At 35.5% G+C, this 144,179-nt stretch overlaps 12 protein-coding genes and 4 pseudogenes across 12 annotated transcripts in view; all 16 read right to left on the bottom strand.

Moving 5' to 3' along the window:
* The window catches only part of LOC132173004 (putative O-methyltransferase 3), a 2,595-nt gene extending 780 nt beyond the window's left edge, over positions 1–1,815 (bottom strand). The window contains exon 1 of the mRNA XM_059584568.2: positions 949–1,815. Coding sequence (XP_059440551.2) covers positions 949–1,731 — 783 coding nt within the window. The 5' untranslated portion in view covers positions 1,732–1,815. The remainder of the gene's footprint in view (positions 1–948) is intronic.
* Positions 1,816–20,757: 18,942 nt separating this feature from the next.
* Positions 20,758–23,063, bottom strand: LOC132172276 (trans-resveratrol di-O-methyltransferase-like). The gene is made up of 2 exons (XM_059583750.2): positions 22,233–23,063; positions 20,758–21,145 (listed from the first exon to the last, which is right to left on the bottom strand). The coding sequence occupies exons 1-2, from the start codon at positions 23,022–23,024 to the stop codon at positions 20,843–20,845; spliced, it is 1,095 nt and encodes a 364-aa protein (XP_059439733.2). The 5' UTR covers positions 23,025–23,063; the 3' UTR covers positions 20,758–20,842.
* A 7,050-nt stretch (positions 23,064–30,113) lies between these two features.
* On the bottom strand, positions 30,114–30,809 carry LOC132169800 (uncharacterized; annotated as a pseudogene).
* Positions 30,810–38,165: 7,356 nt separating this feature from the next.
* Positions 38,166–39,015, bottom strand: LOC132171978 (uncharacterized). The gene has a single exon (XM_059583399.2). It carries the CDS (start codon positions 39,013–39,015, stop codon positions 38,320–38,322), a length of 696 nt encoding a protein of 231 aa, XP_059439382.2. The 3' UTR covers positions 38,166–38,319.
* Positions 39,016–40,219: 1,204 nt separating this feature from the next.
* On the bottom strand, positions 40,220–43,661 carry LOC132169798 (trans-resveratrol di-O-methyltransferase-like; annotated as a pseudogene).
* Positions 43,662–45,224: 1,563 nt separating this feature from the next.
* Positions 45,225–45,803, bottom strand: LOC148589843 (uncharacterized). Its single transcript, XM_088515395.1, has one exon. It carries the CDS (start codon positions 45,801–45,803, stop codon positions 45,225–45,227), a length of 579 nt encoding a protein of 192 aa, XP_088371521.1.
* Positions 45,804–46,236: 433 nt separating this feature from the next.
* Positions 46,237–49,617, bottom strand: LOC148589842 (uncharacterized). Its single transcript, XM_088515392.1, has 4 exons — positions 49,356–49,617; positions 47,914–48,113; positions 47,390–47,754; positions 46,237–47,140 (listed from the first exon to the last, which is right to left on the bottom strand). Exons 1-4 carry the CDS (start codon positions 49,615–49,617, stop codon positions 46,237–46,239), a joined length of 1,731 nt encoding a protein of 576 aa, XP_088371518.1.
* A 12,286-nt stretch (positions 49,618–61,903) lies between these two features.
* Positions 61,904–62,804, bottom strand: LOC132183373 (uncharacterized). The gene is made up of 2 exons (XM_059596803.2): positions 62,637–62,804; positions 61,904–62,547 (listed from the first exon to the last, which is right to left on the bottom strand). The coding sequence occupies exons 1-2, from the start codon at positions 62,802–62,804 to the stop codon at positions 62,005–62,007; spliced, it is 711 nt and encodes a 236-aa protein (XP_059452786.2). The 3' UTR covers positions 61,904–62,004.
* A 5,776-nt stretch (positions 62,805–68,580) lies between these two features.
* LOC132172619 (uncharacterized) lies at positions 68,581–69,676 on the bottom strand. Its single transcript, XM_059584153.1, has one exon. The coding sequence runs from the start codon at positions 69,394–69,396 to the stop codon at positions 68,701–68,703; it is 696 nt and encodes a 231-aa protein (XP_059440136.1). The 5' UTR covers positions 69,397–69,676; the 3' UTR covers positions 68,581–68,700.
* Positions 69,677–70,700: 1,024 nt separating this feature from the next.
* Positions 70,701–73,822, bottom strand: LOC132172176 (trans-resveratrol di-O-methyltransferase-like). Its single transcript, XM_088518664.1, has 2 exons — positions 73,034–73,822; positions 70,701–71,071 (listed from the first exon to the last, which is right to left on the bottom strand). Exons 1-2 carry the CDS (start codon positions 73,802–73,804, stop codon positions 70,769–70,771), a joined length of 1,074 nt encoding a protein of 357 aa, XP_088374790.1. The 5' UTR covers positions 73,805–73,822; the 3' UTR covers positions 70,701–70,768.
* A 14,773-nt stretch (positions 73,823–88,595) lies between these two features.
* LOC132172204 (trans-resveratrol di-O-methyltransferase-like) lies at positions 88,596–90,829 on the bottom strand. The gene is made up of 2 exons (XM_059583663.2): positions 89,941–90,829; positions 88,596–88,931 (listed from the first exon to the last, which is right to left on the bottom strand). Exons 1-2 carry the CDS (start codon positions 90,796–90,798, stop codon positions 88,629–88,631), a joined length of 1,161 nt encoding a protein of 386 aa, XP_059439646.2. The 5' UTR covers positions 90,799–90,829; the 3' UTR covers positions 88,596–88,628.
* Positions 90,830–100,538: 9,709 nt separating this feature from the next.
* On the bottom strand, positions 100,539–102,772 carry LOC148589841 (uncharacterized; annotated as a pseudogene).
* A 7,349-nt stretch (positions 102,773–110,121) lies between these two features.
* Positions 110,122–111,098, bottom strand: LOC132172749 (uncharacterized). Its single transcript, XM_059584310.2, has one exon. It carries the CDS (start codon positions 110,921–110,923, stop codon positions 110,228–110,230), a length of 696 nt encoding a protein of 231 aa, XP_059440293.1. The 5' UTR covers positions 110,924–111,098; the 3' UTR covers positions 110,122–110,227.
* Positions 111,099–112,213: 1,115 nt separating this feature from the next.
* Positions 112,214–119,512, bottom strand: LOC132172261 (trans-resveratrol di-O-methyltransferase-like; annotated as a pseudogene).
* Positions 119,513–122,711: 3,199 nt separating this feature from the next.
* Positions 122,712–124,586, bottom strand: LOC148589840 (uncharacterized). Its single transcript, XM_088515382.1, has 4 exons — positions 124,583–124,586; positions 124,085–124,259; positions 123,779–123,966; positions 122,712–123,505 (listed from the first exon to the last, which is right to left on the bottom strand). The coding sequence occupies exons 1-4, from the start codon at positions 124,584–124,586 to the stop codon at positions 122,712–122,714; spliced, it is 1,161 nt and encodes a 386-aa protein (XP_088371508.1).
* Positions 124,587–135,192: 10,606 nt separating this feature from the next.
* Positions 135,193–137,082, bottom strand: LOC132172549 (trans-resveratrol di-O-methyltransferase-like). Its single transcript, XM_059584064.2, has 2 exons — positions 136,225–137,082; positions 135,193–135,495 (listed from the first exon to the last, which is right to left on the bottom strand). Exons 1-2 carry the CDS (start codon positions 137,080–137,082, stop codon positions 135,193–135,195), a joined length of 1,161 nt encoding a protein of 386 aa, XP_059440047.2.
* Between the last annotated feature and the right edge of the window lie 7,097 nt (positions 137,083–144,179).

Here is a 144,179-nt window from a genome sequence, read left to right as displayed (position 1 = left end):
TACACAGTTTACCGAAGTTTGAACCTGACTAGCAACTTGTGCATAATATGAGGATAAAAGCAGCGTATAGTAGTAAATTTTATGTTGCTCATGAAGGACATTTGCAGATCAAGCTATATAAGGAAATCCAAGAAACCTGCCAAATTTTATGTTATCCAAAAGTGCAATCAACCACATATTCCTATTGAGTGGGATGATATGAACAAGGGAGTGAGGGAATGGAGGGGCAAAAGTATTGGAGCTGTGATTTGAAACTAGCATGGGGTTCTGCTATTTATAATTTGTGGAGGCAAAGAAACGTTGTGAAGTTTGGTAATCAACTTATCTCGGAGGAAAGAATGCTTCTGAAAATGTGTTGGGAGGTTAGAACTAGAATTATGTGAAAGGGGAACTTCAAGGGTAACAGAAAAAATATGGCTCTGTGCTGGTTGGGAAATCCCTGTCACTATGCTGGTACAAAAATCTCTCCTGGTTCTTGCGGTGGTTTTTAGTCTTCCCTGTCTGGTTGGTTGTGTTGCTGGTGACTTGGTGGAGTTCTTGTGGCTGTATGCTGCTGGGCTTGTGCTGCGTAGAAAATGCTGCTGTTGAAAAGCTGCTGCCAGTGCAGAGAAGGAATTGTAGATATTACGGGTAAGTGATTTCTATCTAGTGTTTTGCCTATCTGACTAGTCTTGGTGTATTGTCTGAGTTTTCAGTTGCTTAGCTAGAAGTAGCAAAATTGTATAGGATGGCTGCTACTCTGTTGCTTTGCTTTTAGAGGGTTTTTTTGGGTGCTTTTGTGGTTTGTTGTTTCGCTGGTTTTGTGGCCTTTTCCTTTTCCTTCTTTTTTTTGGGTAGCCTTTTGGCATAAGGGGTTCTAGCAAGTTTTGCTGGGGTGTGAAGAATTCTATGTCAGTTGGATAATAAAATTCATTCATCCAAAAAAAATAAAATAAAATTAATGCATACCTTAAGTAGAATGCCATCTGTCGGAGGGATAGACTGAAACATATCACCTCCAACATAATTCAACTTCAAACTGTCTGTCAAATTAGCTACAACATGTGGAAGATCAAACACTGTGCATTTCAAGTGAGGGAATGCCTCAGAAATGATCCTGGAGCATGTTCCAGTACCACCCCCAACATCAATCAACGTGTCCAACCCCTCAAAAACTGCCTTGCAGTCTCTTACAACCAAGTTCATCATTCCTGAATCACTCGCCATTGCCTCATTGAAAAGATTATTGAATACAGGATTTTGGTTTCCATACTCCCACAATCCCATCCCATGTGCACTCTCGAATGCTGTGACCTTGTCTTCCCGGAACCAGTTTCCCAAGAATTGCCATGGAGTAACCAGAGCTGGCTCAAGCATAGCCAAAACAAACGGTGACAAGCTGGTGACATTTTCTTTGAGGAGGATCCTCGATGAAGGTGTGAGATCATACGCTTCTTCTTCATCTTCTTCTTCTTCTTGTTTTTTGTTGACTCTTGTGGTAGCAAAGAAGCCGCAGTGAGCAAGCAAGCGCATGAGGCGGTGCACAAAACCAGCTTTTGTAGGGTGAATCTGGAGCGCAGAGACCAAGCCATGGAGGGTAATAGGTTCCCCATGGCTGTGGATTATGTCTGGTATGCCTAACTGAACTGCACATTTCAGTGACATGGAACCTACGAAACTGAAAACATGCTTATACAAATGGGATTGTGCTTGAAACAACTCACTTGCTCCATGGCTATGAATTTGTTCCATAATTTTGCAGACGCCTTTTAGCTCCTGATTCAAAATGTTGCTTTTAACGACACTTGATCAAATAGTCAGCATAAACATGTCCCTCTTTATCCACGTGTTCTGACTTTAGATATCAAAAAATTATAGCCCAACAAAGAAAGGCAACCCCTCTTTTTTTCTTTGTCGGATTTGGATTTTGGTGTAAAAAAGAAAAAATAATATATTTGATTAATTTTTTCAACGGTTCAAATTTAATTTTAATATTTTATAAGTACAAAAATAAAATAAAATATAAATCATTGTACTGTATTTTTTTTTTACGTTACTTAAGCCATTCGATCCTAGTGTTAGTGGTGGTGACCGACAATAATGACCTTGGTGGAGCAAAGATGGATGATATTTGTGATGGTAACAACATTGATAGCGTGGACTATAATGGTTAATAGTCACAAATATCAACATCTTTATTCCACAATTGTCATTATTGTCCATCACTACCATTAGGCATTAACACGGCAACAAATACCATCTAGGGGTGGAATTAGGATTTATATTTTGGGGAGCAAAAGTAAAAAATAAAAAAAATTTGGAGGACATATTCTAATTAAAAAAGAAAAAATTTCTAAGGGTATTTTTAAAAAATTTTGGGGAAACATGGTGGCTTGGGGGGCTAAAGCCCCCAAAGCCTCCCTCTAGTTCCGCCCTACATCCACCGTCATTATTATCGGTCACCATAACCAATGCTACCACATCCGGGGGTGGCACTACTAAGAGCTTTGATTTTTCATTTTCGCACACTTCATCAAATAGTCAGCATAACATGTTCCACTTTCATTTTTTTTTTGTTTTTTTTTTTTTCTTTCAAATAGTTCAGATTTAATTTTAAATTTTTTATAACTAAAAAAAATTAAATTAAATATAAACTATTGTGCTGTAGTTTTTTTAAGCTACTCTATTAACCATTATTGTCCATGCTATCAATGTTCGTTCTGCCACAAATATCATCCATCTTTGTTCCACCATCGTCATCACTCTGGTCACCACCACTATCACTACCACAAAAACCATTCATTTTTATTCCACTTTTGTTTGTCATTATTATGGGTTACCATCACCAAAACTGTCACTACCAAGGGCGGAACGACATACTAAGAGCTTGGAAGGGCATTAGTCTCCTGAAGCTCAAAATATTCTCTATTTTTTTTTTTTTTTTTTTTTAAAAAAATCTATATTTTCATAATTCTTTTAAAATCTAATTTTAACCTTTTTTTTTTTTTTTAAAAAAAAAAAATCTAAAATCTTAGTCTTACCCCTTACCAGTTACCACCACTATTAATACCATCACCCTATTGGCCACTGTGATCAAATATATCGATCACATACTTTTTGTAGGATTCCACTTCCATGCGTTTGCGTTAGTGAAAAATGGGGCTGTTTTGGGCAATAAAAAAAATAGTTTTTTTAAATGAGTAATGTTAAGTATCATCTTTTTATCCTCTTAAAATTTTCTTAAAGTTGATGTGGCTTTTAAAATCACCATTAAATGTTAGATGAGTCATACTTGAATTTTGATCAAATGGTGATTTTGAAATCCACATCAGCTTTAGAATGATAAAAAAATGATACCTAGCATTACTCTTTTTAAACATATAATTTAAAATTCATTAAATATAAAAAATTATAAAATATTAAAAAATTAAATTATTAAAAATATTAAAAAACTTAAAAAAAGAAAAATCAAAATCGAAGGGGTAGCCCCAGCCAAAAATGGGGTGGCCAGCCACCATGGCCGGGCTGGGGTGACAAAAAGAAAAATCAAAATCAAAGCCAACCTCCTTAGTAAAATGGGAGGTGAGATTGTGCTCTCTCTCTTTGGGAATAGAAATAGATGGGTGAAGGAAAGGGGTCGACCCTGGTGCACCTTCTGGTGGAGGTTCTATGCTTGATGGCCTTTGGGTTCGCCATTGCTGCTGAGAGACGAAGAAGCACAGTAAGCAAAGATTTCAACTTTCACTTTCAATTGTTACACCTCTTATGCTGTAATTGCAGTTGGGTTTCTTTTCATTTCTACATTCATCTCTTTCCAAGAAAATTAATTGCTATTTTTTTTTTTTAATGGGTTCATGATTTGTTGGGTTTATGTGATTTGTTCAAATAATTGAGATCTGTGTGTTTGTAGAAGTATTTGCTTTGTTTTTTTTTTTTTGACAAGTCCATATAAGGGAAGGGAGAGGAGGGATTCAAACTAGTGACCTTTGCTTTATAAGTCGTAGTTCACTACTGATTGAACCACCTTTTGAGGACAGAAGTATTTGCTTTTACAAACAAAAGAAGGTTTGGTTTTTGGATCCACCTCTAAGGCCTTTTTGGGATGGCCGGACCACCCCATTTTGGCCAAGGAAGTGGCTGGTCGGGGGTGGACGAACCACCCCATGGCCCTTGGGGTGGTCCGGCCATCCAAAAAAAAAAAAAAGGTTTGGTTTTTGGGGTGGCCGGATCACCCCAAGGGCCGAACTACCCCAAGACCAGCTATGGGGTAATTTTTTCTTTTTTAGTTTTTTAATACTTTTTTTAATTATTGATTTTTTATAATTTTTTATATTTAATAAATTTTATATTATTTGTTTTAAAAAAATTATTTTTTTTATTACCCAAAATGACCCTGTTTTTCACTACCGCATAAGCCGGATCCCTTTTTGTGATTGCCATAAAACCTTAATTTCTGAATTTTTAAATACTCATTTGGATAGACAGCCCTTGCAAAATACAACCGTCATGATGATAACGTTGTGCATTTCAATGACCCAAACATTAACGAGCCGGTGCAAAATAGAAATTAAAAGAGGAATGATAGGGACCCAACTTTTTTACCCAACAAAAGTTCAACTTTTGCCTTATTTATTTTTAAAAAATAAAATAAAATAAAAAATGAAAAAAATGTTTGAAGCAACCCTATCTATTTTTTGTCTTTCTTTTATTTGGTATTTTTTAAAAAATGAAAAATGGTATTTTTTTCATAATAATGTCATTTTTTTTAAGAAAATGTCATTGATTATGAAGAAAAATACTATTTTTCATTTTTTAAAAAATACTAAATAAAAGAAAGACCAAAAATAGATAGGGTTGCTTCAGACATTTTTTCCATTTTCCATTTTGATTTTTTTAGAAAAAAAAATAAAAGGTAAAAGTTAAACTTTTGTTGGGGAAAAAAGTTGGGCCTTTAGCATTTCTCAAATTAAAATTCCGGCCCATGCTATCATCTGATGAGATATAGCCGTTGCCTCTTTAAATTCAATTTTTTGGCTTATTTGGTCCCAGCACAAAACCCCATGCACCCAGTGAGCAGCATCAGTACCCATTCCCCTTCATCATTTTCTCTGTAGTATCTCTTAATTTGGCTTGTCCGTGCGCATAGGTCACAAGCAGGGATGAAAACGTGTTGACATGACACTCTATACGAGTAATGATTCACAGCACGCTTGGCTAAATTTTTTTAATATATATATATATATATATATATATATATATATATATATATATATTTAAAAAAAAAATTTAGCCAAGTGTACATAACTGTTCATGCACGCCCGACGTGCTGTTTATCATTAGCCCACTCCATACCATGTAGAGAATCAAGTCGAATCAAACTCAACTGAGCTTTAAGATTTTAGAATTAGCTCGTTTATGAGCATTCCTATTCGAGCTAGTTATGAAATGAGTTCAGTCCAAACTCAACTTGTTGAGTTCGTTGAGATTAATGTCATACAAGCTGAGCTGAACATTTGACAAACTCAACTCAACTCAAGCTCAAGTTAGACCATTAAATTTTTGAATGTGTGATCCGAGCTAGGGGTAAAAATGCGGTTAGTAAAATTGGCTAATCGCCTCCGCTTGCAGCCTAACCGACAATTAATGGTTATTAACCACTAACTGCTTTTTAAAAGAAAAAATAAATAAATAAAAAAACCAAAACAATATATTTGTTAAACCCAGAAAACACTGTTGTAAAACAAGTATATTTTCAGGTGTTATTTTTAGCAATCTTTAAGTTCTATGGGATGTACGATATTGTGCTGTCAATGTGCCGTCAGAGCAATTAGGCTGAGTACGCTTGTAAGTCGAGTGGGCACACAGTAGGACACACAATATACCTATTCCAAAGCCCTTAAAGACTCGTTAGGGAGAAGCATTTGGAAGTAGAAAGTTTTCAATCTTGTTGTCATGTTCTTAACAAATATTTTGAATTATGTCTAAGTTGTTTAGATCCATTTCTTCTATGAGCTCTAGATCTAGTTTACTTTCTTTACCTGATATAGTTAATGAAGAAGAATACAACATTCCTGAAGCAAATATAGAATCACATGATTGGAACATACCCAAGGTCCCAACCAGAGAAATCTATAAATCAAGTTTTTCACCCTTGTCATTTACTAATGATTACAGCGTAAAAATTGTTGAACAAGTCTATGCTTTAAATAAACATAATGATACATGTCAAGTACTTTCTAAATGTTAAAATAATGATGATGCAGAAATATAAATGGAAGCAAGAGAGAGAAAGAACACAAAGAACTTTACGGGTGGTTTGGTGTTAGACACCTACGTCCACCACTCGGAATACCCCTAAGGGCTGCATTGTGCTCATTAACTTGATTTGTCTACAATACAAAGGTTCCTATTTATAGGGTAATGTTTAAATACAAGTTTGGTAATCAAATCCCCTTGATTTGATTACAATCTCAATATATGATTACAATTAACCCATAAATAAAGAATATTTCAATATCAGCATAATTGTGGAATATATGGAAAATATAATATATTTTCCATATATTCTAACATCCCCCCTCAAACTCAAGGTGGAATATTCTGGAACCTTGAGTTTGAAATTCGAAACAATGATGACGGCAGTGGCAGAGGCCGAGAACGAGCCGTAGATGGTGGCGACTGCCGGAGGAGATAGAGGCTGGCGGGCGGCTAGCGAGCGACAGCAGCAAGTGGTTGGTGTATGCAGATTCTAAAGCCCTGAAAACGGGCCAAACTCCAAAATGGGCCGACAATGGGCCAGGGCTGACAAGGAGTCAAACATCAAAATGGGATGACAATGAGCCAAAAATAAAAAGGGCTGACATGGGCCAAAAATAAAAAGAAAAATCACCCCTCTTAGGCGGTTATTAGATATGTGCACCGAACCTGACCGAAGCGTGACGCGCGTGATGTGGTCCACTTGAACCGCTTCTTCTTCTTCTTCCCTTTTTTTTTTTTTTTTTGGGCTATCCTAATCCAAACGGCCAAATAGCTAGCATTCCTACACCAAAACTGGAATAGGAGAATACCTATAACGGAATAGACTTATCTGTGAACTAGAATAGGCACTGTCATTAATAGTGCTACCAAACAGAGCCCTTCTTCCACAATTAAGCCTAAGGCACACTCACCGATTCACAACCTAGTTGCAGCACCACAAAAGTTCTTCACAGTTGCACACTGCAGAGCTCCTCACTTCAACGCCGTCAACGGAGAAATAACACCCACGACTCTAGCAGGCAGAGATTGCGAGGAGATAGGCTGGAGCCGTGGCAACCGACGGGGACATGGATCTGGCCGGAACAACACGATTGAAGTGGCAATGGCTGCTTCCAGATTGGCTGGTTGGCCGGCAGTGGCGGGAATGATGGCTGGCTGAAGGTGGTGGACGCACCGGCAAGGTGGCGGTTCGGTGCGGCAAGGTGAGTTCCGTAGAGGCGATGGCCAACCGGCGTCTCAGGGTTGAGGTCTTGTGGCGGTAGCGATCGACGTTGATGGAGATGTGGCGGGGATGGCTTGGCAAGCTGTTGGAGGAAGACGATCTGGTCCCCTCTGGCGATGACTTATTGTGCCACTGTTTGCCCTTCTCAATTTGCATGAGAGTTTTTTTTTTTTTTTTTTTTGCAAGAAACAAAACAATAGATTGAAGAAAAAGAAATACACGGACCATTGGATCATACAATGGTGTTGATACCATGTTAAAATAATGATGATGCGAAAATATAAACGGAAGCAAGAGAGAGAAAGAACACAAAGAACTTTAGGGGTGGTTTGGTGTTAGACACTTACGTCCACCACTCGGAATACCCCTAAGGGCTAAATTGTGCTCATTAAGTTGATTTGTCTACAATATAAAGGTTTCTATTTATAGGGTAATGTCTAAATACAAGTTTGGTAATTAAATTCTCTTCATTTGATTACAATCTCAATATATAATTACAATCATCTCACAAATAAAGAATATTTCAATATCAGCATAATTATGGAATATATGGAAAATATAATATATTTTCCATATATTCTAACACTAAAAAAGTAATTAAAAAACTTAGAGAAAAGCAAATGAATTTCCTTCACATAGGACTAATTCAAGTTACAGTTAAACCCCTAGTTCGTCTAGGAATCAATGCTTCTGTACTTTTGTGTCTAAGAGATGTAAGACATAAAGATTACAGCACTAGCATGCTAGGAGTCGTTGAATCTAGTCTTCATAAATGGCTAATTCATTTTGACTGTTTCCCTGACTTCAATTTAAGTTTAAGCGATCCACAGATCATAAAAGCTTTAATTTTGAACATTAAAACAGCATGTTATGATATGTTATAAGGAAGCCAACCTTTAGCATTAATTTACAGACTTTAATACAAGTCGATGAAAACAAATCTTAATGTTTATGTTCTTGTTAAAAATCCCAAAGATAGAACTTTACTAATACAAATACATTCTTGTGAAGCAAACGTTAGAGTACCTAAATCAATAGTTTGGTCTGAAATATAACTCATGAATGGTTATTAGAAAATAAAAACATTCCAACAAAAATGGAAAATACAGCATTTCATTTAAATTGTTTATAAAAATACTTAGATGGCAGTGTTAGGTTAAGCTTTGACAGACCAAAACTCAACAAACCACCCTTTATGATAAAAGAAACGGCTTTCCAAGATGCTTGCCTTCATAATGCTTTCAACCCAAGCTTTCTTGTCATTGTTCTCGTAGCCGATGAAGGTGGTGTCAGGGGCCTCAGGGCAACGAAGGTATCTGTGAAGAAGATGGAGGTGGTATGCAAACATGATGATCAACCCACAAGGGACCAACACCAAATCAAGCTCCTCCTTTCCGAAACCCATGATTTTTTTTTTTCCCCTTAATTTCTGTGAGTTGGTGTGTTTTTATTGTTGGGTGTGTTCATAAATTCGCACCAGAAGAGCATCAATCCATGGTGTTTGGATTTGTTTAAACGCAACCCTTGACTTCTCAAGCTTGGACAGCAAGAACTAGTTGGAATTTTTGTTTCCACTTGATAGATATTAGTTTTACATCACCACCCTAATCAATATTTTTACACCCATCTTCACGACTTCACTTGTGATCATCGTCGATTTCAAAAGTTTAAGCTAATAAAAATAGAAAATCACTATTGTAATATTAACTGCAGAACCATGGTTAATGTAATGAAGCTGAAGAAGTTTTAGAATTTTAAACAGTAATTATGAGAATACACTTTGTATTTATAAGATTGATCAAATAAATCCAGAGGAACAACATTAACTGAGACAGCCTAAAGAAGTATTGCTTCTGCAGCTAATCTTCCCTCAGAACCCTCCCCCCAAAAAAAGTTGACTTCCATGGATTGGTTGGAAATATAGTACCATGCAACTTAAATACTGTGGCGTGCAAGGCCCACAATTGAGGCTTCACAAGACTAGGCGTACGCCTATGACCATGAATATATAAATTAATGGGGACCTCACCCACCCTTGATGAGTTTTTTATTTTGTGGGTCAACATCATTTTTTCCCCAAAAGCAAGGTTTTACACACTTAAGAAATGGGTCCTAGTAAAGGATTTCAGAGTGTTCATTTTGGGTTAGGAAATATATGATAAGGATGATAACAATGATCTTCATCTTAAAGATTTCATTACTTCTGGGCCAATTTTGCATTGCATATTTGTATTGTATTGTATTGTATTTTTTATTTTTTATTTTTCTCTAGTTTTTCTCTTCCTTTTTTTGGCTTGAGCTGAAAAAAGAAAAGAAAGTTTTAGCTAGTGGTAAGAAAATTCCTATAAGGTTGGGAATATATTAGGGTATGAGTTTGACTCTCTGTAATGGAGAATTACTCACACAAGCCTGATAGGAGTGTCAAAAATTACCGGAAAACCGGAACCGAAACCGGGAAACAGGAGACCCGGTTCCGGTTCCAATTTGAAAAATAAAAAAACCGGGTACCTTGGTTCCGGTACCCGTTTTTTACCGGGAAACCTGGAACCGGGTTTCCATTTTATTTAATAATATATATATATATATATATGCTAAGTTGAAATTTTTAGACAGTCAGTATGGAGAGTAGGAAAAATGGAAAACAAAGAAATATATTGTTTGAATATTTATATACATATATATTTATTATTGGTAGTTTATATTTATTGTTGTAATATTTATATATATTGTTACTTTAGTGTATAATATTAACATCTAAACAAGATTTGATGGAATTCTGATGTTGGGTTTATTGGTTTGATTGTAGTAGTTGTTCATTTTCTGATGTTGGGGTCTTAAGCATCTGGAAATTTGGTCAATTGGGTCACTTATTTGATGCCTGTCTTTGCATAAAGTTTGGTTCTTACAATTTCTTAGGCTCACAATGAAATATACTGTTTGAATATATATAAAGTATTTATTGTTGGTAGTTTATATTTATTGTTGTAATAATTATTTGGAATAATTACAACAAAGCTCATTTAATTTAGACAAAAAGACTAATAGATTTTTTTTTTTTTTTTTTTTTTAAAAAATGAGCCAACTTATGAAAAAAAAAAAAGGGGCTTATTTTAAGCCCAATACCTAAAATAAGCCCAAAAATCAATTTTCTTAAAAAACCGGTTACCGGATCGGGTAAAACCGGAACCGGCCGGTAATAGGGACCTCGGCAGTTTCGGTTTCGGTTTTTCAAAACTGAGAAGTGGGGTACCCCGGTTCCGGTTCTTAGTTTTGGCCAAAAATCGGGAAACTGGACCGGGTTGACACCCCTAAAGCTTGATTAGTATTAGCTGACTTTGGAACTATTAATGTCCTAGTGGAGCTGTGTCAAGCTATGGCTCAATTGGTCTTGAGGGAGCGCATGCGATTCTTGCCGTTTAAGCCTTTCTTGAGCAGTTTCCAGTAGAACGTGTACTACCATGGTCACACCCGTGTAGAATTGCTATATCATTTATTTCTCTAAATGTAAGAAAAACTCTTAAAAAAATCACTTGAAACAAACTTCCTTGTTGTTTCCCAAACCAAAGGAATACCACACGAAGCAAAAGTGCTACCCTTGATTAAGGTAACTTTAGGGTAGCACTTTTGATTCCTTAACATTATTTTAATATTAAAAAAATATAAAAAATATAAAAAAAGTTATTGTGTTGTTTATTTGAATTTGAAAGCAAAAACTAGTTTCATTCCTTATATATATTTTTTTAAAAATAAAAAAATAAAAAAAAGCTACTACTAGTACTCTCATCCATGTAGACCTTCAATTGCAATTGGCCTCTTGCTTAAGGATAAGGCCCAACTTGAATTGAACTCTATATATGCATGATTGACACATAAAAATTCAAGCTGGTCCCTTTTTTTCCCCACTTTTCTGAGCAAAATTGAAGCTGGAGCTGTACTTGCATGGAGCATCATCTTTCACAAGTGGTGGAGCTGTTGTCAAATTTAATATGCAGTTGAAAATTGAAATTATGGGTGTGGGTGAGCTCATGGGTGGAATACAAAATTAGGCTTCTTTTTGTATAACATTGTGATAAATACAATATGGTATACATTTTTGTTGAAATGCTGGCTTGGTAGGATAACTTAACGTACGTACCATTTGGCATTTATTAGTAGGGCATGTGGTTGGGGGACCAATCCTTACAATTGGGTGGTCACTGGTCATTGGCAACTCTAAAGATTCTTAAATTCTTTATAAAAGTTTCATTTTTTTTTTTTTTGTTTGGCTAAGTTGATATGTTTGATTTGGTTCCATCCCTGCATGTGATAGCCTGTCACTGCTTAGTGTGGATGTTTTAGTTCATTGGCAAACACTGAGGCCCCGTTTGCTAAACAATTTTGGTTCAATACTATTTATCTCACCTTTTCGTTTGTTCAACATTTTCTTACTTTTTATATCACATCAATCAGTTTTTATTACTATTCAAATAAAAAAAATCACTACAAAACAAAATATTTTCATTTTTCCATATCAAACATTCTTACTTTTTTAATTTTTTTTTTTTAAAAAATTATATCCTAATTTTTTTTTACATCAATTAATTTTTGCTATAATAATATACCAAAACCCTTTAACAAACACACCCTGATGGCTGGGCTTAGGACTTAGGGTTTAGGGCCATAAATAAATCAGTTAGTTTGACAACCCGTTCGTTAAACTTGATTCATGACTGTAGAAACCCGCTTAATTATTAAGTGACACATACTTGACTTACTTCAATTACAGCCCCAATATTTTGTTTTTGGAACTGAAAATTTATATCAGGCTGATCAGGACATAAATCAATCGCATTATTAGGATTAGATTGACTTATCGACCTCCTTAGTCGTTTAATATCTCATTTAATATCAAGTGCAGGATGAAACACAAAATTGGGAAGAAAGATTGTAGGTAATATGATTCACAATGGGGGCATTGGGCCAATCAGCACAATGGTTGGCATTGTTGATAGCCGTGATAACTTGAGAAGCATCACCTTCCACAAAATACTGGGAGAAGAAAAGGAATATTTAAGAAGCAACATCAACACAGGGGGGCAATGGGCCAAAATGGGGCCTTTAATTATGAGTTACATGTTTCCAAATATTAGCTGTGTTGCGTGGACATATTAATAAAAAGCAGCCGATGGCTTCAAAATTCTTCCCCACGAACCCAATTTCCTTGGCAACTCAAATGCTTGTGGGGTAAATTGATATTGATCCATAAACATGACTTATCCACGTCTTTGGTGCCTCATAGTCATAAGGTGTGGTTTGAAAGTTCATGTCATTTTCCAATGTCACCTTCATCTCATTTTATACAAAAGTTTCATTTTCCAAGTCTTCCCTTAGGCAAACTACGTGGATTAGATATTCATCAGTCCTGAATTATTGGTTGTCAGACAACATATATATATATAGACGATGATTTCTTCAGAAAACGATTGGCGGCGGGCGGCTATCCTTAGAAGCAAATATCTATAAAGATTGATTTTTGGTTGGTTGTGGGTGGACTCCTTGCAAAGACTGCGAACTGGATCATCAACCTCCCAATTAAATACGATTAGTCGGATTTGCCGTAGGCAATGCGTCTGCATGGTTCAGTCTTTGATAAGTTCCTCCTCTACCATTTTCTTCCATCTTCAACGTAGATGTTATTATCCATGTCAGCATGAAGGTCCTTTTTCCACAAGAATGCCCATAAGCATGTTTGAATCTTCTACTTGCCAATTACAACTATCCATCATTTGGATACCTATTATTGACCAAATATCATCCACGAAAGAAATGGGATACCCAATTTATGAAGAAAAGAAAATAAATCAATGAATGGAACAATTCCCTTCTCTCCTTGCCACTACTACACAAACTACAAGTGAAGGTCTTCTATAGCCTTGTATAGGGCTGGCAATTTTGACACGACCCGGGAACCCGACACGAACATGACACGAAGTTAACAGGTATTGAGTTTGGGCTTATCGGGTTCAGGTCTTAATCGGGTCTACCCGATTAAGACAAGATTAAATTCGTGTCTGGCGGGTCGACCCGCCAAACACGTTTAATAAATGGGTCTGGCGGGTCAATCGGGTTTGGCGGGTCTGGTGGGTCAATCGGGTCTAGCGGGTCAACCGGGTCTGGCGGGTCTCGGGTGACCCGCCAAACCCATTTAATTTTTTATTATTATTTATTATTATTATTATATTTTTTTTTTTATAAAAAAACCTATGTCTAAGTTCTAACTAAGTTAACCCTAACACTTACTGACTCACTCATAGCTTCATTTCACTCATCACTTCACAACTTCACAGTTTTCACTTCACTGGTCTATTCCTTGTTTTTCCGTTACTTTTTCTATGTGGGTCTATATATTAAAACATTATCTTTTAAATCATTATTTATATATTAAAACATTCTCTTTTAAAATTTTTTATTCTTCTTGGATGGTTAGGATAAATTTGACTAGTTCTTTGGCCTAAGAGATCCCTTTATTAAATTATTTTTTCCAATTTTGATTAAGGTTTTTTTTTTTTAACGGGTCGGGTTGGGTCATGTCGGGTCGTGTCGTGTCTACCCGATATGACCCGGTTATGCTAAACGGGTTAAGCGGGTCGTGTCGGGTTACCCGGATATTTTTTGTGTTATAATCGTGTCAGACCCGCTAACCCGTTTAGCTAAACGGGTCGTGTTCGTGTTTCGGGTAATCGGGTCGCGGGTCTTAACAGGTCCTAATCGGGTCTATCCGATTACCCGTTTTGCCAGCCCTAGCCTTGTAAGGCATGTTAAAGCATGTAATGCTCTCAGGGGATTGAGCGCAGGTCGAGTGCGATCGATTGCAGGATCGGTTGCAGTACCAAAAGCTCGAGGTGAGAATCAGAGTAATCTGCGATCGATCGCAGGATAGGTCGCAGTACCAAAAGCTCTAGTTGAGAATCAAGGTAATCTGCGATCGATCGCCGGCCTGATGCGATCGAGCGCAGATAGGCATTCAAAGCAATCTCACAGCTGTAGGAAAGCTGAAACTCAATATGGAAAGATTCTTTATATTCCTCAACCTCCTATGACAGCATGTAAATTAGGTTTGAGAATATCAACTAGCTGTAATCAAATCGTTTGTAAAAGGAAAGAAGCTCAAGAATTGAAAGACTTGGAGAACAAGCTAGCCAATGAGAAGATCTCCTTTTCCTTGTAGTAAATTGATTTATTGCAGATTCTGATTTTAGGGTTAGCTGTGTCTTATGTCAAGTTGTATATATATTACACCAATGTAATTGTAAAATCTATCAACTTTGAATATACCTTTTACAAAGTTTTTCATGGTATCAAAGCCACGCTAGGCTAACGCCAATTCCAAAAGCTTTCTTTTCTGTTTCCAATGGCCTCAAACACTGAATCCTCATTCACACCACCAAATACCACACTAAAGTCCCTTATCAAGCTTGAAGTTGGGAATTATACCAGCTGGGTGACGCAGATACACCCTATTCTGCGCACCTATGATCTTATGGGCATAATCGATGGCTCAGAAAAATGTCCTCCAAAGATGACTACAGATGATCAAGGAAATGAGATACTCAATCCAGAATACCTTACCTGGAACAAGAAGGATCAATACCTGCTTTGTGTCATAACAGCCTCTCTTTCAGAAAAGGTACTAGCCACGGTCTATGGTCTCAACACATCAAACCAGGCGTGGACAGCCCTTGCCACTAAGTTTGCCTCAAAATCCAAATCCAGAATTTCAAATCTCAAAAAGCAACTCCAAAGTCTATCACAAGGACCCAAGTCATGTTTAGATTATATGCAATCTACAAAACTCATTGCAGATCAACTTGGAGCTGCAGGTAACCCTATCTCTGATGAAGAGTTAATCTCTTCTATCCTTAATGGATTGAATTCCAACTTTACTCACTTTATCACAACCTACACGTTCCACACTAGAGCTAATGAGTTTAGCTATGAAGATTTTCAAGATGAACTAATTAGTCATGAGATGTTGCTGAACCAACACCAAAACCACACTCCAGATCAGTCCACCTTTGCACTCACAGCAAACAAACCCTTCCAACAGTTCAGAGGAAGGCCTCCTATGCATTCCAGATTTCCACAGAAAAGTTTTTCTCCAAGGAATACTCATGGGTTCTCCACACCAAGATCATCTTTTCAACAATGCAACCGTGGGCCTTCACAGTATAATAGAGGACCTCCTCAAGGTCATTCCCCTTTCACCAACCGTGGCTCCATTACACACAATCAAGGGAACTCCTTCAACAGACAACAACCCCAACCCCAAAATCCTCTGCAGCAAGGTAGCAACTTTTCTCATGGCTCAAGAGGCCTATGCCAGATTTGTGGTAGGTTAAACCATCTAGCCATTGATTGTTACCATAGGATGGACTATTCCTTTCAAGGTAGAAATCCACCAACCCAACTGGCAACAATGTTTGCCCACACCAATTCGGCCTATGAAGAGCAACAATGGCTGGTGGATAGTGGAGCCAATACCCACATTATTAATCAGCTAGAGAACCTACAGATTCAGCAGCCCTTCCAACAAACAGAGGAGGTGGCAGTAGGCAATAGGACTGGTCTACAAATAGAGAACACTGGTTTAACTCTCTTACACTCTCCTACTTCTTTATTTCAACTCAAAAATATACTGCATTGTCCCCAAACTTCTACTAATTTGATTTCTATACAAAAGTTTTGCCATGACAATTCTTGCTATTTTATCCTAACCTCTTCTCATTATTATATCAAGGACCTGCTGACCCATGCAACACTCTTGGAGGGGAGGAGTGAAAATGGCCTATATCCACTTTGGCTAGGAAGGAATCTTCTCAAAGGCACCAAGACTTTTACAGCTTTGATAGGAATAAGAACCACCACTCTAGTGTGGCATTTTAGGTTTGGTCATCCATCACTTGATGTAGTGAACCGTGTTGTTAAGGGTAAATCCCTTCCTGTTTCCAAGTTTGATTTCAATAAAACTTCTGCTTGTGCTTCTTGTCATTTAGGCAAAAGCAAAAAGCAGCCCTTTTCTACTTCTACTAATGTATCTATTCAACCTCTAGAGCTCATTCATGCTGACATTTGGACCTCTCCAGTGCAGTCCATTAGTGGCTATAAATATCATGTTATCTTTGTTGATGATTACTCACGTTTCACCTGGATTTACCCCTTACATAACAAATCTGAAGTGTTTGAGAATTTTGTTAAGTTTAAGCTTCTCGCAAAAAATCAATTCTCCTCTAAAATTAAACAAATTCAATCTGATGGAGGAGGAGAATACACCTCAACTTAGTTTCAAACCTTTCTCACCCATCATGGCATAGTTCATAGAAAATTTTGCCCGTATACATCTCAACAAAATGGACTTGCAGAACGCAAACTGAGACACATACTTGAAACCGGACTCACACTTCTAGTTCACTCTCACCTGTCTAATAAATACTGGGTTGATGCTTTTCTCACTACTGTCTATATCATTAATAGGTTACCCATTCCTACTTTAGATCACAAGTCACCCTATTCCAAGCTTTATCATAGAGACCCTGATTATGAAAGACTTAGGGTTTTTGGTTGTCTCTGCTATCCACTTCTTCGACCCTATGGTTTGCACAAGTTAGAGTATAGGTCCAAACCGTGCATTTTCCGAGGATATAACTATGCTGGCAATAAGTGTTTGGATCCTGTTACTAACAAAGCTTATTTGTCTAGACATGCCATATTTGATGAAGATTCTTTCCCTGCCAAGGATCAAGCTACTACACACCTTCCATCCAAGATAAATGCTCAAGGTGAAGCTCCTTTCTCTCTTTTTATTCCTTTTTCATTACCAAGTGCATTACCTGTTTGTACTAATCCTAATGCAGCTACCTTCCTTTCTGAGCCTGTTTCACCCCCAAGTTCATCACCTAGTTCAGCCCCCACTTCTAGTTCCACACCCCATTCAGCTAACAATCCCATTGCCCCACCTATAGGATCACCACATGTCCTCCCTACAGCATCACCTCCTTTACTACCCACCCACTCCATGATAACTAGGTCTAGAACAGGCTCACTACAACCCAAAGCTTTCCCAGACTTTCAGCTCTACCATACTAGTGTCTCTGAATGTGAGCCAGGCACCTATAAGCAAGCTGCCACTGATTCTAGATGGATGGAAGCAATGCAGCAAGAGTATGATGCCTTGATCAAGAATGAAACATGGACCCTCTGTCCAAGACCTCTCCACCACAATGTAATTCGAAACAAATGGGTGTTCAAGATTAAGAGAAAGACTTAAGGCACAGTGGAAAGGTTCAAAGCTAGGCTAGTAGCTAAGGGCTTTGATAAGCAAAGTGGCATAGACTATACAGAGACTTTTAGTCCAGTGATCAAACCTTCAACCATTCGAGTTGTCCTTACCCTTGCTGTACATTTTGACTGGGTCATTCGGCAACTGGATGTCTCAAATGCCTTCTTCCAGGGTCATCTAAGTGAAGATGTTTTTATGGAACAACCCCTAGGGTTTATAGACAAGTCACATCCTGATCAGGTATGCAAACTACACAAGGTTATCTATGGCCTCAAGCAAGCACCCAGAGCTTGGTATACTCGGCTCTCTACCTTTTTGCTTGAGCTAGGCTTTCACGGCTCTTTGGTTGATACATCTTTATTTCTCTATCTTTATGGTCATATTCAGATTTACATGTTGGTTTATGTGGATGATATTATCATCACATGCACTCATCCTCATATGATCACTGATATTATTGTTAAACTACAATCTGAATTTCCACTAAAAGACCTTGGTCCTTTGAGCTACTTCCTTGGTATACAGGTTACCAGAGATGCATCTGGTCTACACATCTGTCAAACCAAGTACATCACAGAGTTACTGCACAAGACACACATGAGTGGAGCCAAACCCTCAAAATCTCCCTGCACCTCTGGATCCAAACTCTCCAGATTAGATGGTGAAACATTGTTTGATCCTACACCTTATAGAAAAGTCGTTGGGGGCACTACAGTACTGCACACTTACCAGACCAGAAATAGCCTATTCAGTCAACCAATTGTGTCAACATATGCATGCACCATCATCCACTCACTGAACTGCTGCCAAACGAGTACTGCGATATCTCCAAGGCACACCTGATCATGGACTTTACTACACCAAGGGCAATCTCCAACTCAATGCTTTTTGTGACTCTGATTGGGCAGGATGTTCGGATGATCGCCGATCTACCACAGGGTTTGCTGTATTCATGGGAGAATGTCTAATAGCCTGGAGGGCCAAGAAGCAAGCAGTAGTCTCAAGGTCAAACATTGAAGCTGAATACCGCTCACTTTCCATCACCGCTGCAGAATTGTTTTGGATACGCATGTTGTTCAAAGAACTCAGAATTTGTCTTACAGTACCTCCAGTCTTGTGGTGTGATAATATTGGAGCATTAGCCTTGGCATCCAATCATGTGTTCTATGCTCGAACTAAACACATTGAGGTAGATTATCACTTTGTTAGAGAGAAGGTCCTCAATGGTGATATCTTGATTAAGTTCATCTCCACACATGATCAAATTGCTGATATTTTTACTAAAGGTTTGCCCTCAGCGCGTTTCCTCATTCTTAAGAACAAGTTGTTGGTGGTTTCTTCCCCCATCAACTTGCGGGGGGGTGTTAAGGCATGTAATGCTCTCAGGGGATCGAGCGCAGGTTGAGTGCGATCGATCGCAGGATCGGTCGCAGTACCAGAAGCTCGAGGTGAGAATCAGAGTAATCTGCGATCGATCGCAGGATCGGTCGCAGTACCAGAAGCTCCAGTTGAGAAATAGGGTAATATGCGATCGATCGTAGGCCTGATGCGATCGAGCGCAGATAAGCGTTCAAAGCAATCTCACAGCTGTAGGAAAACTGAAACTCAATATAGAAAGATTCTCTATATTCCTCAACCTCCTATGACAGCATGTAAAGTAGGTTTAAGAATATCAACTAGCTGTAATCAAATCGTTTGTAAAAGGAAAGAAGCTCAAGAATTGAAAGACTTGGAGACCAAGCTAGCCAATGAGAAGATCTCCTTTTCCTTGTAGTAAATTGATTTATTGCAGATTCTGATTTTACGGTTAGCTGTGTCTTATGTCAAGTTGTATATATATTACACCAATGTAATTGTAAAATCTATCAACTTTGAATATACCTTTTACAAAGTTTTTCAAGGGATATAAGCATTGCAGCAGTTTGCAGACCCAAGAATTCTACTCGCTCAGCCTTATAGGCTTATAGCCTTATAGCCTTGAGGCTCTCATTTTTTGCCTTTGCGTAAAGTCTTAGACGTGTAATTATTAACAAAGTTGAATTATTAATGTGAACTAAAGAAAATTTATGTGTTCAGTCTCTAGCGCCGCCCTCTAGAATGTAGATACCTAATGTGTATGAACATAAGCTGTGAGCATGACCAACTGTGATCGAACGACTTTTCAATTACTGATTATAAATGTTATCATCTGGCAGCAATTTGAAATTAAAAATAACTCCACCTACATGGATTTTTTGTCTATTCTGTTTTGTTATCTAATTGATGAGAATGTTGTGATGGGTTTCCATTAGATCTACTTCATTTCCCTGGCTGACCCATCATTATGTTAGTGCATAAATCTCAAACAAAAAAAATAAATGCTCCTAAGATGCATTACATAATCGTTTTCTTTAAGAAGTTATTTGTTCCTACCAATTTTGATCAATTGGTGTGTACTAGGTTACAACGTACAAATACTCCTCTTAGATATAATGGTATGTGTTTTGTGCAAAACGAAACTAAACCAGAACACGCTTGGAATTTCTATTCTAGCAAGGAGAGAGAGACACGAATTTTAAAAATGCACAACGATGATTTAATTATAGAGTAATGCTAGATATCACATTTTTATCCCACAATGCTAATATGGCAATCCTAACTAACTTTTGGATTTTTTTTTTTAACAATGACTGATTCAAGGGTTGTGGGACTGACGCATCAACATTGTGAGATAATTATGTGATAAAAATGTAGTTTCTAGCATTACTCTTAATTATAAAAGTTAGATCATAATTGTTAGTTTCAACGTGTGTGTGTCCCGTGCGAAAGAGCATACAATCAAGTTTTGCTTGCTTTAAGCAATAGCTCGGTATGAGTTGGGCATTGGGCATTATAAATGCCTACTTTAATTTCTCTTTCTTCCAAGTCTCTTTAAAATATTCCCAAACCATGAACATAGATATATTCATAATTATACTAAATTTGAAAACTCTTTTAACCCATTAGTTATCATACAGCATTCAAGCTTTCAGTACATGATTATTCTACTGCCATACAAATCTTAGGAATATATAGTTGTTGCTAAGGTCCTAAGGATAAACCTCAATAAGGGACCTTAAACCAAACATGGGTGTTATCTTGTAGCGACTGAAACCAGCCTCCAAGAAGAGCTTTTCCCAGTCCTTCTCGCATCTCTCTCTTCCAGTGACCATAGCCATCATCATCACGTCAAAAAAGAGCTTTGTTTCGGTTATTTCGTGCTCATCTTTGATATCATTAATCACTATATCTATGATGATCACCTTTCCCCCTTTTTCTTTGTTTAGTATTGCTTCTCGGCATTTTTTCAGTACCTTCACGCAATCCTCATCGCTAATCGAGTGTAAAACCAACTGCAAATTAGTCATTATCACCATCAAGAAAAATGAAAACATTATGTAATTTATTAATCCAACCATAAAGAACACAACCAACAGTATAATCATCCTCTAGGATTGTGTCCTTCCTCATTGTATTAAATAGCATACACAGTTTACCGAAGTTTGAACCTGACTAGCAACTTGTGCATGATATAAGGATAAAAGCAGCGTATAGTAGTAAATTTTATGTTGCTCATGAAGGACATTTGCAGATCAAGCTATAGAAGGAAATCCAAGAAACCTGCCAAATTTTATGTTATCCAAAAGTGCAATCAACCACATATTCCTATTGAGTGGGATGATATGAACAAGGGAGTGAGGGAATGGAGGGGCAAAAGTCTTGGAGCTGTGATTTGCAAACTAGCATGGGGTTCTTCTATTTATAATATGTGGAGGCAAAGAAATGTTGTGAAGTTTGGTAATCAACTTATCTCGGAGGAAAGAATGCTTCTGAAAATGTGTTGGTAGGTTAGAACTAGAATTATGTGAAAGGGGAACTTCAAGGGTAACAGAAAAAATATGGCTCTGTGCTGGTTGGGAAACCCCTGTCACTATTCTGGTACAAAAATCTCTCCTGATTCTTGCGGTGGTTTTTAGTCTTCCCTGTCTGGTTGGTTGTGTTGCTGGTGACTTGGTGTTGTTCTTGTGGCTGTATGCTGCTGGGCTAGTGCTGCGTAGAAAATGCTGCTGTTGAAAAGCTGCTGCCAATGCAGAGAAGGAATTGTAGATATTATGAATAAGTGATTTCTATCTAGTGTTTTGCCTGTCTGACTAGTCTTGGTGTATTGTCTGAGTTTTCTGTTGCTTAGCTAGAAGTAGCAAAATTGTATAGGATGGCTGCTACGCTGTTGCTTTGCTTTTAGAGGGATTTTTTTGGGTGCTTTTGTGGTTTGTTGTTTTGCTGGTTTTGTGGCCTTTTCCTGTTCCTTTTTTTTGGTAGCCTTTTGGCATAAGGGGTTCTAGCAAGTTTTGTTGGGGTGTGAAGAATTCTATATCAGTTGGATACTAAAATTCATTCATCCAAAAAAAAAAAAAAAAAAAAAAAAAAATTAATGCATACCTTAAGTAGAATGCCATCTGTCGGAGGGATAGACTGAAACATATCTCCTCCAACATAATTCAACTTCAAACTGTCTGTCAAATTAGCTACAACATGTGGAAGATCAAGCACTGTGCATTTCAAGTGAGGGAATGCCTCAGAAATGATCCTGGAGCATGTTCCAGTACCACCCCCGACATCAATCAATGTATCCAACCCCTCAAAAACTGCCTTGCAGTCTCTTACAACCAAGTTCATCATTCCAGAATCACTCGCCATAGCCTCATTGAAAAGATTATTGAATCCAGGATTTTGGTTTCCATACTCCCACAATTCCATCCCATGCGCACTCTCAAATGCTGTCACCTTGTCTTCCCGGAACCAGTTTCCCAAGAATTGCCATGGAGTAACCAGAGCTGGCTCAAGCATAGCCAAAACAAACGGTGACAAGCTGGTGACATTTTCTTTGAGGAGGATCCTCGATGAAGGTGTGAGATCATACGCTTCTTCTTCATCTTCTTCTTCTTCTTCTGCTTCTTGTTTTTTGTTGACTCTTGTGGTAGCAAAGAAGCCGCAGTGAGCAAGCAAGCGCATGAGGCGGTGCACAAAACCAGCTTTTGTGGGGTGAATCTGAAGCGCAGAGACCAAGCCATGGAGAGTAATCGGTTCCCCATGGCTGTGGACTATGTCTGGTATGCCTAACTGAACTGCACATTTCAGTGACATGGAACCTACGAAACTGAAAACATGTTTATACAAATGGGATTGTGCTTGAAACAACTCACTTGCTCCATGGCCATGAATATGTTCCATAATTTTGCAGATGCCGTTGCTCCTGATTCAAAATGTTGCTTTTAACGACACTTCATCAAATAGTCAGCATAACATGTCACTCTTTATCACAGACGGAGGGAGGGGGGATCGGCTGGGGCCATGGTCCCCCCTCACTTCCTCAAAAAAGATATTACTGATTATTCAAATTGCTATAACTAACTTTCCAAAAGTCTCTATAATTAAATCATATTTGCAATGGCGTTGCTTACACGCAGAGATGGAGGGAGGGGGGACCGGCTGGGGCCATGGTCCCCCCACTTCCTCAAAAAAGATATTTTAAGGAGTAAAAAAAAAAAAAAAAAATTTATATTGGCCCCCCCCAAAAATAAATTCATAGGTCCCGGTCGCCCCGACTCTCCTCTACCGGTTGGTTCTTACTTCTTAGGTTAATCTTGGGGTTTTCTTTTAGTTAATTTTTTTATTGTTTGACTTAGAAATTTGGTTAAGAATCTGAAAAGTTGATTTTATTTTATTTAATTTTTTTTTCCTTCATAGATTGGCTGTCGGCTTGGAAACTTGGAAATTTATGTGTTTTTTGCTGTTGTTATTTTATTTATGTATGTACTTAAATCTTGGATCTTTTCTCTGTGAGGATTTTTGGTTCTTGATTTTGTATGGCCATATGAGAATTTTTTTTTATTTTTTTTTTATTTTGATGGGTTTATATAACTAATGCCATTGAGAAATCTCTAGTTTCTCTTTGATTTTTTGTTCCACCTATTGAATTTCAAGTTTGAAATCTTAATGATTTTGGGAATTTTTTATTAGGTCCAAATTTGGGGGAATTTTAGTAAGAAGCAAAATTCCTAAAATTAACTAGGGACTTTTGTATGTAGTGGATTTCTATGCATGATTTAAGATCCGGGTTGTTAGATTAATGGGTTTAAAGTTTTAATTTCACTATTGTTTATAGTATGGACATAAACCATAATTTGTATAATATGAATTAAATTAGGGCTTTTAGTGTGTGAACACTAGGATTGCTAATTGGATGTGTTAATTGCATTTAAAGCGTTAATTAACTCTAGACTTTTATGAGTTCAATGAAAATTGATGTCCATGAAGTTTAGGTTCTAATATGTCATATTATAATCATATTGATTATTGTATGTGAATATGAGTATTATAAATTTGGGGTAAGTTGCTAGATCAATGGAATAGGAAGAGAATAATAATTATAGGGTTAAAGTGTAATGTTTAACTTAGAGTCTATGTGATGATTATGTTATTCAAGTGAGTTTGTTCATTGTTAACCTACACATATTTTTTTCTTTATTTTCTAAAGACTCAAAATGATCATGTAAATTTATTTGTAGATGATGAGAAAGTCAAATACAATACTTGACAAAAATGCACAAAGTTTATTGGAATTTGATCTTGGATTATGTGTAACTTATGAGAATATCATGTTAATCAACGAGGTGCAAAATAACTCAACGCATGTCACACTTTTTGAGGTTAGTACTCTAAGCTCAATTCCTAATATAAGTGGTCTTGTAATTTGGATATTATGGTTATTAAATATTGAGAATGTTGTTTGTTAGATTTTAAACATTTAATTGGAGAGTATGACACAATTCTAAGCTCAATTCCTCATTGTATTTAAGTACCAGTGATTAGAAAAAGAAGAAAAAAAAAAATAGAAAAAAGTACTAGTTCATTACACACTGCAAAAAAAAAAAAAAAAATCTTGACAACCATATATATATATATATATATATATATATATATATATATATATATATATATATTTGCTTTGGTCCCCTCCCATAAAACTTGTTGGCAACGTCCCTGCTCTTTATCCACGTGTTCTGACTTCAGATATCAAAAAATTGAGTGGACACCGGCCTGCACATTATAATATTATAAAATATTATTAAAATAAAATTTAAACAGTAAAAAATAAAAAAATAAAATAATATTATAACACCGGCGTGCACACTGTTCATGCACGCCGTTGTCTACTAAATCACTACTCCAAAAAATTATAGCCCAATAAAGAAAGGCAACCCCTCTTTTTTTCTTTGTCAGATTTGGACTTTGGTGTAAAAAAAATAACAATATATTTGATTATTTTTTTCAAAGGTTCAAATTTAATTTTAATATTTTATAATTTAAAAAATAAAATTAAATATAAACTATTGTGCTGTATTTTTTTATGGCACTTAAGCTACTCGCTCACAATGTTAGGCTCCGTTTGATAAACATTTTTGTTTCAATGCTATTCATCTTACTTTCTCATTTTTTCAACATTCTCTTACTTTTTATATCTCACATGTTATTAAAAAATAGACACATATTATTTATATAGACTGAATTGAAAGAAGTTCCTCCAATTTAGTTTGGAGAAAAACTCTGCACTAATAATATATAGTCACAATCTAATTTTTACTTCTTTTTCTTTTCGCTGCCCCCATATCTAAAATCCTAGTCTTACCCCTTACCACCACTATTAATACCATAACCCTATCATATATATATATATATATATATATATATCGATCACATACTTTTTTGTAATTGCCATAATACCTTAATTTCTTAATTTTTAATTACTCATTTAAACAGCCCTTGCAAAATACAACTGTCATGATAACTTTGTGCATTTCAACGACCCTAACATCAAGAGTAATTCTAAAGACTTATTTGTGTCCTACTTGTTTCCTACTAAGAATGACGTAACTATTAAAATCACAATTTGATCAAAATCCAATAATGATCAATTACAAGTCCAATGGTGATTCCTAGTAAAATTTCAAGTGAAATTAGGATCATTTCCAGTTCATTTGAACTGAAGAATATCCAGTTAGTTATCATAAAGGGGTATTTTTGTCCCATTAAAAAGTAAAAAAACAAAATACTCCTCTACTATAATTAACTGTATATTCTTCAATTCACTTGAACTGGAGAGTGTCATTTTCAAGTGAGCCGGTGCAAAATACAAATTAAAATTCCAGCCCACTTCTATCATCTATATCGCCGTTGCCTGTTTAAATTCAAATTTTTGGCTTATTTGGTCCCAGCCCAAAACTCCATGCGCCCAGTGAGCAGCATCACCCATTCCCCATTCATCATTTTCTTTCTGTAATATCTCTTACTTTGGCATGTCCTGCGGCGCAAAGGACACAAGCAAGGATGAAACCGTTGATATGGCACTCCATACTGTGTAGGGAATCGAGTCAAATCAAACCAAGCCGAGCTTTAAGATTTTAGAATTAGCTCATTTATGAGCATGTCTATTCGAGTTGAGTTATGAAATGTGTTCAGTCCAAATTCAACTTGTTAGAGGTTTAGCTAAGCTCAAACTTGTTGAGATTAATGTCATTCGAGTTGAGCCAAGTACTCGACAAACTCAACTCAATTCAAGCTCAAGTTAGAGTATTAAATTTTTGAATGTGTGATTTGAGCGAGGAGTGAAAATGCGGTTAGTAAGATCAGCTAATTGCCTAAGCGGTTAACCGGTGGTTAGTGGTTATTAAAAGAAAGAAAGAAAAAAAAAAAAAAAAAAACCAAAACAAAGTCGTTTCATTCTTTCATGTACATATATACGCCTTCAAATGCGGTTAGCGAACAATTATTAATCGTCTACTATTTTTGGCCCTAATCCTAACGGAGTTCAAACCAAATTTGTGAAAAATTTCTTTTACTAACAGTCAGCTTGAGCTGACAAGAGCAACACTTTAAATTTGGGACAATAATTTTACCCAATTTTCTTTTTAGCTAAAGCCAGCAATATTAAATAGCATTTCTCAACATGAAAAATTTAAAACCATAGAATTTGGGCCATGTCTTTATCAGTGGCACCACCAATTATTAGGGTTATAGAGTTACAGCACACTCAAGAGAAGGTACGAAGAAAAATATTCAAAAGAGAGAAGCCCACCCAACTTTCAGCCACCTGTGCATATAAATACACTGAAACAACCTTAAGAAAACAACTTTAATTAAGAAGCAAGATACATTACGCTTAATTATAATTAATCTTAAAATTCATATATATATATATAGTAGTTAATTATTTTAATTTTATAAGCATAAGGTTTATCTTTGGGGGGACATTGTCAATTGAGTGGTAGTTTGAGGAGGGTAATTAAGTAGACATTATTCATAAAAATATAATTTCTAAAATTATTCATTTTCAATTATTAATGCATTCACAAACATTGTTTATGCTTGCAATAACATGAGGTAAATGAGACTTAAAACATAAGGTAGCAGCACCTTGCATCATCAAATAATCGCAATCAAATTCAAAAAGTAGCATTAAAAAAATATTAGTGAAAAAAAAAACCAAGTAGGTAAATAATATTCTAAAAAAACATTTAGGTAAAGGGGTAAAGTAGGAACACATGTAAAATTATGTGTTTTCCTATTGTTTCCACTAGCTTTTTCTTCCTTCCTTTTTGCCCATCAATAGTCCCAACCAGCTCTCTAGCTATTTGCTATATATGCAATAAGGTTTTCTTTCTTTCTACATATTAAAATAATTTTCTCCACCACGTTCATTGATTTCCAAATTTAATATTTGTATACAATCAAATGATTGCACTATTATTACCTAAACTTTCTTTGCAACTCGTTCAACGTTTTATAAACATGCAAGGTGAGGGAGAATATACGTACTATTCTTATTATTATTAAAATTGTAAATCAGTCAAATTATTGTATATCACCAAATTTATTTTTTTCTTTATCAATAATTTTTTATGATTCTTAAAAGTGCACATTCATAAGGTGTTAATTTACCTCATAGTATCAAAGAAGAAGAGGAGGATGAAAACAAATCAGATTTCTCAATCAAATGCATAGGGGCGAATCTAATTTTGGATTTTTATTTTATTTTATATATTTTTATTAATGTTAGCAAAATGCTCAAAATAAATATCGGCTGACTCACTGGCCGCTAGTAGTAGGTCAGACTCTTCTATATATATAAGTAATTAATTATTTAATTAGAACAACTTTATATTTAGAGTTTAGGAAGTAATTAATTATTCAAATGGTTCAGATTTAATTTTAAATTTTTTATAACTAAAGAAAATTAAATTAAATATAAATTATTGTGCCGTAGTTTTTTTAAGCTACTCACTCTATTAACCATTGTTGTCCATGCGATCAATGTTCGTACTGCCACAAATATCATCCATCTTTGTTCCACCATCCTCATCACTATGGTGACCACCACTAACACTACAACAACAACCATTCATTTTTATTCTACTATTGTTTGTCATTATTATGTATATATTTAAATTATATATATAGATAGATGGAGGGAGGGGGACCGGCTGGGGCCATGGTCCCCCTTCCTAAAAAAGATACCCTCCATCTATATGTGTGTGTGTGGAGGGAGGGGGATTGGCTGTGGCCATGGTCCCCCAACTTCCTAAAAAGATAAAAAAAAAAAAGGTATTACCTATATATATTGGGGACTGGCTGGAGCCATGGTCCCTCCCCACTTCCTAAAAAAGATATTACCTCCCTATATATATATATATATATACATATATAGGGAGGAGGGGACCGGCTGGGGCCATGGTCTCCCCCACTTCCTCAAAAAAGATATTTTAAGGAGTAAAAAACAAAAAAAAATATATATATATATATATATATATATATATATATATATATATATATTGGACCCCCCCAAAAATAAATTGATAGGTCCCGGTCCCCCCAACTCTCCTCCACTAGTTAGTTCTTACTTCTTAGGTTAATCTTGGGGTTTTCTTTTGGTTAATTTTTCTATTGTTTGGCTTGAAAATTTGGTTAAGAATCTGAAAATTTGATTTTTTTTTTTCCTTCGTAGATTAGCTGTCGGCTTGGAAACTTGAAAATTTCTATTACTACTTGAAAATTTATGCGTTTTTTGTTGTTATTTTCTTTATATATGTATGTAAATCTTGGATCTTTTCTCAGTGAGGATTTCTTGTTCTTGATTTGGTATGGATGTATGAGAATTTTTGATGGGTTTTATTTTGATGGGTTTTTATAACTAATGCCATTGAGAAATCTCTAGTTTCTCTGTGTTTTTGTTCCACCCATTGAATTTCAAGTTTGAAATCATAATGATTTAGGGAATTTTTGATTAGGTCCGAATTTGGGGGAATTTTAGTAAGAAGCTAAATTCCTAAAATTAACTAGGGGCTTTTGTGTGCAGTGGATTTCTATGCTTGATTTAAGATCCGGGTTTATAGATAAATGGGTTTAAAGCTTTGATTTCACTATTGTTTATAGTATGGACATAAACCCTAAATTGTATAGTATGAATTAAATTAGGGTTTTTAGTATGTGAACACTAGGATTGCTAATTGGAAGATCATGATACTGCATTCCCTCAGATAAACTTCTCTTAATAAAATGTAAATTGCGGAAGAAAAACGAAAATAACACGAAGAGATTTACTGGTGGTTCGGTATTAGACGCTTACGTCCACTATTTGAGAATAGCTCGAAATGACTATATCTCTTGCTTTTATTCTTTAATAAAATTTATTCCTATTTGTAACACAATTAGTGTAGGTAAAACTAAAGATAAGTATGGTGATCATCAAATAATTCTTTTAGGAAAAAAAATCATATTTAGCCCCTGATTTGGATTTAGTCATTAGGTTTTCAATTCAAGAACAAGGTCTTCAAGTTTTGTACACGTTAGGTCTCTTTGTCATTTTAGCGTCAAAGTTAACGATTTGTCAACTGCTAAATGTGACTTGTTTAACATATCAAATTTGATTGTAATCAATAAATTATCCTACAAGAAATATATACGCATTATGGAACCATTTCTTATATTCTATAAATCCTGATGCAAATCTGGATTTTGGAGCAGAGATGTTAAATAACTACCGTCAAATCAAAACCATGACAACAGCCGAGGGTGAGACATAGTATTGTTCATATATAGCAGGAAAACAAGTTAAGATGAGGATTTTTCTCTTTAATTGCAAAAAAATCAGAGAAAAAAAAAAACAATTTGCATTTACCAATCAAGAATTTGGTTCATTTTATGCACAAGCATAATTTGGCATTGCACACCATGATGGTAAAGGGCCACGAATGCCATGGATATTCAGTCAGCCACGCTTTTGACCATCTTGTTCCCTGGGGACCTATGCTGATGCAACAGAGTTGTGTTTGTGTCAAGATAATGGAGGACTATAACCATAACAATGGAGGAAGCAAACATGGGTATCGGCCCAAAAAACCATAGCAGCAAATCCAGAGCAAAATAAAGTGCTCTAAGCCCGAGTGACCAAAAATCACCACCCCTTATAACTGCCACTTCCACATTCTGCGCAGGTATGTTGCTATCTGGGGTGCTTATCAGATAGTTTGCATGGACGAAGCTCCGTGCTGACTGAACAAAGCATGAAAAAGCGAGGAGGAAGCAGGTTAGGAGGCTTATGTAGTTGATAGACATGGTGGATGGCCTTGTGTCTCCGTAGATTAATTCACTCTGCAGGAATTCTTTGGAGGAGTTTGCAATCCAAGCACCAATGAGAGGGCAGAGCGTTAAAGAGAGTGATGCCAAGAAAGTTGAGGCTGATGTGTTTGATCATATGACAGATAGAGCTACTCCAACGTCCCGTTTATCAATTTGCATAATTCTTTCCACCCAAGCTATTTTGTCATTGTTCTCAAAACCCATCACCGTGGTGTGCGGACAATTAAGGTATCTGTAGAGGAGGAAGAGATGATAAGCAAACATTATGAGCAGTCCACAAGGGACCAACACCAAATCAAGGTACTCCTTTTGGAAAGCCATAATTTTCTTTCCTTCATGCAGATTCATAGAAATATTGGAGTCTTTAAACTATATTTTTTGTTACCATTTAACTTTGACTAGGCTAGTAGTCATATTGGAGTAGCTAATGGCAGCTACCACATAACTCTGACTTGGCAATTAGTCATATAAAACTTAGTATGCATCCGAAATGTTGTAGTTGAGGCTCTCATTTTTTGCCTTTGCGTAAAGTTTTAGACGTGTAATTATTAACAAAGTTGAATTATTAATGTGAACTAAAGAAAATTTTATGTGTTCGTTTTCTAACGCCGCCCTCTAGAATGTAGATACCTAATGTGTATGAACATAAGCTGTGAACGTGACCAACTGTGACCGAACGACTTGAATTACTGATTATAAATGTTATCATCTGGCAACAATTTGAAATTAAAAATAACTCCACCTATCTCGTCGTTCTACTCGGGTAACATCTCTTCCTTCCCATCTTCATGATTATCACTGTTATTCTGCTCTTGCTACTCTCCATGAACCTCACTCCTTCCGTGAGGCTCATCCTAACCCTCTTTGGCAGAATGCTATGTCTGAAGAACTTAATGCCCTTTCCAAAACCCATACTTGGGACTTAGTTGATTTACCTCCAGGCAAAACTGCGGTAGGGTGCAAGTGGGTATACAAAATTAAGACAAAATCTGATGGGTCTATTGAGCGATACAAGGCACGTCTTGTGGCAAAAGGGTTCAATCAGGAGTATGGTATTGATTATGAGGAGACTTTTGCACCAGTGGCTCGCCTTACTTTTGTTCGATCACTCCTTGCTGTGGCTTCTGTGCGTCATTGGGATCTTTTTCAAATGGATGTGAAAAACGCATTTCTCAATGGTAATCTTAGTGAAGAAGTTTATATGCAGCCTCCTCCTGGGTACGATCATCTGCCACACAAGGTTTGCCGACTTCGCTGGGCAATATACGGTCTGAAACAGGCTCCACGGGCTTGGTTTGCCAAATTCAGTTCCACTATTGCGCAGATTGGGTTTGTTTCTAGCCCATATGACTCTACTCTTTTTATCCGGCGATCTGATGCTGGTCTCATTCTCCTCTTACTATATGTTGATGATATGATTATTACTGGAGATGATACTGTTGGTATTCGTAACCTTCAACAGTTTTTGAGCCAACAATTTGAGATGAAGGATTTGGGTTTTCTCAGTTACTTTCTTGGATTGGAAGTGTCTTCTGATCCAAATGGTTACTATCTCTCTCAAGCCAAGTATGCTTCAGATCTCCTCTCACGAGCTAACCTTATTGATTGCAAAATTGTTGATAGCCCTCTAGAGACAAATGTCAAACTTCGTGCCACTGATGGTGAGCTACTTTCTGATGCCACTCTCTATCGACAGTTAGTTGGTAGTCTCATCTATCTTACTGTGACATGACCGGATCTTGCCTATGCAGTCCACCTTGTTAGTCAGTTTATGACAGCGCCACGCTCAGCTCATTATGCGGCTGTTCTTCGCATCCTTCGCTACGTGAAGGGCACCTTGTTTCATGGTTTGCATTTCTCTTCTCACTCATCATTAGACTTACATGTCTATTCAGATGCTAATTGGGCAGGTGATTCCACTGATTGTCGTTCCACCACAGGTTATTGTTTCTTACTTGGTGATTCTCTCATCTCTTGGCGTAGCAAGAAACAATCTGTTGTTGCCCGCTCTAGCACCGAAGCTGAGTATCGTGCTCTTGTTGACACCACCTCTGAGCTCCTCTGGCTTCGTTGGCTCCTATATGATATGGGTGTTTCTTAGACCTCCAGTTCTCCTATCTTTTGTGACAATCGAAGTGCGATTCAAATTGCGCATAATGATGTGTTTCATGAACGTACTAAACACATTGAGATCGACTGTCATTTTGTGCACCATCATCTTTTGCAGGGAACTCTCCGTCTTTGTCCCATTGCTTCCGCTGATCAGTTGGCTGATGTGTTCACCAAAGTACATCCACCTGGACGGTTCCGTGATCTTGTTTCCAAACTCAAGTTGGCATCTACATTACCACCTTGAGTTTGAGGGGGGATGTTAGAATATAATCAGAATATATTCTGATTATATTCTGATAATCACCATAATTGCTGATTTGATATATTTTCCCTGTATATACATTGATATTATTCTGTAATATTGTACATTAATTCCGTGATTGTATTTCCTATTCTATCTGGCCTTATTCAACTATAAATAGGCCTCATTGTATACAGTTCTAAATACACAGAAATACAATATTTAGTTTATCCCTATATTTTCTAGTATTCTATAGTTTATTTTAACATAAATAATTTTCTTTGTGGGGATGTATGCTCACACCACAAAAACCATTTTCTTTATATTATTTCTAAATATGCAGGAGGCCAAGAAGAGGATTAAAGAAAGAAACCCATGTCATTTCTGATTCATATTCACTTCATTACTAACAACGACACCGTTGTTGTTACCAATGGCCATGGCCATTGGGGTGCTCTGCAATGAAACATCACAAAACAGAGCATTGAGCAAGTGGAAAAACCATACATGGAGAATTTAGGAGGTGTGACCTGTTTGAGACGAAAAGAAAGCCAGAAAACAAAAAGAATCCCAAAACAGGAAAAAGAAAAAGGAGGAACAGAGAAAGAAAGAAAGAAAGAAAGCGAAATGTGAGAAAAAAGAGAGAGAAAACAGAGAGCAATCCCCTCTCTCCCCAACCCCCATAGAGAAAACAGAGAGCAATCCCCTCACGACAACCTACAATTTTTTAGGGGGCAATGAGAAGGTTTTATGCTTTCGCATGGTGGTTGAGTAGTTTGAGTTTAATGGGTTGAGTAAGAGAACCTTAAAAAAATTGCAGGTTGTCGTGGGGGAGAAGAGTTGCTGAACGGTTTTGTTTTAATTCCTACAACTAACCAACACGGCGCCATTTTGGTAAGGATAAGGAAACCTAATTTAAAGCAAAACCGCACTGTTTTGCTTGCTTGTTTAATTTTTTTTTTTCCTCAAAATGGCATTTTAGTAACTTAACCTTACCAAAATGACGTAGTTTTGAATTTTCCATCCTATTTGACGGTAATGACTAACGGAGTGGCTAAATTACAATTGTTTGGTAGTTCGGGGGTCTATTTTATCACTTTTAGAATATTATAGGGCTAAATCGAAAACGGTTGGTAGTTTGCGCCGTTTTGGTAAGGATAAGGAAACCTAATTTAAAGCAAAACGGCGGCGTTTTGCTTGCTTATTTTAATTTTTTTTTTCTTTTCAAAATGGCATTTTAGTAACTTAACCTTACCAAAACGACATAGTTTTGAATTTTCCATCCTATTTGACGGTAATGACTAATAGAGTGGCCAAATTGCAACTGTTTGATAGTTTGTGGGACTATTTTATCACTTTGAAAATATTAGGGGGCTAAATCGAAAACGGCTCGTAGTTTGTGCCATTTTGATAAGGATAAGGAAACCTAATTTAAAGCAAAACAATGCCGTTTTGCTTGCTTGTTTAATTTTTTTTTTTTTTCTCAAAATGGCATTTTAGTAACTTAATCTTACCAAAACGACGTAGTTTTGAATTTTTCATTCTATTTGACGGTAATGACTAACAGAATGGCCAAATTGCAACTATTTGGTAGTTTGAGAGGCTATTTTATCACTTTTGAAACATTAGAGAGCTAAATAAAAAACGGTTGGTAGTTTGAGGGACTTTTTTTATATTTTTTTCCAAATTTAAGCTAATAAAAATAGAAAATCACTATTGTAATATTAAATGCAGAACCATGGTTAATGTAATGAAGCAGAAGAAGTTTTAGAATTTTCAACTGTAATTATGAGAATACACTTTGTATTTATAAGATTGATCAAATAAATCCAGAGGAACAACATTAACTGAGACAGCCTAAAGAAGTATTGCTTCTGCAGCTAATCTTCCCTCAGAAGGCCGCACCACACCCCCCCCCCCCCCCCCCCCCCCCCCCACCAAAAAAAAAGTTGACTTCCATGGATTGGTAGGAAATATAGTACCATGTAACTTAAATATTGTGGCGTGCAAGGCCCACAATTGAGGCTTCACAAGATTAGGCATATGCCTATGACCATGAATATGTAAATTAATGGGGACCTCACCTACCCTTGATGAGTTTTTTATTTTGTGGGTCAACATCATTTTTTCCCCAAAAGCAAGGTTTTACACACTTAAGAAATGGGTCCTAGTAAAGGATTTCAGAGTGTTCACTTTGGGTTAGGAAATATATGATAAGGATGATAACAATGATCTTCATCTTAAAGATTTCATTACTTCTGGCCCAATTTTGCATTGCATATTTGTATTTTATTATTATTATTTTTTTCTAGTTTTTCCCTTCCGTTTTGTGGCTTGAGCTGAAAAAAGAAAAGAAAGTTTTAGCTAGTGGTAAGAAAATTCCTATAAGGTTGGAAATGTATTAGGGCGTGAGTTCGAATCTCTGTAATGGAGAATTATTCATACAAACCTGATTAGTATTAGCCGACTTAGGAACTATTAATGTCCTAGTGGAGCTGTGTCAAGTTATGGCTTAATTGGTCTTGAGGGAGCGCATGCGATTCTTGCCGTCTAAGCCTTTCTTGAGTAGTTTCCAACGGACATGTGCTACCATGGTCACACCCATGTAGAATTGTCACATCATTTATTTCTCTAAATGTAAGAAAAACTCTTAAAAAAATCACTTAGAAACAAACTTCCTTGTTGTTTCCCAAACCAAAGGAATACCAAACGAAGCAAAAGTGCTACCCTTGATCTCCTTAACATTATTTTAATATATATATAAAAAAACTTTATCTTTCCTATAGTATTTATTTGAAACAATATTTAAATGTTCCTCTTCTTTTTCTCTTTTCCCTATCATTTAATTAAAAGAATATTTAAATGATATATAAAAAATATAAAGAAAGTTATTGTGTTGTTTATTTAAATATGAAAGCAAAAAGTAGTTTCATTCCTTATATTTTTTAAAAAATAAATAAATAAAAATGGCTACTGGTAGTACTCTCATCCATGTAGACCTTCAATTGCAATTGGCCTCTTGCTTAAGGATAAGGCCCAACTTGAATTGAACTCTATATATATGCATGGTTGACACAAAACTTCAAGCTGGTCCCTTTTTTTCCCCACTTTTCTGAGCAAAATTGAAGCTGGAGCTGTACTTGCATGGAGCCTCATCTTTCACAAGTGGTGGAGCTGTTGTCAAATTTAATATGCAGTTGAAAATTGAAATAATGGGTGTGGGTGAGCTCATGGGTGGCATATAAAATTAAGCTTCTTTTTGTATAACATTGTGATAAATACAATATGGTATACATTTTTGTTGAAATGCTGGCTTCATAGGATAACTTAACGTACCATTTGGCATTTATTAGTAGGGCATGTGCTTGGGGACCTATCCTTAGAATTGGGTGGTCATTGGCAACTCTAAAGATTCTTAAATTTTTTATAAAAGTTATATATATATTTATTAATGCCTTGGCAATTTTCGAATAATTACTTTGATGGTTCGATTTTTTTTTTGGCTAAGTTGATATGTTTGATTTGGTTCCACCCCTGCATGTGATAACCTGTCACTGCTTAGTGTGGGTGTTTTAGTTCACTGGCGAACATTGAGGCCCCGTTTGCTAAACGATTTTGGTTAAATACTATTCATCTCACCTTTTCGTTTTTTCAATATTCTCTTACTTTTTATATCACATAAATTACTTTTTATTATTATTCAAATAAAAAAAAATCACTACAAAACAAAATATTTTCATTTTTCCATATCAAACATTTTTACTTTTTTACTTTTTCAAAAAATAAAAATAAAAATAAAAATTATATCCTTATTTTTTTTATTTTTTTTACATCAATCAATTTTGGCTACAGTATCAAACCAAAACCCTTTAACAAACACACCCTGATGACTGGGCTTAAGACTTAGGGTTTAGGGCCGTAAATAAATAAGTCAGATTGACAAACCGTTCATTAAACTTGATTCATGACTGTAGAAACCCGTTTAATTATTAAGTGATACATGCTTGACTCGCTTCAATTACAACCCCAATATTTTGTTTTTGGAATTGAAAATTTATATCAGGTTGATTAGGACATAAATCAATCGCATTATTCGGATTAGATTGGCTTATCGACCTCCTTAGTCGTTTAATATCTCATTTAATATCAAGTGCAGGATCAAGCACAAAATTAGGAAGAAAGATTGTAGATAATATGATTCACAATAGGGGCAATGGGCCAATCAGCACAATGGTTGGCATTGTTGATAGCCGTGATAACTTGAGAAGCATCACCTTCCAACAAAATATTGGGAGAAGAAAAGGAATATTTAAGAAGCAACATCAACATAGGGGGGGGGGGGGCAATGGGCCAAAATGGGGCCTTTAATTATGAGTTACATGTTTCCAAACACTAGCTGTGTTGCGTGTACATATTAATAAAAAGCTGCCGATGGCTTCAAAATTCTTCCCCAGTAATCCAATTTCCTTGGCAACTCAAATGCTTGTGGGGTCAAATTGATATTGATCCATAAACATGACTTATCCACGTCTTTGGTGCATCATAGTCGTAAGGTGTGGTTTGATCAGAAGGTTCATGTCATTTTCCAATGTCACCTTCATCTCATTTTATACAAAAGTTTCATCCCATGCCAACTAAACCTCATTTACCAAAAGCCTTGTAAAAGTATCCATCAAACGTGATGTTGACACAATCTTCACATCCTGATTTGCATGGAATTAGGAATTGAAGATCATGATGCTGCGTTCGCTCGGATAAACTTCTCTTAATAAAATGTAAATTTCAGAAGAAATGCGAAAATAACACGAAGAGATTTACGGGTGGTTCGGTATTAGACACTTACGTCTACTATTTGGAAAGAGCTCGAAATGACTATATCTCTTGCTTTTATTCTTTAATGAAATTTATTCCTATTTGTAACACAATTAGGGTAGGTAAAACTAAAGATAAGTATGGTGATCATCAAATAATTCTTTTAGGAAAAAAAAATCATATTTAGCCCCTGATTTGGATTTAGTCATTAGGTTTTCAATTCAAGAATAAGGTCTTCAAGCTTTATACACGTTAGATCTCTTTGTCATTTTATCGTCAAAGTTAACGATTTGTCATCTACTACATGTGGCTTGTTTAACACATCAAATTTGATTATAATCAATAAATTATCCTTTAAGAAATATATACTCATTATGAAACCATATCTTATATTCTATAAAACCTGATGCAAATCCAGATTTTGGAGCAGAGATGTTAAATAACTACAGTCAAATCAAAACCATGATAAGAACCGAGGGTGAGACATAGTATTGTTCATATGTAGCAGGAAAACAAGTTAAGATGAGGATTTTCTCTTTAATTACAAAAAAGTCAAAGAAAAAAAAACAATTTGCATTTACCAATCAAGAATTTGGTTCATATTATGCACAAGCATAATTTGGCATTCACACCATGATGGTAAAGGGCCACGAATGCCATGGATATTCAGTCAGCCACACTTTTGACCATCTTGTTCCCTGGGGACCTATGCTGATGCAACAGAGTTGTGTTTGTGTCAAGATAATGGAGGACTATAACCATAACAATGGAGGAAACAAACATGGGTATCGGCCCAAAAAACCATAGCAGCAAATCCAGAGCAAAATAAAGTGCTCTAAGCCCGAGTGACCAAAAATCACCACCCCTTATAACTGCCACTTCTACATTCTGCGCAGGTATGTTGCTATCTGGGGTGCTTATCAGATAGTTTGCATGGACGAAGCTCCTTGCTGACTGAACAAAGCATGAAAAAGCGAGGAGGAAGCAGGTTAGGAGGCTTATGTACTTGATAGACATGGTGGATGGCCTTGTGTCTCCGTAGATTAATTCACTCTGCAGAAATTCTTTGGAGGAGTTTGCAATCCAAGCACCAATGAGAGAGCAGAGCGTTAAAGAGACTGATGCCAAGAAAGTTGCAGCTGATGTGTTTGATGATATGACAGATAGAGCTACTCCAACGTCCCGTTTATCAATCTGCATAATTCTTTCCACCCAAGCTATTTTGTCATTGTTCTCAAAACCCATCACCGTGGTGTGCGGACAATTAAGGTATCTGTAGAGGAGGAAGAGATGATGAGCAAACATTATGAGCAGTCCACTTGGGACCAACACCAAATCAAGGTACTCCTTTTGGAAAGCCATAATTTTTTTTCCTTCATGCAGATTCATAGAAATATTAGAGTCTAGTAGTCATATTGGAGTAGCTAATGGCAGCTACCACATAACTCTGACTTGGCAATTAGTCATATAAAACTTAATATGCATCCGAAATGTTGTAGTTGAGGCTCTCATTTTTTGCCTTTGCGTAAAGTTTTAGACGTGTAATTATTAACAAAGTTGAATTATTAATGTGAACTAAAGAAAATTTTATGTGTTCATTTTCTAACGCCGCCCTCTAGAATGTAGATACCTAATGTGTATGAACATAAGCTGTGAACATGACCAACTGTGACCGAACGACTTTTCAATTACTGATTATAAATGTTATCATCAGGCAGCAATTTGAAATTAAAAATAACTCCACCTACCTGGATTTTTTGTCTATTCTGTTTTGTTATCTAATTGATGAGAATGTTGTGATGGGTTTCCATTAGATCTACTTCAATTCCCTGGCTGACCCATCATTATGTTAGTGCATAAATCTAAAACAAAAAAATTAAATGCTCCTAAGATGCATTACATAATCGTTTTCTTTAAGAAGTTATTTGTCCCTACCAATTTTGATCAATTGGTGTGTACTAGGTTACAACAAATACTCCTCTTAGATATAATGGTATAATGGTATGTGTTTTGTGCAAAACGAAACTAAACCATAACACACTTAGAATTTCTATTCTAGCAAGGAGAGAGAGACACAAATTTTAAAAATGCACAACGATTATTTAATTATTGAGTAATGCTAGATATCACATTTTTATCCCACAATGCTAATATGGCAATCCTAACCAACTTTTGGATTTTTTTTTTTTTTTTTAATAATGACTGATCCAAGGGTTAGGTGGGACTAACACATCAACATTGTGAGATAATTATATGATAAAAATGTAGTTTATAGCATTACTCTTAATTATAAAAGTTAGATCATAATTGTTAGTTTCAACGTGTGTGTGCCCCATGCGAAAGAGCATACACTCAAGCTTTGCTTGCTTTAAGCAATAGCTTGGTATGAGTTGGGCATTATAAATGCCTACTTTAATTTCTCTTCCTCCAAGTCTCTTTAAAATATTCCCAAACCATGAACATAGATATATTCATTATTATACTAAATTTGAAAACTCTTTTAACCCATTAGTCATCCATACAGCATTCAAGCTCACAGTACATGATTATTCTACTGTCATACAAATCTTAGGACAATACATAGTTGTTGCTAAGGTCCTAAGGATAAACCTCAATAAGGGACCTTAAACCAAACATGGGTGTTATCTTGTAGCGACTGAAACCAGCCTCCAAGAAGAGCTTTTCCCATTCCTTCTCGCATCTCTCTCTTCCAGTGACCATAGCCATCATCATCACGTCAAAAAAGAGCTTTGTTTCGGTTATTTCGTGCTCATCTTTGATATCATTAATCACTATATCTATGATGATCACCTTTCCCCCTTTTTCTTTGTTTAGTATAGCTTCTCGGCATTTTTCAGTACCTTCACGCAATCCTCATCGCTAATTGAGTGTAAAACCAACTGCAAATTAGTCATTATCACCATCAAGAAAAATGAAAACATTATGTAATTTATTAATCCAACCATAAAGAACACAACCAACAGTATAATCATCCTCTAGGATTGTGTCCTTCCTCATTGTATTAAATAGCATACACAGTTTACCGAAGTTTGAACCTGACTAGCAACTTGTGCATAATATGAGGATAAAAGCAGCGTATAGTACTAAATTTTATGTTGCTCATGAAGGACATTTGCAGATCAAGCTATAGAAGGGAATCCAAGAAACCTGCCAAATTTTATGTTATCCAAAAGTGCAATCAACCACATATTCCTATCGAGTGGGATGATATGAACAAGGGAGTGAGGGAATGGAGTGGGAAAAGTCTTGGAGCTGTGATTTGCAAACTAGCATGGGGTTCTGCTATTTATAATATGTTGAGGCAAAGAAATGTTGTGAAGTTTGGTAATCAACTTATCTCGGAGGAAAGAATGCTTCTGAAAATGTGTTGGGAGGTTAGAACTAGAATTATGTGAAAGGGGAACTTCAAGTGTAACAGAAAAAATATGGCTCTGTGCTGGTTGGGAAATCCCTGTCACTATTCTGGTACAAAAATCTCTCCTGATTCTTGCGGTGGTTTTTAGTCTTCCCTGTCTGGTTGGTTGTGTTGCTGGTGACTTGGTGGAGTTCTTGTGGCTGTATGCTGCTGGGCTAGTGCTGCGTAGAAAATGCTGCTGTTGAAAAGCTGCTGCCAGTCCAGAGAAGGAATTGTAGATATTACGGATAAGTGATTTCTATCTAGTGTTTTGCCTGTCTGACTAGTCTTGGTGTATTGTCTGAGTTTTCAGTTGCTTAGCTAGAAGTAGCAAAATTGTATAGGATGGCTGCTACTCTGTTGCTTTGCTTTTAGAGGGTTTTTTTGGGTGCTTTTGTTTTGCTGGTTTTATGGCCTTTTCCCTTTCCCTTTTTTTTTTGGTAACCTTTTGGCATAAGGGGTTCTGGCAAGTTTTGCTGGGGTGTGAAGAATTCTATATCAGTTGGATAATAAAATTCATTCATCCAAAAAATAAAATAAAATTAATGCATACCTTAAGTAGAATGCGATCTGTCGGAGGGATAGACCGAAACATATCACCTCCAACATAATTCAACTTCAAACTGTCTGTCAAATTAGCTACAACATGTCGAAGATCAAGCACTGTGCATTTCAAGTGAGGGAATGCCTCAGAAATGATCCTGGAGCATGTTCCAGTACCACCCCCAACATCAATCAACGTATCCAACCCCTCAAAAACTGCCTTGCAGTCTCTTACAACCAAGTTCATCATTCCAGAGTCACTCGCCATTGCCTCATTGAAAAGATTATTGAATCCAGGATTTTGGTTTCCATACTCCCACAATCCCATCCCATGTGCACTCTCAAATGCTGTGACCTTGTCTTCTCGGAACCAGTTTCCCAAGAATTGCCATGGATTTATCAGAGCTGGTTCTGTTGGAAGTCCCACATTGCCTGGGTATTAAGGAGATTAGCCATTTATAAGAGTGAGGGGAAACCTCAACTCTAGAGCTAGCTTTTGGGTTGAGTTAGGCCAAAAACCCATTTCTAATATGGTATCAGAGCCTAGCCTAATTGGCTGTGGCCCACCGTCACCCATTGTCTCACGTGTTGGTTTGGATGTCCTCCCGCCACACGTGAGGGGGCGTGTTGGAAGTCCCACATTGCCTAGGTATTAAGGAGATTAGCCATTTATAAGAGTGAGGGAAAACCTCAATTCTAGAGCTAGCTTTTGGGTTGAGTTAGGCCCAAGACCTATTTCTAACAGGCTCAAGCATAGCCAAAACAAACGGTGAAAAGCCGGTGACATTATCTTTGAGGAGGATCCTCGATGAAGGTGTGAGATCATACGCTTCTTCTTCATCTTCTTCTTCTTCTTGTTTTTTGTTGACTCTTGTGGTAGCGAAGAAGCCGCAGTGAGCAAGCAAGCGCATGAGGCGGTGCACAAAACCAGCTTTTGTGGGGTGAATCTGAAGCGCAGAGACCAAGCCATGGAGAGTAATAGGTTCCCCATGGCTGTGGACTATGTCTGGTATGCCTAACTGAACTGCACATTTCAGTGACATGGAACCAGTGGCGGAGCCACGTTGGTGTTTGGCACCCCCAACGATTTTTTTAAAAAAAATTTTCCTTTACCCTGCTCTGTGGCCACTTGCATGTTGGCGCTCTGAGCTTATATACACACCAAGAAAATAAGAAGAAATAGTTAGTAGAAGAAGAACTCAATAATAAAGCCTTCATATATATCTATATATATATATATATATATGAATACAAGTTGCTGCTAGGAGACTGATGGTGAACACAACTGGGAGAGAAGTAGAGTTTTGCATTTATTTTTTTTATTTTTTTATTTTTTATCATTTCGTGGGTGGTCATGAACTGCAAAGTATAGATTTTTGTGTTTTAGGGTGTAAGAATCTGCTTACTTTTTTTATTCTGGAAGTGTTATATTTGTGTTATGATATTGTTTAGCCTCTTTAGGCTTTGATCAAATTAATAGAAGAATATATCTTAGTAATTATCGAACTAGCATTTTCAGCAATGAAAATTGTTAAAACACGACTTTGTAACAAAATTGAGGATGATTTTATTGCAAATAGTTCCTTTCTCTATATTGAAAGGGAAATTGCTGAGAGCTTTGATTTAAATTCAATACTTAATGATTTTGTACTTCTAAGAGAACGTAAAGTGCAGTTCTAGACACATTTTTTTTTTTTTTTTTTTTGGTATTTCTGTCTTTTTGATATAGTGCCGACATGTTACATTTCTAATATATCAATTTGAGCACATATTTATGAACTTATATATATATATATATATATATATATATATATATATATATATATATATATATATTTTTTTTTGTGATGTATATATTGTGTAAATTACCAAATTTTTAAGGTGGAAAAAATTTTTAGAACGCCAAAAAAATTTTAGCAATACCCCCAATATGAATTGTCTGGATCCGCCACTGCATGGAACGTACGAAACTGAAAACATGTTTATACAAATGGGATTGTGCTTGAAACAACTCACTTGCTCCATGGCCATGAATTTGTTCCATAATTTTGCAGATGCCGTAGCTCCTGATTCAAAATGTTGCTTTTAATGACGCTTCATCAAATAGTCAGCATAACATGTCACTCTTTATCCACGTGTTCTGACTTCAGATATCAAAAAATTATAGCCCAATAAAGAAAGGCAACCCATCTTTTTTTCTTTGTCGGATTTGGATTTTGGTGTAAAAAAAAAATAATATATTTGATTAATTTTTTCAGCGGTTCAAATTTAATTTTAATATTTTATAATTAAAAAAATAAAATTAAATATAAACTATTGTGCTGTATTTTTTTTTATGGCACTTAAGCTACTCACTCACAATGTTAGGCTCCGTTTGGTAAACACTTTTGTTTCAATACTATTCATCTTACTTTTTCATTTTTTCAACATTCTCTTATTTTTTACATTTACATGTTATTAAAAAAATAGACACATGTCATTTATATAGACTGGATTGAAGAAAGTTCCTCTAACCTAGTTTGGAGGAAAACTCTGTACTAATCATATATTCATATATAAAAGCCGAGTTTTGGCTCAGAGAGAGCCTAGAATTGCGACATGTGTCCTGAACTCATACTTTTTAAAAGCATAACCGGTTTTAAATTTTTTAATTTTCCTGTGAAGACTTGTCATGATGTGTTTGTCTTTCTTCTTCCAAGTCTTCCCTTAGGTAAACTACGCGGATTAGATATTCATCAGTCTTGAATAATTGGTTGTCACACAGCATGTATATATATATAGACGATGATTTCTTCAGAAAACGATTGGTGGCGGGCGGCTATACTTAGAATTGCAAATATCTATAAAGATTGATTTTTGGTTGGTTGTGGGTGGACTCCTTGCAAAGACAACGAACCGGATGTTCAACCTCCCAATTAAATACGATTAGTCGGATTTGCCGTAGGCGACCCGTCTGCATGATTCAGTCTTGATAAGTTCCTCCTCTACCATTTTGTTCCATCTTCAACTTAGATGTTATTATCCGTGTCAGCATGAAGGTCCTTTTTCCACATGAATGCCCATAAGCATGTTTGAATATTCTACTTGCCAATTACAACTATCCATCATTTGGATACCTATTATTGACCAAATATCACCCATGAAAGAAATGGGATACCCAATTTACGAAGAAAAGGAAATAAATCAATGAATGGAACGGTTCCCTTCTCTCCTTGCCACTAGTCACTACTGCCCAAACTGCAAGTGAAGGTCTTTTATAGCCTTGTAAGGATATAAGCATTGCAGAAGTTTGTAGACCCAAGAATTCTCCTCGCTCAGCCATTATTTAGTGTTTCTCCTATTTTTTTAATATGGTTTAATATTTTTCCGTTTAGGCTTAAACGGTTTCATTATTCCAAGAGTTTATTTCAAAATGTTTCCTTATATGAATTTCATTATTAAGTGACTATATTTAATGTAAGATAATTATGGTTATTTAATTTTTAAACATTGAACCGGTCCTTTAAGTTAAAAACCGGTCCTCTAAGGCGATTAAATTAACTAAATTAATTCATGTTAGGAATACAATGAGTTTTTTTTTTTTTTGAGTAAAAAGATCATTGCTTCATTAAAATCAATCAGTGGGGAGAAGTAAAATCTCCTCCCTTACAAGCTTGTCAATACATTCTGGTAATTCATCCCTCCATGTCCCCTCTCTCTTCTCCCGGATGGCCATACGTGCTAGTGAGTGCGCTACCTGGTTGGATTCACGGCCCACAGCTCGAACTGTCCATTGAGAAAAATCCAGCAGCAGAATCATGATGTCGTCGACGAGGTGCCCTATTGTACTCCATGTGGATTTCCCAGAATTAACAGCCTCCACCACTTGCTTCGAATCTCCTTCCAAAATAATGTTGGAGAAGCCCAGTTCCTTTCCGAATTTCAGCGCTAGACCTCCTGCCCAAGCTTCAGCAACCAAAGGTCCAAAGAAACCTTCGACTACCTGACTACGAGCAGCTACAACCACTCTAGTATGATCCCTTATCACAGCCCCTATGCCCACCAGGCCCCGCTTGGAACAAAGAGCAGCGTCCCAATTACACTTCAGGAAACCCATCGGCGGTGGCTTCCACCTCACGACAGAGCCTCTAATTCCCGACTGGGTGGTTATTGGATTCTCATTAAGCTCAACAAACTCAGCCTGTGACTGCATGACCTGTGTAACTAACTCATTCGGATGCATAAAGTCCCACCATGTATCACCTCATTCCGCCGAAACCAAATCCTCTGCGCTAACCGAGCAAAAACATAGGCCTCTTCCTCATCACAAGACTGAAGAACTTCCTCCACCACCTTCCCAAAAGTTGGTTTGAAAAAAGAACTCTTTTGAAATTTTTTGAGACTCCCGCTCCATACATCCCTCGCCGATGGACACTCCCACAAGATATGAAAACATGTTTCTTCAGCCAAGTTACAAATCGGGCACAGTGCATCAGTAATTACCTTCCTCTTGTATAGACTGGCCTTGGTCGGGAGTATCTCATGGCTGGCTCTCTACAAAAATTTTTTTATCGCATTTGGGGCTTTGAGTTTCCACAAAATTCCCCACATCTCATTGTTTTTCGCATGTGCCGAACTGCCAGCCCTCATCTGCAACTCCTTCGTTTTAGACGCATGATAGGCACTTTTAACTGAAAATAAGCCATTGGCAATGCCCTCCAAATAACGACATCATCCCGATTGGTGCTACTAATTGGTAAAGTCAAAATTGCTTTGACCTCTTCAGGAAAAAACAGTTTCTCAAGCAATCGTTTATTCCACCCATGAGTATCTTTATCAATGAGTGTAGCAACCTTGGCATCATGAGCAAACTCCCTTGGGGCTGCTTGGATAGCGTAGGTCGTGGGTAAAGGAATCCATTTATCTCCCCATATTTTCGTTTTTTCCCCATTCCCATACCGCCACCATAAACCATCCTTGAGAAGATCACATGAACCTAAAATACTCCTCCAAGCGTAGGACGGCTTCGAGCCCAATCGTGCCTCTAAAATTGAGCCACTTTTGTAGTATTTGGCTTTTATAATTTTTGCCACTAGGCTGTCCGGTGATTTCCACAACCTCCAACATTGCTTTGCAAGCGAAGCCTTGTTAAAACAAACGAAATCCCAGAAACCCATTCCTCCTTTCAACTTTGATGCTCCCATCTTGCTCCAACTCATCCAGTGTATTCTTGAGTCCTCCCACCAAAACTTTTGCATGAGAGAATTAAGTTTGTTACTCAAAGCTTTTGGGAGCATAAAGATACTCATGCAATACATCGGGATGGCCTGGATCACCACCTTAAGTAGGATTTCCCGTCCCACTTGAGAGAGGCACTTAAGCTTCCAATCTTGTAACCTCTTCCACACTTTATCAATAATACCCTTGAACTCCTTTGTTCGAGATCTCCCCACTAACTCAAGTAACCCCAAATAGGTGTCATACCTTTGCGAACTCGGGAGGCCCGACACATCAAAGATTTGCTTCCGAGTCTCCTCGGGAGTGTTCCGACTAAAATAAATAGCCGTCTTTTAAATATTCAATCTCTGTCCCGAGGCCACTTCGTATTTTTGAAGGAGAGTATATAAAGTGTTCCAGTGGCTCAAATCAGCTCTGCAAAATAATAAACTGTCGTCAGCAAAAAATAGGTGGTTGAGACGAGGACCCCTCTTTGAGGTAGGGACACCCTCCAACACACCCTCCGTCTTTGCCCGTGATAGTAAGGAACTCAACACCTCCGCACAAAACAGGAATAGGTACGGGGAAATGGGGTCTCCTTGCCGGATGCCTCGTGTTGGAATGATCTTCCCCGTAGGTATCCCGTTCACCAAAATTGCATACTGCGCTGAGGTAACACACATCATTACCAGTTTTATCCATTGAGATGCAAACCCCATCTTCTCCATCACAGCCTTCAAAAAGCCCCACTCAACTCTGTCATAGGCCTTACTCATGTCAATTTTAACCGCCATATACCCCTTCTTGCCTGACATCCGAGAGTGCATTGTGTGAAGGGTTTCGTAGGCTGCCAACACATTATCTGAAATCAACCGCCCCGGTATGAAAGCACTCTGAGTAGGCGATATAATTTCAGGCAAAATCACCTTGAACCTGTTTGCAAGAACCTTCGACAGAATTTTATATAATATGTTGCATAAACTGATAGGTCTAAACTCCGAGACACAAGTGGGATTTTTTGTCTTAGGAATTAAAGCTATGAAAGTAGAATTTAATTCCATATCAACTTTTGCATTATTTAGAGAAAAAAGTAGAGCTTTGCAAACCTCAGGACCCACAATATCCCAATATTTATGATAAAATCCAGCGTTGAAGCCATCCGGTCCCGGGGCTTTTAAGGGGGACATCTGGAATAAAGCCGTTCGAATTTCTTCTTCCGTGAATGGTCTTACCAGAGACTCATTCATGGTCTCCGAAATGCGTCCCTCCAGTGCACCCAAACTGTCCCCCAACTCCCCATCACCTTCTGTGGAAAATAGAGCTTCATAATAGGTCACAAAAGCTTCTCCAATCTCCTATTGTGTTTCCCAACGATCTCCTCTCTCATCGTCTATTTGGCTAATTTTATTCATCTTGCGCCTTTGGCTTGCGCAAGCATGAAAAAATTTTGAGTTCTTATCACCAAAAGAAAGCCAATTAATTTTTGCTCGTTGTTTCCACTTTAGTTCCTCCTGTTCCATTATGGCTTGCAATTCTTTTTTAATTTGCAAAGATTGCCCCACATCTGGATCATGCTCCTCCCCTTGAAGCTCAGCCAGTTTGGAACATTGCTGAGTAAAAATTCGGTCTGGTCTTCTCACTTCTTCCCACTGCCACCGCATCAAAGAATTTTTACATGTCTCCAATTTGCATGACAGCTGCCCCCATGGATCGGTCTGACCGTGTTTCCCCTTCCAGGACTGTTCAATAATAGCTCGACACCATGTATTTATTTCCCAGCCTGCCTCAAAACGAAATTTTCTTCAACCCCGACGTTCTATACCTCTTTGCTTTAAACATACAAATATTGGTGAGTGGTCTGAGCATATAGCAGCACCGACCAAAACTTCCACCCCTTGAAATAATTCACACCATTCATGATTTGCTACCGCTCTATCGAGGCACTGCTTTATAAACTCGGTATCTTCTCTACAATTAGTCCAGGTAAATTTGGGTCCTTTATAGCCCAAGTTTGAGAGACCACACCCCTCCAAAGTATTTTGAAAGGCTTCCATCAATCCTCTTTGACGTTCTTTCCCGCCAAATTTTTCATTGGAACAGAGGATCTTATTAAAATCGTCGAGACAAATCCACGGTATTGGTTCCATGTGAGCTATGTGCCGGAGTAAATTCCACGCCTCCCAGCATTTGCTTGCTTCCGGTTGCCCATAGACCAGTTAGTTTCCAAGATGAGCCACCCGGGGAGGAACACACCTTCGAGTTAATATGTCGCCTGCTATAGTTTTGGATTTCAACCCCCGAGTCTGTCATCCAAAGTAACACCAAACCACCTCCCTTGCCCACAGAGTCCACTACCATCATGTTCTCAAACCCCAACATACTCCATATTGTCTCCATTTTGTTAGCTCGTAATTTAGTTTCCATTAAGAAAACTATATTGGGTTTCTTTTCCCGCACCATCCGGCGGAGTTCTCGAACTATCCGAAGGTTCCCAAGCTCTCGACAGTTTCAACTCATGATACTCATTGCGGTCGACAGGGCTGATTACCAGCCTCTTCCATCCTCGATCCATTTTTATCATCTTTCCCTTCCACACCACTTTGCTTAGAACAGTAACGCCTGTCTATCTTACGTCCTTTTCGCCCCACCTCATCTCCTCTTCCAGTAAAATCCCTCTCCTTACGTTTGCCGTAATTTTCCACACTAGAACCGGCCTGTTTTGTTAACGGGTCTGACCTGCCACGACGCTTCCATGTATTATCGCTGGCTTTTCTGGTTGCAGAAAATTCTCCACAAAAATTTCCCCTCATTTTTTCCTCCACGTCAGCCACAGTAAAAAATTTCCTACCCCCTTAGGCTGGTGAACAGTAGTTCGTATCTTACCTTTTCGCAGTTGGGTAGGACTACTTCTGTGTCCCTTGCCATGCACTTGGTTTGTCATAGGTTTCTCTCCACTCGCCAGCTCATTAAGGAAATCGTGGGTTCCCTTTCCAGGCTCCACCTCTGCATACGTTGAAGACCCCTCATTTAAAGGGGAATCTTCTCTTTCCTCCAATCCAGCTCCTGTTTCCTAGGGATACACCGTTGATTTCTTTTCTTTGAATGCACCATTATTATCAGCTCCCAAATCTCCGCCCATCGTATCTCCCGCTAATTTTGTGCCGGATCTTTGGTTTTTTGAATGACAGTAATAATTTCTCGTCTTTCTTTCCATAGGTGATCCTGGCCCATCTTCCGCCGTCCCAGATGAATCTCCTTCCACGTCCTGACCTCTACACAGTGGTCGTGATCTGTTGGGTGGCTGTTTTCTGCCAGGACCAAACTTACCATGGCCACCTCCAGTTTCCCTCAGAGGAGGTTCTCTGCCCCCCATCGTTGAGCCAAAACATCCACCAAAAACACGTTTAGGAGAGGAAGCCCTGAGCCACGGTCCAAACTCAATTGGTGCATTTTGTTTTCTGGCTTCATTTCGCTCTTCACATCCCGTCACTCCATGTTTAATCACACCGCACCGGAAGCAGACCTTAGGAAGTCTTTCATACTGGAACTTTATCAGCATAGAAGAGCCATTGATTTTTAACATTCTCCCTCTCATCAATGGTTTCTGTAGATCGAGATTGATTTTTACCCTCAGGGATTCCCCCCACCCCATCCCTTCCTCATCAACATCCACCTCCTCAACATGACCCATTGCCGAAGAAATTTGTTGGCCAACAATCATATTCATACAAGCCAAAGGTAGTCCATACATCTGGACCCAGAACGATGCTCTTTCAAATGGGAATCTTGAAGGGGGTAACATCCCGTCATATTCTTTAACTGCAAATAAATTACCCTAAAAAACCCATGGCCTCCCCTCCAAAACTCTTTTCTTGTCTTTTTCATTCACAAAATCCACTAGGAACAGGTTATCTCCCAAGATTTTGAAAGAAGGTGACCCTGATGTTTTCCAACCATGTAATAGTGTGGTCCGAATTGTCTCCTCGCTCACAAGGTGATCCGCAATCAATTTGCCCACCAGACATGTTTTTCCCCTATATGCCCCTCGCTCCCTTGCTTGATCTTGGATCTCCAGTTCAGTCCCCTCCGTCTCCGATAGAGAGAATTTTTCCCACATCCTTGTAAGATCATCTTCCATCTGAGATTCCGTCATCCCCTAATCGCTATACTTCCACTGCTGTAAGATAGCCTGGAAAACAGTTCCTCCTGCTCTAGGTGATTACGAATCCTAGAGAGAAAACAATTACAATCGCCCAACCGAATAAGATCAAATCAGAAAAAGATCTAACAAAAACCTCATGCATCAAAACTCCAATTTCTCCCTAATGGCCTTAACGGACAATAGGTAGGGCCACCTCAAAGGCTACGCCCCCCATTATCCCCATTAGTTTCTTCGAAATCAGAGTATAGAGATTTCTATGTGGGATCAATCTCGCACTTGCAATCCATTAACTACAATCCAAAACTTTTCAGCTATGAAATTTATCCTGGTTCTAATTGAATTTCATCAAATAGATTAAATTCAAAAACTTTTCATCTACAAACAACAAAATTTGAGGTACAAAAAAATTTCATATCAGAAAGCAAAGAAAAAGAAGCAACAAATTGGAGAAAAAGTGAAGAGAAAGGAACGGAAAAATTGGTCATCAACAGAATAAGTAGTTTTTCTTAAATTACCATGCCTTCTTCATGATTCTGCTCAAAGAACCTTGAAATTGACGGTCTCCATTAGAGGAAATTAATCAAACATTTGAGACCAAATCCAGAGACCCCAAAAAAATGGAATACAAATGAGTTTAATATGCCTAATACGTTCTCAAAAAAATAAATAAATAAATGCCTAATATGTTGAATAGAAAGAAAAAAAAAAACTTCAAACTAAATCTATCATTAAATTCTCTCTGATTTCTACCTCTCTCTCTTTTAACGTTTAAAAATGGTGCATGCCAGAGCCCTTTAAGTCATGAGTTTGCTCTTGAAGGCAAAACATAGGGCAAAATTTATGGTGCTTCCTCCTTTAATAGTCACTAGCAACAACATTCAAGTAAATACTTTTGTTTTGTTTTGTTTTTTTTTAACCACTTTGATTTCCTCTTCCTTTTTCGTGGTTTTGTTGTATTTGAATTTGAGGTTGATTTATCTAGGGTTTCATTTAATCGGAAATAATGGTTTTTTTTTTTCTTTTTTCTTTTTTTTGGTTTTGTTTTAATTCATTTGAATGTTTTATGGAGATTTTTTTTTGTTTGTTTGATCTACTCCGATTTTTAGACATGTTTTGGAAGTGCTTTTTTCTTCTGTTAAAAGCAAAAGAAACATAAATTTATTTCATTATCTTTATGTTTATTTCTCGATCTGAATCTACGCTTTGGTGGAAATATAAATTTGTTTCTCTTTTGTTTGTGAAAGGAGAACATAAATTTATTTGATTATCTTTATGTTTGTTTTTTGAGAAAGTTTATTTGTACGTGCCATACTTTGCTTTATGTTTGTGTGGAGATTTGAATTTAATCATGTTTATGCTTTGTTTGTGAAAATTATTGGTTAAGTTCTTCATTTGAATGTTTTATGGTTGAGTTGTTCTTCAATCGAACATAACTCTTTTGAAACACTCAAGAGATTACTAAAGATATTTTGTTCACTTTGATCTCTATATTTTTTAGAATGTTCAGTTGTATATGAATTTATTTCTATTGACATATAATAGGTATCACACTAATAATAATATCGGGGATTTATGCTAATTTTTTATTAACGCGTTGATAATCAAAATCAAGATTTTCCTCTTGCTATTTTTTTTTTTTTAAAAGTTATTTCATTTTAACATGTTTCCGATCTACGAAGGAGATTTGAATATGCTTATGTTTTGTTTGTGAAAATTTTTTGTAGAATTGTTCATCATTGAATGTTTTATGAGATTTTTTTTTTTTGGGTGATTTACTCAAATTTTAAGGCAGTTTCTGGAAGTGTCTTTTTTACTATTAAGTAAAAGATTGCCAAAATTAATTTCATTGTTACGCAGAAGGAAAAACATAAACTCTTTTGAAACACAAAAAAGATAATAATTAAGTATTGAACCATATGTGCAACGACTTATTTCATTGCGTTAAATGCTCAATAAATTGTTTTATTTTGTATTCATCAGAACAATGATTTTGCTCAGTATATTTTTTGGAATGTTCAGAATTATATGAATTTTATTTCTATTGAAATATAATAGGCGTCATGCTAACAATAACGGAGATTCATGCTAATTTTCTATTATGTTTTGATAATCAAAATTTAGGTTTTCTTGCTATTTTTTATGTTAATATACTTATTTAATTTTAAACTACTCCTATGAGAACACAGATTTTTACATGTTTTAATTTATATGGTTCCTTAAAATTTTTGGTTGAGTTGTTTTTCATTTAAATGTTTTATGAGATTTTTTTTGTTTGTTTGTATGGGGTTTACTAAACATATTTTGGAAGTAATTTTTTTGCTTTTTTTTTTTTTTTTTTTTTTTTTTTTTTGAAGAAAAAATTTCTGCTTTTAAAAGCAAAACAAAGCCAAATTTTATTTGATTGTTGTACAGAAAATACGTTGAACTAAATGTGAGAGGATTTATTTGGTTGCATTAAATGTCGAGAGAAATATTTGGTTTTATTTTGTATTTAAATTATACCTGTGGGAAAAAAAAATTTAACATGCTTTTAATTTATATGAATTAAAATAAAATTAAGTGTCCTGTATTTTAATTCATTTGAATATTTTATGGTTTTTTGTTTTTGTTGTTGTTTTTTTTTTGTGTGAGAGAGAGAGATAATCTTCAGGTGTTGTTTAAAAGAAAACAAAAGTTTATTTGATTGTTGTCTAGAAATAGCAACATTTTTTTTTTTGGGAAACACCAAATATGTGGTAATTAAGCAATAAACCTAATGTGAGATGCTTTATTTGATTGCATTAAATGTTGAATTAAAGATTTTGTTTTATTTTGTATTGAAAAAAAAAAAAAAAAAACAGTAATTTTTTGAATGTTTAGAAGTATATATGTTTTATTTTTTGAACATTTTGAACTTCATTCATCATCAACAAACTTATCTAGAGCGTAGAAACTCTAAACAAAACAAAATCGTTACGCTCTAAGTACTAAGAGCACGAAATAATATGAATTACAACATCATCGATTTCTTCCGGGATTTCGTCAATCCATACCTTATTTGTATTGAAATATAATAGGTTTCATACAACAATACTATTATATATTATAATTTTCTATTCATACTTTGATAATTAGAATCCAGTTTTTATTTTCTATATATTTTATGAATACTTATTTTAATTTTAATATAGTCATAGGAGGACAAAGATTTTGTTTTATTTTGTATTCATAAAAAAATAATTCGAATCCATGTTTTCTTCTTTCTACATGTATTTTTTTTTTTTTTTTTTTTTTTTAACTTTTCATTTCAAACTATGGGAACAAATATTTTAACATGTTTTAATTTAAGATGTTCAATAACGTATAACCTTTAGTAAGACTTTTTATTTAAAGAGCGTGATAAATTTTTTTACATGCATTTTTTTAACCTATAATAAATAAAAATGTATTTGAGTTTTGAAATTAAATTATAATAAAGAGGTCTCCTTCCTAGTTTCCTCTCGAGAGGCGACTAGCGGCAAGGGTTTTTCCTCCTACTGGTGACAGTGGTGGAGGGTACGGCTGATAAGTGGCGTGTGGAAGGAAGAGAGTTCGGCAGTTGGGTGAGACTAAAGCAGGGGGAAGATGGCAGAAAGTATTGAAAATCTGTGTGGCAAACTTTCGTTACTGGAAGGAGAAAAGAAGGGTATCGCAATTACAGAGGGAGAAATAGAGGAGGCAAGGGCTCTAGGGGGGCGATGTTTGATAGGGAAAATCTGGATGGAGAAGACGGTGAATAAGGAGGCTTTCAAGACTGTGCTTTCCAGAGTTTGGCGAACAATTGGAGGAGTGATTTTCAAAGAGTTGAGTGACAATATATGGTTATTTGAATTTGAAGATGAGTTCGACATGCGAAGGGTGCTAGATGGTCGTCCATGGTCTTTTGATCGCCAAATTCTAGTGCTTAATGAATTTGATGGTAGCATTCCACCCTCACAAATGCATTTCACGCACTCCCCGTTTTGGGTACAGGTCCATGAAATGCCATTGCTATTCATGACTAGAGGGATAGGGGAGAAAATAGGGGAGTCTTTGGGGCAATTACTGGAGGTCGATGTTGCGGGTGATGGTGTGGGTTGGGGGCGGTGCCTGCGAATTCGAGTGGATTTAGACTTAACTAAACCCCTTGATAGGGGAAGGGCTCTTACTCTGGCAGGATGGTCCTATTGGGTTCACTTCAAATATGAGAAGCTACCTTCGATGTGTTTTGACTGTGGTAGAATAATTCATGGCGAAAAAGGGTGTCCAATTTTCAGGAGCAGTAGGCGAAGCACCCCAGGAGCCCCGAAGCAATGGGGTGTTTGGCTTCGGGTGGATGATCGAAGACGGAAAGGAGACAGTGGTTCTACTGCTTATACCGGCGAAGAAGGGCGGCAACGCAGCCATGAAGGGGAAGGGGGTGATGGTGACGGCTCCAAGGGGAAAAATAAGATGAATATGGAAAGTCCCGGTTCCCAAGGTAACCCTAGATCGTGGACTAATAGAATTCAAGAAGAGGGCTTTGAAGATTCTGGATCATGCCATATTGGTCTGCAGGAAGGGATGAATGGAAAGGAAATGGAGAAGAAAGGGGAGTCGGTGAAGCAAGATTTGGGCATAGGAACGGAGACTAAAAATGGAAGGAAAGGAGGAGGGGCCAAATGGGGTAAGAAGAGTACTAGGGCTGACTCAGATCTCGCTGAAACGTTTATTGAAGAGGGACTTAATATGGGTGGCGGTATAGGGACTAAAGAGGGGGAATATATGAACTTGGGTTCCCAAAGCATTCCAATGGAATTAATTCACAGCCCAAATCCAGATTCAGCCCATGAATGCAGTGCAGGCCCAGGTGGTAGCAATTTGAAGGTATGGAAAAGGAGGGCCCGTGCAGGGAAAAATATGGAGCAAAATAAATATAAGGAATGTGAGAGTATGTTACATGGGAAACGACAAGGCATTCATCAAGACAATGGAGATAGTGTAGGGAGGGAAAAGAAGCGCAGAAAAAAGGAAATAGTACAGGACACCGGAGACGATAATGAAGTGGCGGCGGCTGTGACCCAGCCCCGCCAGCCCCAATGAGTCTCATAAGTTGGAACTGCCGAGGGATTGGGCACCCTCGAGCAGTTCGGGACCTTTGTCAACTGACAAAGGAGAAGAAGCCCAAAATTTTGTTTCTTATTGAAACAAAATGTAGGAAAAATAAAATGGAAACTCTTAGAGTGAAGCTCGGCTTTGAAGGGATGTTTGTGGTGGATCCTATAGGAAGAAGTGGTGGGCTTGGTCTATTTTGGAAGGAGAAAGACATGCTGGAAATTCAAAATTACTCTAGAATGCATATCAATGCCGTGGTTAAAATTGGAGAGGGGACAAGTGGGTGGAAGCTGACGGGTTTTTATGGCCAACCGGATTGGACCAAAAGGCATGAGTCTTGGTCGCTACTGCGACACCTAAAACAATTTTCTCCGTATCCGTGGCTTTGTATTGGTGATTATAATGAAATTACGGATCAAAGTGAGAAAGTGGGAGCCAATCTCCGGAAGAACACGATGATGGGTCAGTTTCGGGAGGCTCTTGAAGACTGCAATCTTAGTGATTTGGGGTACATTGGGTTGAAGTACACGTGGAATAATCGCCGTGAGGATGACGGGTTCATCAAAGAGCGATTGGATAGAGCCACGGCCAACACCGGATGGTGTAATCTCTTCAAAAAATTTGAGTTGAGGGTGTTGGCTGCACGCACCTCAGACCACAAGCCACTTTTACTCTCATATACGGACAAAGTTGATGATTGTGCAGGTCCCCTTCGTGGAACAAAATTTGAAGCAAGATGGTTACATGATGAAGAAGCAAATGAGGTGATTAGAAGGGCGTGGACATCAGATATGGGGGGAGGGCCGAGTATGAACACTGTGCAGCAAAAGCTTGCAGCATGCAAAGCTGAATTACGTACATGGAGCTGGAAAAAATATGGGCAGGTTGAGAAAAAAATAAAAAAGAAGACCAAGGAATTGGAAGAGGCGCAGAAACAGGAAAATAAAGACAATGTGGGAAAAATCCAGCAGCTCCAAGGTGAAATTGATATTCTGCTGGAACAAGAAGATACACGGTGGAAACAACGGGCCAAACAAAATTGGTACCAACATGGAGATCGCAATACCCCATTTTTTCATGCTTGGGCGAGTCACCGACGGAAAATTAATTACATTGGGAAGGTAGTTGATGAAGGGGGGACCGAATGGAGCAAGATAGAAGACATTGGTACTGCCTTCATTGAATTTTACCAGCAGCTATTCACTACGGGGACGGTGCAGGGTGTGGGCGAATTTTTGGCTGGGATGGAGAGGCGAGTTACAGAGGAGATGAATAATAATCTCCTCAGGCCGTTTACTCAGAGTGAAGTGGAAGATGCTTTGCAACAAATGCACCCATTAAAGTCTCCCGGACCCGATGGCATGTCGGCGGTGTTCTATCAACATTCTTGGGGCATGATCAATAAGGAGGTATGTAAGGCGGTGCTTGATTTTTTGAATAATGGAATTTTTGAACCATCCATCAATGAGACTTTTATTACCTTAATTCCAAAGATCAAAGCTCCCACACGTATCACTGAGTATAGGCCCATCAGTTTATGTAATGTCATTTATAAATTGATTGCAAAAGCCTTAGCTAACAGAATGAAGAAGGTATTGTCCCAGGTTATTTCCCCAAATCAAAGTGCATTCATCCCAGGTCGACTAATCACAGACAACATATTGGTAGCTTATGAAGCCCTTCACACGATGGATGCTAGGTTGTCGGGAAGGAAAGGCTATATGGCCTTGAAGTTAGACATGAGTAAGGCCTATGATCGGGTTGAATGGACTTTCTTGGAGGCTATTATGGTAGGATTGGGGTTTGCCGAAGAATGGGTAGGAAAAGTGATGACGTGTGTTCGCACAGTTACATACTCTATTCTCATAAACGGCCAACCATATGGGAAAATTGTGCCATCTCGGGGGATACGGCAAGGGGACCCACTATCTCCTTATCTCTTTATCTTGTGTGCGGAGGGACTTAGCATTCTGTTAAATAAGGCGGAACAGGAGGGTCATATCTCAGGACTTCCAATTGCCCATAGAGGAACAAAGATAAATCACCTTTTGTTCGCGGATGACAGTTTACTTTTTTGCCGAGCTAGTATTTTAGAGTGGGCTCGTATACAAGATGTTTTGGAGGTATATGAGAAAGCATCAGGACAACAATTGAACTGAAGCAAGACTTCTATTTTCTTTAGCAAGAATACTAAGATAGAAGCTAAAACAGTCATTCTCAATGCAGCGGGGGTGATCTCCACAGATAGGTATGAGAAATATTTGGGTCTACCGGCTTTAATTGGGAGGTCAAAGGTGAGTGCTTTTACGAATATTACAGGGAAAATATGGGAGCGCATTAATGGCTGGAAGGAGAAGTTCCTTTCCCAAGCAGGGAAGGAAGTGCTCTTAAAAGCTGTGGCGCAGTCGATTCCAACATATACAATGAGTGTCTTTCAATTGCCCAAAACTCTCTGTAAAGAAATTAATTCCATGATGGCCAAATTTTGGTGGGGACATAAGGAGAATGACTCGCGGATTGCATGGATGAGTTGGCACAAGATGGGCATGGCAAAGGAGAGTGGCGGGCTGGGGTTTCGTGATCTTGAAATGTTCAATCTAGCACTCCTTGCCAAACAAGGTTGGCGAATTATGACAAACCCCAACACATTAGTAGCTACGATACTCCGAGAAAAATACTACCCCCACGGGAACTTTTGGAAGCAAATTTGGGACGTAAACCCTCTTACGCATGGAGAAGTATATGGAATGCCAAAGGTCTTCTTAATGAAGGCTTAATATGGAGAGTTGGTAATGGAGAATCAATCCGGATTTGGGAAGATCGGTGGCTTCCAAACAAAGGGTCACACAAAGTCCAGTCTCCCATCCAAATTTTACCTAGAGATGCCACAGTGAGTGCTCTTCTAAATTCTGATACTAGCTGGTGGGATACAGAATTGGTACATAATGTGTTTAATGAAGAAGAAGCTAGGGAGATATGTGGAATGGTGGTATGTCCCAATAATAGAAGTGACCGATTGGTTTGGGCGGGGGGGAAGAATGGTGTGTTTACAGTCCGAAGCGCTTACCATTTAGCTAAAGCACTTGGGCTAAGGGAAGAAGGAAGCTGTTCGGAAGACACTAGGCTCAAAAGGGTGTGGAAAGGGATATGGAAGATAAGGGGAGCAAGTGTGGTTAAAACCTTCATGTGGCAAGCATGTAATAATATTCTACCTACCAAGGAGGTGTTGCACAAGAGGAAAATCACTCAAGACCCTCTCTGCCCGATTTGTGGCTTGAAAACCGAAACTGTAGGCCATATACTATGGAGTTGCCCCTCTGCCAAAGATGTATGGACAAAATGCTATCCCAAACTCAGTAAATGTGCTAGTCTTGAAGCTGATTTCATTGATATCATGGCCCACCTGATGGAGCGATTGGATGCGGATCAATTACAATTTATGGCGTCAGTTGCTCGACAAATTTGGCCAAGGAGAAATTTGGTGGTGTTTGGAGGGGAATTGACGGAACCAAGCACTATCATCCGATGGAGCAAGGACCAAGTTGAAAACTGGTGCAACTTTAATAAACGCAGACCACAGAGGGAGGTCACTTCTGACCCAGCTCCTTCAACTGTATGGACCAAACCACCCCAGGGATGTGTGAAAATAAACTGGGATGCCTCGGTTGACAAACAGAGAAACAGAATGGGCGTGGGTGTAGTTATTCGCGATCATGAAGGAGGAGTTGTTGCAATGCTCTGCACAAGTAAAGAGTTTGTGCAGGACCCAACCATGGCTGAGGCCATTGCCGCATGGGAAGCAGTGAAGTTGGCTCAAAGGCTGGAGTTGCGGCAAGTCCTGTTCGAAGGGGACTCTTTAGAAGTAGTGCGAATGCTGCAAAGGGAAGATGGATGTTGGACTACATATGGACAGGTTGTGAATGATGCAAAGGAGAGACTGCAAAACTTGAATGGGTGGGGTATTCATCATGTTGGCAGATCTGCAAATGGTGCTGCCCACCAATTGGCCAAGCTGGCTCTTGGGTATGTTGATACGCAAGAATGGCAGGAGTTGTTTCCTCCGAGTGTGCTCTCTATTGTATTAGCTGAAAGCTGAGTTTCCTTTTCGATTAATGAATCCCAATTCAAAAAAAAATTTTTAATAAAGAATCCCGCGCTAATGTGCTAGTAATATATAGTCACAATCTAATTTTTACTTCTTTTTCTTTTCTCTGCGCCCCCATATTTAAAATCTTAGTCTTACCCCTTACCACCACTATTAATACCATAACCCTATTGGCCAATGCGATCAAATATATATATGGATCACATACTTTATTGTAATTGCTATAATACCTTAATTTCTTAATTTTTAAATACTCATTTAAACAGCCCTTGCAAAATACAACCGTCATGATAACTTTGTGTATTTCAACGACCCTAACATCAAGAGTAATTTTAAAAGGCCTACTTGTGTCCTATTTGTTTCCTACTAAGAATGATATAAATATTAAAATCACCATTTGATTAAAATCCAATAATGATCAATTACAAGCCCAATAATGATTCCAAATGGAATTCTACGTGAAATTAGGATCTTCTCCAGTTCATTTGAATCGGAGAATATCCAGTTAGTTATAATAGAGGGGTATTTTTGTCTGTTTAAAAAGTAAAAAAAACAAAAATAGCCCTCCACTATAACTAACTGTATATTCTTTTGTTCATTTTCACGGGAGAGTATCATGTTCTAGTGAGCCGGTGCAAAATACAAATTAAAATTCCAGCCCACTTCTATCATCTGAGATATAGCCGTTGCCTCTTTAAATTCAAATTTTTGGCTTATTTGGTCCCAGCCCAAAACTCCATGAGCCCAGTGAGCAGCATCACCCATTCCCCATTCATCATTTTCTTTCTGTAATATCTCTTACTTTGGCATGTCCTGCGGCGCAAAGGACACAAGCAGGGATGAAAGCGTTGATATGGCACTCCATACTGTGTAGGGAATCGAGTCAAATTATGGGCCAAACACACTCTAAGCATGTGTACACGCATTGCATTCCCATTGGATGTGGTGCAATAATTCTTTATAATTAATTAATTGCAAAAGTGTCACGCAAACAAGGCACAATTTAAGCAGTATTGCTACAAGTCAATGATGCAAGTGAGCTTGAGGAGTGGAGCCAGGTGGTGTGATACTTTGATCTTCCAACAAAGTTATATTTAATTTGTATTATAATGGTGATAATGATTCGAGATTAATGAACTCTTAACAAAGTTTGCAAATTAAGTTGCTTGAGAAAGAATGAAATTAAAGTCACACTAACTTCGCTTATAGATAAAGTACACATGCTCAAGCTTTTTAGCAGAGGTTCTAAGCAATTACTGACCAATTAGTCAAACAGATTTAAGGGGAAAAAAAAAAGGTTTCAAACCAGGCCGGAATCAGATTTGAGTTTGAAAAACAAAAAAAAAAAAAGAACAGGCAGCCAAAACCCTAATTTTTGGATTGACATTCTCGTTATTACGTTATTGGAATAGCTTAGAAATTCGGGTAGCTTAAAACAGAAAATTGTAGACTCAACTTTATATCAAATAGACTTGGAGCTCATCTGCTCGAAACAGGTGGGTTTCACAATCCCTTCTCTGAATTTCTATGTTATCCCAAATTTTCATCTTACATATCCTAATCTTTTAAAACCTTTTTGTTGTTGTTATTTTACTTGTTTCACAAGTAACACTCTGAATTTGGGTGTACTTGTCCACAGTGGAAAAAAAAAAGAAAAGAAAAAGAAAAGGTACTCTAAATTCAAAGAAGAAAGTTTGCTCTATTTTCCAACATCAAATTCAAACAAAAACACCTGCAATATTAATCAACAAGAGCATGGTTTCTTCCAAAAGCTTGATGCTGAAAAAATCCATAGCAATGGTGATTCATTTTGAGACCTTACACATTATGATCATGGCCTTAGACATCCTGGCCAGTCCTTTTGATCAGGACATGGCTCCCTGCAGATCCATACTGATGCAATGGAGGAGAATTGCCATCTTGGTGATAAAGGATTATCACCATTAAAACAGAGGAAACAAACATGGGTATTGGACCAAAAAACCAGAGCAGCAAATTCAGAGCAAAATGGAGCGCTCTAAGCCCAAGCACCCAAAGTTCACCTCCCCTTATAACCGCCAACTCCACATTCTTCACAGGACTGATATTTCCTGGGTGGCTTATCAGATAATTTGCATGCACGAAGTGCCTTGCCGACTGAATAAAGCATGGAAAGGCAATGAGGAAGCAGGTCAGGAGGCTTATGTACTTGACGGAGATGGTCGACGGCCGGGTGTCGCCGTAGATGATGTTGCTGATCTGAAAAAGGTTGTTGGAAGAGTTTGCAATCCACGCTCCAATGAGAGAGCAGAGAGTTAACGAGATTGTTGCCAAGCAAATTGATGCTGTCGTGTTTGAGGTTGTCGCCGTTAGAGCCGCGCTTATAACATCCTTGTCTTTATTCTGCAATTTCCAAAGAAATGGGTGAGCAAAATTTGCCTTGATCGACCAAAAAAGATGAAAGCAGAGGAAGAGGGATTGCTGATGCTTGCCTTCATAATGCTCTCGACCCAAGCTTTCTTGTCATTGTTCTCGTAGCCGATGAAGGTGGTGTCAGGGCAACGAAGGTATCTGTGAAGGAGATGGAGGTGGTAGGCAAACATGATCATCAACCCACTAGGGACCAACACCAAATCAATCTCCTCCTTTCCGAAACCCATGATTTTTTTTTCCCCTTAATTTCTGTGAGTTGGTGTGTTTTTATTGTTGGGTGTGTTCATAAATTCGCACCAGAAGAGCATCAATCCATGGTGTTTGGATTTGTTTAAACACAACCCTTGACTTCTCAAGCTTGGACAGCAAGAACTAGTTGGAATTTTTGTTTCCACTTGATAGATATAAGTTTTAAATCACCACCCTAATCAATATTTTTACACCCATCTTCACGACTTCACGTGCGGGCTCAAACTTGCTTTTAAATGTGTTAGCTCTTGTGTTGGCTTAATTCAGTTTCAAAATGCAGAGGCTACTGTTCACAGGCTCAAACACTGATATAGAATGCTCAAAATCCAATCTCCATCGTTCATAATGTAGATTCATGTGTTATGAACGTCCCTGCAAAATTTCAGCTCAATCGGACCACAAACGCCCATCGATCGGAGCTGTTGATCAGGACTGGACAGCATTTCCAGAATGCTGTTTCACCCATGTCTAGACATGCCTTCCCCGGGTCCGGACCTCATTTCCAGAAACTCAAATTTTACTCTGCAAAGCCGTGTCCGGACAGCCCATTAACATGTCTGGACACCCCGTAAGTTTTAGGCCCAAAAACGTGATTGTAAGTGGGTTAGGTCTAGGGTTTTGTTGGGGGTATATATACATCATTATAGAAGAGAGAAGCACGAATTTTCACCCCCAGAGAGTTCGTCGGAGGCTGTGCTAAGAGAGATCATATGTGATGAGTGTTAAATTGAATCTCTTAGAGTTTTAGTTATTCCTTTAATAAATCTACGATTGAGAAGTCTATCGGAAGGGTCTGGTAAAGGAGAATCAAGTTGAAGAAGATTGTGAGCAAGGAGACGAGTTGTAGGCTTGTTGATCTTACAGAGCCAAGGTCTTGCAAAGGGCTGTAAGTGTTTCTAGTGTCTGTAATCTCTGGATAATCTTTTGATAGTGATTTCTTGGGTTTGGCTGCCCCGGAGAGGTTTTATTTTTAGATCGGTTTCTAAAAGGTTTCCTCTTCGTAACCAAAATATCTGTGTCTGCCTCTTTATTGCTTTATATATTTTGGGTGATTGAATTGTTTATTGCTTCATAATACTAATTCCGCATAAATTGTGATAAACAAGTTTCTGGAGTCGGCATAGCATTTTTCAAAATGGTAGGTAAATGACGAGATAGAATTTGAACACAGAATCCCTACTCTAATATCATGTTAAATCATTGTCGATTTCAAAAGTTTAAGCTAATAAAAATAGAAAATCACTATTGTAATATTAACTGCAGAACCATGGTTAATGTAATGAAGCAATAGAAATTTTAGAATTTTAAACAGTAATTATGAGAATACACTTTGTATTTATAAGATTGATCAAATAAATCCAGATGAACAACATTAGCTGAGACAGCCTAAAGAAGTATTGCTTCTGCAAAACCATGGTTAATGTAATGAAGCAGTAGAAATTTTAGAATTTTAAACAGTAATTATGAGAATACACTTCGTATTTATAAGATTGATCAAATAAATCCAGAGGAACAGCATTAGCTGAGACAGCCTAAAGAAGTATTGCTTCTGCAGCTAATCTTCCCTCAGAACCGCACCCCCACCACCCCCCCCCCCCAAAAAAAAGTTGACTTCCATGGATTGGTAGGAAATATAGTACCATGCAACTTAAATATTGTGGCGTGCAAGGCCCACAATTGAGGTTTCACAAGATTAGGCATATGCCTATGACCATGAATATATAAATTAATGGGGACCTCACCTACCCTTGATGAGTTTTTTATTTTGCGGGTCAACATCATTTTTTCCCCAAAAGCAAGGTTTTACACACTTAAGAAATGGGTCCTAGTAAAGGATTTCAGAGTGTTCATTTTGGGTTAGGAAATATATGATAAGGATGATAACAATGATCTTCATCTTAAAGATTTTATTACTTCAGGGCCAATTTTGCATTGCATATTTGTATTATTTATTTATTTATTTTTTCTTTCTAGTTTTTCCCTTCCTTTTTGTGGCTTGAGCTGAAAAAGAAAAAGAAAGTTTTAGCTAGTGGTAAGAAAATTCCTATAAGGTTGGGAATGTACTAGGATGTGGGTTTGACTATCTGCAATGGAGAATTACTCACACAAGCCTGATTAGTATTAGTCGACTTGGGAACTATTGATGTCCTAATGAAGTAGTGTCAAGCTATGGCTCAATTGGTCTTGAGGGAGCGCATGCGATTCTTGCCGTCTAAGCCTTTCTTGAGCAGTTCCCAGTGGATGTGTGCTACCATGGTCACGCTCATGTAGAATTGCTACATCATTTATTTCTCTAAATGTAAGAAAAACTCTTAAAAAAATCAATTGAAAACAAACTTCCTTGTTGTTTCCCAAAGGAATACCAAACAAAGCAAAACCACTACCCTTGATTAGGGTAACTTTAGGGGCGCACTTTTGATTCCTTAACATTATTTTAATATAAAAAAAAAACTTTATCTTTACTCTAGCATTTATTTGAAACCATCAATATTTAAATGTTCATCTTCTTTTTCTCTTTTCCCTATCATTTAATTTAAAAAATATTTAAATGGTATATAAAAAATAGGGTAAATGTATAATAATTCCTTGAGTTAACTCTCCAAAATTTAAATCTCTCTAATTTTTTTTTCTTCAAAAATTTAGTCCCTGGATCAATTGAAAGGACAATAAAATTCCTGCCGTCAAAATTTGTTAACAGCTATTAGGGCCACTCAAAACGCACCGTTTTACTTGATTAAAATATTAATTTTTTATTAATTTAATTAAAAAAATTAAATCTATAAAAAAATTTTTTTTTTTAAAAAAAGAAGGGTGGCCAGGGGTGGCGCTGCCACCCTTGGCCACCACCCAGCCCCTATGGGGTGGCTCGAGCCACCCCATGGGTGGTTTGGGGTGGTGCGCAGGCCACCCCAAACCCCCTAGGGGTGGCCGCAACAGGGAGGGTTTGGGGTGGCTCGTAGGCCGTCCCTCCACCGATGGGGTGGCTCACGGCCACCCCATGGGGGGGGGGGGGGGGGGGGGAGGGGAGGGGGGCGCCAGAGACCCCAAACCACCTAAGGGGTGGCTCGAGCCACCCCATGGGTGGTTTGGGGTGGCCTGCGGGCCACCCTAAACCCCCTGGGGGTGGCCGCAAGCCACCCCATAGGGGCTGAATTTTTTTTATTTTTTTAATTTTTTAATTTTTAGATTTAATTTTTTAAATTAAATTAATAAAAAATTAATATTTTAATAAGGTAAAACGGTGCGTTTTGAGTTGCCCTGACGGTTGTTAAAAAATTTTGACAGCAGAGATTTTATTGTCATTTCAACTGACCCAGTGACTAAATTTTTGAAAAAAAAAAAAAAAAAAAAAAAACTTAGAGAGATTTAAATTTTGAAGGGTTGACTCAGGGAGTTATTATTATACATTTACCCTAAAAAATATAAAGAAAGTTATTGCGTTGTTTATTTGAATATGAAAACAAAAAAGTAATTTTATTCCTTATATTTAAAAAAAAAAAGAAAAAAATTTAAAAAACTACCGCTAGCACTCTCATCCGTGTAGACCTTCAATTGCAATTGGCCTCTTGCTTAAGGATAAGGCCCAACTTGAATTGAACTCTATATATGCATGGTTGACACAAAAATTCAAGCTGGTCCCTTTTTCTCCCCACTTTTCTGAGCAAAATTGAAGCTGGAGCTGTACTTGCATGGAGCCTCATCTTTCACAAGTGGTGGAGCTGTTGTCAAATTTAATATGCAGTTGAAAATTGAAATAATGGGTGTGGGTGAGCACATGGGTGGCATATAAAATTAGGCTTCTTTTTGTATAACATTGTGATAAATACAATATGGTATACATTTTTGTTGAAATGCTGGCTTGGTAGGATAACTTAACGTACCATTTGGCATTTATTAGTAGGGCATGTGGTTGGGGACCTATCCTTACAATTGGGTTGTCATTGGCAACTCTAAAGATTCTTAAATTCTTTATAAAAGTTATATTTTTTTTTACTAATGCCTTGGCAATTTTCGAATAATTACTTTGATGGTTCCATCTTTTTATTTTTTTTTTATTTTTTTTTTTGGCTAAGTTGATATGCTTGACTTGGTTCCAGTACCCCTGCATGTGATAGCTTGCCACTACTTAGTGTGGGTGTTTTAGTTCACTGGTGAACACTGAGGCCCCGTTTGCTAAACGAATTTGGTTCAATACTATTCATCTTACCCTTTTGTTTTTTCAACATTCTCTTATTTTTTATATCACATCAATCACTTTTTATTACTATTCAAATAAAAAAAATCACTACAAAATACAATATTTTCATTTTTCCATATCAAACATTCTTACTTTTTCACTTTTTCAAAATATATATATATATCCTTATTTATTTATTTATTTTTATATCAATCAATTTTTGCTATAGTATCGAACCAAAACCCTTTAACTAACACACCCAGATGGCTGGACTTAAGACTTAGGGTTTAGGGCCGTAAATAAATAAGTCAAATCGACAAACTGTTCATTAAACTTGATTCATGACTGTAGAAACTCGCTTAATTATTAAGTGATACATGCTCGACTCGCTTCAATTACAGCCCAATATTTTGTTTTTGGAATTGAAAATTTATATCAGGCTGATCAGGACATAAATCAATCGCATTATTAGGATTAGATTGGCTTATCGACCTCCTTAGTCGTTTAATATCTCATTTAATATCAAGTGCAGGATCAAACACAAAATTAGGAAGAAAGATTGTAGATAATATGATTCACAATAGGGGCAATGGGCCAATCAGCACAATGGTTGGCATTGTTGATAGCCGTGATAACTTGAGAAGCATCACCTTCCACAAAATATTGGGAGAAGAAAAGGAATATTTAAGAAGCAACATCAACATAGGGGGGCAATGGGCCAAAATGGGGCCTTTAATTATGAGTTACATGTTTCCAAATACTAGCTGTGTTGCGTGTACATATTAATAAAAAGCTGCCGATGGCTTCAAAATTCTTCCCCAGTAACCCAATTTCCTTGGCAACTCAAATGCTTGTGGGGTCAAATTGATATTGATCCATAAACATGACTTATCCACGTCTTTGGTGCATCATAGTCGTAAGGTGTGGTTTCATCAGAAGGTTCATGTCATTTTCCAATGTTACCTTCATCTCATTTTATACAGAAGTTTCATCCCACCTAAACCTCATTTACCAAAAGCCTTGTAAAAGTATCCATCAAACGTGATGTTGACACAATCTTCACATCCTGATTTGCATGGAATTAGGAATTGAAGATCATGATGCTGCGTTCCCTCGGATAAACTTCTCTTAATAAAATGTAAATTACAGAAGAAATGCGAAAATAACACGAAGAGATTTACGAGTGGTTCGGTATTAGACACTTACGTCCACTATTTGGAAAGAGCTCGAAATGACTTATCTCTTGCTTTTATTCTTTAATGAAATTTATTCCTATTTGTAACACAATTAGGGTAGGTAAAACTAAAGATAAGTATGGTGATCATCAAATAATTCTTTTAGGAAAAAAATCATATTTAGCCCCTGATTTGGATTTAGTCATTAGGTTTTCAATTCAAGAACAAGGCCTTCAAGTTTTGTACACGTTAGGTCTCTTTGTCAGTTTTTCGTTAAAGTTAACGATTTGTCATTTACTACATGTGGCTTGTTTAACACATCAAATTTGATTATGATCAATAAATTATCCTATAAGAAATATACATATCTTATATTCTATAAATCTTGATGCAAATCAAAAAAAGAAAAGAAAAGGAGAAGTAAAACTCTCCTTTCACATCAAGAATTTGGTTCATTTTATGCAGAAGCAGAATTTGGCATTGCACACCATGATGCTAAAGGGCCACGAATGCCAGGGATATTCAGTCAGCCACGCTTTTGACCATCTTGTTCCCTGGGGACCTATGCTGATGCAACAGAGTTGTGTTTGTGTCAAGATAATGGAGGACTATAACCATAACAATGGAGGAAACAAACATGGGTATCGGCCCAAAAAACCATAGCAGCAAATCCAAAGCAAAATAAAGTGCTCTAAGCCCGAGTGACCAAAAATCACCACCTCTTATAACTGCCACTTCCACATTCTGCGCAGGTATGTTGCTATCTGGGGTGCTTATCAGATAGTTTGCATGGACGAAGCTCCTTGCTGACTGAACAAAGCATGAAAAAGCGAGGAGGAAGCAGGTTAGGAGGCTTATGTACTTGATAGACATGGTGGATGGCCTTGTGTCTCCGTAGATTAATTCACTCTGCAGAAATTCTTTAGAGGAGTTTGCAATCCAAGCACCAATGAGAGAGCAGAGCGTTAAAGAGACTGATGCCAAGAAAGTTGCAGCTGATGTGTTTGATGATATGACAGATAGAGCTACTCCAACGTCCCGTTTATCAATCTGCATAATTCTTTCCACCCAAGCTATTTTGTCGTTGTTCTCAAAACCCATCACCGTGGTGTGCGGACAATTAAGGTATCTGTAGAGGAGGAAGAGATGATAGGCAAACATTATGAGCAGTCCACAAGGGACCAACACCAAATCAAGGTACTCCTTTTGGAAAGCCATAATTTTTTTTCCTTCATGCAGATTCACAGAAATATTGGAGTCTTTTAACTATATTTTTTGCTAGCATATAGCTTTGACTAGGCTAGTAGTCATATTGGAGTAGCTAATGGCAGCTACCACATAACTCTGACTTGGCAATTAGTCATATAAAAGTTAATATGCATCCGAAACTTTGTAGTTGAGGCTCTCATTTTTTGCCTTTGCGTAAAGTCTTAGACGTGTAATTATTAACAAAGTTGAATTATTAATGTGAACTAAAGAAAATTTATGTGTTTCTAGAATGTAGATACCTAATGTGTATGAACATAAGCTGTGAGCATGACCAACTGTGACCGAACGACTTTTCAATTACTGATTATAAATGTTATCATCTGGCAGCAATTTGAAATTAAAAATAACTCCACCTACCTGGATTTTTTGTCTATTCTGTTTTGTTATCTAATTGATGAGAATGTTGTGATGGGTTTCCATTAGAGTTATCTACTTCAATTCCCTGGCTGACCCATCATTATGTTGGTGCATAATCTAAAACAAAAAATTAAATGCTCCTAAGATGCATTACATAATCGTTTTCTTTAAGAAGTTATTTGTCCCTACCAATTTTGATCAATTGGTGTGTACTAGGTTACAACAAATACTCCTGTTAGATATAATGGTATGTGTTTTGTGCAAAATGAAACTAAACCAGAACACGCTTAGAATTTCTATTCTAGCAAGGAGAGAGAGACACGAATTTTAAAAATGCACAACGATTATTTAATTATAGAGTAATGCTAGGTATTACATTTTTATCCCACAATGCTAATATGGCAATCCTAACCAACTTTTGGATTTTTTTTTTTTTAATAATGACCGATCCAAGGGTTAGGTGGAACTAACACATCAATATTGTGAGATAATTATATGATAAAAATGTAGTTTCTAGCATTACTCTTAATTATAAAAGTTAGATCATAATTGTTAGTTTCAACGTGTGTGCGCCCCGTGCGAAAGAGCATACACTCAAGTTTTGCTTGCTTTAAGCAATAGTTTGGTATGAGTTGGGCATTATAAATGCCTACATTAATTTCTTTTCTTCCAAGTCTCTTTAAAATATTCCCAAACCGTCTCCAAAGAGTAGCTCAATCGGTTGTGAACCACGCCTCATGAAGCGGACGTCTCTAGTTCGAATCCCTCCTCCCCCTTCCCTTGTGTGAACATGTCAAAAAAAAAAAAAAAATTCCCAAACCATGAACATAGATATATTCATAATTATACTAAATTTGAAAACTCTTGTAACCCATTAGTCATCCATATAGCATTCAAGCTTACAGTACATGATTATTCTACTGTCATACAAATCTTAGGACAATACATAGTTGTTGCTAAGGTCCTAAGGATAAACCTCAATAAGGGACCTTAAACCAAACATGGGTGTTATCTTGTAGCGACTGAAACCAGCCTCCAAGAAGAGCTTTTCCCATTCCTTCTCGCATCTCTCTCTTCCAGTGACCAGAGCCATCATCAACACGTCAAAAAAGAGCTTTGCTTCGGTTATTTCGTGTTCATCTTTGATATCATGAATCACTATATCTATGACGATCACCTTTCCCCCTTTTTCTTTGTTTAGTATAGCTTCTCGGCATTTTTTCAGTACCTTCACACAATCCTCATCACTAATTGAGTGTAAAACCAACTGCAAATTAGTCATTATCACCATCAAGAAAAATGAAAAAATTATGTAATTTATTAATCCAACCATAAAGAACACAACCAACAGTATAATCATCCTCTAGGATTGTGTCCTTCCTCATTGTATTAAATAGCATGCACAGTTTGCCGAAGTTTGAACCTGACTAGCAACTTGGGCATAATATGAGGAGAAAAGCAGCGTATAGTAGTAAATTTTATGTTGCTCGTGAAAAACATTTGCAGATCAAGCTATAGAAGGAAATCCAAGAAACCTGCCAAATTTTATGTTATCCAAAAGTGCAATCAACCACATATTCCTATTGAGTGGGATGATATGAACAAGGGAGTGAGGGAATGGAGGGGCAAAAGTCTCTGAGCTGTGATTTGCAAACTAGCATGGGGCTCTGCTATTTATAATATGTGGAGGCAAAGAAATGTTGTGAAGTTTGGTAATCAACTTATCTCGGAGGAAAGAATGCTTCTGAAAATGTGTTGGGAGGTTAGAACTAGAATTTTGTGAAAGGGGAACTTCAAGGGTAACAGAAAAAATATGGCTCTGTGCTGGTTGGGAAATCCCTGTCACTAATCTGGTACAAAAATCTCTCCTGATTCTTGCGGTGGTTTTTAGTCTTCCCTGTCTGGTTGGTTGTGTTGCTGGTGACTTGGTGGAGTTCTTGTGGCTGTATGCTGCTGGGCTAGTGCTGTGTAGAAAATGCTGCTGTTGAAGAGCTGCTGCCAGTGCAGAGAAGGAATTGTAGATATTACGGATAAGTGATTTCTGTCTAGTGTTTTGTCTGTCTGTATTAGTCTTGGTGTATTGTCTGAGTTTTCAGTTTCTTAGCTAGAAGTAGCAAAATTCTATAGGATGGCTGCTACTCTGTTACTTTTCTTTTAGAGGGTTTTTTTTGGGTGCTTTTGTGGTTTGTAGTTTTGCTGGTTTTGTAGCCTTTTGGCATATTCTAGCAAGTTTTGCTGGAGTGTGTAGAATTATTTGTTAGTTGATAGTTGAAAAACTAATCGACTCCCAAATTAAACAATCATGTGCGGAAATAAATCAATCATCAAGAAACACAAAGATTTGTTTACGAAGAGGAAACCATTTAGAGAACTCTCTAAATGTAAAACCTCTCCGGGGCAGTCAAACCCAGGAAATCAACTAAATCAGTAGAATAACAAGAAATATCTTAATGTCGAAGACTTACATAACCTATGCACTTTGACATTTAAGTATACCAGACAAGCGACCCACTTATCTGCTACCGCAGTAGTTCTTCCAGAACATCTGGATTGTTCCTTCTACGTGATCTCCCTTCACCGGAACTCCGGTTGACTTCGATTTCTTCAACTCCTTGATAAGCCCAAGATCTCTTAAAACCTAATTAGAAATCGTACCTTTACCTCTATGCATCGTTTCATATAAATAGAAACTAGACTCCTAGTCCAACCAAAATACAAATTTAAAAGCTAACAACCTTATCTATTATAAGGCATCCAGACGAGTAGTAAGCTCGTCCGGACGAGAACTAGTTTCTTCGTAAAATATACATGCAACTTACTAGTCGTCCGAACGACATCAATGACCGTTCGGACGAAGCTAGGTTAAATACGCTAATTCTAGTTCTCTGGAGCGGCGCGTTCGGACGAAGGTGCAGACGAGACTTCAGACGAACCTCTCGGGTTTTTGGCATATCATTCTCGTTCGGACGAAGGTGCAAACGAGACTTCAGACGAACCTCTCGGGTTTTCTTGCATATCAATCTCGTCCGGACGTAGTGCAGACGAGCCTCCAGACGAGACCCTGTGTGATTCACATATTTTGCTTATTTTGCTATCTTTCACACTGCACAATGTAACAAGCTAATTAAAGACAATTATTTTGTTTACACGAATCCAGCCAATTTAACACTTCTTAAACTAACAATAGTAAAATTCATTCATCCAAAAAATAAATAAAATTAATGCATACCTTAAGTAGAATGCCATCTGTCGGAGGGATAGACTGAAACATATCACCTCCAACATAATTCAACTTCAAACTGTCTGTCAAATTCGCTACAACATGTGGAAGATCAAACACTCTGCATTTCAAGTGAGGGAATGCCTCAGAAATGATCCTGGAGCATGCTCCAGTACCACCCCCTACGTCAATCAACGTATCCAACCCCTCAAAAACTGCCTTGCAGTCTCTTACAACCAAGTTCATCATTCCTGAATCACTCGCCATTGCCTCATTGAAAAGATTATTGAATACAGGATTTTGGTTTCCATACTCCCACAATCCCATCCCATGTGCACTCTCAAATGCTGTGACCTTGTCTTCCCGGAACCAGTTTCCCAAGAATTGCCATGGAGTTACCAGAGCTGGCTCAAGCATAGCCAAAACAAACGGTGACAAGCTGGTGACATTTTCTTTGAGGAGGATCCTCGATGAAGGTGTGAGATCATACGCTCCTTCTTCTTCTTGATTTTTGTTGACTCTTGTGGTAGCAAAGAAGCCACAGTGAGCAAGCAAGCGCATGAGGCGGTGCACAAAACCAGCTTTTGTAGGGTGAATCTGAAGCGCAGAGACCAAGCCATGGAGAGTAATAGGTTCCCCATGGCTGTGGATTATGTCTGGTATGCCTAACTGAACTGCACATTTCAGAGACATGGAACGTACGAAACTGAAAACATGTTTATACAAATGGGATTGTGCTTGAAACAACTCACTTGCTCCATGGCCATGAATTTGTTCCATAATTTTGCAGATGCCTTTTAGCTCCTGATTCAAAATGTTGCTTTTAATGACACTTGAGTTTCCTGACGTGTTCTAGTGTCCGACACGTCAGAAAATTTTTCTGACGGGTCGTTTCTGACGCGTGTCGAGTGTCAGAAACGTAGGTGTCAGGAAAAAAAAATTTCCTGACGTGTGACTAGGCAACACGTCAGAAAATTCTGACGTGTTACCCACTAACACGTCAGTAAATTTTTTCTGACGTTGCATTTTCGACACGTCAGAAATTTTCTGACGTGTCAAAAATGCCACGTCAAAAAATTTCCTGACGTGTGAGTGGGTAACACGTCAGAAAATTTTCTGACGTGTCATTTCTGCCACGTCAGAAAATTTTCTGACGTGGTAGTTCTGACACACGTCAGAAAATTAAAAAATTAAATAAAAATTAAATACTTTTTTTTTTAATTTTTTTCTGGAATTTTTAATTATTAATTAATTAAATTATTATTTTTTTTTTCTTTTGAATTCCTCTGCACGCACGGCAGCTCCCTCACGCTGCCGTACGTGCAGATCTGCACCACTGCACCATGGTGAGAGCTGGAGAAAATTTTCTCCAGCTCTCATTTTTCTCTCTCTCTCTTCAAAAAATCAATCTGAAAAACCCAGAAAATCTTCAAAATCGATCTTCTCCTCTTCTTCTTCTTCTCTTCTCCTTTTTTTTTTTTCTTTTTTTTTCTTCTTCTTCTCTTCTCCTTTTCTTTTTCTTCGATCTACTGCATGCTTCTCAATTTTTCCCCTTCACCTTTTGTTTCTCTTCATCCTCCAGAGGTGCCGTGCAGACTGCAGAGAAGCAGCTGGGAAAAAAAAATGTGCTGCAGGGAGATTGAGACAGGAGAGAGATCGAATGTGCTGGGAAAAAAAAATGAAGAGGTAAAAAATAATAAGTGGGAAAAAGTTGAGGGGGGAAATAAAAAGAGGGAAAGAAGTTCAAAATCCCGCCCAAAGGGGGCCAATCGAGGTAATTTCCTGACGTGCCAGGTGTCGCACGTCAGAAATTTTCTAACGTGCGACACCTGGCACGTCAGAAAATTATATATATATATTTATATATATAATATATATATATATATACATATAATTTTATATTTTATATATATAAATATATATAAGAAATTTTCTGACGCGCCAGGTGTCGCACGTCAGAAAATTTCTGACGTGCGACACCTGGCACGTCAGAAAATAAATATAAAAAAAAAATATATATATATATAGCATTCTGACGTGGCAGACCACCACGTCAGAAAATTCTGACGTGGCAGTTTGCCACGTCAGAAAATTCTGACGTGGCGGTCTGCCACGTCAGAAATTTTCTGACGTGGCAAATTTTGCAACGTCAGAAATTATATCATTTTAAAATTTTTCAAATTTGTAATATTTTTCTGACGCTCCAACATTTAAAACGTCAGAATTTTCTGACGTGTCTGAACAGACACGTCAGAAAATTCTGACGTGTTACTATTCACACGTCAGGAAAAATTTTTCTGACGTTTTATATATAACACGACAGAAAATTGCTGAGGTGGCAAAAAAATTACACTGTAGCACACGTCAGAAAACCCCTTTTTTTTTTGTAGTGGCATAAACATGTCCCTCTTTATCCACGTGTTCTGACTTTAGATATCAAAAAATTGAGTTGAGATTTTCGGCAGCCTGGGTCATCCCAGCGTCTGCCAAAGTCTGACTGGCTAAGATTTTTTAATTTTTTTAAATAAAAGAAAAAAAAATTTTAGGTCAGAAATCTAAGTAAAGATTTTCGGCTGCAAAATTGAGGCAGCCAAGTGTCAGATATTTTGCTCTTTCTTTTTTATTTTTTTTATTTTTTTATTTTTTAAATTGAAGAAAATAGATATTAAAGGGAAATTCAAATTTGAGGTATTAGCACCAAATTTGAGGCATTAGCACCAAATTTAGGATGATTGAATCCCTTTTAGGTGATACAATCTCTAAAGGGTTAACCTTTCACCCCTAAATTTTAGTTTTGAATCAAAAAACAAGTTTTGTTGCATTAAAAACTAAATATTAGCTCATAGAAATTTAACTAACAAAAAAAAAATAACAATTATTTTTTAATTATTTTTCTTTAATATATGTCCGACGCTAGAGGCAGCCGCATAGCAGGACTCCAAAAAATTATAGCCCAATAAAGAAAGGCAGCCCCTCTTTTTTTCTTTGCCGGATTTGGATTTTGGTGTAAAAAATATAACAATATATTTGATTAATTTTTTCAACGTTTCAAATTTAATTTTAATATTTTATAATTATAAAAATGAAATTAAATATAAATCACTGTACTGTATTTTTTTTTTACGTTACTTAAGCCATTCGCTCCCAGTGTTAGTGGTGGTGACCGACAATAATGACCTTGGTGGAGCAAAGATGGATGATATTTGTGACGGTAACAACATTGATAGCGTGGACTATAATGGTTAATAGTCACAAATACCATCCATCTTTATTCCACAATTGTCATCATTGTCCATCACTACCATTAGGCATTAACATGGCCACAAATACCATCCAGGATGGAACTAGGATTTATATTTTGGAGAGCAAAAATAAAAAATAAAAAAATTTGGAAGACATATTCTAATTAAAAAAGAAAAAAATTTCTAAGGGTATTTTTTTAAAATTTTGGGGAAACATGGGGTATTTTTCTAAGGGTATTTTTTAAAGCCCCCCAAGCCTCCCTCTAGTTCCGCCCTAGCATCCACTGTCATTATTGTCAGTCACCATATCCAACGCTACCACAACCGGGGGTGGCACTACTAAGAGCTTTGATTTTTCATTTTCACACACTTCATCAAATGGTCAGCATACATGCCCCACTTTTTTTTTTTTTTTAAATGGTTCAGATTTAATTTTAAATTTTTTATGACTAAAGAAAATTAAATTAAATTAAATATAAACTATTGTGCTGTAGTTTTTTTAAGCTACTCACCCTTTTAACCATTATTGTCCATGCTATCAATGTTCGTACTGCCACAAATATCATCCATCTTTGTTCCACCATCGTCATCACTCTGGTCACCACCACTAACACTACCACAAAAACCATTCATTTTTATTCCACTATTGTTTGTCATTATTATGGGTTACCATCACCAAGACTATCACTACCGAGGGCGGAACGACATACTAAGAGCTTGGAAGGGCATTAGTCTCCCGAAGCTCAAAATATTCTCTATTTTTTTTTTATAAAAAAAATATATATATATTTTCATAATTCTTTTAAAATCTAATTTTAACCCCCTTTTTTTTTCCTATCTAAAATCTTAGTCTTACCCCTTACCACCACTATTAATACCATAACCCTATTGGCCACTGCGATCAAATATATCGATCACATACTTTTGGTAGGATTCGGCTTCCGTGCGTTTGCGGTAGTGAAAAATGGGGCTGTTTTGGCAATAAAAATAATTTTTTTAAACGAGTAATGTTAGATACCATCTTTTTATCCTCCTAAAATCTTCCTGAAGCTGATGTGAATTTTAAAATCACCATTAAATGTTAGATGAATCATACTTCAATTTTGATTCAATGGTGATTTTGAAAGCCACATCAGCTTTAAGAGATAAAAAGATGGTCAGTCTAGGATGGCAAAAAGAAAAATCAAAAATCAAAGCCAACCTCCTTGGTAAAATGGGAGGTGAGATTGTGCTCTCTCTTTGGGAATAGAAATAGGGTGAAGGAAAGGGGTCGACCCTGGTGGACCTTCTGGTGGACGTTTTATGCTTGGTGGCCTTTGGGTTCGCCATTGCTGCAGAGAGACGAAGAAGCACAGTACGCAAAGATTTCAACTTTCACTTTCAATTGTTACACCTCTTATGCTGTAATTGCAGTTGGGTTTCTTTTCGTTTCTACATTCATCTCTTTCCTAAAAAATTAATTGCTTTTTTTAATGGGTTCATGATTTTTTGGGTTTCTGTGATTTGTTCAAATAATTGAGATCTGTGTTTGTAGAAGTGTTTACTTTGTTGCTCTTTTTTTTTTTGACAAGTCCACATCAGGGAAGGGGGAGAGGGGGATTCAAACTAGTGACCTTCACTTCATAAGACATGGTCCAATACCGATTGAACTACCTCTCGGGGACAAAAGTATTTGCTTTTACAAACAAAAGAAGGTTTTGGTTTTTGGAGCTACCTTGATGGCCCTTTTGGGGTGGTCGGACCACCCATTTTGGCCAAAGAGTTGGCTAGAGCCACCTCCCATGGCTGGTCGGGGGTGGACAAACCACCCCATGACCTTTGGGGTGGTCCGGCCACCCCCACAAAAATAAAAAAAAAAGTTTGGTTTTTGGGTGGCCAGATCATCCCAAGGGCTGAACCACCCCCGAACCGGTCATGAGTACCAGCCGTTTGATTTTGATTTTGATTTTTTTTTTTAATTATTGATTTTGATTTTTTTTTTTATATTTAATAAATTTTATATTATTTGTTTAAAAAAACTATTTTTTTATTACCCAAAATGACCCTGTTTTTCAGTACCGCATAAGCCGGATCCCTTTTTGTAATTGCTATAAAACCTTAATTTCTGAATTTTTAAATACTCATTTGGTTAGACAGCCCTTGCAAAATACAACCATCATGATGACAACGTTGTGCATTTCAATGACCCAAACATCAACGAGCCGGTGCAAAATAGAAATTAAAATTCCGGCCCATGCTATCATCTGATGAGATATAGCCGTTGCCTCTTTAAATTCAAATTTTTTGCTTATTTGGTCCCAGCACAAAACCCCATGCACCCAGTGAGCAGCATGAGTACCCATTCCCCTTCATCATTTTCTTTCTGTAATATCTCTTAATTTGGCTTGTCCGTGCGCGTAGGACACAAGCAGGGATGAAAACGTGTTGATATGGCACTCCATACTGTGTAGGGAATCGAGTCGAATCAAACTCGGCCCAGCTTTAAGATTTTAGAATTAGCTCGTTTATGAGCATGTCTATTCGAGCTAGTTATGAAATGTGTTCGGTCCAAACTCAACTTGTTGAGTTCGTTGAGATTAATGTCATTCAAGCTGAGTTGAGCATTTGACAAACTCAACTAAACTCAAGCTCAAGTTAGACCATTAAATTTTTGAATGTGTGATCCGAGTTAGGGGTGAAAAGGCAGTTAGTAAAATTGGCTAATCACCTCCGCTAACAGGTTAACTGACAATTAATGGTTATTAACCACTAACTACTTTTTTTTAAAAATAAAATAAATAAAAAAACCAAAACAATATATTTGTTAAACCCAGAAATCAGTATTGCAAAACAAGGATATTTTTAGGTGTTATCTTTAGCAAATCTTTAAGTTCTATGGGATGTACGATATTGTGCCGTCAATGTGCTGTCAGTGCAATTAGGCCGGGTAGGCTTGTAAGTTGGGAGGACACACAGCAAGACACACAATATACATATTCCAGAACCCTTAAAGACCCGTTAGGGAGAAGCATTTGGAAGTAGAAAGTTTTCAATCTTGTTGTCTTGTTCTTAACAAATATTTTGAATTATGTCTAGGTTGTTTAGATCCACTTCTTCTATGAGCTCTAGATTTAGTTTACATTCTTTACCTGATATAGTTAATGAAAAAGAATACAACATTCCTGAAGCAAATATAGATTCACATAATTGGAACATATCCAAGGTCCCAACCAGAGAAATCTATAAATCAAGTTTTTTCACCCTTGTCATTTACTAATGATTACAACGTAAAAACTGTTGAACAAGTCTATGCTTTAAATAAACATCATGATACATGTTGATTACTTTCTAAAGAAGTAATTAAAAAACTCAGAGAAAAGAAAATAAATTTCTTTCACATAGGACTAATTCAAGTTGCAGTTAAACCCCTAGTCTGTCTAGGAATCAATGCCTCTGTACTTTTATGTCTAAGAGATGCAAGACATAAAGATTACAGTACTAGCATGCTAGGAGTCATTGAATCTAGTCTTCATAAAGGGCCAATTTCATTTTAACTGTTTCCCTGACTTCACTTTAAGTTTAAGCGATCCACAGATCTTAAAAACTTTAACTTTGAACATTAAAACAGCAGGTTATGATATGTTAGAAGGAAGCTAACTTTTAGCATTAATTTACAAATTTTATTACAAGTCAATGAAAACAAATCTTAATGTTCATGCTCTTGTTAAAAGTCCCAAAGATAGAACTTTACTAATACAGACACATTCTTGTACAGCAAACGTTAGAGTACCTATATCAGTAGTTTGGTCTGAAATGGAACTCCCATCTGAATGGTTATTAGAAAATGAAAACATTCCAACAAAAATGGAAAATACAACATTTGATTTAAATTGTTTACAAAAATACTTAGATGGCAGTGTTAGGTTAAGCTTTGATAGACCAAAACTCAACAAATCACCCTTCATGATAAAAGAAACAGCTTTCCAAGATACAACAACAAGCCGTAGAAATTATACCTCTTCCTTCGTTTATACTGAACCCTTGAGAAGATATAAAAATTTAAAATTAAAAGGGTTAAATACCTAATACCCCCTGGGGTTTAGGAACTTTATTTTTACCCCCCTGAGGTTTCATTTTTATCACAGGACCCCCTTGGGGTTTTGATAAAGGACCAACTTAGTCCATCCGTTAGTTGACCGTTAAGATTGACACGTGGCACCTATTTAATTTAATTTTTTTTAATTAAAAAAAATGTATTTAAAAAAAATAAAAAAATAAAAAAATTTTTTTTTTTTAATTTTTTTTTTCCTTTTTTATTTATTTATTTTTAAATACAATTTTTTTTTTATAATTTTAAAAAATAAATAAATTATATAGGTGCCACGTGTCAACATCTGATTGGTCCACGTGTCAGTTTTAACGGTTAACTAACGGATGGACTAAGTTGGTCCTTTATCAAAACCCTAGGGGGGGTCCTGTGATAAAAATGAAACCCCAAGGGGGTAAAAATAAAGTTCCTAAACCCCAGGGGGTATTAGATATTTAACCCAAATTAAAAAGTATAAAGATAGAATCACAAATAAGCTCCCCATGTTATATAGCCAATCAAGAAAATTAAGAAGAAAAAGGTCAAAATTCTCCAACACAAACATATATAGAAGAACCACCTTTACACCCACAATTAATGACTATAAGTAAGCCATTTACTTTAAGAGTAGCGATAATGGAGACACCGGCGGTTTATTTTATAATATAATTTTTTTAATATTACTATTCATAGATTTTTTTAATAATATTTTATATTATAATAAACCGGCGTGAGTGAACAGGCGTCTCCATTATCACTTCTCTTACTTTAAACCTCAAACCCTTAATAAAAAAAAACTACAACTCTACCAAGAATGCAGAAAAAGAGAAAAATATAAGTTAAAATATACAAAAGAACAAAAAATTGAAATTTTTTAATAATGGGAAAGATTTATGAACGAACAAAAGTTACATATAAAATTATTCGAATTCATCAAAATATATAAAAATAAAAAACTAAACATGTTAACTCAATGAGAAAAAGAAGATAAAACTATAACATAAGCAAGTCACCTTCCAAAAGAACCAATCTTTGTGAACTTTAAAGGATAAAAAATTTTAGCCTCTCTTTTAAAACTTCCAAAGATGAATAAATAAAAAAACTTATGGAACAAAACAATTATACAAACCAAAATCTAATAACCATAGGAAAACAATTAGACTGAATAGAAGACAAAATTAAGGTAACTACACCTCCAACTAAAACTCAAACTGATCGAAAAGAAAAAACCACATTACGAACCCCTCTTAAAAATTTCACAACCCAAAGTATTAAATCTAAAAAATAAAGAAGAAACATGTCTTGAAAAAGTCAATAACATGTTAAAAACCCTTGAAAATGTCAAAAATGAAGCCCTGGCCTCTAAAACTATCCAAGTCATTAAAAAAGATAAACAAATAATCGTATATGAAATAACAAGTGAAACACAAAGTTCCGAATTTGAACAAACTACAGATCATGCGATACAACAAATTGAACAACAATTCAGTGAATTCCAAGTAAATAGAATCATTAGACCTACGAGTAACACTCAGAACTGGTATTCTAGGCCTACACCACCAGATATTCAATATGAAGAAAGAAATGTTTTTAACCAATTCTCAGTTTCTTCTAATAAGATCTATGAATGTAATCTTGATGGTTTATCTGAACAAGAAATTTTAAATAAACTACAGCACATGTCAATAGTTATTAATAATTGCCTTACCAATCCAGAAAAAACTAATACATAAATTGTTAGGGGAGTCAATCAGGTCCGGTTTCTCGGTTTTTGGCCAAAAGCAGGAACCGGAACCGGGGTACCTCGTTTCTCGGTTTTGAGAAACCGGAACCGAAACCGGGACTCCGGTTAACCGGGGTCCCGGTTACCGGCAGGTTCCGGTTTTACCCAGTCTGGTAACCGGTTTTTTAAGAAAATTGTTTTTTGGGCTTATTTTAGGTATTGGGCCTAAAATAAGCCCTTTTTTTTTTTTTTTTTTTTTTCATAAGTTAGCTCATTTTTTAAAAAATCTATTAGTCTTTTTATCTAAATTAAAGGAGCTCTGTTGTGATTGTTCCAAATAATTATTACAACAATAAATATAAACTACCAACAATAAATACTTTATATATATATATATATATATATATATATATATATATATATATTCAAACAGTATATTTCATTGTGAGCCTAAGAAATTGTAAGAAAAAGAAATGTATCAAATAAGTGACCCAATTTGACCAAATTTCCAGATGCTTAAGACCCCAACATCAGAAAATGAACAACTACTACAATCAACCCAATAAACCCAACATCAGAATTCCATCAAATCTTGTTTAGATGTTAATATTATACACTAAAGTAACAATATATATAACTATTACAATAATAAATATAAACTACCAACAATAAATATATATGTATATAAATATTAAATATTCAAACAATATATTTCTTTATTTTCCATTTTTCCTACTCTCCAAACTGACTGTCTGAAAATTTCAACTTAGCATAATAATATATATATATATATATTAATATATAAATATAATAATATATAAATATTATTAAATAAAATGGAAACCCGGTTCCCGGTTTCCTGGTAAAAATTGGGTACCAAAAACCGGGTACCGGAACCGGGGTACCCGGTTTTTGGATTTTTCAAATCGGAACCGGGTCCCCGATTTCCCGGTAATTTTTGACACGCCTAGAAATTGCAGATATTTTAACCTCAAGATTTATGGGAACAATAAAAGCTTGGTGGAAAAAATACCTAACTGAAGCAAATCGTGATGAAATAAAATATGCAGTCCAGAAAGATGAAGAAGGAATCCCAATTTATGATGAAGCACATAACAGAGGAATCCCTTATGGAATTAATGTTTTAATTTATACCATAATAAAACATTTCATAGGATTCCCTAGTAATATTACAGCCATAATTCATGACCAACTAAGTAACCTTAGGTGTCCAACCTTAAGCGGCTTTAGATGGTACAAATATGCTTTTATGTCATGAGTAATGTTAAGAGAAGATTGTAAAAATGTTTTTTGGAAAGAAAAATTTATCAATGGTCTACCCAACCTATTTGCCCATAAAATTTGTGAAGATTTAAGTAATAAAATTGGAATTATAGAATCTGATGATCTTACTTACGGGGACATCATAAGTACAATAAGTAAAATAGGATTAAAAATGTATATAGATATGAAAATAAATAAAAACTTGAACAAAGAAAAAAGAGAAGCAAAATATGAAATTGGAAATTTTTGTGAACAATATGGTTTACCTCTTATACCACAATCTAGAAGATAGCATAACGATAAAAATGTAAAAACTAGAAAATATTACAAAAAGAGTTATAGAAAAAAAACAAAAACACCGAACCAACTGAATATTACAAGAAAAATAAAACAGTAAGAAAATATTACAAAAAACCCAAAAATGAAAAATATGACAAAAAGAAAGTAAAATGCTTTAAATGTGGTAAGACATGCCATTACAAAAATGAGTGCAAAGTAAAAGATAAAATCAACTAATTAAAAATTTCCAATAAAGAGAAAGAAGATTTGTATAAAATATTAGAACTTAGAAATTCAGATTCAAGCAAAAATGAAGATGAAATTTTTAACACCTCAACAGATTATGAATCAAGTCAAAATTCAAGTAGTTTAGAAATAGAGCTAGGATGTAAAGATTCATGTTGTAAAATAAAACTAAAAAAAAATGTATTAAATAAACATGAAGAAATGTTAATTGATTTAATAGAAGGAATAGAAGACCCATAAACTAAAGCAAAATACCTTAAAAAATTCAAGAGTAATTGAATAAAAAATGAGAACAAAAATGGACCAACAAAAATTACATAACCACAAATTAGCATTGATAAAATCCTCAACAAATTTAAATCAAAACAAAGAGAAGTAACCATCCAAGACTTATAGCATGAAGTCAGTCAAATCAAAATTGAAATAAAAGATTTAAAAACAAAAAACAAAGAATTGGAACAAGAAGTAATGATTTTAAAGATTAATAAAAAATTTTCTAAACAAAGTCAATCTGAAAGCGGACAAGACTTAGAGGACGATAAATCTATAAAATCTTCAACTAAGAGTCTAATCTTCAAAGAAACTACATATGAAAAATACTTAAACATAATTGATAGAATCATTTTTAAAAAATGGAACTATAGAGTAACAATCATTATTAACAAGAAGTTTGAAATTGAAGTCATAGCTTTAATAAACTCAGGTGCAAATTTAAATTGTATCTAAGAAGGAATGATACCTACAAAATGTTATTCAAAAACTACTAAAAATTTATCATTAGCCAATTGCAGTAAAATGCAGATAGATTACAAGTTGTCTAAAGCACACGTCTGTTAAGATAATGTTTGTTTCAAAACATTTGTCTTAATAAAAAACATGTCGGATTCAAAGGTCATACTTGGAAATCCATTTTTATGTCTTTTGTTTCCTTTTACTACATATCACAAAGAAATTACTACAGAAGTCTTAGGATAGAAAGTAAAATTTAAATTCTTTAAAAAACATCATACTAAAGACATTAATATGTTACAAGATGTTTCAATTTTTAAAACAATTAACATTTTACAGAATAAGAGCAAGTATTTGAACTCCCTAAAAGAAGAAATTAAAAACAAAAGAATTGAAGAACAACTTTCAAGTGATATCCTCTTACAGAAAATTAAAAAGATTCAAAGAAAAAAAATACAAAATGAAGTATGTTCTGATCTCCCCAACGCCTTTTGGCATAGGAAAAAACATATTGTAAAACTCCATTACGTAAAAGACTTCAATGAAAGAAATATTCCTACTAAAGCTAGACCCATCCAAATGAGTCAAGATTTAATGAAATTTTGTAAAACCGAGATTAAAGAATTGCTTAACAAAGGAATAATTAGAAAAAGCAAGTCATCTTGGTCTTGTTCAGCCTTTTACGTACAGAAAAATGCAGAATTAGAAAGACGAGCTCCAAAGTTAGTAATAAATTACAAATCTCTTAATAAAGTCTTAGAGTAGATAAGATATCCTATTCCAAACAAAAAAGATCTGATAAACATATTAAGTCAAGCCAATTTTTTTTTTTCAAAATTTGATATGAAGAATGGATTTTGGCAGATCCAAATCTATGAACAAGATAAATGCAAAACACCATTTGTTACACCATTTGACCACTTTGCAAATAAATTTTCTGATGTCATCCTTAATAAAAAACCAGCTCCAAAGGTTCTTAGGATCTTTAAATTATGTTGCTGACTTTTATCAAAATCTTAGAAAACATTGTAAACCATTGAATGATTGTCTCAAAAGTAATCCTCCACCTTGGACTAATCTTCACACTTCAATTGTCTAAGAAGTCAAAAAATATGTCAAGATTTTGCCTTGTCTTGGCATTTCTGAAGTAAAAGCTTTCAAAATTGTAGAAACAGACGCCTCCAACATTGGATATGGAGGTATCCTCAAACAGAAGGTCACTCCAGATTCTTCTAAACAAATTGTTTGTTTTCATTCAGGAATCTGGGATTTAGCACAAAGTAATTATAGTACTATTAAAAAAGAGATTTTATCTATAGTACTATACATCTCAATGTTTCAAAGTGATTTGTTAAGCAAAAAATTCTTAATTCGAGTCGATTGCAAAAGTGCAAAACATGTTTTAGAAAAAGATGTTCAAAATATAGCAAGTAAACATATTTTTGTTAGATGGCAATCAATTTTAAGTATTTTTTATTTTGAAATTGAATACATCAAAGGAGAACAAAATTTTATACCTAAATGCTTCATTCATGAATTTTTGCAGGGAAAGGATGGCTGAAACGCCACACTCAAGTAAAAACAAAAATAAAACACCTTCAATCAAGTCACAGCCAAGTCATCATGTAATCCTGAGCCTGGGAAATGTAAAACCTTATGAAACATGTTCACCTATTAACATGTTCAATAAGTTTTAGGTTCTTGATTCTCCAAGACCTACTTTTTCATCAATTTTAGCATCTCCAAGTCATCTGGACCCTTACCAATTGGTAGAATGTCCTACAGCAACCATTATCCCTACCCAACAGAACTCTTCAAAATTCATACAGCAGGAAAGATTGTATACCAACTAACCAATTACCCAAATCAATAGATCCAGGTTTGTCCAAAAAACCTGTATAGAAGACCTGTTCTTTATAGAACATGACCAGCGTCACCTTAAGAATCCTTCATATCTTGTTAAAAGTTATTTCCCTCTTAAGTGAAATTTCATCCCATCTCACCCATCCAAATCCATCAATTTTTACAGAGATATTTTACTCCAAACAGCATCAATTACCAAGGATTCAGTTCCAAATAAGTTTGAACCAGAACAGAAAAGAATAATCTTTGATAAGATGTATCTAGCAAAAATTATTTCAGAAAAAGAATGGGGTAACCACCCATCTAATCTCAAAGCCTTTCCCGACCATCAAGTCCATTACAACTATTATGATTATATTGAAGCATGGTCAAAAGTACTTCTTTATCAAAACAATAATACCAGTCAGTCCTGGTATCTTTGTTTTGATAACAAATTCAGCAGTTAGCTCCCTTTATGGTTCAACAAATGGTAGCAACATCATGGGATAATCACTGAGATTTTACCTCCAGAACTTGCAGATGCATGAAAACAGTTTTCAACAGCATACAGAGTTAATGAAGCAGAAAGCCAATTTCCTTGCTTGCTCCATTTGGCAAAAAAATATAAAATCTCTTGGCTTTTCAAATGGGATTATGCCATTGATCAAGGAATTCGTAAAAGATACAGATATGTCCGTTGGTGGGACAAATTCAACATTCAAAAGATCCTTTCCTCAATACAGACAGAATTTCCATCCTTCACACTTCAAAGCCAATTCCTGGCAAATAAATCACATTTACAGATAGAAATTGCTGCAGCCATGGTTCAAGTCCAATATAAAAAACACCTCAAAGATCTTTGCAGAAGCCTTCTCCTTAAAGCTGAAGGGATTGAAGACCAAGGAGAACAAAGCCCAACTTCGTCATCCTCTTCTACAAACCAAATACAGCCTTTTTAACAAGAAGCCCAAGACCCTTATGACCTTAGTGAAGATTGAAAAAATTAAAAGTCCAAAGCTCAAATACAGCAAGCACTGTTCATCACTGTTTTGGCAGTCATCAACACTGTTCATATCCGCCAGTATTGTTCATCACTGCTCATGACGACAAGTCACTGTTCATCTACAGTGTTCAACTTTTTATCTTTCTATTTATAGCATCTTCCTGATTGTAATAGGTATTCGGTTCTTTCGGATTTCAGAATACTCTCTCTTTCTCTTCTCCCTCTCTGAACATCAGTGATATCTCACAAATATGTATGTCAGAATTTTATCCATGTATTACAAAATGTTTCATTCAATGAAAGCTTCTTCAAGCTAATTTGACATCATATTTTCGTAAGTACTTATTTTCACATACCCTATTTTCATTATGTTGATTTATGAATTTGTAATACCAATTGAAGTATCTTCAACATTTCATATTCATTTTTATGTTTATATCTTTGTGTATCCATTTAGATATTCTGTTCATATTCAACCTAGATTATTTCAAGCAGTTTATTTAAATTCAGCACTATATGTCTTTAATTCTTCCGCTTATGTTAACTTACTCGTTGAGTCCCCTTTTAGTATATATATATATACATACACACATGCGCGGTTAGCGATTTTTTCTAACCGCTTTCAAAAGTGGTTAAATAGTTAGGTGGTTAACAGGCCGCTATTAACCGTTCACTATTTTTAGCCCTAATCTGAGCTGAGTTCAAACCAAAGTTGTGAAAAAATTCTTTGACTAATAGTCAGCTTGAGCTGACAAGAGCAACACGTCAAATTTTGTGATAATAATTTCACTCAATTTTCTTTTTAACTAAAACCACCAATATTAAATAGCATTTCTCAACATGAAAAATTTAAAACCATAGAATTTGGGCCATGTCTTTATCAGCGGCACCACCAATCGTGTCTCATTATTAGGGTTGCACATCTACAGCACACTCAAGACAAGGTACGAGGAAAATTATTCAGAAGAGAACCCGACCCCACTTTCAGCCACCTGTGCATTTAAATACACTGAAACAACCTTAAAAAACAACTTTAATTAAGAAGCAAGATACATTAAGCTTAATTATAATTAATCTTAAAATTCATGTATATATATATATATATATATATATATATATACATGAATTTTAAGATTAATTATATATATATATATATATATATATATATATAGTAGTTAATTATTTTAATCTTAAGGATGAAGCTCAATAACGGATTTCATCCCATAGGAGGCAACTATATTGTAGCGGGTGAAGCCAGCATCGAAGAAGAGTTTCTCCCATTCATTCTTGTCCCTCTCTTTTCCAGTGTTGACAACCATCATGAGTGTGTCAAAGAAGAGCTTTGTTTTAGTAATATCATCTTCATCCTTATCCTCATTTATCACCACGTCTATGATTATTACCTTTCCTCCCTTACCTTTGCTTGTAATCGCCTCTTTGCATCTCTTCAGAATGTTCACACATTCCTCATCGCTCCAATCATGCAAAATCCACTGCCAAATATTACATATATATATATATATATATATATATATATATATATATATATATATATATACATATATCATGTTACTATGGAAGTTTGCAAAATTCTTACGACAGATAGACACATAACTGTGGTTAAAGACATAAATACCAAAATCCAGCGGACAAGGTAGAAAGATTCATGTTTTGACCAATATTAATGGCCAAAATGAACACTAGTACTCTTTCCAAATAAAATTAGGAGGAAATTTGACTTACCCCATGATCTTTCGGTACTTCTGTAATCATACTCTTATAAAGTTTAAAAAGTTGCAATGTCAAGTTGACATGTTTTAAAACTTTGCAATGTCACATCTACCATTAGAGTTTAGGGTTAAATCTTAACGGAAGATGCCAAATTGCTCAAAATAATGATCGGTTGACTCACAGCTAGTTGTGAGTCAAGCTGTTATATATATATATATATATATATTATTTAATTAGAACAACTTTATATTTTTATTAAGGTATAAAAGACATTTTGCCTATTAACAGTTTTATTTAACTATATAGTTTTATAAAGGTTGTCAATATTGACCCCTCATCAACGGCAACTTTGAGAGCTGCCGCTGTTGTCCACTCAATAGCGGCGACTTAAAGTTGCTGCTAATTGAATCTTATTAGAGGCGACCCGCAGGTCGCCGCTATTTGGGTCACTACTAAATACCTTTTTTTTTTCTTTTTTTTTTTTTGGGTATTTAGCGTCTACTATTAGCGGCGACTTGGAAGTTTCCGCTAATGACCCCTTATTAATGGCGACTTTGGAGTCGCCACTAAAAGTTTGGTCGCTAAAGACCATTTTTCTTGTAGTGTATAAATTTTAACGACAAGAGTGACATATATTGCATACTAATAAAACATCGAAATCCGATTTTGAAACCTTTTAAACCTTAAAAATACAATTACAAAAGTGCTGAAACATGATGATTAGGGTAAACGAAACGAAGCATTTCGAGATGCGGAAATATATTTGCAAACCTTAAAGAGAAGGGCATCTGCATAAGGAATAGACTGAAACATATCACCACCAACATATTTCAAGTTGGTAGTCTCCGGCAGGTTGGCAACGACGTGTGGAAGGTCAAACACCGTGCATTTGATGTGAGGGAACGCCTGAGAAATGATCCTCGCCACTGTCCCGGTACCCCCTCCAACGTCAACCAACGAGCCCAAGCCTTCAAAGATGGGCTTGTAGTCGTCAACGAGGAAGCTCATAAGCTGGGAATCACTGGCCATGGCTTCATTGAAAACGCAACCGTACTCTGTGTTTTGGTTTAAGTAATTCGATATGCTCATCCCATGCGTTTTCTCAAAGGGCGTCAGCTCCTGAGTACTCCCCCCCCGAAGCCAATCTCCCAAGACATGCCAGGGGCTCACCAGGACAGGATCCAGCATTGCTTTAACAAATGGTGACAGGCTGGTGACATTATCTTTGACGACGAGCCTAGAGGAAGGTGTGAGAGCATAGCCTTCTTCTTCTTCTTCTTTTTCTTCATCATCTTCTGGATGATTTTGATGATGATGATGAAGTTTTGTCTTAGTGAAGAAGCCGGAGTGCACCAACAAGCGCATGAGCCGGTGGAGGCAGCTGGTTTTTTTGGGGTGAATGTGAAGCTTGGAGGCCAACTGTGGAAGAGTGATGGGTCGGGCATGGGTGTGGATTATGTCGGGTATGGCTAGCTGAATGGCGCAATTGAGTGACATGGAATCTATGAAGCTGAATATGTGTTTGTACAAGTGAGACTGAACTTCAAACAGCTCAGTTGCTCCCTGGCAATGAACGATATCCATTAATTGATGATGATATCTTTGTTGCAGAGCTTCTTGCACGTACATCTCGCTCCAGCACCATCTTCTTATATAGACGGGTTTGAAGCTGCATTTTCATTTCCGGAAATTCAACACACACGTATACGTACGGAATATATATATATATATATTGCAAAACTCTGTAAAACTCTGTTAAATTCAGAGAAATGATTGAATCCTTGCAATTTAAAAAAAAAAAAAACAAATAGGAGGGTATTTTAGTAATTTTGGTATTTATCTGTTAAGATTTCGATACACTAAATTGAGGGTTTTTGAATTTCTGACAAAATAATAAAAATTCAAGAGAATTAAGTATAACACTAAATTGAAGATTTTTGAATTTCTGACAAAATAATAAAAATTCAAGAGAATTAAGTATAATTTTTTCTACAAAAATATTACCAAAAATTTTGAAATGGATGTTATAACTTCAATTATATATGCACCACCTAAAGTATGAAAGTGAGAGTACATAGCATTTGTGTTTCTTACAAGATATTTTGACAGACCAATAATTTAGTCACCCGGGGCCATGTGTGACTTAAAAATGTTTGTACTTATGTTGGTGTAGACCAATCAGCACATGACTTCTTGGAGAGTTTAATTGACTGAAACTCTGCTCAACTCTAACTTAACCATCGCTTGAGAGAGATAGGTGTAGAATTATTGCTCGCACTTTGTCCAATAGTTTCTCAAGCGATAGTGGCTCGTGCGAACGTGATTGTTTTATATACATATATATATTCTCAATTTTGAAAATACATTCAGATGAGTCATGAAATCAATTATGAATTTTTTTTTTTTTTTTTTTTTTAAATGTAATGAATGAGTAAGACATATCTCAACAAGATTTTTTAATGAGTAATGTTAGAAATTACATTTTTATTATACAACTATCTCACAATGTTAAATAAGGCTGACAATTTAACCTGTAACCTTGACACGTAGTTTTATGTTTAAGGTTTAGGTTAAACAAGTTTGGGTCATAAGCGTTTATGACCCGTTTAATAAACGTGTTGGGTTTGGGTTGACATAAACGTGTTGACAGGTTAACTGGGTTAATACGAACCCGACACTTGAACCCGCCAGCCCTAAATAGTTAAGGGCCTGTTTGAAATTGCGTTTAAAGGACCTAAAAGTATTTTTAACACTCAAAATGTTCGTTTGAAGAAAAAAAAAAATACTCGTTTGGTAAAAAAATTAAAAGCGCTTTTAAGGATCCAATAAGCCTAAAAATGGCCAAAAAATACTTTTGAAAAAAAACTTAAAAATGAAGCTTTTACCCAAAAGCTCTTTTTGACTTAAAAGTTATATTTCGCAAATGCAATCCCAAACAGGCTCCAAGTGTTAGTCCCAACCAACCATTAAATTAGTCATTGTTAAAAAAAAATTACCCAAGTCCAAAAATACAAAAATGCATTTTGAGTCTTTGTTGTCCTCTTTTTTTTTTTTTTTTTTTTTTTTTCTTTTCTTTTCTTTCTTTTTTCTTGGGCAAAAATTTGTTACAAACTGGTTTGTCGCAAATTCATATAAACTTATTTAATAAAGTGACATTCATTTTATTAGATGAGTTTGTGGCAAATTTTTATCCCTTTTCGATTAGCAAAAAAAAAGGGAGCCCAATTAGTGAATTTTTGAAATATGTCACTAAAATGCGGCATTTATGGAAGGCGATGTTTGAATAGTGTTACTATTCACGCATCAATATTCATGCTTTGAAATGTGATGTTTCAATAGTGTTGCTAATTCATGCGCTAAATGCGATGTTTGAATAGTTTACTATTCACGAGTGAAATGCGGCATTTGAATAGTATTAGTATTCACACGTCACTACTTACGTTTGAAAGGTCGTGCCATTTGAACAGTGTGTTATTGTTCAAACGACACTAATTAATAACTTGTAAAAAATTTGGCACTCAAAATTTGCGTTTATAACAACCACACACCCAAGAATTTCAAAATTTCTCCCTAAGGTGGGGGTGGCGTTTCGGCCCAACCCTAGGGCAGGGCCACCCTCCACCTCACGAGGGGTGGCTCGCAGGCCACCCCTAAGGTGGGGGTGGCCTTTCAAGCAGCCACCCCTCTAATTTATTATTATTTTTTTAAAAAATAAAATTCTTTTGAATGTTTTTTTTTAGATTAATTTGAATTTTTTTTTTTATAATTTTTTTAGTATTATAAATTGTTTTTGATATATACATATTTTTTTAATAAAAGAGTAGTGATGCTTGAATAGTGCAAGTGTCACATTCCAAAAATGGTGATGCTTGCTTGAACAAATGTCACATTGTAATGGCGTTTTCACTGTACAAACGTCACTACTATTGTATCCAGTCACTATGTTTAGAGTCTTTTGCCAAATGTCACTATGCAAACGTTACTACATCAATAGTGACATTTTTTGGACTTAAAATGTCATCTTCCAAAAGTCACTATTTGATAGTTTTTTTTTTTTTTTTTTTTTTTTTTTTTCAGTGAATTCCCTTTATTGCTTAGGAAAAAAAAAAAAAAAAAAAAAAAAAAGAGATTACCGTTTTAGAAAGATCTCATGAGAAGATTTTTCTCTGAAATTAAGACTATAAATTACCTGCCATGTTTGCAATTACATACATTTAGTCTTCGAATAATTCATTAAATGAAAAGAGGGAAAACAGGAATTGTATAAAACCATAGCACTTGATTTCAATGGGCCAAACATCCCAAGTCCTGAGGGGTGGAATACGATGCATTAGTTTAATTCCGATCATTGCTAGAAAATCAAAATCTTTTTGTATCAACCAAGCAATGAAAAAGATTTTCACTACAATGTCAAAGGTCCCAAACAAACAATAGAAAATTAGTGATTTTCCCCTTTTTCCTCGGAAACCATTTTAAATCAAAAGAAATGAATTTTAAGTGCTACCTAGCTAGTGATACCTTAAGCTTCTTAGATAACCCTAACCCATCCCCACCCCAAAATAAACTGGTACACTCAAATGATATATATGCCTACAATAACAATCTAGCAATGCCTCTTTAGTTATATACATGAATTTGAGTTGATTATAATACAATAGAATAATGATACACTTACTCATACTTGCTTAATTACACCAATTTTTTCACACCTATATGTTTCTTTTAAAACTACCATTGAATATGAGATGACTTTTTATTAGATTTTAGGGTTAAATACCTTATTCACCCATGGGGTTTCACAACTTTATTTTTTGACCCCTAATTTACTTTTGATCACAGGAGGTACATGCGGTTTGCCTAAAGACCGAGATGGTCCTTCCATCCATTTGCCGTTAGTAGACTTAACGGAAATCCACGTCATTTACTTGGAGACCAATTACATTTCAATACGTGTCCTAATTGCCAAATCATCAAATATGACTGGATTCACACCCTTGCAACGTAATAATTTTTTTTTATAAGTAATAAATTAAAAGTGAATCGTAGGAATCAAAAAATAAAGTTGTAAAACCCCAGGGAGTAAATAAGTATTTAACTCTAGATTTTATTTTAATAGTGGTTTTAAAAACCATCTATAGGTGTGAGGAAATAGGTGCAACGAAGTGAGTAAGTGCAACCACTCCTCTCGAAACAATAATTGGATGACTAAAATTGACATGCATATCAACCACATCCACACACAAACCAAAAGATTGATACCTACATAAGGAACTCGAGTCTCGAAATACTAAGAGTTGGAAGGTGTTTTGAAAGATAAGTGGTAAGCAGACACGGAGGGAGGGGGGGACCGGCTGGCGGCTGGGGGCAATGGTACCCCCCCACTTCCACAAAAAAGATATTACCGATTATTCAAATTGCTATAGTTAGCTTCCAAAAAGTCTCTATAATTAATACATGTTTGCAATGACGTTACTTACACAGAGACGGAGGGAGGGGGGACCGGTTGGGTCCATGGTCCCCCCCCCCCCCCTCACTTCCTCAAAAAAGATATTTTAAGGAGTAAAAAAAAAAAAAAAAAAAAAATTATACAGGTCCCCCCCCCAAAATAAATTGATAGGTCCCAGTCCCCCCAACTCTCCTCCACCGGTTGGTTCTTACTTCTTAATTTAATCCTGGGGTTTTCTTTTGGTTAATTTTTCTATTGTTTGGTTTGGAAATTTGGTTAAGAATCTGAAAAGTTGATTTTTTTTTTTTTTTTTTTTTTTCCCCTTCATAGATTGGTTGTCGGCTTGGAAACTTGGAAATTCCTGTTGCTACTTGGAAATTTATGTGTTTTTTGATGTTATTATTTTCTTTATGTATGTATGTAAATCTTGGATCTTTTCTCTATGAGGATTTCTGGTTCTTGATTTGGTATGGCCGTATGAGAATTTTTGATAAGTTTTATTTTGATGGGTTTTTATAACTAATGCCATTGAGAAATCTCTAGTTTCTTTTTGAGTTTTTGTTCTACCCATTGAATTTCAGGTTTGAAATCATAATAATTTAAGGAATTTTTGATTAAGTCCGAATTTGGGGGAATTTTAGTAAGAAGCTAAATTCCTAAAATTAACTAGGGGCTTTTGTGTGTAGTGGATTTCTATGCATGATTTAAGATCCGGGTTGTTAGATTAATGGGTATAAAGCTTTAATTTCACTACTGTTTATAGTATGGACATAAACCTTAATTTGTATAGTATGAATTAAATTTGAGCTTTTAGTATGTGAATACTAAGATTGCTAATTGGATGTGTTAATTACATTTAAAGCATTAATTAACCCTAGACTTTTATGAGTTCAATGGAAATTGATGCCCATGGGGTTTAGGTTCTAATATGTCATATTATAATCATATTGATTATTGTATGAGTATTATAAATTTGGGGTAAGTTGCTAGATCAATGGAATAGGAAGAGAATAATAATTATAGGGTTAAAGTGTAAAGTTTAACTTAGAGTCTATGTGATGATTATGTTATTCATGTGAGTTTGTTCATTGTTAACCTACACACATTTTTTCTTTATTTTCTAAAGACTCAAAATGATCATGTAAATTTATTTATAGATGATGAGAAAGTCAAATACAATACTTGACTATTTCAAAAGAAAAAATGCACAAAATTTATTGGAGTTTAATCCTAGATTGTGTGTCACTTATGATAATATCATGTTAATCAACGAAGTGCAAAATAACTCAACGCAGGTCGCACTTTTTTAGGTTAGTACTCTAAGTTCAATTCCTAATCTAAGTGGTCTTGTAATTTGGATATTATGGTTATTAAATATTGAGAATATTGTTTGTTAGAATTTAAACATTTAATTGGAGAGTATGGCACAATTATAAACTCAATTCCTCATTGTATTTATGTACCAGTGATTAGAAAAAGAAAAAAAAAAATAGAAAAAAAGTATTAGTTCATTACACACTGCAAAAAAAAAAAAAAAAAAAAAAAAAAAATTCCTGATAACCAGAAAAAAAAAAAAAAAAAAATTTGCTTTGGTTCCCTCCCATAAAACTTCCTGGCTCCATCCCTGCTCTTTATCCACGTGTTCTGACTTCAGATATCAAAAAATTGAGTGGACACCGGCGTACATGAACAGTGTGCACGCCGGTGTTATAATAATATAAAATATTATTAAAATAATATTTAAACAGTAAAAAATAAAAAATAAAATAATATTATAGCACTGGCATGCACACTGTTCATGCACGCTACTGTCCACTAAATCACTACTCCAAAAAATCAGATATCTCAATCAAATGCATATAGGGGCGAATCTAATTTTGGATTTTTTATTTTATTTTATATATTTTTATTAATGTTAGCAAAATGCTCAAAATAAATATCGGCTGACTCACCTGCGGCCGCTAGTCGTAGGTCAGGCTGTTCTATATATATATAATTAATTATTTAACTAGAACAACTTTATATTTAGGGTTTAGGAAGTAATTAATTATTCAAATGGTTCAGATTTAATTTTAAATTTTTTATAACTAAAGAAAATTAAATTAAATATAAATTATTGTGCTGTAGTTTTTTTAAGCTACTCACTCTATTAACCATTATTGTCCATGCTATCAATGTTCGTACTGCCACAAATATCATCCATCTTTGTTCCACCATCGTCATCACTCTGGTCACCACCACTAACACTACCGCGCGCAAAAACCATTCATTTTTATTCCACTTTTGTTTGTCATTATTATGTATGTAAATTATATATATAGATGGAGGGAGGGAGACCCGGTGGGGCCATGATCCCCAACTTCCTAAAAATAATATATATATATATATATAAAAGGGAGGGGGACTGGCTATAGTATTATCTTTTTTAAGAAGAGGGGGACCCCTCCCTCTTTTTATATATACATCCTCCACACACACACACACACACACAGGGGTGTAAACGAGCCGAGCTTGGGCGAGCTTTGGCTGTCTAGGCTCGGCTCGTTTATTTTTGGGCCAGGCTCGAGCTCGAGTCGAGCCTGACTTTGCTGCTCGAGCTCGGCTCGACATGGTTGGAACCCTGTTCGAGCTCGAGCTCGAGCTCGTCTACTTGCTCTTGCTCGAGCCAGCTCGAGCTCGACTTTTATTATTATTATTTTTTTTGTAATTTAAGCGTAACTTGAAGAAATCCGCCCAATATTTTCTGGGCAACCAAACAAAATTCGTTCCAACCATAAAATTAGCCTAACTTTAAGAAATTCGCCCAATATTTTCTGGGCAACCAAACAAACACATCCAACAGCAAGGAATCTCACATTTACAAGGAATCTCGACCCACCCAAAATTGGTCCCAACCATAAAATTAGCCTAACTTTAAGAAATCCGCCCAATATTTTCTGGGCAACCAAACAAACACATCAAACGGCAAAACCCCAAACCACCCACCACCCAAGAAGAAACGGAGAAAAAATAACCCAAAAAGAAAAGAAAAACCCACAAATCTTATCACCTCCTCCGCCTCCGATCCGCAGCGTACTGCGAGAGTGAAACGACCTCCGAGAGCGGCGTGGACAGCGAGGTTGGCAGCTGCAAGTTCCTGGAAACCGGCCACGAGCCGTTCAACTTCAGCCAGGCGTCGAGGTGTGTGGTTGCTGTTGGGGGCATTGGTAGGAGCGGCAACAGAGAAAGGAGGCGAGGAGGATAATGGAGAGTTTGTGAGAGATCTGTCGAGAGAATGGAGAGATCTGATAGAGATTTAGGTTAAATTTGGGTTCTCTAATTTGCAACCGTTGGATTTGGAAAAATAATTAAATTTTAAATATTAACGGTTTGATTTGTTTTACCAAAAAGGTATCCCATGTGGCTGTCTCTACTTAGATCTGGTGTGCTTGTTTAATATGATCCATTGATCATATAAACGTTTTCAACATTTAATATTACTCGTCAGATTAGATCAAACAAGGCAAGCTTACGGTGTCTCTGTTACACCATATACATTCTTCTTAGTAAATGCTTGATAGTTGTCATCTATTAATATCATCCAACGGCTATTAGATCATCAAAACATTTTGGACGGCTACGATTACACTTATATTCCATATATCAAATTCAAATTCAATTAAATTATTAAATTCAATAAAAAATTCAAAATTCAAAATTTAGGAATTATGAATAAAAATTGTGTTATGTAGTATTATTTAGGGAAGTTTGTTATTTTAATTTCAATAATTACAATTTTAAAAATTGTGTTTTTTTAATCGCGTATTTTTTTTCTTATTATTTTAGATTAAGTATTTTTTAAATCACAACGTAAAACGCTTTATGTCACACACTTACACACACTAATCACTATTATCATATTACATATAGTATTATTTAGTTAATATGTTAAAATGTTAATGCTTAACACGGGTCAATTATATAATGTCAATATTAATATATATTGTATCTTATATGTAAACATTTATATACTTTTATGGTTATATGGTTATATGGTTGTATCATTATCTAATTTATATGGGTAATGGTTATGGGTCAATGTTAATTGTTATAACTTATATATTTATATTCTATGTTCTTAACTTCTTATTATCACGATTTATGATATATGATTTAAATTCAAATTGTTAAGTTTTTACTTACCGTAAATTGTTATTATAATGTATAAATTATAAGAAACATATTAGTTACTTAATTATTAATCATTTAATCTAATAGTAATACGCAAACTCTAAGTAATAAATTCATATGATCTAATGGTCGTACACTCATACTTAAATTTTATGATCATATTATCTCACAATTAATATTAATATTATCTTAGATCTAAGATCATGTAATACATCATATATGTTTTATAAGAATAAAATATATAATTATAATGTATTGATTAAATAACACAATAACTTATGCAGATATACCATATGATTATATAATGATTAATGATTATGTGATATATACGATTCCAATTTTCAAAGTATAAACTATCTAATTATAATATTTGTATTAAATGATACAATAACTTGTACGGTTGTACTATATGATTATATCATATGATAAAATGATTAATGATAATATCATATATTTCTTTTATATATATATTTCTTATATGTTTTTAAATTAATATATACATATATTATATATATAATATATATACACACATATACATAAATAACAAAAAAAAAAAACAAAAGTATATAATATATTTGTTATTATTGAGTAAATGAGTAATGTTGATTATATATTATTATTTGTTACTTAATACAAAATATACGAGCCGAGCTCACGAGCTGCTCACGAGTTAGCCGAGTCGAGCCGAGCTTGCTTCGTTTAATATTCGAGTTAGGATTTGTGTTCACGAAGCGCTTCATTTAATATTCGAGTCGAGCACGAGCCGAGCTTATGCGAGCCGAGCTCGAGCTTGCTCGCGAGACGCTTCGCTCACTTAACAGCCCTATGACACACACACACACATATATATATATAGATGGAGGGAGGGGGGACCGGCTGGGCCATGGTCCCCCACTTCCTAAAATAGATATTACCGATATATAAGAGGAGGGTGGGGGGACTAGTTGGGGCCATGGTCCCCACTTCCTAAAAAATATATTACTACACACACACACAAAAAAATATATTACTATACACACACACAGGGAGGGGGGACCAGTTGGGGCCATGGTTCTCCCACTTCCTAAAAAAGATATTACCGATATAGAGGGAGGGGAGGGGGGGATCGGCTAGGGCCATGGTCCCCACATATCCTCAAAAAAGATATTTTAAGGAGTAAAAAAAAAAAAAAAATTATATTAGTCGCCCCCAAAATAAATTGATAGATCCCGGTCCCCCAACTCTCCTCCACCGGTTGGTTCTTACTTCTTAGGTTAATCTTTGAGTTTTCTTTTGGTTAATTTTTCTATTGTTTGGCTTGAAAATTTGGTTAAGAATATGAAAAGTTGATTTTTTTTTTTCTTCATAGATTGGCTGTCGACTTGGAAACTTGAAAATTCCTATTGCTACTTGGAAATTTATGTGTTTTTTGTTGTTGTTATTTTCTTTATGTATGTATGTAAATCTTGGATCTTTTCTCTGTGAAGATTTTTGGTTCTTGATTTAGTATGGCCGTATGAGAATTTTTGATGGGTTTTCATAACTAATACCATTGAGAAATCTCTAGTTTCTCTTTGAGTTTTTGTTCCACCCATTGAATTTCAAGTTTAAAATCATAATGATTTAGGGAATTTTTTATTAGGTCCGAATTTGGGAGAATTTTAGTAAGAAGCTAAATTCCTAAAATTAACTAGGGGCTTTTGTGTGTAGTGGATTTCTATGCATGATTTAAGATCTGGGTTGTTAGATTAATGGGTTTAAAGCTTTAATTTCACTATTGTTTATAGTATAGACATAAAACCTAATTTGTATAGTATGAATTAAATTAGGACTTTTAGTATGTGAACACTAGGATTGCTAATTGGATGTGTTAATTACATTTAAAGCATTAATTAACCCTAGACTTTTATGAGTTCAATGAAAATTGATGCCTATGAGGTTTAGGTCCTAATATGTCATATTATAATCATATTGATTATTGTATGTGAATATGAGTATTATAAATTTGGGGTAAGTTGCTAGATCAATGAAATAGGAAGAGAATAATAATTATAGGGTTAAAGTGTAATGTTTAACTTAGAGTCTATGTGATGATTATGTTATTCATGTGAGTTTGTTCTTAGTTAGCCTACACATATTTTTTCTTTATTTTCTAAAGACTCAAAATGATCGTGTAAATTTATTTGTACATGATGAGAAAGGTAAATACAATGCTTCACAAAAATGCAGAGTTTATTGGAGTTTGATCCTGGATTGTATGTCACTTATGAGAATATTGGAGAGTATGATACAATTCTAAGTTCAATTCCTCATTGTATTTAAGTATCGGTGATTAGAAAAGGAAGGAAAAAAATAGAAAAAAGTACTAGTTCATTACACACTGCAATAATAATAATAATAATAATAAATCCTGATAACGCAAAAAAAAAAAAAAAAAAAAAAAAAAAATGCTTTGGTCCCCTCCCATACAACTTTCTGGCTTCGACCCTGCTCTTTATCCACGTGTTCTGACTTCAGATATCAAAAAATTGAGTGGACACCGGCGTGCATGAATAGTGTGCACGCTAGTGTTATAATATTATAAAATATTATTAAAATAATATTTAAATAGTAAAAAATAATAAAAAATAATAATAATATTATAACACTGGCATGTACATTATTCATGCACGCCGCTGTCCACTAAATCACTACTCCAAAAAATTATAGCCCAATAAAGAAAAGCAACCCCTCTTTTTTTCTTTGTCAGATTTGGACTTTGGTGTAAAAAAAATAATAATATATTTGATTAATTTTTTCAAAGGTTCAAATTTAATTTTAATATTTTATAATTAAAAAAATTAAATTAAATATAAACTATTGTGCTGTATTTTTTTACGCCACTTAAGCTACTCGCTCACAATGTTAGGCTCTGTTTGGTAAACATTTTTGTTTCAATGCTATTCATCTTACTTTTTCATTTTTATAACATTTTTTTACTTTTTACATCTCACATGATATTAAAAAAATAGACACATATTATTTATATAGACAGGATTGAAGGAAGTTCCACCAACTTAGTTTGAGAGAAAACCCTGTACTGATAATATATAGTCACAATCTATTTTTTACTCCGCCCCCCTCCCCCCTTCCATATCTAAAATCTTAGTCTAACCCTTACCACCACTATTAATACCGTAACCCTATTGGCCAATGCGATCAAATATATATATATATATATATATATCGATCACATACTTTATATATCGATCCCCCCCCCTCCATATCTAAAATCTTAGTCTTACCCTTACCACCACTATTAATACCATAACCCTATTGGCCAATGCGATCAAATATAAATGTTATCATCTGGCAGCAATTTGAAATTAAAAATAACTCCACCTACCTGGATTGTTTGTCTATAACCAAAACAATGGAGGAAACAAACATGGGTATCGGCCCAAAAAACCATAGCAGCAAATCCAGAGCAAAATAAAGTGCTCTAAGCCCGAGTGACCAAAAATCACCACCCCTTATAACTGCCACTTCCACATTCTGCGCAGGTATGTTGCTATCTGGGGTGCTTATCAGATAGTTTGCATGGACGAAGCTCCTTGCTGACTGAACAAAGCATGAAAAAGCGAGGAGGAAGCAGGTTAGGAGGCTTATGTACTTGATAGACATGGTGGATGGCCTTGTGTCTCCGTAGATTAATTCACTCTGCAGGAATTCTTTGGAGGAGTTTGCAATCCAAGCACCAATGAGAGAGCAGAGCGTTAAAGAGAGTGATGCCAAGAAAGTTGAGGCTGATGTGTTTGATCATATGACAGATAGAGCTACTCCAACGTCCCGTTTATCAATTTGCATAATTCTTTCCACCCAAGCTATTTTGTCATTGTTCTCAAAACCCATCACCGTGGTGTGCGGACAATTAAGGTATCTGTAGAGGAGGAAGAGATGATAAGCAAACATTATGAGCAGTCCACAAGGGACCAACACCAAATCAAGGTACTCCTTTTGGAAAGCCATAATTTTCTTTCCTTCATGCAGATTCATAGAAATATTGGAGTCTTTAAACTATATTTTTTGTTACCATATAACTTTGACTAGTCTAGTAGTCATATTGGAGTAGCTAATGGCAGCTACCACATAACTCTGACTTGGCAATTTGTCATATAAAACTTAATATGCATCCGAAATGTTGTAGTTGAGGCTCTCATTTTTTGCCTTTGCGTTAAGTTTTAGACATGAAATTATTAACAAAGTTGAATTATTAATGTGAACTAAAGAAAATTTTATGTGTTCGTTTTCTAACGCCGCCCTCTAGAATGTAGATACCTAATGTGTATGAACATAAGCTGTGAACATGACCAACTGTGACCGAACGACTTGAATTACTGATTATAAATGTTATCATCTGGCAGCAATTTGAAATTAAAAATAACTCCACCTACCTCGTCGTTCTACTCGGGTCACATCTCTTCCTTCCGATCTTCATGATTATCACTGTTATTCTGCTCTTGCTACTCTCCATGAACCTCACTCCTTCCGTGAGGCTCATCCTAACCCTCTTTGGCAGAATGCTATGTCTGAAAAACTTAATGCCCTTTCTAAAACCCATACTTGGGACTTAGTTGATTTACCTCCAGGCAAAACTGCGGTAGGGTGCAAGTGGGTATACAAGATTAAAACAAAATCTGATGGGTCTATTGAGCGATACAAGGCACGTCTTGTGGCAAAAGGGTTCAATCAGGAGTATGGTATTGATTATGAGGAGACTTTTGCACCAGTGGCTCGCCTTACTTCTGTTCGATCACTCCTTGCTGTGGCTTCTGTGCGTCGTTGGGATCTTTTTCAAATGGATGTGAAAAACGCATTTCTCAATGGTGATCTTAGTGAAGAAGTTTATATGCAGCCTCCTCCTGGGTACGATCATCTGCCACACAAGGTTTGCCGACTTCGTCGGGCAGTATACGGTCTGAAACAGGCTCCCCGGGCTTGGTTTGCCAAATTCAGTTCCACTATTGCGCAGATTGGGTTTGTTTCTAGCCCATATGACTCTGCTCTTTTTATCCGGCGATCTGATGCTGGTCTCATTCTCCTCTTACTATATGTTGATGATATGATTATTACTGGAGATGATACTGTTGGTATTCGTAACCTTCAACAGTTTTTGAGCCAACAATTTGAGATGAAGGATTTGGGTTTTCTCAGTTACTTTCTTGGATTGGAAGTGTCTTCTGATCCAAATGGTTACTATCTCTCTCAAGCCAAGTATGCTTCAGATCTTCTCTCACGAGCTGGCCTTATTGATTGCAAAATTGTTGATAGCCCTCTAGAGACAAATGTAAAACTTCGTGCCACTGATGGTGAGCTACTTTCTGATGCCACTCTCTATCGACAGTTAGTTGGTAGTCTCATCTATCTTACTGTGACATGACCGGATCTTGCCTATGCAGTCCACCTTGTTAGTCAGTTTATGACAGCGCCACACTCAGCTCATTATGCGGCTGTTCTTCGCATCCTTCGCTACGTGAAGGGCACCTTGTTTCATGGTTTGCATTTCTCTTCTCACTCATCATTAGACTTACATGTCTATTCAAATGCTGATTGGGCAGGTGATTCCACTGATCGTCGTTCCATCACGGGTTATTGTTTCTTACTTGGTGATTATCTCATCTCTTGGCGTAGCAAGAAACAATCTGTTGTTGCTCGCTCTAGCACCGAAGCTGAGTATCGTGCTCTTGCTGACACCACTTCTGAGCTCCTCTGGCTTCGTTGGCTCCTATATGATATGGGTGTTTCTTAGACCTCCAGTTCTCCTATCTTTTGTGACAATCGAAGTGCGATTCAAATTGCGCATAATGATGTCTTTCATGAACGTACTAAACACATTGAGATCGACTGTCATTTTGTGCACCATCATCTTTTGCAGGGAACTCTCCGTCTTTGTCCCATTGCTTCCGCTGATCAGTTGGCTGATGTATTCACCAAAGTACATCCACCTGGACGGTTCCGTGATCTTGTTTCCAAACTCAAGTTGGCATCTACATTACCACCTTGAGTTTAAGGGGGGATGTTAGAATATAATCAGAATATATTCTGATTATATTCTGATAATCACCATAATTGCTGATTTGATATATTTTCCCTGTATATACATTAATATTATTCTGTAATATTGTACATTAATTCCGTGATTGTATTTCCTATTCTGTCTGGCTTTATTCAACTATAAGTAGGCCTCATTGTATACAGTTCTAAATACACAGAAATACAATATTTAGTTTATCCCTATATTCTCTAGTATTCTATAGTTTATTTTAACATAAATAATTTTCTTTGTGGGGATGTATGCTCACACCACAAAAACCATTTTCTTTATATTATTTCTAAATATGCAGGAGGCCAAGAAGAGGATTAAAGAAAGAAACCCATGTCATTTCTGATTCATATTCACTTCATTACTAACAACGACACCGTTTTTGTTACCAATGGCCATGGCCATTGGGGTGCTCTGCAATGAAACATCACAAAACAGAGCATTGAGCAAGTGGAAAAACCATACATGGAGAATTTAGGAGGTGTGACCTGTTTGAGACAAAAGGAAAGCCAGAAAACAAAAAGAATCCCAAAACAGGAAAAAGAAAAAGGAGGAACAGAGAAAGAAAGAAAGAAAGAAAGCGAAATGTGAGAAAAAAGAGAGAGAAAACAGAGAGCAATCCCCTCTCTCCCCAACCCCCATAGAGAAAACAGAGAGCAATCTCCTCACGACAACCTACAATTTTTTAGGGGGCAATGAGAAGGTTTTATGCTTTCGCATGGTGGTTGAGTAGTTTGAGTTTAATGGGTTGAGTAAGAGAACCTTAAAAAAATTGCAGGTTGTCGTGGGGGAGAAGAGTTGCTGAACGGTTTTGTTTTAATTCCTACGACTAACCAAAACGGTGCCATTTTGGTAAGGATAAGGAAACCTAATTTAAAGCAAAACCGCACTGTTTTGCTTGCTTGTTTAAATTTTTTTTTTTTTTTCCTCAAAATGGCATTTTAGTAACTTAACCTTACTAAAATGACGTAGTTTTGAATTTTCCATCCTATTTGACGGTAATGACTAACGGAGTGGCTAAATTACAATTGTTTGGTAGTTTGAGGGGCTATTTTATCACTTTTAGAATATTATAGGGCTAAATCGAAAACGGTTGGTAGTTTGCGCCGTTTTGGTAAGGATAAGGAAACCTAATTTAAAGCAAAACGGCGCCATTTTGCTTGCTTATTTTAATTTTTTTTTTTTCAAAATGGCATTTTAGTAACTTAACCTTACCAAAACGACATAGTTTTGAATTTTCCATCCTATTTGACGGTAATGACTAATAGAGTGGCCAAATTGCAACTGTTTGATAGTTTGTGGGGCTATTTTATCACTTTGAAAACATTAGGGGGCTAAATCGAAAACGGCTCGTAGTTTGTGCCGTTTTGGTAAGGATAAGGAAACCTAATTTAAAGCAAAACAATGCCGTTTTGCTTGCTTGTTTAATTTTTTTTTTTTTTTTTTTTTTTTCAAAATGGCATTTTAATTAGTAACTTAATCTTACCAAAACGACGTAGTTTTGAATTTTTCATCCTATTTGACGGTAATGACTAACAGAATGACCAAATTGCAACTATTTGGTAGTTTGGGGGGGCTATTTTATCACTTTTGGAACATTAGGGAGCTAAATAAAAAACGGTTGGTAGTTTGGGGGACTTTTTTATATTTTTTCCAAGTTTAAGCTAATAAAAATAGAAAATCACTATTGTAATATTAAATGCAGAACCATGGTTAATGTAATGAAGCAGAAGAAGTTTTAGAATTTTAAACTGTAATTATTATGAGAATACACTTTGTATTTATAAGATTGATCAAATAAATCCAGAGGAACAACATTAACTGAGACAGCCTAAAGAAGTATTGCTTCTGCAGCTAATCTTCCCTCAGAAGGCGGCCCCCCCTCCCCCCCCCCCCCCCCCCCCCCCCCCCCCCCAACACCAAAAAAAAGTTGACTTCCATGGATTGGTAGGAAATATAGTACCATGTAACTTAAATATTGTGGCGTGCAAGGCCCACAATTGAGGCTTCACAAGATTAGGCATATGCCTATGACCATGAATATATAAATTAATGGGGACCTCACCTACCCTTGATGAGTTTTTTATTTTGTGGGTCAACATCATTTTTTCCCCAAAAGCAAGGTTTTACACACTTAAGAAATGGGTCCTAGTAAAGGATTTCAGAGTGTTCATTTTGGGTTAGGAAATATATGATAAGGATGATAACAATGATCTTCATCTTAAAGATTTCATTACTTCTGGCCCAATTTTGCATTGCATATTTGTATTTTATTATTATTATTATTTCTAGTTTTTCCCTTCCTTTTTGTGGCTTGAGCTGAAAAAAGAAAAGAAAGTTTTAGCTAGTGGTAAGAAAATTCCTATAAGGTTGGGAATGTATTAGGGCGTGAGTTCGAATCTCTGTAATGGAGAATTACTCATACAAACCTGATTAGTATTAGCCGACTTAGGAACTATTAATGTCCTAGTGGAGTTGTGTCAAGCTATGGCTTAATTGGTCTTGAGGGAGCGCATGCGATTCTTGTCGTCTAAGCCTTTCTTGAGTAGTTTCCAATGGACGTGTGCTACCATGGTCACACCCATGTAGAATTGTCACATCATTTATTTCTCTAAATGTAAGAAAAACTCTTAAAAAAATCACTTGAAACAAACTTCCTTGTTGTTTCCCAAACCAAAGGAATACCAAACGAAGCAAAAGTGCTACCCTTGATTTCCTTAACATTATTTTAATATATATAAAAAAAAACTTTATCTTTCCTATAGTATTTATTTGAAACAATATTTAAATGTTCCTCTTCTTTTTCTCTTTTCCCTATCATTTAATTAAAAGAATATTTAAATGATATATAAAAAATATAAAGAAAGTTATTGTGTTGTTTATTTAAATATGAAAGCAAAAAGTAGTTTCATTCCTTATATTTTTTAAAAAATAAATAAATAAAAATGGCTACTGGTAGTACTCTCATCCATGTAGACCTTCAATTGCAATTGGCCTCTTGCTTAAGGATAAGGCCCAACTTGAATTGAACTCTATCTATGCATGGTTGACACAAAAATTCAAGCTGGTCCCTTTTTTTCCCCACTTTTCTGAGCAAAATTGAAGCTGGAGCTGTACTTGCATGGAGCCTCATCTTTCACAAGTGGTGGAGCTGTTGTCAAATTTAATATGCAGTTGAAAATTGAAATAATGGGTGTGGGTGAGCTCATGGGTGGCATATAAAATTAAGCTTCTTTTTGTATAACATTGTGATAAATACAATATGGTATACATTTTTGTTGAAATGCTGGCTTCATAGGATAACTTAACGTACCATTTGGCATTTATTAGTAGGGCATGTGCTTGGGGACCTATCCTTAGAATTGGGTGGTCATTGGCAACTCTAAAGATTCTTAAATTTTTTATAAAAGTTATATATATATTTTATTAATGCCTTGGCAATTTTCGAATAGTTACTTTGATGGTTCGATTTTTTTTTTGGCTAAGTTGATATGTTTGATTTGGTTCCACCCCTGCATGTGATAACCTGTCACTGCTTAGTGTGGGTGTTTTAGTTCACTAGCGAACATTGAGGCCCCGTTTGCTAAACGATTTTGGTTAAATACTATTCATCTCACCTTTTCGTTTTTTCAACATTCTCTTACTTTTTATATCACATAAATTACTTTTTATTATTATTCAAATAAAAAAAAATCACTACAAAACAAAATATTTTCATTTTTCCAAATCAAACATTTTTACTTTTTCACTTTTTCAAAAAATAAAAATAAAAATAAAAATTATATCCTTATTTTTTTATTTTTTTTACATCAATCAATTTTTGCTACAGTATCAAACCAAAACCCTTTAACAAACACACCCTGATGGCTGGGCTTAAGACTTAGGGTTTAGGGCCGTAAATAAATAAGTCAGATTGACAAACCGTTCATTAAACTTGATTCATGACTGTAGAAACCCGTTTAATTATTAAGTGATACATGCTTGACTCGCTTCAATTACAACCCCAATATTTTGTTTTTGGAACTGAAAATTTATATCAGGTTGATCAGGACATAAATCAATCGCATTATTCGGATTAGATTGGCTTATCGACCTCCTTAGTCGTTTAATATCTCATTTAATATCAAGTGCAGGATCAAACACAAAATTAGGAAGAAAGATTGTAGATAATATGATTCACAATAGGGGCAATGGGCCAATCAGCACAATGGTTGGCATTGTTGATAGCCGTGATAACTTGAGAAGCATCACCTTCCACAAAATATTGGGAGATGAAAAGGAATATTTAAGAAGCAACATCAACATAGGGGGGCAATGGGCCAAAATGGGGCCTTTAATTATGAGTTACATGTTTCCAAATACTAGCTGTGTTGCGTGTACATATTAATAAAAAGCTGCCGATGGCTTCAAAATTCTTCCCCAGTAACCCAATTTCCTTGGCAACTCAAATGCTTGTGGGGTCAAATTGATATTGATCCATAAACATGACTTATCCACGTCTTTGGTGCATCATAGTCGTAAGGAGTGGTTTCATCAGAAGGTTCATGTCATTTTCCAATGTTACCTTCATCTCATTTTATACAGAAGTTTCATCCCACCTAAACCTCATTTACCAAAAGCCTTGTAAAAGTATCCATCAAACGTGATGTTGACACAATCTTCACATCCTGATTTGCATGGAATTAGGAATTGAAGATCATGATGCTGCGTTCCCTCGGATAAACTTCTCTTAATAAAATGTAAATTGCAGAAGAAAAACGAAAATAACACGAAGAGATTTACGGGTGGTTCGGTATTAGACACTTACGTCCATTATTAGGGAAGGGCTCGAAATGACTATATCTCTTGCTTTTATTCTTTATTGAAATTTATTCCTATTTGTAACACAATTAGGGTAGGTAAAACTAAAGATAAGTATGGTGATCATCAAATAATTCTTTTAGGAAAAAAAAATCATATTTAGCCCCTGATTTGGATTTAGTCATTAGGTTTTCAATTCAAGAACAAGGTTTTCAAGTTTTGTACACGTTAGGTTTCTTTGTCATTTTATCGTCAAAGTTAACGATTTGTCATCTACTACATGTGACTTGTTTAACACATCAAATTTGATTATAATCAATAAATTATCCTATAAGAAATATATACTCATTATGGAACCATATCTCATATTCTATAAATCCTGATGCAAATCCAGATTTTGGAGCAGAGATGTTAAATAACTACCGTCAAATCAAAACCATGACAACAACAGAGGGTGAGACATAGTATTGTTCATATATAGCAATTTGCATTTACCAATCAAGAATTTGGTTCGTTTTATGCACAAGCATAATTTGGCATTGCAGACCATGATGGTAAAGGGCCACGAATGCCATGGATATTCAGTCAGCCACGCTTTTGACCATCTTGTTCCCTGGGGACCTATGCTGATGCAACAGAGTTGTGTTTGTGTCAAGATAATGGAGGACTATAACCATAACAATGGAGGAAACAAACATGGGTATCGGCCCAAAAAACCATAGCAGCAAATCCAGAGCAAAATAAAGTGCTCTAAGCCCGAGTGACCAAAAATCACCACCCCTTATAACTGCCACTTCCACATTCTGCGCAGGTATGTTGCTATCTGGGGTGCTTATCAGATAGTTTGCATGGACAAAGCTCCTTGCTGACTGAACGAAGCAGGAAAAAGCGAGCAGGAAGCAGGTTAGGAGGCTTATGTACTTGATAGACATGGTGGATGGCCTTGTGTCTCCGTAGATTAATTCACTCTGCAGGAATTCTTTGGAGGAGTTTGCAATCCAAGCACCAATGAGAGAGCAGAGCGTTAAAGAGACTGATGCCAAGAAAGTTGCAGCTGATGTGTTTGATGATATGACAGATAGAGCTACTCCAACGTCCCGTTTATCAATCTGCATAATTCTTTCCACCCAAGCTATTTTGTCATTGTTCTCAAAACCCATCACCGTGGTGTGCGGACAATTAAGGTATCTGTAGAGGAGGAAGAGATGATAAGCAAACATTATGAGCAGTCCACAAGGGACCAACACCAAATCAAGGTACTCCTTTTGGAAAGCCATAATTTTTTTTCCTTCATGCAGATTCACAGAAATATTGGAGTCTTTTAACTATATTTTTTGCTACCATATAGCTTTGACTAGGCTAGTAGTCATATTGGAGTAGCTAATGGCAGCTACCACATAACTCTAACTTGGCAATTAGTCATATAAAAGTTAATATGCATCCGAAACTTTGTAGTTGAGGCTCTCATTTTTTGCCTTTGCGTAAAGTCTTAGACGTGTAATTATTAACAAAGTTGAATTATTAATGTGAACTAAAGAAAATTTATGTGTTTCTAGAATGTAGATACCTAATGTGTATGAACATAAGCTGTGAGCATGGCCAACTGTGACCGAACGACTTTTCAATTACTGATTATAAATGTTATCATCTGGCAGCAATTTGAAATTAAAAATAACTCCACCTACCTGGATTTTTTGTCTATTCTGTTTTATTATCTAATTGATGAGAATGTTGTGATGGGTTTCCATTAGAGTTATCTACTTCAATTCCCTGGCTGACCCATCATTATGTTGGTGCATAAATCTAAAACAAAAAATTAAATGCTCCTAAGATGCATTACATAATCGTTTTTGATCAATTGGTGTGTACTAGGTTACAACAAATACTCCTCTTAGATATAATGGTATGTGTTTTGTGCAAAACGAAACTAAACCAGAATACGCTTAGAATTTCTATTCTAGCAAGGAGAGAGAGACACGAATTTTAAAAATGCACAATGATTATTTAATTATAGAGTAATGCTAGAATTTCTATATCACTTTTTTATACCACAATGCTAATATGGCAATCCTAACCAACTTTTGGATATATATATTTTTTTTAATAATGACCGATCCAAGCGTTAGGTGGGACTAACACATCAACATTGTGAGATAATTATGTGATAAAAATGTAGTTTCTAGCATTACTCTTAATTATAAAAGTTAGATCATAATTGTTAGTTTCAACGTGTATGCGCCCCGTGCGAAAGAGCATACACTCAAGTTTTGCTTGCTTTAAGCAATAGTTTGGTATGAGTTGGGCATTATAAATGCCTACTTTAATTTCTCTTCTTCCAAGTCTCTTTAAAATATTTCCAAACCATCCCCAAGGGGTAGTTCAATCGGTTGTGAACCACGCCTCATGAAGCGGAAGTCACTAGTTCGAATCTCCCCTCCCCCTTCCCTTGTGTGAACATGTCAAAAAAAGAAATATTCCCAAACCATGAACATAGATATATTCATAATTATACTAAATTTGAAAACTCTTTTAACCCATTAGTCATCCATATAGCATTCAAGCTTACAGTACATGATTATTCTACTGTCATACAAATCTTAGGACAATACATAGTTGTTGCTAAGGTCCTAAGGATAAACCTCAATAAGGGACCTTAAACCAAACATGGGTGTTATCTTGTAGCGACTGAAACCAGCCTCCAAGAAGAGCTTTTCCCATTCCTTCTCGCATCTCTCTCTTCCAGTGACCAGAGCCATCATCAAGACGTCAAAAAAGAGCTTTGCTTCGGTTATTTTGTGCTCATCTTTGATATCATTAATCACTATATCTATGACGATCACCTTTCCCCCTTTTTCTTTGTTTAGTATAGCTTCTCGGCATTTTTTCAGTACCTTCACACAATCCTCATCACTAATTGAGTGTAAAACCAACTGCAAATTAGTCATTATCACCATCAAGAAAAATGAAAAAATTATGTAATTTATTAATCCAACCATAAAGAACACAACCAACAGTATAATCATCCTCTAGGATTGTGTCCTTCCTCATTGTATTAAATAGCATACACAGTTTACCGAAGTTTGAACCTGACTAGCAACTTGGGCATAATATGAGGATAAAAGCAGCGTATAGTAGTAAATTTTATGTTGCTCGTGAAAAACATTTGCAGATCAAGCTATAGAAGGAAATCCAAGAAACCTGCCAAATTTTATGTTATCCAAAAGTGCAATCAACCACATATTCCTATTGAGTGGGATGATATGAACAACGCAGTGAGGGAATGGAGGGGCAAAAGTCTTGGAGCTGTGATTTGCAAACTAGCATGGGGCTCTTCTATTTATAATATGTGGAGGCAAAGAAATGTGAAGTTTGGTAATCAACTTATCTCGGAGGAAAGAATGCTTCTGAAAATGTGTTGGGAGGTTAGAACTAGAATTTTGTGAAAGGGGAACTTCAAGGGTAACAGAAAAAATATGGCTCTGTGCTGGTTGGGAAATCCCTGTCACTAATCTGGTACAAAAATCTCTCCTGATTCTTGCGGTGGTTTTTAGATTTCCCTGTCTGGTTGGTTGTGTTGCTGGTGACTTGGTGGAGTTCTTGTGGCTGTATGCTGCTGGGCTAGTGCTGTGTAGAAAATGCTGCTGTTGAAGAGCTGCTGCCAGTGCAGAGAAGGAATTGTAGATATTACGGATAAGTGATTTCTGTCTAGTGTTTTGTCTGTGAAAATTCTAAAACGACTCCAATTATCACCTACTCACACGTCTAGGAGTTTTACGGAAAATATCCAGAAAACAGATCTAACTTAGCAGTTAAAAAATCAACCAAATACTGATATGAAATATGCAATCAAGAACACAGAAATTTGGTTACGAAGAGGAAACCATTTAGAGAACTCTCTAAATGTAAAACCTCTCCGGGGCAGCCAAACCCAGGAAATCAATTCACTATATAGAAGAATAAGGAATACAAGAAGAATAACAAAACCTTTGACTCTTCCTTGCACACGACAAGTGACCCACTTGACTTCTACCTCAGTAGCCCTTTCCAGAACATCTGGCACGATTCTTCTAAAAGATTTCCTTTCACCAGAACTCCGATTGGCTTCACGTATTTTCTCTTCAACAATAATCTAGAACAAATTCTCTCTCTCTAAGCACCCTGATTTTTGCTCAATAAAATACATACTTGTAAATGTAGCAAAATCGTGTTTAAATAGAAAATAACCCTAATAAGTCAGCCAGGTCCGGACCCTGCAGATCTGAGGTCCGGACAGGCCTCATAAAATGCACTTTCGGGAACTGGGGTCCGGACCCAGGGAATTGAGGTCCGGACCCTGCTTGAAAAATCAAGTTTCTGGAAATGGGGTCCGGACCCGGGGAATTGCGGTCCGGACCCGGCCTGTCCAGTCTTCATCAACAACTCCGATCGATGGGCGTTTGTGGTCCGATTGAGCTGAAATTTTGCAGGGACGTTCATAACACATGAATCTACATTATGAACGGTGGAGATTGGATTCTGAGCATTCTATATCAGTGTTTGAGCCGTGAACAGTAGCATATGCATTTTGGAACTGAATTAAGCCAACACAAGAACTAACAAACTCCCCCTTTGGCAATTCAGTGACAAAACCAAAATGTAGAGCCAATCCCATCATCTCCCCATATTTACTCACCCTTTTTGTCATAGAATGACAAAAGGTCTTCATGTTTCCTGAAACACTTCACAAAATACATCAAGGCATATGTGGAACAAGAAGACATAAATAAAACTCATGATAAAAAAAATGACGTAGAATGCGTGATTATAAAGAAACATCAGCAAAACTCCCCCTCAATGTATGACTCAATTAACAACAGGAAACTGGAAATGTAAAGCATGTTTCTCCTCCTTTAAAAGTTAAATGAACACACATGATCACACAATTAAACCCAAACATTCACATATTGCAATTTGAAATCAAATCGAAAAGGAATATTGGAAGAAGCATACCTTGGATGATACCAAAGTGTTGAGCCTTTAAGAAACGAAATCACCGAGAAAGAAAGAAAAAAAAAATTTTATTTTATTTTATTTTTATTTTATTTTTATTTTTTAAAACAAAACACCAAAAAAAAAAAAAAACACAACTTGTATAGATAAGCAATAGATCATGCATGCCCGTATGAATATCTGAACAATTCGGAGTGATCAACAAGCTACACTTACACCGTAAATGTACCATATGCATGACACAACCTTGGTCTGTGAATGCAGTCAAGTAGGCAATAATCAGAAATCTCATGTGATGGTGTAGTGTGTGAAAACTCCCATTAAATAAGATTGCATCAGTGGAAAGGAAATCTAGGCAGACACTTTGTAAATGAAAGACAAACAGTCTGATTCAAGCCACAGTAAAACCTTATAATGTTAGGACCTAGATTCCCTCATCCGATACACTCCCCCTGAGACTAATCATTCACTTTTACCATGTCCTTTAGTAATCATCTATTTCCGTAATGATTTGATCACCGATTCTTTCTTTAGGGATAGACAGAAGCAAAACTAAGTCATTTGAGCTTATTTTAAGCCCCTTTTTTTCTTTTCTTTTTATTTTATTTTTTTTTTTTTTGGAAAATGTTGGAATTTTTTAGGAGCTAGGTTCAACTAACGAGTTGGTCAAGAGGATAGAACTGACACTACCTATCTTCCAAGCAAAATGTTTGCTCCAAATTCCCAAACATATAACAAAAATCTAAACCTAAGGGGGGCAAAAAGTGCACAAATTCGAACATGAGAAAAACTGACTCTTACTCCTTTAACAGTCTTCAGAAAAACAAGGTATATCAGAAACATATGGAGCAATAGATGTAAATTGCAGAAATATTGACCCCACTCATATGTAAAATATTCATTTGAGCACAAGACATGAGAAACTGAGTATCTAACAATTAAAACAATCTAAAAGAATAAAAAATAATCAAAGAAAATAAAAACAAAGCAAACAAAAATTAAGAAAAAAAATGCCCTAGAACAGCTATAGACAAATATCAATATGCTCAATTTCTAGGCATGGTCTATGTGCCCACCTAATCTAGGTGAGTCCATTACCACTCCCCCTCAATGGGTGAATGGTATTAATCTTCTTGACCCAAACTTTCTTCACATCAGGGACAACTGTGTGACTCTTATCCAAGACATCTAACCGTGTTACTACGTCTCTCATCATGTTGAATAATTTCTCATAACTATTTCTAGAATGGAAATATTCTCTTTTAAGCTCATGATTGTTAAGCTGAAAACACTTAGGACGAATATGTCCAATCTTACCACAGTTATGACACGTAGGAATAAACCTTTGAGAAGGTTGGTTCCTTAACATGTGCATACTTCTCGACTTAGAACTAGACATATAGGAATCAGTTAGAGTTCCCTTACCTTTTCCACCTTTGGAAATTTGAGGAGAAATTACCTTCTTTTCAGCCAAGCTATCTTCTTTGTTCACTGGTTTCACAAAAATCATCTTTGAAGAAGAAGCAACATTAGTAGATAAAATAGCAGATTTATCAAAACCCAATCCAGTTCTATCAAACGAATGTTTCTAATTATGTAGCATTTGATTTAGCTTTTCACTAGAGAATTTTGTTAAATGATTCTTTGATTCATTCAGTTCATTCTCCAAGGATTTCACTTTGGCAATTAGCATTTGATTTTCAGACATCAAAGTATTATGAGTAGCAAGAGAATCAGTTAAGGTGACAGAAAGTTGATCATTTTCAAGATTAACCTCATTGAGTTTCTTCAATTGCTGCTTATTCAGCTTTTTCAGTTTAGTGTATTCCACAAATAGATTATTATAAACATTTTGCAAATCATCTTCTTCTTCCGAATCATTATCGGACACACCTTGTTTGTCTTGAGAATTACACTCACTATTCTCATGCTCACTCTCATAACTAACTCCAAATGCTAAGTAATTAACTCCTTGTTCAGCATCGTCCTTGTCTGACTCATCACTTTGAGTCACATTAAATGCCTTGCCATTTGACTTTCTCAAGTTAGCACAGTCAACACGAATGTGCCCATGTCCTCCACATTCGTGACACTTGATACCTTTAGGTGACTTTCCTTTCTCAACATTCTCATTTCTAGATTTCTCAGAAAATTGTGAATTGCTATTTCTAAAATTTCCTTTCTTGGCTCTAAAGAATTTCCTAAACTTCTTAGCAAACATAGCAATTTCTTCCTCATTTCCAGAATCCTCATCAGATGAACCACAAGAGTCAACCTTAACATTTTTTGCCTTAAGAGCAATATTTTTGGTGTTCTTGTGTTTAGGAAGAATTAGCTCAAAGGTCTGAAGGGAACCTACAAGTTCTTCTACTCTCATAGTATCTAAGTCCTTGCTCTGTTGTATAGCAGCAATTTGGGGAATAAACCTCTCAGGCAAAGATCTTAAGATTTTTTTCACCACTTTAGCATCATCCATTTTCTTTCCCAAATTAATGGTAGAGTTTCTAATGGCACTAAGCTTTGAATAGAATTCATCAAAAGTTTCATCTTCCTGCATTCTAATCTCCTCAAACTGTGAAACCAACATTTGAATTTTTGAAGTTCTAACAACCTTAGTTCCTTCATGTGTGATTTCTAAAGTTTCCCAGGCTTCCTTAGCTATTTCACATCTAGAAATTTTAGAAAATTCCTCATTTGAAATAGAGATGTAAATAGCATTTATAGCTTTGTCATTCGCAGTAGCATTATTCTTTTCCTCTGTTGTCCATTCAGCTATTGCTTTTTCTGGACGTGTCCATCCAGATTCGACAATATGCCAAACATTAATGGATTTAAAATATGCTCTTATACGAATTTTCCAAAGCGTATAATTTGTTCCGTCAAAGACGGGAAGAGAATTAGGAGCAACAGTATGAGACATTTGATATGGAGTCTCGGATCACACTCAGGAAATAAATCCTTCACAGAGTGAACCCGCTCTGATACCAATTGAAAATTCTAAAACGACTCCAATTATCACCTACTCACACGTCTAGGAGTTTTACAGAAAATATCCAGAAAACAGATCTAACTTAGCAGTTAAAAAATCAACCAAATACTGATATAAAATATGCAATCAAGAACACAGAAATTTGGTTACGAAGAGGAAACTATTTAGAGAACTCTCTAAATGTAAAACCTCTCCGGGGCAGCCAAACCCAGGAAATCAATTCACTATATAGAAGAATAAGGAATACAAGAAGAATAACAAAACCTTTGACTCTTCCTTGCACACGACAAGTGACCCACTTGACTTCTACCTCAGTAGCCCTTTCCAGAACATCTAGCACGATTCTTCTAAAAGATTTCCTTTCACCAGAACTCCGATTGGCTTCACGTATTTTCTCTTCAACAATAATCTAGAACAAATTCTCTCTCTCTAAGCACCCTGATTTTTGCTCAATAAAATACGTACTTGTAAATGTAGCAAAATCGTGTTTAAATAGAAAATAACCCTAATAAGTCAGCCAGGTCCGGACCCTGCAGATCTGAGGTCCGGACAGGCCTCATAAAATGCACTTTCGGGAACTGGGGTCCGGACCCGGGGAATTGAGGTCCGGACCCTGCTTGAAAAATCAAGTTTCTGGAAATGGGGTCCGGACCCGGGGAATAGCGGTCCGGACCCGGCCTGTCCAGTCATCATCAACAACTCCGATCGATGGGCGTTTGTGGTCCGATTGAGCTGAAATTTTGCAGGGACGTTCATAACACATGAATCTACATTATGAACGGTGGAGATTGGATTCTGAGCATTCTATATCAGTGTTTGAGCCGTGAACAGTAGCATATACATTTTGGAACTGAATTAAGCCAACACAAGAACTAACAGTCTGTCTGTATTAGTCTTGGTGTATTGTCTGAGTTTTCAGTTTCTTAGCTAGAAGTAGCAAAATTCCATAGGATGGCTGCTACTCTGTTACTTTGCTTTTAGAGGGTTTTTTTTGGGTGCTTTTGTGGTTTGTAGTTTTGCTGGTTTTGTATCCTTTTGGCATATTCTAGCAAGTTTTGCTGGAGTGTGTAGAATTCTTTGTTAGTTGATAGTAGAATTCATTCATCCAAAAAATAAATAAAATTAATGCATACCTTAAGGAGAATGCCATCTGTCGGAGGGATAGACTGAAACATATCACCTCCAACATAATTCAACTTCAAACCGTCTGTCAAATTCGCTACAACATGTGGAAGATCAAACACTCTGCATTTCAAGTGAGGGAATGCCTCAGAAATGATCCTGGAGAATGCTCCAGTACCACCCCCTACATCAATCAACGTATCCAACCCCTCAAAAACTGCCTTGCAGTCTCTTACAACCAAGTTCATCATTCCTGAATCACTCGCCATTGCCTCATTAAAAAGATTATTGAATACAGGATTTTGGTTTCCATACTCGCACAATCCCATCCCATGTGCACTCTCAAATGCTGTGACCTTGTCTTCCCGGAACCAGTTTCCCAAGAATTGCCATGGAGTTACCAGAGCTGGCTCAAGCATAGCCAAAACAAACGGTGACAAGCTGGTGACATTTTCTTTGAGGAGGATCCTCGATGAAGGTGTGAGATCATACGCTTCTTCTTCTTCTTGATTTTTGTTGACTCTTGTGGTAGCAAAGAAGCCGCAGTGAGCAAGCAAGCGCATGAGGCGGTGCACAAAACCAGCTTTTGTAGGGTGAATCTGAAGCGCAGAGACCAAGCCATGGAGAGTAATAGGTTCCCCATGGCTGTGGATTATGTCTGGTATGCCTAACTGAACTGCACATTTCAGAGACATGGAACCTACGAATGGGATTGTGCTTGAAACAACTCACTTGCTCCATGGCCATGAATTTGTTCCATTATTTTGCAGATGCCTTTTAGCTCCTGATTCAAAATGTTGCTTTTAACCACACTTGACCAAATAGTCAGCATAAACATGTCCCTCTTTATCCACGTGTTCTGACTTCAGATATCAAAAAATTGAGTAGAGATTTTCGGCAGCCTGGGTCATCCCAGCGTCTGCCAAAGTCTGACTGGCTAAGATTTTTTATTTTATTTATTTTATTTTTAATTTTTAAATAAAAAAAAATTAGGTCAGAAATCTGAGTAGAGATTTTCGGCTGCAAAATTGAGGCAGCCAAGTATCAGATATTTTGCTCTCTTTTTCTTTTTTCTTTTTTGAAATTGAAGAAAATAGATATTAAAGGGAAATTCAAATTTGAGGTATTAGCACCAAATTTAGAATGATCGAATCCCTTTTGGGTGATACATTCCCTTTAGGGTTAACCTGCCACCCGTAAATTTTAGTTTTGAATCCAAAAACAAATTTTGTGGCATTAAAAAACTAAATATTATCTCATAGAAATTTAACTAACGAAAAAAAATAACAATTATTTTTTTTATTATTTTTCTTTAATATATGTCCGACACTAGAGGCAGCCGCATAGCAGGACGCCAAAAAATTATAGCCCAATAAAGAAAGGCAACCCCTATTTTTTTCTTTGTCGGATTTGGATTTTGGTGTAAAAAAAAAAATAATATATTTGATTAATTTTTTCAACAGTTCAAATTTAATTTTAATATTTTATAATTATAAAAATTAAATTAAATATAAATCATTGTACTATATTTTTTTTTTACGTTACTTAAGCCATTCGCTCCCAATGTTAGTGGTGGTGACCGACAATAATGACCTTGGTGGAGCAAAGATGGATGATATTTGTGACGGTAACAACATTGATAGCGTGGACTATAATGGTTAATAGTCACAAATACCATCCATCTTTATTCCACAATTGTCATCGTTGTCCGTCACTACCATTAGGCATTAACATGGCCACAAATACCATCCAGGGATGGAACTAGGATTTATATTTTGGAGAGCAAAAATAAAAAATAAAAAAATTTGGAAGACATATTCTAATTAAAAAAGAAAAAAATTTCTAAGGGTATTTTTTAAAAATTTTGGGGAAACATGGGGTATTTTTCTAAGGGTATTTTTTAAAGCCCCCCAAGCCTCCCTCTAGTTCCGCCCCAGCATCCACTGTCATTATTGTCAGTCACCATATCCAACGCTACCACAACCAGGGGTGGCACTACTAAGAGCTTTGATTTTTCATTTTCACACACTTCATCAAATGGTCAGCATAACATGCCCCACTTTTTTTTTTTTTTTTAAATGGTTCAGATTTAATTTTAAATTTTTTATGACTAAAGAAAATTAAATTAAATTAAATATAAACTATTGTGCTGTAGTTTTTTTAAGCTACTCACCCTTTTAACCATTATTGTCCATGCTATCAATGTTCGTACTGCCACAAATATCATTCATCTTTATTCCACCATCGTCATCACTCTGGTCACCACCACTAACCCTACCACCAAAACCATTCATTTTTATTCCACTATTGTTTGTCATTATTATGGGTTACCATCACCAAAACTATCACTACCAAGGGCGGAACGACATACTAAGAGCTTGGAAGGGCATTAGTCTCCCGAAGCTCAAAATATTCTCTTATATATATATATATATATATATATATATATATATATATAATTCTTTTAAAATCTAATTTTAACCCCCTTTTTTTTTCCTATCTAAAATCTTAGTCTTACCTCTTACCACCACTATTAATACCATAACCCTATTGGCCACTGCGATCAAATATATCGATCACATACTTTTGGTAGGATTCGGCTTCCATGCGTTTGCGGTAGTGAAAAATGGGGCTGTTTTGGGCAATAAAAAAAATAGTTTTTTTAAACGAGTAATATTACGTACCATCTTTTTATCCTTCTAAAATCTTCCTAAAGTTTATGTGGATTTTAAAATCACCATTAAATGTTAGATGAATCATACTTCAATTTTGATCCAATGATAATTTTGAAAGCTACATTAGTTTTAAGAAGATAAAAAGATGGCCGGTCTAGGGTGGCAAAAGAAAAATCAAAAATCAAAGCCAACCTCCTTGGTAAAATGGGAGGTGAGATTGTGCTCTCTTTGGGAATAGAAATAGGGTGAAGGAAAGGGGTCGACCCTGGTGGACCTTCTGGTGGACGTTTTATGCTTGGTGGCCTTTGGGTTCGCCATTGCTGCTGAGAGACGAAGAAGCACAGTACGCAAAGATTTCAACTTTCACTTTCAATTGTTACACCTCTTATGCTGTAATTGCAGTTGGGTTTCTTTTCATTTCTACATTCATCTCTTTCCTAAAAAATTAATTGCTTTTTTTTTTTTTTTAATGGGTTCATGATTTTTTGGGTTTCTGTGATTTGTTCAAATAATTGAGACATGTGTTTGTAGAAATGTTTGCTTTGCTGCTTTTTATTTTATTTTGACAAGTCCACACAAGGGAAGGGGGAGGGGGATTCAAACTAGTGATCTTCGCTTCATAAGGCGTGGTCCAATACCGATTGAGCTACTCCTTGGGAACATAAGTATTTGCTTTTACAAACAAAAGAAGGTTTTGGTTTTTGGAGCCACCTCGATGGCCTTTTTGGGGTGGTCAAACCACTCCATTTTGGCCAAGGAGTTAGCTAGAGCCACCTCCCATGGTTGGTCGGGGGTGGACAAACCACCCCATGGCCTTTGGGGTGGTCTGGCCACCCCACCAAAAAAAAAAAAAAAAAGTTTGGTTTTTGGGATGGCCAGATCACCCCAAGGGCCGAACCACCCCTAAACCGGTCATGGGTACCTCCAGCCACCCGTTTGATTTTGATTTTGATTTTTTTTTTTTTTTAGTTTTTTAATTTTTTTTTAATTATTGATTTTTTATAATTTTTTATATTTAATAAATTTTATATTATTTGTTTAAAAAAACTATTTTTTTATTACCCAAAATGACCCTGTTTTTCAGTACCGCATAAGCCGGATCCCTTTTTTTTTTTTTTTTTGATGAATAAGCATTTCATTAAAACCAAAGCTCAAAACAGAGCATCACGGAAACACAAATACAACCCCTTACAAAGCAAAAACAGGGGAAAACAAAAAACCTACAAATCAGCAACTACTCAACACCAAAACAGCCCCTTACAACCTTTACATATTAAATCAAAAAACAAACTACAAGCCAACATTACAGAGGATGGCAGAAGGCAAGTTCCACAATGAACACAATAAAAGATTCTCCCTAGTTCTAGGAAAACCTCTTTTTACAGCAATTCTAACCCTGATTTCCCAGAAAATCTGCTTTAATAACTGCTCTTCAGTTTTTGGAACACCATCATGTCTAAGTTCATTTCTAGTATGCCAGAGATTATAAACAACAGACCCAAGAACCAATTGACATATCAAGCATTTAAGAGAGTTCTTTCCCCACTTATTGCAGCCCAGCTGCACAAGTTCATCCCAAATCACAGGAGGCATATCAATTCTACAACGAATCATGCAATATTTCGAAACTCTTGAACTAAAGCTGCATTCAAAGAAAATATGATCACGAGTTTGCAGCTGAGAATGGTAGAAACAACGTTGAACCTCACCCTTATAACCCCATTTGAGTAAGCTCTCACCTGTAAGTAGCCTATCCTTCATAGCAAGCAACAAAATAAAAGCCTGCTTAGGAATAGCAAGAGGAAACCAAACTAACTTCCACCAAACAACCTCTACATTCTTCTTTCTAAGGGCTTCCCAAGTCTCTGCACTAACATAGACACCCTTTTTAGAAACAGTCCAAACTGGCTTATCACATTGGCCTAAACAAACTTCAGAAAGCCTAGCTTGAATATCAACTAGAGCTTCTGATCTTGTTAGTCTCCAAAACCAATCTCCATTGCAAATGACAGAAGATAGCTTAGCTTCAATATTACTTTGAGCATCATAAACAACCCTAAAGCCATATTGCTCAATAAAAACTCCTGTAGGATGCCACAAATCCAGCTACATATGAATGCTATCCCCATTCCCAACTTCAAACTTCAAGAACCTTTTAGCAATAGATCTCAGCTTTAAAATTTTTTTCCAACTCCATGAACAATTTTGAGGAATACCTACACTCCAAAAACTTCTTCTTTTTAATAGATTTTCTCTAACCCAGGAAACCCAAATAGAACCAGACCTAGCAAAAATACTCCAGATATGCTTAAGCATGGAAGTTTGATTCCAAATTTCAAGCTTCTTTAAGCCCAAACCTCCCTCTTTCTTAGGAAAACAGAGATTAGACCAAGAAACCTTTGCTTTAGCTACACCTTCTTCATTCCCATTCCATAAAAACCTATTGAACTTTTGTTCAATAGCTCTAATAATCTTTTTAGGAAGAATGAAAATGCCCATCCAATACACTTGTAAACTGTAAAGAACAGAAGATAACAACTGGAGCCTACTTGCATAGGAAAGATTCTTAAAAAGCCAAGAATCTATACGGCCAGAAATTTTGCAGAGTAGCTCCACAGTCAGCTGTAGAAAGTTTGGACGAAATAAGAGGAACCCCAAGATACCTCACAGGGAAATGACCTTCCTTCATCATCAAATCATCCAATAGAATATGCCTCATTCTATCTGAAATTTCAGAACAATAAAGAGAATTCTTAGAAGGATTAGCTTTCAACCCAGACAGATACTCAAACTCAATAAGAGCAGCCTTGATAACTTTAATAGAACTCAAACTAGCTTCTGAAAAATCAAAAGATCATTTGCAAAACACAAATGAGTAAGCTTCATTCTCTCACATTAATTTTGTAATTGCTATAAAACCTTAATTTCTGAATTTTTAAATACTCATTTGGTTAGACAGCCCTTGCAAAATACAACCATCATGATGATAACGTTGTGCATTTCAATGACCCAAACATCAACGAGCCGGTGCAAAATAGAAATTAAAATTCCGGCCCATGCTATCATCTGATGAGATATAGCCGTTGCCTCTTTAAATTCAAATTTTTGGCTTATTTGGTCCCAGCACAAAACCCCATGCACCCAGTGAGCAGCATCAGTACCCATTCCCCTTCATCATTTTCTTTCTGTAGTATCTCTTAATTTGGCTTGTCCGTGCGCATAGGACACAAGCAGGGATGAAAACATGTTGATATGGCACTCCATACTGTGTAGGGAATCAAGTCGAATCAAACTCAGCCGAGCTTTAAGATTTTAGAATTAGCTCATTTATGAGCATGTCTATTCGAGATAGTTATATATGAAATGTGTTCGGTCCAAACTCAACTTGTTGAGTTGGTTGAGATTAATGTCATTCAAGCTGAGTTGAGCATTTGACAAACTCAACTAAACTCAAGCTCAAGTTAGACCATTAAATTTTTGAATGTGTGATCCGAGCTAGGGGTGAAAAGGTGGTTAGTGAAATTGGCTAATCGCCTCCACTAACAGCCTAACTGACAATTAATGGTTATTAACCACTAACTATTTTTTAAAAGAAAAAAATATAAATAAAAAAACCAAAACAATATATTTGTTAAACCCAGAAAACAGTGTTGCAAACAAATAAATTTTTAGTGTTATCTTTAGCAAATATTTAAGTTCTATGGGATGTACAATATTGTGCCGTCAATGTGCCGTCAGCGCAATTAGGCCGGGTAGGCTTGTAAGTTGGGAGGACACACAACAAGACACACAATATACCTATTCCAAAACCCTTAAAGCCCCGTAGGGAGAAGCATTTAGAAGTAAAAAGTTTTCAATCTTGTTGTCTTGTTCTTAACAAATATTTTGAATTATGTCTAGGTTGTTAGATCCACTTCTTCTATGAGCTCTAGATTTAGTTTACCTTCTTTACCTGATATAGTTAATAAAGAAGAATACAACATTCCTGAAGCAAATATAGATTCACATGATTGGAACATACACAAGGTCCCAACCAGAGAAATCTTTAAATCAAGTTTTTCACCCTTATCATTTACTAATGATTACAGCGTAAAAACTGTTGAACAAGTCTATGCTTTAAATAAATATCATGATATATGTTGATTACTTTCTAAAGAAGTAATTAAAAAACTTAAAGAAAAGAAAATGAATTTCCTTCACATAGGACTAATTCAAATTGCAGTTAAACCCCTAGTCGATCTGTCTAGGAATCAATGCCTCTGTACTTTTGTGTTTAAGAGATGCAAGACATAAAGATTACAGCACTAGCATGCTAGGAGTCGTTGAATCTAGTCTTCATAAAGGGCCAATTCATTTTGACTGTTTCCCTGACTTCACTTTAAGTTTAAGCGATCCACAGGTCTTAAAAGCTTTAATTTTGAACATTAAAATAGCAGGTTATGGTATGTTAGAAGGAAGCTAACCTTTATTATTAATTTACAGATTTTATTACAAGTCGATGAAAACAAATCTTAATGTTCACGCTCTTGTTAAAAGTCCCAAAAATAGAACTTTACTAATACAGACACATTCTTGTGAAGCAAATGTTAAGAGTACCTATATCAGTAGTTTGGTCTAAAATGGAACTTCCATCTGAATGGTTATTAGAAAATGAAAACATTCCAACAAAAATGGAAAATATAGGACTTGATTTAAATTGTTTACAAAAACACTTAGATGGCAGTGTTAGGTTAAGCTTTGACAGACCAAAACTCAACAAATCACCCTTCATGATAAAAGAAACAGCTTTCCAAGATACAACAACAAGCCGTAAAAATTCTACCTCTTCCTCCGTTTATGCTGAACCCTTGAGAAGATATAAAAATTTAAAATTAAAAGGTATAAAGATAGAATCACAAATAAGCTCCCCATGTTATATAGCCAATCAAGAAAATTTTGAAGAAAAAGGTCAAAATTCTCCAACACAAACAATATAGAAGAACCACCTTTACACCCATAATTAATGACTACAAGTAAACCATTTACTTTAAGAGTAGTGGTAATGGAGACACCGGCGTGAGTGAACAGTCACTCACGCTGCGGTTTATTTTATAATATAATTTTTTTAATATTACTATTCATAGATTTTTTTTTTAATAATATTTTATATTATAATAAACCGGCGTGAGTGAACAGGCGTCTCCATTATCACTTCTCTTACTTTAAACCTCCAACCCTTAATAAAAAAACTACAACTCTACCAAGAATGCAGAAAAAAGAGAAAAATATAAGTTAAAATATACAAAAGAACAAAAAATTGAAATTTTTGAATAATGGGAAAGATTTATGAATGAATAAAAGTTAAATATAAAATTCTTCGAATTCATCAAAATATATATATAAAAAAAAAATTAAACATGTTAACTCAATGGGAAAAAGAAGATAAAACTATAACATAAGCAAGTCACCTTCCAAAAGAACCAATCTTTATGAACTTTAAAGGATAAAAAATTTTAGCATCTCCTTTTAAAACTTCCAAAGATGAATAAATAAAAAAACTTATAGAACAAAACAATTATACAAACCAAAGTCTAATAACCATAGGAAAACAATTAGACTGAATAGAAGACAAAATTAAGGTAACTACATCTCCAACTAAAACTCAAACTGATTGAAAAGAAAAAACCCCATTACGAACAATCCCTCTTAAAAATTTCACAACCCAAAGTATTAAATCTAAAAAATAAAGAAGAAACATGTCTTGAAAAAGTCAATAACATGTTAAAAACCCTTGAAAATGTCAAAAATGAAGCCCTGGCCTCTAAAACTATCCAAGTCATTAAAAAAGATAAACAAATAATCGTATATGAAGCAACAAGTGAAACACAAAGTTCCGAATTTGAACAAATTACAGATCATGCGATACAACAAATTGACCAACAATTCAGTGAATTCCAAGTAAATAGAATCATTAGACCTACGAGTAACACTCAGAACTGGTATTCTAGGTCTACACCACCAGATATTCAATATGAAGAAAGAAATGTTTTTAACTAATTCTTAGTCTCTTCTGATAAGATCTATGAATGAAATCTTGATGGTTTATCTGAACAAGAAATTTTAAATAAACTACAGCACATGTCAATTGTTATTAATAATTACCTTAATAACATGTTAAAAACCCTTGAAAATGTCAAAAATGAAGCCCTAGCCTCTAAAACTATCCAAGTCATTAAAAAAGATAAACAAATAATTGTATATGAAACAACAAGTGAAACACAAAGTTTCGAATTTGAACAAACTACAGATCATGCGATACAACAAATTGAACAACAATTCAGTGAATTCCAAGTAAATAGAATCATTAGACCCACAAGTAACACTCAGAACTGGTATTCTAGGCCTACACCACCAGATATTCAATATGAAGAAAGAAATGTTTTTAACCAATTCTCAGTTTCTTTTGATAAGATCTATGAATGGAATCTTGATGGTTTATCTGAACAATAAATTTTAAATAAACTACAGCACATGTTAATTGTTATTAATAATTACCTTAATAACATGTTAAAAACCCTTGAAAATGTCAAAAATGAAGCCCTGGTCTCTAAAACTATCCAAGTCATTAAAACAGATAAACAAATAATCTTATATGAAACAACAAGTGAAACACAAAGTTTCGAATTTGAACAAACTACAGGTCATGCGATACAACAAATTGAACAACAATTCAGTGAATTCCAAGTAAATAGAATCATTAGACCTACGAGTAACACTCAGAACTGGTATTCTAGGCCTACACCACCAGATATTCAATATGAAGAAAGAAATGTTTTTAACCAATTCTCAGTTTCTTCTGATAAGATCTACAAATGGAATCTTGATGGTTTATCTGAATAAGAAATTTTAAATAAACTACAGCACATGTCAATGGTTATTAATAATTACCTTACTAATTCAGAAAAAACTAATACAGGAATTGTAAGGGGAGTCAACCCGATTCGGTCCGGTCCGGTTTCTCGGTTTTTGGCCAAAACCGGGGTACACCGGTTCTCGGTTTCGAGAAACCGGAACCGGAACTGGGACTCCGGTTAACAAGGGTCCCAGTTACCGGCCGGTTCCGGTTTTACCCGGTCCAGTAACCGGTTTTTTAAGAAAAAAATTTTTTGGGCTTATTTTAGGTATTGAGCCTAAAATAAGCCTTTTTTTTTTTTTTTTTTTTTCATAATTTAGCTCATTTAAAAAAAAATCTATTAGTCTTTTTATCTAAATTAAAGGAGCTCTGTTGTGATTTTTTCAAATAATTATTACAACAATAAATACTTTATATATATATATATATATTCAAACAGTATATTTCAATGTGAGCCTAAGAAATTGTAAGAACCAAACTTTTTGCAAAGAAAGGCAAATAAGTGACCCAATTGACCAAATTTTCAGATGCTTAAGATCCCAACATCAGAAAATGAACAACTACTACAATCAACCCAGTAAACCCAACATCAGAATTCCGTCAAATCTTGTTTAGATGTTAATATTATACACTAAAGTAACAATATATATAAATATTACAACAATAAATATAAACTACCAACAATAAATATATATGTATATAAATATTAAATATTAAATATTCAAACAATATATTTCTTTATTTTCCATTTTTCCTACTCTCCAAACTAACTGTCTGAAAATTTCAACTTAGCATAATAATATATATATATTAATATATAAATATAATAATATATAAATATTATTAAATAAAATGGAAACTCGGTTCTCGGTTTCCTGGTAAAAATCGAGTACCAAAAACTGGTACTGGAACCAGGGTACCCAGGTTTTGGATTTTTCAAATCGGAACCGGAACCGGGTCCCCGGTTTCCCGGTACTTTTTGACACCCCTAGAAATTGTAGATATTTTAACCTCAGGATTTACGGGAACATTAAAAGCTTGGTGGGAAAAATACCTAACTGAAGTAAATCGTGATGAAATAAAATATGCAGTCCAGAAAGATGAAGAAGGAATCCCAATTTATGATGAAGCACGTAACAGAGGAATCCCTTATGGAATTAATGTTTTAATTTACACTATAATAAAACATTTCATAGGATTCCCTAGTAATATTACAACCAGAATTCATGACCAATTAAGTAACCTTAGGTGTCTAACCTTAAGCAACTTTAGATGGTACAAAGATGTTTTTATGTCATGAGTAATGTTAAGAGAAGATTGTAAAATTGCTTTCTAGAAAGAAAAATTTATCAATGGTCTACCCAACCTATTTGCCATTAAAATTCGTGAGATTTAAGTAATAAAACTGGAATTATAGAATGTGATGATCTCACTTACGGAGACATCATAAGTATAATAAGTAAAATAGGATTAAAAATGTATATAGATATGAAAATAAATAAAAACTTGAACAAAGAAAAAAGAGAAGCAAAATATGAAATTGGAAATTTTTGTGAACAATATGGTTTACCTCTTATACTACAATCCAGAAGAAAGCATAACGATAAAAATGTAAAAACTAGAAAATATTACAAAAAGAGTTATAGAAAAAAACAAAAACACTGAACCAACTGAATATTACAAGAAAAATAAAACAGCAAGAAAATATTACAAAAAACCCAAAAATGAAAAATATGACAAAAAGAAAGTAAAATGCTTTAAATGTGGTAAGACATGCCATTACAAAAATGAGTGCAAAGTAAAAGATAAAATCAACCAATTAAAAATTTCCAATAAAGAGAAAGAAGATTTATATAAAATCTTAAAACTTAGAAATTCAGATTCAAGCAAAAATGAAGATGAAATTTTTAACACCTCAACAGATTATGAATCAAGTCAAAATTCAAGTAGTTCAGAAATAGAGCTAGGATGTAAAGATTCATGTTGTAAAACAAAACTAAAAAAAAAATGTATTAAGTAAACATGAAGAAATATTAATTGATTTAATAGAAGGAATAGAAGACCCAGAAACTAAAGCAAAATAGCTTAAAAAATTCAAGAGTAATTTACTAAAAAATGAGAACAAAAATGGACCAACGAAAATTACATAACCACAAATTAGCATTGATAAAATCCTCAACAGATTTAAATCAAAACAAAGAGAAGTAACCATCCAAGACTTATAGCATGAAGTCAACCAAATCAAAATTGAAATAAAAGATTTAAAAACCAAAAACAAAGAATTGGAACAAGAAGTAATGATTTTAAAGATTAATAAAAATTTTTCTAAACAAAGTCAATTTGAAAGCGAACAAGACTTAGAACACGATAAATCTATAAAATCTTCAACTAAGAGTCTAATCTTCAAAGAAACTACAGATGAAAAATACTTAAACATAATTGATAGAATCCTTTTTAAAAAATGGAACTATAGAGTAACAATCATTATTAACAATGAGTTTGAATTTGAAGTCATAGCTTTAATAAACTCAGGGGCAAATTTAAATTGTATCCAAGAAGGAATGATACCTACAAAATGTTATTCAAAAAGTACAGAACAAACATTTATCATCAGCCAATGGCAGTAAAATGTAGATAGATTACAAGTTGTCTAAAGCACACGTCTGTCAAGGTAATGTTTGTTTCAAAACTTCATTTGTCTTAATAAAAAACATGTCGTATTCAAAGGTCATACTAGGAAATCCATTGTTATGTCTTTTATTTCCTTTTACTACAGATCACAAAGAAGTCTTAGGGCAGAAAGTAGAATTTAAATTCTTTAAAAAACCTCATACTAAAGACATTAATATGTTACAAGATGTTTCAATTTTTAAAATAATTAACATTTTACAGAATAAGAGCAAGTATTTGAACTCCCTAAAAGAAGAAATTAAAAAAAAAAAAAAAAAAGAATTGAAGAACAGCTTTCAAGTGATATCCTCTTACAAAAAATTAAAAAGATTCAAAGAAAAAAAATACAAAATGAAGTATGTTCTGATCTCCCCAACGCATTTTGGCATAGGAAAAAACATATTGTAAAACTCCCTTACATAAAAGACTTCAATGAAAGAAATATTCCTACTAAAGCTAGACCCATCCAAATGAGTCAAGATTTAATGAAATTTTGTAAAACCGAGATTAAAGAATTGCTTAACAAAGGAATAATTAGAAAAAGCAAGTCCCCTTGGTCTTGTTCAGCCTTTTACGTACAGAAAAATGCAGAATTAGAAAGACGAGCTCCACGGTTAGTAATAAATTACAAATCTCTTAATAAAGTCCTAGAGTGGATAAGATATCCTATTCCAAATAAAAAAGATTTGATAAACAGAATAAGTCAAGCCAATTTTTTTTTCAAAATTTGATATGAAGAGTGAATTTTGGCAGATCCAAATCTATGAACAAGATAAATGCAAAAAAACATTTGTTACACCATTTGGCCACTATGAATGAAATGTAATGCCCTTCGGGTTAAAAAATGCCCAAAGTGAATTTCAAAACATCATGAATAAAATCTTTGACCCTATAACACATTTCTCAATTGTTTATATAGATAATGTCTTCATATTTTCAAAGTCAATTGATGAACATTGGAAACATCTTCATTCATTTCTTAGTATCATCAAAGTCAGTGGTTTAGTGATTTCAGTTACAAAAATCAACCTGTTTCAAACAAAAATTAGATTTCTAGGATTCAACATCAGTCAAAGAATGGTTAAACCCATTGATCAGGCCATTCAATTTGCAGATAAATTTTCTGATGTCATCCTTGATAAAAACCAGCTCTAAAGGTTCTTAGGATCTTTAAATTATGTTGCTGACTTTTATCAAAATCTTAGAAAACATAGTAAACCATTGAATGATTGTCTCAAAAGTAATCCTCCACCTTGGACTGATCTTCACACTTCAATTGTCCAAGAAGTCAAAAAATATGTCAAGATTTTGCCTTGTCTTGGCATTCCTGAAGTAAAAGCTTTCAAAATTGTAGAAACAGACGCCTCCAATATTGGATATAGAGGTATCCTCAAACAGAAGGTCACTCCAGATTCTTATGAACAAATTGTTTGTTTCCATTAAGGAATCTGGGATTCAGCACAAAGTAATTATAGTACTATTAAAAAAGAGATTTTATCTATAGTACTATGCATCTCAATGTTTCAAAGTGATTTGTTAAACCAAAAATTTTTAATTCGAGTCGATTGCAAAAGTGCAAAACATGTTTTAGAAAAAGATGTTCAAAATATAGCAAGTAAATAGATTTTTGTTAGATGGCAATCAATTTTAAGTATTTTTTATTTTGAAATTGAATACATCAAAGTAGAACAAAATTTTATACCTGAATTCTTCACTCGTGAATTTTTACAAGGAAAAGATGGCTGAAACGCCACACTCAAGTAAAAACAAAAATAAAACACTTTCAATCAAGTCACAGCCAAGTCATCATGTAATCCTGAGCTCGGGAAATGTAAAACTTTATGAAACATGTTCATCTATTAACATGTTGAATAAGTTTCAGGTTCTTGGTTCTCCAAGACTTACTTTTTCATCAACTTTAGCATCTCCAAGTCATCTGGACTATTACCAGTTAGTAGAATGTCCTACAGCAACCATTATCGCTACCCAACAGAACTCTTCAAAATTCATACAGCAGCAAAGATTGTATACCAGTCAACCAATTACCCAAATCAATAGATCTAGGTTTGTCCAAAAAACCTATACAGAAAACCTGTTCTTTATAGAACATGACCAGCGTCACCTTAAGAATCCTTCGGATCTTGTTAAAAGTTATTTCCCTCTTAAGTGAAATTTCATCCCATCTCACCCATCCAAATCCATCAATTTCTACAAAGATATTTTACTCCAAATAGCATCAATTACCAAGGATTCAGTTCCAGATAAGTTTGACCAAGAACAGAAAAGAATAATCTTTGATAAGATGTATATAGCAAGAATTATTTCAGCAAAAGAATGGGGTAACCACCCATCTAATCTCAAAGCCCTTCCCAACCATCAAGTCCAATACAGCTATTATGATTATATTGAAACATGGTCAAAAGTACTTCTTTATCAAAACAATAATAACAGCCACTCCTGGTATCTTTGTTTTGATAACAAATTCAGCAGTCAGCTCCCTTTATGACTCAACAAATGGTAGCAAAATCATGGGATAATCACTAAGATTTTACCTCCAGAACTTGCAAATGCATTAAAGTAGTTTTCAACAGTATACAGAGTTAATGAAGCAGAAAGCCAATTTCCTTCCTTGCTCCACTTGGCAAAGAAATATAAAATCCCCTGGCATTTCAAATGGGATTATGCCATTGATCAAGGAATTCGTAAAAGATATAGATATGTCCGCTGGTGGGACAAATTCAACATTCAAAAGATTCTTTCCTCAATACAGGGAGAATTTCCATCATTCACACTTCAAAGCCAATTCCTGGCAAATAAATCACATTTACAGACAGAAATTGCTGCAGCCATGGCTCAAGTCCAATATAAAAAAGATCTCAAAGATCTTTGCAGAATCCTTCTCCTTAAAGCTGAAGGGATTGAAGACCAAGGAGAACAAAGCCCAACTTCGTCATCATCTTCTACAAACCAAATACAACCTCTTTAACAAGAAGCCTAAGACCCTTATGACCTTAGTGAAGATTAAAAAAATTAAAAGTCCAAAGCCCAAATACAGCAAGCACTGTTCATCACTGTTTTGGCAGTCATTACTATTTTGTCGGCCATTACTGTTCAGCACTATTCATGTCAGCCAGTATTGTTCATCACTGCTCATGACGACAAGTCACTGTTCATCTACAGTGTTCAACTTTCTATCTTTCTATTTATAGCATCTTCCTGATTGTAATAGGTATTCGGTTCTTTCGGATATCAGAATACTCTCTCTCTTTCTCTTCTCCCTCTCTGAACATCGGTGATATCTCACAAATATGTATGTCAGAGTTTTATCCATGTATTACAAAATGTTTCATTCAATGAAAGTTTCTTCAAGCTAATTTTACAACATCATATTTTTGTAAGTACTTATTTTCATATACACTATTTTCATTATGTTGATTTATGAATTTGTAATTCCAATTGAAGGAACTTCAACATTTCATATTCTTTTTTATGCTTATATCTTTGTGTATCCATTTAGATATTCTGTTCATATTCAACCTAGATTATTTCAAGCAGTCTCTGTTTAAATTCAGCACTATGTCTTCAATTCTTCCGCTTATGTTAACTTACTCGTTGAGTCCCTTTCTGGTATATATATATATATATATACACACACACACATGCGCGGTTAGCGATTTTTTCTAACCGCTTTAAAAAGTGGTTAAATAGTTAGGTGGTTAACAGGCAGCTATTAACCGTTCACTATTTTTAGCCCTAATCTGAGCTGAGTTCAAACCAAAGTTGTGAAAAAATTCTTTGACTAATAGTCAGCTTGAGCTGATGACAAGAGCTACACGTCAAAATTTGTGATAATAATTTCACTCAAATTTTTTTTTTTTTTTAACTAAAGCCACCAATATTAAATAGCATTTCTCAACTTTGAAAAATTTAAAACCATAGAATTTGGGCCATGTCTTTATCAGCGGCACCACCAATCGTGTCTCATTATTAGGGTCACACATCAACAGCACACTCAAGACAAGGTACGAGGAAAATTATTCAGAAGAGAACTCGACCCAACTTTCAGCCACCTGTGCATATAAATACACTGAAACAACCTTAAAAAAACAACTTTAATTAAGAAGCAAGATACATTAAGCTTAATTATAATTAATCTTAAAATTCATGTATATATATATATATATATATATATAGTTAATTATTTTAATCTTAAGGATGAAGCTCAATAACGGATTTCATCCCATAAGAGGCAACTATATTGTAGCGGGTGAAGCCAGCATCGAAGAAGAGCTTCTCCCATTCATTCTTGTCCCTCTCTTTTCCATTGGTGACAACCATCATGAGTGTGTCAAAGAAGAGCTTTGTTTTAGTAATATCATCTTCATCCTTATCCTCATTTATCACCACGTCTATGATTATTACCTTTCCTCCCTTACCTTTGCTTGTAATCGCCTCTTTGCCTCTCTTCAGAATGTTCACACATTCCTCATCGCTCCAATCATGCAAAATCCACTGCCAAATATTACATATATATATCACAATGTATCAGACATGTGTATATATATATATCATGTTACTATGGAAGTTTGCAAAATTCTTACGACAGATAGACACATAACTGTGGTTAAAGACATAAATACCAAAATCAGCGGACAAGGTAGAAAAATTCATGTTTTGACCAATATTAATGGACATGAACAGTAGTACTCTTTCCAAATAAAATTAGGAGGAAATTAATTTGACTTATCCAATGATGTTTTAATTTGGTACTTTTATAATCTTATAAAGTTTAAAAAGTTGCAACGTCGAGTTAACAAATTTTAAAACTTTACAATGTCACATCTATTATATATTAATTGGAGTTTAGGTTTAAATTCTAACAGAAGATGCCAAAATACTCAAAATAGATATCGGCTGACTCACAGCTAGTCATTGGTCAATCAGACTTTTTATATATATATATATATATGAAAAAAAAAATTAATTGTTTAATTAGAACAACTTTATATATATTTTTATAAGTTTTACAAAGCTATAAAGGACAGTTTGCCTATTAACAGTTTGATTTTACTATAAATCTTAACGACAAGAGTGACATATATTGCAAACTAATAAAACATCGATATCCTATATTGAAAGCTTTTAAACCTTAAAAAAACAATTGCAAAAGTGCCGAAACAAACATGAAGACTAGGGTAAACGAAACGAAGCTTTTCGAGAGGCAGAAATATATTTGCAAACCTTAAAGAGAAGGGCATCTGCAGAAGGAATAGACTGAAACATATCACCACCAACGTATTTCAAGTTGGTAGTCTCCGGCAGGTTGGCAACGACGTGTGGAAGGTCAAACACCGTGCATTTCAGATGAGGGAATGCCTGAGAAATGATCCTCGCCGCCGTCCCGGTACCCCCTCCAACATCAACCAATGAACCCAAGCCCTCAAAGATGGGCTTGTAGTCGTCGACGACGAAGCCCATGAGCTGGGAATCACTGGCCATGCCTTCATTGAAAACGCCACCGTACTCTGTGTTTTGGTTGCAGTAGTTCCATAAGCTCATCCCATGCCTTTTCTCAAAGGGCGTCAGCTCCTGAGTACTCCCCCCCTGAAGCCAATCTCCCAAGACGTGCCAGGGGCTCACCAGGACAGGATCCAGCATTGCTTTAACAAATGGTGACAGGCTGGTGACATTATCTTTGACGACGAGCCTAGAGGAAGGTGTGAGAGCATAGCCTTCTTCTTCTTCTTCTTTTTCTTCATCGTCTTCTGGATGATTTTGATGATGATGATGAAGTTTTGTCTTAGTGAAGAAGCCGGACTGCACCAACAAGCGCATGAGCCGGTGGAGGCAGCTGGTTTTTTTGGGGTGAATGTGAAGCTTGGAGGCCAACTGTGGAAGAGTGATGGGTCGGGCATGGGTGTGGATTATGTCGGGTATGGCTAGCTGAATGGCGCAGTTGAGTGACATGGAATCTATGTAGTTGAATATGTGTTTGTACAAGTGAGACTGAACTTCAAACAGCTCAGTTGCTCCCTGGCTATGAACGATATCCATTAATTGATGACGATATCTTTGTTGCAGAGCTTCTTGCACGTACATCTCGCTCCAGCACCATCTTCTTATATAGACGGGTTTGTAGCTGCATTTTCATTTCCGGAAATTCAACACACACGTATACGCACGTAATATATATATATATATATATATATATATATATATATATATATTGCAAAACTTTGTTAAATTCAGAGAAATGCTTGAATCCTTGCAATTTTTTTTTAAAAACAAATAGGAGGGTATTTTAGTAATTTTGGTATTTATTTGTTAAGATTTCAATATACTAAATTGAGAGTTTTTGAATTTTTGACAAAATAATAAAAATTCAAGAGAATTAAGTATAATTTTTTCTACAAAAATATTACCAAATTTTTTGAAATGGATGTTATAACTTCAATTATGCACCACCTAAAGTACGAAAGTGAGAGTACATAGCATTTGTGTTTCTTAAAAGATATTTTGATAGACCAATAATTTAGTCAACCGGGGCCATGTGTGACTTAAGCATATTTGTACCTATGTTGGTGTAGACCAATCAGCACATGACTTCTTGGAGAGTTTAATTGACTGAAACTCTGCTCAACTCTAACTTAACCATCGCTTGAGAGAGATTGGAGTAGAATTATTGCTCGCTCTTTGTCCAATAGTTTCTCAAGCGATAGTGGCTCGTGCGAACGTGATTGTTTTATATTTATATATATATTCTCAATTTTGAAAATACATTCAGATGAGTCATGAAATCAATTATGATTTCTTTTTTTTTTTCTTTTTTAAATGTAATGAATGAGTAAGACATATCTCAACAAGATTTTTCAATAAGTAAGGTTAGAAATTACATTTTTATCATACAACTATCTCACAATGTTAAGTAAGGCTGACAATTTAACCTTGACACATAGTTTTATGTTTAGGGTTTAGGTTAAACAGGTTCGGGTCATAAACGTTTATGACCCGTTTTATAAACGTGTTGGGTTCGGGTTGACATAAACGTGTTGACAGGTTAACTGAGTTGATACAAACCCGACACTTGAACCCGCCAACCCTAAATAGTTAAGGGCCTATTTGAAATTGCGTTTAAAGGATCAAAATGTACTTTTAACACTTAAAATGTCCGTTTGAAGAAAAAAAAATACATGTTTGGTAAAAAAATTAAACGCGCTTTTAAGGGTCTAATAAGCCTAAAAATAACCAAAAAACACTTTTGAAAAAAGGTTAAAAATGAAGCTTTTGCCCAAAAGCTTTTTTTGACTTAAAAGTTCTATTTCGCAAATGCAATCCCAAACAAGCTCCAAGTGTTAGTCCCAACCAACCATTAAATTAGTCATTGTTAAAAAAAATTATCCAAGTGTATGTTGGTTGGAATCACATTTTTATCATACAACTATATCTTACATTAATATTGATGTCTTAGTCCTAACTAACTCTTTGATCAATTATTTGTATAAGAAAAAAAAAAAGACAAAATGTTGTTTGAAACTGACCTATTAATATTGTGGGATAAAATATAATTTCTAAAAATTATTATTTTTAATTATTAATGCATTCACAAACATTGTTTATGCGAAGACAAAGACATGCAATACCAGGAGGTAAATGAGACTTAAAACATAAGGTAGCAGCACCTTACGTCATTAAATAATCGAAATCAAATCCAAAAAGTAGCATTAAAAAACAATAGTGGAAGGAACAACCCAAAAAAAAAAAAAAAAAAAAAATCCCAAGTAGGTAAATAATCTTCCAAAAAAACCAAGTGGTTTTAGCATGGCGTGGTTTCGGTGGCTAAGCCACCCCAACAGCCTTGGGGTGGTTTTGGCCAAACAGGGTAGTTTAGACCACCCCCATTTTGCAAGTCGGGAGTGGCCGAACCACTCCCAAAACCAGCCAAAGGCAAAAAATAAGGTTACTACAGTTTTTAATGGGTAAGGGCAAAAAAATTTGAGAATAAGTAATCAGTTTTTAGGTTTTAATGAGTATAGCTCAAAAGATTTTTTGGGTAGGAGCAGTAGGGCCAAAAAAATTTAGTGGGTGGAGCCAAAATTTTTACTAGGCAAGGCCAAAAATATTTACAGATAGGGCCAAAAAAATTGTAGGTAGGGGCCAATTTTTATTTTTTCTAGCTTGAGTAAGGGCCAAAGACTTAAAAACGAAAATTTGACCTAAACTTTTTTTTTTCCTCAAGAATTGAGGGTGGCCATCACCTATATATACCAGCCTCCCCTTCATTCCATCCCTGCTCATAATAGTGATGTTTTAATTCCCACAAACTTTTGGATTATCATTTTAAAATATATATATATAAAGGTTGATTGAAACACATTACATTGTAGGATAAAAACAAACAAAAAGAATTAGAGTTTTTTATTTTTATTTTTTATTTTTATTAATGTTAGCCGGCCCCAAAAAAATCCTTCTAGGTTACGTAAGTTGTAACCCATGAGAATAGGCATGAAACATCACCTTAAGCTCAAAAGTTTGGATCCATCAATATTATATTAATAAATAAATAATATAAAACTATGTTATGAGAATTGAGTTTTATGCAGAATAATTATTAATAGTCTAATATATTAAAATATATGATACCGTAGAATATTTTATTGTGTTTATTTTTATTTGATATCGTCTTTATTTATTTCCATGTAAGAGTCTTGATGACTTAGCTTTAGTTTATATTCCAATAAGAGCTGATGATTCAGCCCTAGAAAATATTGTAATAATTTACCTATTTAAAGGTCATTATATTATGAATTAATAAAGGTAACTAGAAAATTAATTCAAACTTTATGTTTGAAAATGTTTTAGGTTTCTTTCAACGAATCTAAAGGGTCTAGGTTTCGTCAAAACCTAATAATCTATCATATTATGTGTATGTAAAAGCATTCACGTAACAAAATAACATTTTGATTTTGCTATCATTATCCGAATTAGGATGTGAGAGTACTTAAGACTTCATCCTTGAGTCACCAACGTGTTTTAAGGATGGACCGGATAGTAGGGATGGAAAAAAGTATGAAAAGGGCATCCCATGCGTTCCTCGGCTCAATTTTTTCTTTCGTAGGACCATACACTCGAAATGCATTATTGAATTTAATAATGCAATTAAAAAGTCCAAAAATACAATAATGCATTTTGAGTCTCTTGTTCTCCTCTTTTTTTTTTATTATTATTATTATTTTTTTAATCTTTTTTCTTGGGCAAAAATTTGTTACAAACTGGTTTGTCGCAAATTCATATAAACTTATTTAATAAAGTGACATTCATTTTATTAGATGAGTTTGTGGCAAATTTTTATCCCTTTCGATTACCAAAAATAAATAAAAAAAAGGGAGCCCAATTAGTGAATTTTTGAAATATGTCACTAAAATGCGGCATTTATGAAAAAGAGATATTTGAATAGTGTTACTATTCACGCATCAATATTCACACTTTGAAATGTGACGTTTCAATAGTGTTACTAATTCACGCGCGAAATGCGATGTTTGAATAGTTTACTATTCACGAGTGAAATGCGGCGTTTGAATAGTATTACTATTCATGCGTCACTACTTACGTTTGACAGGTCGTGCCATTTGAACAGTGTGTTATTGTTCAAAAGACACTAATTAGTGACTTTTGAAAAATTTGGAACTCAAAATTTGCGTTTATAACAACCACACACCCAAGAATTTCAAAATTTCTCCCTAAGGTGGGGGTGCCTTTCAAGCAGCCACCCCTCTAATTTATTATTATTTTTTTAAAAATAAAATTCTTTTGAATTTCTTTTTTTATTTTTTTATTTTATTTTTTATTTTAATTAATTTGATTTTTTTAATAATTTTTTTAGTATTATAAATTGTTTTTGATACATACATATTTTTTTAATAAAAGAGTAGTGACGCTTAAATAGTGCAAGTGTCACATTCCAAAAATGGTGATGCTCGCTTGAACAAATGTCACATTGTAATGGCGTTTTTACTGTACAAACGTTACTATTATTGTATCAAGTCACTATGTTTAGAGTCTTTTGCCAAATATCGCTATGCAAACGTCACTACATCAATAGTGACATTTTTTGGACTTAGAATGTCATCTTCCAAAAGTCACTATTTTTAATTTTTTTTTTTTTTTTTTAGTGAATTCCCTTTATTGCTTAAAAAAAAAAAAAAAAAAAAGAAGATATTACCGTTTTAGAAAGATCTCATGAGAAGAAAAAGCATTAGTTTTTTTTTCTCTGAAATTAAGACTATAAATTACCTGCCATGTTTGCAATTACATACATTTAGTCTTCGAATAATTCATTAAATAAAAGAGGAAAAATTGGAATTGTATAAAACCATAGCACTTGATTTCAATGGATAGGATGGAATACGATGCATCAGTTTAATTCCGATCATTGCTAGAAAATCTTTTTGTATTGCAAACATTTAGTCTTCGAATAATTCATTAAATAAAAGAGGAAAAATTGGAATTGTATAAAACCATAGCACTTGATTTCAATGGGCCAAACATCCCAAGTCCTGAGGGGTGGAATACGATGCATCAGTTTAATTCCGATCATTGCTAGAAAATCTTTTTGTATCAACCAAGCAATGAAAAAGATTTTCACTACAATTTCAAAGGTCCCAAACAAACAATAGAAAATTAGTGATTTTCCCCTTTTTCCTCGGAAACCATTTTAAATCAAAAGAAATGCATTTTAAGTGCTACCTAGCTAGTGATACCTTCTTAGATAACCCAAACCCATCCCTACCCCAAAATAAACTGGTACACTCAAATGATATATATGCCTACAATAACAATCTAGCAATGCCTCCTTAGTTATATACATGAATTTGAGTTGATTATAATACAATAGAATAATGATACACTTACTCATACTTGCTTAATTATACCAATTTTTTCACACCTATATGTGGCTTTTAAAATTACCATTGAATATGAGATAGATTTTTATTAGATTTAGGGTCAAATACCTTATTCACCCATGGGGTTTCACAACTTTATTTTTTGACCCCTAGTTTACTTTTGATCACAGGACCAGGTCCCTGTGGTTTGCCTAAAGACCGAGATGGTCCTTCTATCCATTTGCCGTTAGTAGACTTAACGGAAATCCACGTCATTGACTTGGAGACCAATTACATTTCGATATGTGTTCTAATTGCCAAATCATCAAATATGACTGGATTCACACCCTTGCAACGTAATAATATATATATTTTTTTAATAAGTAATAAATTAAAAGTGAATCATAGGAATCAAAAAATAAAGTTGTGAAACTCTAGGGAGTAAATAAGTATTTAACTCTATATTTTATTTCAATAGTGGTTTTAAAAACCATCTATAGGTGTGAGGAAATAGGTGCAACGAAGTGAGTAAGTGCAACCACTCCTCTCGAAACAATAATTGGATGACTAAAATTGACATGCATATCAACCACATCCACACACAAACCAAAAGATTGATACCTACATAAGGAACTCGAGTCTTGAAATACTAAGAGTTGGAAGGTGTTTCGAAAGATAAGTGGTAAGCAGAGATGGAGGGAGGGGGGGACCGGCTGGGGCAATGGTCCCCCCCCCACTTCCACAAAAAAGATATTACCGATTATTCAAATTGCTATAGTTAGCTTTCAAAAAGTTTCTATCATTAATACACGTTTGCAATGACGTTACTTACACAGAGACGGAGGGAGGGGGGACCGGCTGGGTCCATGGTCCCTCCCCCCCCCCCCCCCCCCCACTTCCTTAAAAAAGATATTTTAAGGAGTAAAAAAAAAAAAAAAAAATTATACTGGTCCCCCCCCCAAAATAAATTGATAGGTCCCAGTCCCCCCAACTCTCCTCCACTTGTTGGTTCTTACTTCTTAGTTTAATCCTGGGGTTTTCTTTTGGTTAATTTTTCTATTGTTTGGCTTGGAAATTTGGTTAAGAATCTGAAAAGTTCATTTTCTTTTTTTTCCCCTTCATAGATTGGTGGTCGGCTTGGAAACTTGGAAATTCCTATTACTACTTGGAAATTTATGTGTTTTTTGTTGTTATTATTTTCTTTATGTATGTATGTAAATCTTGGATCTTTTTTCTATGAGGATTTCTGGTTCTTGATTTGGTATGGCCGTATGAGAATTTTTGATAGGTTTTATTTTGATGGGTTTTTATAACTAATGCCATTGAGAAATCTCTAGTTTTTCTTTGAGTTTTTGTTCTACCCATTGAATTTCAAGTTTGAAATCATAATAATTTATGAAATTTTTGATTAGGTCCGAATTTGGGGGAATTTTAGTAAGAAGCTAAATTCCTAAAATTAACTAGGGGCTTTTGTGTGTAGTGGATTTCTATGCATGATTTAAGATCCGGGTTGTTAGATTAATGGGTTTAAAACTTTAATTTCACTACTGTTTATAGTATGGACATAAACCCTAATTTCTATAGTATGAATTAAATTAGAGCTTTTAGTATGTGAATACTAGGATTGCTTTGGATGTGTTAATTACAATTAAAGCGTTAATTAACCCTAGACTTTTATGAGTTCAATGGAAATTGATGCCCATGGGGTTTAGGTTCTAATATGTCATATTATAATCATATTGATTATTGTATGTGAATATGAGTATTATAAATTTGGGGTAAGTTGCTAGATCAATGGAATAGGAAGAGAATAATAATTATAGGGTTAAAGTGTAATGTTTAACTTAAAGAGTCTATGTGATGATTATGTTATTCATGTGAGTTTGTTCATTGTTAACCTACACATATTTTTTCTTTATTTTCTAAAGACCCAAAATGATCATGTAAATTTATTTGTAGATAATGAGAAAGTCAAATACAATACTTGACTATTTCAAAAGAAAAAATGCACAAAGTTTATTGGGATTTAATCCTAGATTGTGTGTCACTTATGAGAATATCATGTTAATTAATGAAGTGCAAAATAACTCAATGCAGGTCGCACTTTTTGAGGTTAGTACTCTAAGCTCAATTCCTAATCTAAGTGGTTTTGTAATTTGGATATTATGGTTATGAAATATTGAAAATATTGTTTGTTAAAATTTAAACATTTAATTGGAGAGTATGACACAATTCTAAACTCAATTCCTCATTGTATTTATGTACCAGTGATTAGAAAAAGAAGAAAAAAAAAAATAGAAAAAAAGTACTAGTTCA

Source organism: Corylus avellana, chromosome 1 (genome assembly GCF_965113065.1).
Source record: "Corylus avellana chromosome 1, dhCorAvel1.hap1.2, whole genome shotgun sequence".
In the NCBI taxonomy this organism is placed as follows: domain Eukaryota; kingdom Viridiplantae; phylum Streptophyta; class Magnoliopsida; order Fagales; family Betulaceae; genus Corylus; species Corylus avellana.
This window is presented reverse-complemented; position numbering and strand designations above follow the sequence as displayed.

Excerpts from the sequence above, each read along its gene's own strand:
- LOC132172276 (XM_059583750.2), bottom strand. The coding sequence starts at position 23,024 with ATGGAACATATTCATGGCCATGGAGCAAGTGAGTTGTTTCAAGCACAA. Across the intron at positions 21,146-22,232 it reads CAGATGGCATTCTACTTAAG|TTGGTTTTACACTCGATTAG; the intron begins GTATGCATTAAT and ends ACTAATTTGCAG.
- LOC132171978 (XM_059583399.2), bottom strand. The coding sequence starts at position 39,015 with ATGGCTTTCCAAAAGGAGTACCTTGATTTGGTGTTGGTCCCAAGTGGA.
- LOC148589843 (XM_088515395.1), bottom strand. The coding sequence starts at position 45,803 with ATGCAGTCACAGGCTGAGTTTGTTGAGCTTAATGAGAATCCAATAACC.
- LOC148589842 (XM_088515392.1), bottom strand. The coding sequence starts at position 49,617 with ATGAGGGGAAATTTTTGTGGAGAATTTTCTGCAACCAGAAAAGCCAGC. Across the intron at positions 48,114-49,355 it reads ATCGAGGATGGAAGAGGCTG|AAGGTGATGGGGAGTTGGGG; the intron begins GTAATCAGCCCT and ends TATTTTCCACAG. Across the intron at positions 47,141-47,389 it reads CAAGGAGACCCCATTTCCCC|TCGGAACACTCCCGAGGAGA; the intron begins GTACCTATTCCT and ends TATTTATTTTAG.
- LOC132183373 (XM_059596803.2), bottom strand. The coding sequence starts at position 62,804 with ATGGGTTTCGGAAAGGAGGAGATTGATTTGGTGTTGGTCCCTAGTGGG. Across the intron at positions 62,548-62,636 it reads GGGTCGAGAGCATTATGAAG|AATAAAGACAAGGATGTTAT; the intron begins GCAAGCATCAGC and ends TGGAAATTGCAG.
- LOC132172619 (XM_059584153.1), bottom strand. The coding sequence starts at position 69,396 with ATGGCTTTCCAAAAGGAGTACCTTGATTTGGTGTTGGTCCCTTGTGGA.
- LOC132172176 (XM_088518664.1), bottom strand. The coding sequence starts at position 73,804 with ATGGAACAAATTCATGGCCATGGAGCAAGTGAGTTGTTTCAAGCACAA. Across the intron at positions 71,072-73,033 it reads CAGATGGCATTCTACTTAAG|TTGGTTTTACACTCAATTAG; the intron begins GTATGCATTAAT and ends ACTAATTTGCAG.
- LOC132172204 (XM_059583663.2), bottom strand. The coding sequence starts at position 90,798 with ATGTACGTGCAAGAAGCTCTGCAACAAAGATATCATCATCAATTAATG. Across the intron at positions 88,932-89,940 it reads CAGATGCCCTTCTCTTTAAG|TGGATTTTGCATGATTGGAG; the intron begins GTTTGCAAATAT and ends AATATTTGGCAG.
- LOC132172749 (XM_059584310.2), bottom strand. The coding sequence starts at position 110,923 with ATGGCTTTCCAAAAGGAGTACCTTGATTTGGTGTTGGTCCCTTGTGGA.
- LOC148589840 (XM_088515382.1), bottom strand. Across the intron at positions 123,967-124,084 it reads GAAGGTCATTTCCCTGTGAG|GCTCCAGTTGTTATCTTCTG; the intron begins GTATCTTGGGGT and ends CTATGCAAGTAG. Across the intron at positions 123,506-123,778 it reads TTTTCCTAAGAAAGAGGGAG|GAGTTTTTATTGAGCAATAT; the intron begins GTTTGGGCTTAA and ends GGCATCCTACAG.
- LOC132172549 (XM_059584064.2), bottom strand. The coding sequence starts at position 137,082 with ATGTACGTGCAAGAAGCTCTGCAACAAAGATATCGTCATCAATTAATG. Across the intron at positions 135,496-136,224 it reads CAGATGCCCTTCTCTTTAAG|TGGATTTTGCATGATTGGAG; the intron begins GTTTGCAAATAT and ends AATATTTGGCAG.